Source organism: Petromyzon marinus, chromosome 52 (assembly GCF_048934315.1).
Source record: "Petromyzon marinus isolate PM22_M1 ecotype Great Lakes invasive population chromosome 52, UKy_Petmar_22M1.pri1.0, whole genome shotgun sequence".
In the NCBI taxonomy this organism is placed as follows: Eukaryota; Metazoa; Chordata; class Hyperoartia; order Petromyzontiformes; family Petromyzontidae; genus Petromyzon; species Petromyzon marinus.
The window spans coordinates 104,554-247,071 of record NC_133718.1 but is presented as its reverse complement, the minus strand read 5'-3'; the positions used below and the strand labels follow the sequence as shown (position 1 = coordinate 247,071).

At 54.6% G+C, this 142,518-nt stretch overlaps 2 protein-coding genes across 7 annotated transcripts in view; both read left to right on the top strand.

The window, feature by feature from the left end:
* LOC142931296 (uncharacterized) overlaps window positions 1–21,552 on the top strand; it is a 37,949-nt gene extending 16,397 nt beyond the window's left edge. For all 4 annotated transcript variants that reach the window (XM_076075037.1, XM_076075038.1, XM_076075036.1 and 1 more), the window contains 11 exons: window positions 6–106; window positions 1,817–1,963; window positions 3,089–3,223; window positions 4,703–4,896; window positions 8,284–8,424; window positions 9,865–9,924; window positions 10,252–10,379; window positions 15,149–15,191; window positions 16,609–16,657; window positions 16,856–16,893; window positions 17,018–21,552. In XM_076075037.1, coding sequence (XP_075931152.1) covers window positions 6–106; window positions 1,817–1,963; window positions 3,089–3,223; window positions 4,703–4,896; window positions 8,284–8,424; window positions 9,865–9,924; window positions 10,252–10,379; window positions 15,149–15,191; window positions 16,609–16,657; window positions 16,856–16,893; window positions 17,018–18,953 — 2,972 coding nt within the window. In that variant the 3' untranslated portion in view covers window positions 18,954–21,552. The remainder of the gene's footprint in view (window positions 1–5; window positions 107–1,816; window positions 1,964–3,088; window positions 3,224–4,702; window positions 4,897–8,283; window positions 8,425–9,864; window positions 9,925–10,251; window positions 10,380–15,148; window positions 15,192–16,608; window positions 16,658–16,855; window positions 16,894–17,017) is intronic.
* Window positions 21,553–32,881: 11,329 nt separating this feature from the next.
* ME2 (malic enzyme 2) lies at window positions 32,882–91,700 on the top strand. Of its 3 annotated transcripts, none has more exons than XM_032974006.2 (16): window positions 32,885–32,995; window positions 41,197–41,333; window positions 44,190–44,323; window positions 45,734–45,883; window positions 47,418–47,493; window positions 50,368–50,529; window positions 60,107–60,210; window positions 61,748–61,857; window positions 62,060–62,157; window positions 62,540–62,653; window positions 71,332–71,446; window positions 71,749–71,891; window positions 82,744–82,846; window positions 86,207–86,277; window positions 86,397–86,495; window positions 90,259–91,700. In XM_032974006.2, the coding sequence occupies exons 1-16, from the start codon at window positions 32,914–32,916 to the stop codon at window positions 90,418–90,420; spliced, it is 1,860 nt and encodes a 619-aa protein (XP_032829897.1). In that variant the 5' UTR covers window positions 32,885–32,913; the 3' UTR covers window positions 90,421–91,700. The 3 variants fall into 3 exon arrangements, with proteins under 3 accessions (XP_075931155.1, XP_032829897.1, XP_032829898.1); XM_032974007.2 differs by lacking the exon at window positions 32,885–32,995 and adding an exon at window positions 34,844–35,010; XM_076075040.1 differs by lacking the exon at window positions 45,734–45,883 and having other exon boundaries at window positions 32,882–32,995.
* Window positions 91,701–142,518: the final 50,818 nt, after the last annotated feature.

The following is a 142,518-nucleotide window of genomic DNA, read 5'->3' as shown; positions in this document are numbered from 1 at the left end:
CGCAGCAAAGTGCAAGATCTGCGAGCTGAACTTTGACCACGAGCAGATGCTGCTGCAGCACATGAAGGAGAACCACAAGCCCGGCGAGATGCCCTACGTGTGCCAGGTGAGGCCGTGCCATCGTCCCACGGAGGGGGCATCGGCGCCAGTAGTGGCAGTGGCGGGGGTAACGTTGACTGTTTTATTGTGGCACAGGTGAAGACACCGATTGGGAACTGAATGCATGTGTTCAATGGGGACCTGGTTACACGATACGAACCTGGTTACAGCTGAAGTCATTGTATAGGCACACCTTGCTAAGCGCGACTACGTAGGACGCCGGTTCATTACAGCGCTTCTTGTCCTGGATATTTTTTTTTACTCTAAATGAGAACACGCAGCAGCAGCGCTGGTCTGAGGAATGTACCCACCCCCAACATTGGCTCCGCCAATCAGAGCGACGCATGCTCTCGGCCAATCAGGCCCTATTTCTTTTGATTTGTAGTCACGATTACATTGTGTGAAAAAAAAAGATGTATTTTTGTGTAGCCAGATGAAAAGTCACGAGACCAGGGTAGAGTCTCAGGCTCCATCTAAAAGAAAGGTCACCATACAAATTAAAACTCATGGCATCGCTAAAACCACGGAGGTCTTGGAGCTCTTCTCTGAGAACGAACCCGGACTGGGAGCACAGAAGCAGTTCCCCCACCGCTGCCTTGTAGTACAGTGGAATTCACTCATCAGTAGAGTACATAATACTGATGTTTTAAATTATTTTTAATGAAGAAATAAACTTTTCCCACGGTATTATTATTAGTGCTTTCACCTATACCCTAATGAAGGCCTCGTATATTTCTCACGCGAAAAAAATAACGCTGTCGGGAACGCATCACCACATATACAATGGTATTACGACCCCTTTTGGCACCGATTAGATAAGCGCTCACTTCTCCAGGAACGTATTTTAAGCGCTAAGGGAGGTCTGCCTTGAAAACAATGAATAAGCAACTCTGCAATTTGTAGGTCGTGCATCAACACCGTACAACCAGCACAAACAATACAAGTAGCATCAGGATCATCGGAATCTTTATCCTGAAGAATCCCATGCATCTCATACACAAAGGATTTGGTGTGAAACAGCACCAAGGTTGGTAAGATTAAAAAAAATACATTTATTGCAAGTGAATGTGAATGGAAATTTGAGGTTTGAACTTGATGTAAAGTTAGGACAAGGATGGTGAGGTTTTGATGCCAAACATTCTCGCTCGGTTTTCCCAGAGAACGGGTTTCCACACGGAGGGGGTTCTCATATGGGGGAGGGAGGGGGGCCTTGAGCAGGAACAGGGAGGAGCTTCATTAAATGATTCATAAAGATATTTATCAAAACTATTTTTGTAACCACTTTGAGGATGAAGATAGCCCAATGGTGTTCCCTGCATAGATCAAGGAGAGGAGCTGATTAATTAAAGTTTACAGTGATTAAGCGTTCTGTAGGGGGCATGGAGGGCAAAGCGGAGTGGGACAATGGAACCCGTTTAGCGCTGAGGCAACACCAGGTCTATAAATGACATAACGGTAGTCGAAGATGGAGAGCATGGTAGCTCTAGGGATTTCCAGTCGTAGGCAGGGTGGAATGCAAAGTTTATATCTGTGGTGGTGGCGGCGGTCGCAATGGTGGCGATGGTGGTGGCGACGGTGGTAAAGGTGGTGGTGACTGGCGGTGATGGTGGTTGTGACGGTGGAGGCGATGAACATGGTGGTGACGGTGCGTGCGGTGACGGTGGTGACGATGGTGGTGATGGTGCGGTGATGATGCATGTGTTGACGATGTGTCTAGGTGTGCAACTTCCGCTCATCGGTGTACGCCGAGGTTGACTCTCATTTTCGTGCTGAGCACGAGAACACCAAGAGCCTGCTGTGCCCCTTCTGCCTCAAGGTCATCAAGAGCGCCAATGGCTACCTGCAGCACTTCATGCGCCACCAGGTCAGTGTGCGCCACAGAGATCCCTGCCGTGTGCTCTGTCTCTGTGAAGGGGGTGAGGGGGTACTGGACTACCGACAGAATCATCGATCAGCGATTAGCCCAGAGTCGAGATGTCTGGTGTATGTATTCTGCTTATAGTCGAACCGACAGCCATGGCAGATTATTGATTCATGGAGGGTTAATCACTCAGTCGATTCATTGGCAAGCGATCCACGAATCGAGTATTCCCATTGGTTAGTATAGCGTCATGTAAAGCGCCCCCCCACCTTTTTAATTAATTAATTTCTGCATGGCCGGTGATTCGCTCGCAGTCCGTTTTTATCGTATTTCAGCGCCACGGTTAGGGATGGATACGAGCGCCAGAGGAGGTGATCGTGTACACCGACACGACGCGTAACTGTCGTACCATTTGATCACTCGCTGGGTAGGCTTCTGGGAGTTTATGTAGGCCCCCGATGGCTTACATGCTTAAAATGTAACAACAATGTCAACTTGTAACGCGGCGCCACCACCGCGCAGCATTTGCTCGATCTCGTGAGAGAGGATGACTTCAGAGGCCATGAGAAGGAGACATAGACGAGTGGCAAGGCAATAGCAGCCACATGGTGAGGAGCTGGGTGCCAACAATTACCCAAGCTCTGGTTCTCTGTATATTAAGGTGTTACAATTAACGAGTGTTTATATATGGGAGGAAACCGGAGCACCTGGAGAAAACCCACGCTTGCGAGGTGGCAACCCTCTATTCAGGTGGAGGCCAACTAAGCAGGGTACTGCTCCTCGTCAACACCTGTCCTAGGGAAGGGAGTTTGACAACATGTATGTGAGATCCACCAACCCTCGCTGCTGCCTCCACAGGGCAGGGTTACAGGAGGCCACGTGCAGTGTAGCCCCATCACCGGCTGTCTATAAGGTTCCTGTGGAGCGTTTTATTCCGGAATTTGAGTTTCTGCTTCCCGCTAGTCTGTGGCATTCATTTCCTGAGTGATTTTATCTATTATTATTGGACTCAAGGATCCTTTGATTGCGTAAAATATAGTGGGGAGAAATTTTGCACAAAGCCAGCCGGTCCGGCTGGCTTGCTGAGCTAACGCTGCGTGGCCGCCATCGCCGCCGCTGCTGTCACAGAACAAGGGCGTGTTCCGCTGCAGCAAGTGCCGCCTGCAGTTCCTGAGCAAGAAGGACAAAATGGACCACAAGACGAACCACCACAAGACGCACCGCAAGCCCCGCCAGCTCTACGGACTCACGCCAGGGACCAAGGTGAGCCGTGCGGGACGCCACCCCGCGGCGCTGCCCATGCGGCACTACTCATCCAGCATTGCCCGCCCAGCCATGTTGTTTGCGCTCGTAGTCGGGAAACGCCAACGAGGACGGCGAAAATTCCGCTGGTCTCGTTAAATCACGGGAAGAGAGGGGTCAACGTGAAGGTGCCGACCTGCTGTTGCTCACTTGCGCTGCTGCCTGCAGACGGGCCTCCACCACGGCCAACTACTGCAGGGCACGGCGAGATGTTAACTCCCTCGCCTGGTATACAGGAGGTCGTGGGTTCGATCCTGACCTTGATGCCTGTCTATATGGAGTTTGCATGGTCGTGTGGATTTTCTCCAGGTTCTCCGGTTTTTCTCTTTACATTTAGAATCAACTTGTGTTGAATATTCAGCTGCCTTAAATTTCCACGTGATCAGTCACTTCGTTGTGATATAATTTGTGACCAGGTCGCTTCTGAAAAAGAGCTATATAGCTCAGTGGGCCTTACTTGGTAAAATAAAAAATAGTTTAGTTTAGATTTGCTCTGCTCTTCCCCATTTTTTTTGTTTGATCATTATAATGCGCAGCGGCCGCCGCACAGGAGTCGCTCGCTCTCGAAGAGAGAGGATGACTGCGGCGTGAGGAAGAACCCCGAAAATGGGTGGGAAGGCAGCTACAAGATATCCCGGCACTGACAACTTCCCAAGCTCTGCGGTGCTCTATATATTAAGGTGTTATCAGCTAATTGAATAATTGTTGACATGTAGGAGGAAACCGGAGCACCCGGAGAAAACTCACACGTGCGAGGGGAAAAGCTATTGATGCCTACGGGAAGAGAGCTTCACAACATCTCTGCGTGATCCACCAACTCTCGCTGCTGCCTCCTGAGCGCTGGGTTGCAGGCCACGAGCAGAGCCACCACCACAGATGCTGTTGTTTGCCACAAAAAAATTGGAAATGCTGAAGCCACGTTAGGTGCACTGGTCTTTTGTACCCAACGACTCTACCTCGCTTCATGTTAGATGCCCATGCCAATGACCCGATTGCAGATCCTAATCATCTCCTAATTAAAAGCATAGTCACGCAGACACTACGCCTCCTACCCATAGCTGTCCCTCCACATAACAAATACAAGTGTTGTTTTACTAATGCTATCAGCCTTACGACCTCCCTCCTGGGGGGTGAATGCATCATCATTTCAGCAGCGCTGATGGTGAGCGCCAGCTAACACTGGAGCTGGCTCGACTCAGTGCCTCACCAGCAGGCAGGCTTGCTTACAAACAACTGATGCTGGTGAAACTACCACCACCACCCGTCTCTACCAACCTTGTGTGCGGCACACACTGACCTGGTGCACAACCTGTGGTGGGAGAGACCGACAAGCCAGCACTACCGCCCCGATTGCAGCCCGTAGGCCCCAAGCTGCGGCCCCTTCATGACCTCTCGACCACCCTCCCCATTTGCTGCCCCCTTGCCCGTACGTCCATGCAGGTGACGATTCGTGCGTCGCTCACCACCGAGCTGCTGGCCTCAGCCAATGAGAGCATGGGCCCGGGCAGCTCCTCGGGCCTGCTGCTGTCTCCCCGCGCCACAGACGGGGCCTACGGGGGGGGGCAGCAGCAGCAGCAGCAGGCGCTCGTACGCAGCGTGCCCGCCGCGAGGCCTTCCAGCAGCTTCAGTGGCAGGTGGGGGGGAGAGCATGAACACGGGTCTGGGACTTCCCGTGTGTGTGCGTGATATGCGCATGGGTGTACGAGTGCGTGTGTGTGCCAGTTCGTGCTTGTGTGAGTGTGTGCGTGTGCAAGTAAGCCTCCTCGTTCTTGTAAATGGGATGGTGTAAACAATGGGAGTGGGCCTGCTACCCGGAACACCTCCTCCGTTAGCCAGGGTTTCTGGGGAGGTCTGGACTTTGTACCCAATGCAGCCATAGCAGTTGCACGAGTCGCTGTCTTGCAACTCACCCATTTTTCCTCGGCGTCAGGAGGAGGGGGGGGGGGCGATGCTAGCCACCAGTTGCAAGTGATGATGAAATTCCCCCTTGTAACTTCCATCAGCTCAATGAGACCAGGCCATTGAGGGTTTGATTGGGGTCCTTGATGGATGATTGCCACCACAGTGAAAGTATGATAGGCATATCTTACAGATGACAAACCGATGGTCATTCGGGAGATCAGCTCTACCGTAAAGTCCTGGTGTCAAGGACGTGGACCCGTGTTCGCTTTTCCGTAACTATGTAGTCCAGCAGATGTTCTTGCTTGACCTCCGTGTGCACCCATGATTGGTGTTGTGTGAATGTGCCTATACCGGAACAGCGTGTTGGTGATTACAAGTCCATGGGCTGCACAGATGTTTAGCAGCCTCCTACCAAATGTTATTGAGCTGATCTGGCCCATGGCTTCCAATCACTCCAGACCAGGTTCTCCGCACCATGAACCACTCAGACATTAAAGTCACCCAAGGACAGGAGGTCATAGAAGGAATCCGTCCAATGATGTTCATCTTATGTGAGGGCGGAAGTCACCGCCACTACCATCCCTCTCTTCCCGTTGATAGGGAGGCGAGCCCACAATAATCTGGGACTCGTAGCTTCCCACACCTTGCCTCCATGCTCCCACACCCCCTTCATTATTTTGTTCAAAAGGAGTGCCACTCTTTGTTGTTTGGTAGTTTCTTGCCCCGATTGGACAACTGTCCACCCCTCATGGTGACTGGAGCCAGAACTAGTTAACTGGACCTCCTGTATACCACAGAGGTCCAAGCGGCATCGGTTCAACTCCCGAAAGAGGAGTCGAAGCCTCTCCTCCGCAGTGATCATTCGGACACTGTACCTGGCCAACCTCTGTTTTCCTGGTGTTTTTTGAAAAACCCCGAGGGGAGGAGTAGAGTCTGGGTCCCCCAGATGGGGTTTTGCCTGGAGACGTAATAGACGCCCCTCCTCACTGGGGTCACCAACACAAGCTTAAATAGGTGCTTCCACTATGACTACTGGTATAAGTTAGTGCTAAGTGAAGTGGTTACCAGCCCTTTGCACACACTCATCTGGACAGCCTTCGATTGGAGATTCGGCGAGCCGTGCGAAGCTGAAAGCATAAATGGTGGCTGCGATTTGCTGAGGAAATGGAAGCTGCCTCAATAGTAACAAAGCGCTCTTTAAGACCATCAAAAAGTAGCTTGCAGCGCCACACTTATCTTTGACCCCTAAGAATAGGTTTGCAGGTTTTCGGAGCATTTCTATGATGTCTTGGGGGAGGGGAAACCCGTAAACTCAAACATTATCAAAGGGCAAGGTGGGATTAACCCTATTGGTGCTGCTGTGCTTCAAATATTGGAGGAAGTAGCCACTCCATCTAAGTGGTTGGCTCATGTGGCATCTTTTGAGGAAGTATGAAGGGCGATCTGGAGCTTGAAACCAGGTAAAGCGCCGGAGAGAGATTACCTCCCAAGCGAACTGCTTAGGGTGGGTGGCATTTGTGTGCACACTTCCTGACATGACATCATCACTACCGTCTGGTCCACAGGATGTATTCTGCAAGATTGGAAGGATATTCTGGTGGTACCTCTCTTTAAGAAGGGGGACCACACAGTTTTCAACAACTACAGGGACATCTCCCTCTTCAGTGTGTCGAGAAAGGTCCTGGCAAGGATTATTCAGTATCGCCTTCCCAGGCAAGCTGAGGAGAGGCTTGCGGAGCCCCGATTTGGTCTCAGACCAGGGCGGTCCTGCACAGACGCCATATTCTCTCTTCGTCTGCTGCAGCAGAGGTGTAGGCAATTCCAATAGGACCTATGGTACCATCAATAGGTCAGGGCACTTGATTGTTATTCATGCTTTTGGAGTCCCAGATCATCTGCTCACAATCATTAAAGACTTTCATGATGGTGGGCTGGCCCAGGTAAATTTGCGTGGCCAGGAGTCCGAGCCATTGGGGTGCGAAAGGGATGTCCTCTGGCTCCTACATCTCTTTCGACCACATCATTTGAGAAGCTTTCCATGACTGTACCAGAGGAATTTCCATCTAGTACAGATACAATGAGAGGCTGATCGATGCCCGGGTGTGGTTGAGGGATGGCTTCTTGTTGGTGATCTGGTGATTGCTGCTCACTCTGAAAAGGAGTTGGAGGCACTGCTGCTGAACCTGGTGTGTGTTACTAAGAGGTGGGTCATTACCATCAGTCCCACCAAAACTAAGCACCTGCCTGGGTATTTTGTGTCATCAAATACTCCACACCCTCAACTCCCTGTTGGTAACAGGGCAGTTGTGGAGAGTGGAGAGGTTTCTATACCTGAGTTAATGTGCTTATGGGCAGCTCCAGATTGACAGCAGTGGTCTCACTCCGAATCAGTCGGGTGGCATTGTCTTTTCATTGGCTGCGTAATGCTATATTTAAGCTACCTGGTGTGTCGCGCCACACAAAGCTTCAGGTCTTCTCGGCTATACAGTTATACTCTCTCTTCCCTACGCTTGTCAAACGTGGACCCCCCTAATGGAGCATCTGCGGCGATTAGATGGCTTGCATACAATCCATTCTGGATTTAATCAGGCTGGATTATGGGAGAAGCTCACAAATCCCTAAAAGTTCTGGACACAGTCCCATCAGTGAGCTCCTCCAGCAAACAAGGCCGCGTTGGCTGGCTCATGTAGCTCGCATGCCCAGCCACCGCATGCCCAAGCAGCATTTGTTTGGCCAGATAAAGGGGAGTTAAACGGGCATGGCATGGGGTGGAGAAGAGATGGACTGATGTCGTACAGGAGGATGTAGAGCTGAGTATACTTGCCAATGACCGGTACCAGTGTTGTCAAGATCGGCCGTTATGGAGGAGTGATGCTCAGAGCAACGAGTGGAGCGCTTGGCAGCTAAAATGCAGATAGTTGGCACAGTAGGGGGCACAGCTGGTCCATCTGCCAGTCATCTCGGTCAACCCATGGCATCTGGGTCTGTCCCGTGACCTCCTGTCAGCAAACCTTCAACACTTCACGTGGCCTCGGAGTGCCCTTGGCCTGGCACAGGTGATACTGCTTTGTGGCAAATTGCAGCTGTTGTTGTTGTGTGTGCGTGTGTGTGTGCGTCAGGCCAAAGGGCAGCTTCCAGCACTGCGTGGAGTGCCGGCTGGAGGTGAAGGACTTTGTGAGCCACTTCCCCACCTACGTGCACTGCTCCTTCTGCCGCTACAGCACCAGCTGCAGCCGTGCCTTCGCCGAGCACATGATCAGGTGTGGGCACCAGCTTCTGCTCGCCGCACCGCAGGGCCTGACCCGCAGCCATAACCGTAGCACTGCACTGCAGGGTGCCCCCAAACCCACTGTCAAGACACCACAAACATAACCCTGATCATAGCCCAACTTTTACTCTTGCCCAGCTGTCTTAAGACCCTTCACTCCAATGTTAGCCCTAACCCAGATGCAAAAGACCCTGACTCCTAACCCCAACCTTACCTTTTTCTTCTTCGTAGACATTAAACCAGTTCGGTAGAAAATGCAAGACAAAACTGAATATTCTAGATTTAAAGCTTTCGTGACTGCAAGGATCCATACTCTTTGGTTCTATTCGGTAAAGTCACGCCAATGAAATGCTAACTTTTATGCTAATTCCTTTGTCAGGGCGCTCGGCTTCTTCTCACACAGCTTAGAGGTCGCTGTCTGAGCTTGACTGTGTGCACTCCAGCGCTGTCCTCTGGACAGTCTTGTCCCCTTCACTCACTCCACTCACTCACTCCACTCACTCCACTCACTCCACTCACTGCACTCACTCACTCCACTCACTCACTCCACCCACTCACTCCACTTACTCACTCCACTCACCCACTCCACTCACTCACTCCACTCACTCACTCCACTCACTCACTCTACTCCCCCCTCCCTGCTGCTGGTCCGTTATGGTCCCCACCCACTCCTGGTCCATCATGGCCCATACACCTCCTACGTATATCGTGCTCATTTCTATACTAATTCCTTTGTCAAGCACTTTGCTTCCTCCCACACAGCTTAAAGGACGCGACCTGGGCTTGGCTGTTTTCAGTCCAACGCTGTCCTCATGACAGCACGGTCCCTTCACCTGATGAAGGCCACTTGTGTTGTGGCCGAAACGTCGTGAATTTTTTATTTTTTGTTGTTTGTTACGTGACTTTACCGAATAGAACCAAAGAGTATAAAACTGAATATTGCGTGATAACCTAGGTTACAGGAGTTGTGTGTTCATAAATATACTTACCTTGCTCTACATGAGCCTAATCCAAACCTTAACCCCAACTCATGTTTGCAAGCACCCCAATACCAAAGTTAACCCTCACCCCTAACTGCTTCCACCCCTTCCAAAAGGACCCAAACTCCAACAATAGCCCCAAACTGGCACTAGGGGAATCCTACCCCATTGCCCCAGTCTTATCCCCAACCAAGCTGCAGGAACCCTCTTACTCACCTCTAACCCTCACCCTATCCTGGATAAAGCCTCTCACCCCTGACCCCGACCCTCCTCACCCTGGCCCCACTTGTCTATGAGGGGGTAGCGACCCAGCCCTGAGGGGGGTAGCGACCCCAGCCATGAGGGGGGTAGCGACCCAGCCATGAGGGGGGTAGTGACCTCAGCCTTGAGGGGGGTAGTGACTCCAGCCGTGCTTGTGTTTAACTCGGCGACTCGCTCCCCGTGGCGTGCAGCGTCCATACAACACGCAAGCCGCGCTTCAACATGTACAAGACGTTCCTTTGGCAGATGAGGTATGGCCGCACTGAGCACCCCACCGTTCTACGCAACCCACGGAACTGTGTATCACACCGTGCAACCCACCGCGCTGCAGTCCCCACCACGCTGTGCTTCCCACCACACTGCACACTGCGCTGTGTCGTGTTCTCCACCGTGTCATGTTCACTGTGACACAAACGTGTTGTGCTCACCACCAGTGTTGTGTTCACCGCAGTGTCATGTTCACTGTGACACGAACGTGTCGTGCTCACCACCATTGTCTGTTCACCACTGGGTTATGTTCACCGCTGGGTATTGTTCACCGTGACACGAAGACGTCATGTTTCCCCACGTGGCCGCAGGGGCCAGGTGCTGGCGTGCACGTGCGGCGTCAGCCACAACTGGCAGTCGTTTGACACGATGGCCAAGCACCTGCTCAGCTTCCCTGATCACGACTGTCACCTGGAGATCTCTGCCGAGGAGGTCAAAGGTGCTGTCCTCACCCCTTGTCCCCACACGCCCAACCTCACCAGTGGCAGAGCTGACTTGTACCTTTGGAGGCGAACGGTGTTCGTGCACGCTTGAGGCGTTGTGCGCTTGTAGCCGTGTTCCGCCGTGCTGCCTAACGATGGCACCCCCCTGTATGTGTGCTTGCCTGCGTGTGTGGTCAACCACATGTGTGCTGACGATCTGGTGATTGCTGCTCTGTCGAGAAGTTGGGGGCTCTGCTGTTGAACCTGGAGCATGCCACTAATTGGTGGGGACTTATAATCAGCCTCACAAAAACTAACAACCTGCCTAGGTATTTTGTATCATCAAACACTGCACCCCTTCTAGTGCCTAGGTATGAAGAGGGTTCCATACCTGGGCAGTGTGCTTATGACCAGCTCCGGTTGGACAGCAGAGGTCTCACTTCATCATCTGCGTAACACTGTGGAAGCTTCTTCTTGGTTCTTTCGGCAAAGTCACGTAGAATGACACCATCGCAATCATTGAAGACTTGGTTAATCAAGGACTGCATACTGATGTACCCCCCCTGGTGAGACACTGCTTAACCAACACATACTTCACCTGGAATGGAACTTTCTACAAACAAACTGAGGGCACTCCAATGGGCTCCCCCCTATCTCCGGTTGTAGCCAACGTTTTAATGGAGAAATTTGAAACTGACGCCATCCAGACTGCCACTCTACCCTTTTTGGATGTCCTAATTAAAAGGAGACCTGATGGTTCAATGAGCCACTCTGTCTACAGAAAAGCTACCCATACGGATGCTTACTTAAAACCGGATTCCCACCACCATCCATCCCAGAAGAACTCCCTCATCAAGACTCTATACCATAGAGCCCAATGCATTTCCGACCAGGAACACATTGCCAGTGAACTCAAGCACGTACAACAAGCTCTCAAGGCTAATGGTTACTCCGACTACACAATCCGCAAAGCCATCACTCTAGCCATGAAGAAGGATCCTCTTGAGCCATTCAAAACTATCACCTTACCCTACGTTGCGGGGGTCACAAAAAGATCTCCAAAATCCTGAATAAACACAAGATCCAGGTCCGATTCAACACTGTACATAAAATCCGTGACCTAGTTCCGTCTGTAAAAGATGTGGTTCCAGACATACAGCACCCGGGCATCTACAAACTAAGTTGCCTCTGTGGTAGCAGCTACATTGGAGAAACCAAACGACATATCTCGGACCGCATCCGTGAACATAAAGCAGACTTGAAACACGGTAGGACGAACACCTCAGCCGTGGCAGATCACTGTTATAATTCAGTGGGCTCACATGACATTGACTTCTCCAAGACGGAGGTTCTTTGCAAGTCATCCGGCTACCATGAGAGATTTGTTCATGAGGCCATCCACATATACAAACACAGAGACAATTTCAACCGAGAAGATGGATTCTGGCTTAGTAACCATTGGAAAGACGTTATAAACCATTTCGGTTCTTAATTTATTTATTTTACGGTGACTTTCAGACTGCAGTCCATTCGCTGGCACTGCCTCTTAATACCTTTCACACGACGGTCAATGGTATGGTTTATAGCATGTTGTATAATAAATAGTATAACATTGTAATGTTTAACAAAATTCATAAGGCAATATATTGTATCAGTTTAACACGTAGGCTTTTGCGACCAATATTATTCATAATAAAGGTTTTTGGGTCAGATCGCGTTATTTATAAATGTGTCGTAACCCTCCACCACCCGACATGGCCAATCAGCAAAAAAAGTGTCACGTTGACAAAAGACAATTAGTTCACTACTTTAGCCCACCGGTGTGTTGAGTGAATCCACAACATTTACAGTTTGAATACGACGTTTCGCTGGTAATTGCATCCAGCATCATCAGGCAATTCGCCAGAATGGTAAAGCCCTCACTTGCTCTCGGTCTTAAATGGAGCAGCAGGGTGACGTCATCATTTAACCCATTTCAGGTGCAGTGATTTGAGGCGGAGGGGGGGTATTGTAATTATATAATCGATTGGTAATCAGTCAATGGTTATGATTAGTAATGAGTTGTAGATTAGTAATTAGTTGTAATGTGTGTTATTGTGATGATATGCTACATTAGTAATCCGTTAATTAATGTGTTTCCCCTATAAGGAATTGTAATATGTATTTAATAATACTCTTCCAAGCCGCACTAAGCCTATCGCTATCAGAACGATTAAAGTTATTTCTGTTTATCTCAATTTCAATGGATTCTCTAATTAGTCTTTGCCAGTAATAATTAGTTTTACACAACACTTCAACGTTATCAAAATCAATTGAGTGTCCTTGTTGACAAGCATGTTCTGCCACTGCCAACAGTTGTGTTTGAGATAATTTAGTGTTCTTTTAGTCTTATGCTGATGTTACGTCCCATCTGTCCAATATAGCATCTGCCACATAAACAATTAATCTACAACTCATTACTAATCATAACCATTGACTGATTACCAATCGATTGTATAATTACAATACTCCGCCTCAAATCACTGCACCTGAAATGAGTTAAATGATGACGTCACCCTGCTGCTCCATTTAAGACCGAGAGCAAGTGAGGGCTTTACCATTCTGGCGAATTGCCTGATGATGCTGGATGTAATTACCAGCGAAACGTATTAAAACTGTAAATGTTGTGGATTCACTCTTCAACACACCGGTGGGCTAAAGTAGTGAACTAATTGTCTTTTGTCAACGTGACACTTTTTTTGCTGATTGGCCGTGTCGGGTGGTGGAGGGTTACGACACATTTATAAATAACGCGATCTGACCCAAAAACCTTCATTATAAATATATTGTATCGTAATTGTATAGTGAATATACAGCAGTGTGGTATACAGTAGGATGGGTAGAAGAATACATAGTGTAATATTACAAGTCTAATATTTTACAGTCTAAATTATAGGGTAGTGTATAGTATAATTCAAGGGTGGGTTTGTCTATGGCAGTGTATATTACGGTGTATAGTCGTGTAATGTAGAAAAAAGTTTAGTTGGAGACATATCAATATAATGCATAATGTTAGAGTTTATATTGGGCTGTGTATACGATATTATACAATGTTGTTTAGATTGGAAGGTATAACATTGCAATGTATAGTAGTCTAGTTTATAACATAGTTGTAACGCAACACAGGACAGAGCAGCGCATCGTGGCTGTTTCTCTCTATCTCCTCCGTTCTGAGCATAGATGGACTCGTCCGTCTGAACAAAGCTCGTCGCTTTCCGTGGTGCTAACGTTGAAAAGAAAAAAACGCCACCCTTTTTTTTCGACATAGAATTGTAATGTATAACGACTTATTGTTAGTAGCTCAGCTGATTGGCGAGTATATTGAGTTTATTGATAACATTGATGTAGTTTATATTTTAGTTTTTTATCAGTTTACTATATGGTATTCATTATATCGTATAGTGTATACCCAGTTACTTTATGTTAATAGCTCAACTTATTGAAGAATATATTGAGTACATCTATTATATTGATGTAGTTTATACTTAGTTTTTTCACATCGGTTTATTGTATGATAGTTGGGTAGTTGCAGTCCTTTAGCGTCAATATACTAAATGCCTCTGTTGATATGAAAACTCTCACTTTAACATAGCTATTTCCGTGACCAGTTACATGCTAATCCCTCACATTAACATCTTGTTAATCTCCCAGTTACATGCTAGTTTCTGACTTTAACACCCTGCTGATCCAACACTTTAACACAGCTATTTCAATGCTAAATTCTCCTGTTGATATGTAAACTCCTTTGTCAAAGCGCTCTGCTCCTCCCACCCAGCTTAAAAGACGCTGCCAAGCTTAGCAGCGTTCATTGAAGCGCTGTTGTCCCGACAGTTCTGTTCCTTCACCTGAAGAAGGCTACTTGTGTTGTGGCCGAAACGTCGTGAGAGTTTTATTTTTTATTTTTATTATTTTATTTCCATTCTACATGACTTTACCGAAAGAACCAAGAAGATGAATCCCTGCAGTCACGAAAGCTTTAAATCGAAACTGTGGAAGCTACCTGGCCTGTCAATCCACACGAAGTTTTGAGTCTTCTCGGCCACGGTTATTTCCTCCCTTTATGCTTGCAAAACGTGGACCGCCTCTAATGGAATATCTGTTACAGCTTGAAACATTCAGGCTGGCCTGCCCTACGATCCATCCTGGGTTTAACCAGGCTGAATTGTGTGAGGAGCTCACAAATCCTTAAAAGATCTGGACGCAGTCCTATCGGTGAGCTCTTCCGGCAAACAAGGCCACGTTGTTCTCAGTAATGTAGCCTGCATGCCAACGTAGCTTTTGTTTGGCTGGATATAGGAGGCTAAACGAGCTCGGCACGGGCTGGGAAGAGATGCACTGATGTGGTACAGGAGGATATGGAGCTGGGTGGACTTGCCAAAGACCGGTACCAGCGGTATCAAGATTGGTCTCTATGGAGGAGGTTTATGAGAGGGAGTTGGAGGCAGTCGCCCTCCAACAACAACGGAGGGCAAAGGAGCAATGCTCACAACAACGAGTGGAGTGCTGGGTGGCTAAAATACAGCAAGTTGGCACAGTAGAGGGCACAGGTGGTGCGTCTGCCAGTCATCTCAGTTAACCCATGGCACCTGAGTCTGTCCCGTAACCTGTCAACGAGCCTTCGACACCACACGTGGGCCTCAAAGTGCACCTGGCCTGGCACAGGTGCTGTGGTGATGTCACCGTCACTTGGTAGAGAATGGCGGGTATTGGTATGAATTGGTATTGGTGTGTGTGTGCGTGTGTGCAGACGTTGTGTTCGTGCGCAGGAAGAGGACGAACTTCTCCTTGTAGTGAGTGATGATGTCATATGAAGCCTCACGTTCCCCACAACATATACAAAGATCTCCTGTGCAGCCTTAACACAGACTGTTGGCGCAAGTGCTGTTAGCGATCACATATGAAGGCCGGTACGGCACACAAGGGGATGATTGCCGAGCACCATGCCCGGCTGCCTTAGTCTCTGAAATTGTGGTAATGTTAACACACTGTATCAGCTACTCATTTGAGGCTGAGTAGACCTAGGGGAGGCCCAGGACCGGTTCAGATAATCGACACTGGTGGTGGCCATGAGCGGGAATCGAACTCGGGTAGTCATGTTCGTAGCGCAGTTAGCTAACCGCTGCACTATCACTCCCCAGACCCCACATACGCATACAAGTGCAAAACCTTACCCATTCTTGAAAATGGCCGCAATTGGCAAATGTGCAAACTCAAAAGCAAATATGACACCCCACCCCTCCTTTTGTTTTCTGTTACCGTACATTAACCCGAACATGACACATGAAGTATTTTGCATGTTAAATATGAGCAATAGTGTTAAACATAACTTGTACAGTAAATGTATAGAATGAAAACAAATTATTGTAGTGTACAGTACAGGTATCCCTCGATTTACGAAATTTCGCGTTAACACAATTAACAAATTAGGGACACTTTTCGATTAAATCAATCGAATTTCCACGTGAATAAAATTTCACTACGGCACGCGCTACGACATCGTCAAACAAGAAACACCCGGGAGGCTGCGTCATCCATCCGCGACAGCGTCATGTCCCCATAGTAACGCCTCCACATCATCGCCTTTCCAGGCATTGCAACATGCAGACCTTTTGATGAGTTCCCTGATATAGGTTCATTAATTAATCACTATTAATTAATTAATATTCAATCGTTTTAATATTTACGTTCTTAATATTTTTGTATTGTGAAAAGTGATATAGGTGTATATTTTTAGGCTAGGAGTTGGAATGACCGTCCGCAACACATCCCTAGTTTTTCATATGAATGAGAAACGCTTTTCCAATTTACGACATTTCGTTTTACGCGTCTTTTTAAGAACAAACTAAAAAATACTTTAACTTACTATGAATGATGATAGATTCATGATCACTTCAAGATTTTTTGGGGCCATTGCAAAATAATAAACAAATGCACTAATTAAGAAAAATTGCACCGCTGAATCCCACTGCCTCATCGGCCGCTGGAAGAACAGAGCAAACTGGGACCCGCGATGGGCAGAACAGGAGACTAGGTGGAGACAAGACGACATTTGTTATTTTCCCATGGCAGCATCGATTTGCTGTACAAACGCACACGTGCATACACACTCGCGCACACGTGCACACAAGTATACGTGTGCACATGTACACGCGTACACCCTCTGTGGGCCGCACTTCCCTGACCCTGTCCGCCTGTTTGTGCTGACAGTGATGACACGATGAAGGCCGGCTTCATCAGGAGTCTCTCTCTGTCTCGGGTGAGTCGCAGACTGCTCCCCACGCTCTCCGTGATCCCTGTGCTCTCCGTGCTTCATATGGCTCCCTTGCTCCCCGTGCTCCCCATGCTTCCCGTGCTCCCCTGCGCCCCTGCTCCCCTTGCTCTCCCTGAGCCCCGTGCTCCCCGTGCTCCCCTGCTCCCCACACTCACTCTGCTCACTGTCTTTGTCTCCCAACAGTCACGGCCTGGAGCGGGGAAAGTGGCGGCAAAATCAAGGTATGGCATCACGGCCACTATTAAGGGTTAGAGGTGAATGAGGCTTGGGGGCGAAGGGCGGTGTGGAGTGAATGCGTGCAGGGTGTGATAATTTTAGCATTCGGGCTCCTTGTCTTTGCCGTAGTGACGAGGTGATTGTGCTGGACTCGGACTCGGACACGGAGCTCACCGAGGTGAGCGTGACCCCGGCACTCAAGGCGACGCCCGTGGAGGAGGAGGTGGTGGAGGCGAACGCCGTGCCCAAGCTGCGCATCTCGCTCGGCTTCCTCAAGCCCCGGGGCGGCGGCACGGCGGCGTTGGCCACCAGGGCAAGTGGCCACACAGCGCTGGAGTCCCAGGATGAGCGGCGGGAGCCTCGGCCAGGTGGAGATGACGCTCGGCGGCGGAGCAGATCTCCTGTTGCTCTGGCCCAGGGGAACAGCGGCAGCGAAAATGGCGCCAGCGAGGGGCCCTCGTCCGCTGCTAATAGCACAACGGAGGCTGCCGGCGTGGGGACTGAGCGGGACGGCGATGCCGGCAAGCAGCGGCAATGGCGGCGGCAGCAGCAGGTGGGGGAGGAGGTGGAGGAGGAGCAGGGTGGCATCACGGGCACCATTGAGGAGGCGGAGGAGGAGGCGCGGGGCTCCCCCCTCGCCAGCGAGGACGAGGAGGCCGGGCTGGAGGGCTGCTGCGAGTCAGACGACGAAGTGATGCAGCGAGGAGACGGCGGCGTGAAGGGATTGGGGGCAGACTTGGCGGCGGTGGAAGAGGACCAGGAGCAGCAGGAAGTGGAGGGGAAGCCTCGGTACTCGCCCATCAGCGACGCCTCCCAAGTGGAGACGGAGCGTTCGGGGGAGGAGGAGGAGGACAGCCGCTCGGGCTGCGCATCGGAGAGGAGCGACCGTGACGACGACGGCGGCGAGGTTGAGGAGGGACGACGGCCGCACCGCCGCAATGATGGGGAGCAGCATGGGGCCAGCGATGAGAGAGGTGATGCTGATGAAGGGCAAGGTGACGGTGAAGAAGTGGGTGGCGATGAGGTGGGTGGCGATGTTAATGAAGATGAAGAAGAGAGTGGGCATGGTGACATGGAGGGTGATGAAGGTGATGAGGTGGGTGGAAATGAGGAGGGTGGGGATCGTAGCGAGGTGGGTGGAGATGTTGATGATGAAGAAGAGAGTGGGCATGGTGACATAGAGGGTGATGAAGGTGATGAGGTGGGTGGAAATGAGCGTGGGGATCGTAGCGAGGTAGGTGGAGATGTTAATGAAGATGAAGAGAGTGGGCATGGTGACGAAGAGGGTGGTGATGGTGATGAGGTGGGTGGAAATGAGGAGGGACGTGAAGATCTGGATTGTGATGTTGATGAAGGGGAAGGTGGTCATGGTGATGAGGGTGATGATGATGAGAAGGGCGGTGATGGTGATGAGGAGGTTGGTGATGGTGAAGATTTAGGTGATGTTGATGAGGTTGGTGTTGATGAAAGAGAAGAGGACAGTGATGTTGATGGTGAAGGGGTGGGTGACTTTGAAGATGGTGATGAGAATGGAGATGTCGAGGAAGAGGAGAGAGAGGTTAATGGTGAAGATGTTGGAACTGAAAATATTGCTGATGAAGTTGTAGGTGAAGAAGGTGGTGATGCTGATGAAGAGGGTGGAGATGCTGAAGACGAAGATGGAAAATATGAGGGTGGAGATGATGGGGGAGATGATCGGGGAGATGGTGAGGGCGAGGATGGTGACGGTGGTGCGGGCGGCAAGGATGGGGGAGGAGCCGACGAAGAGAGTGACCACACCGAGGATGACAGTGGAGGAGGGGACCGTGGCGAGGGGAGGGTTGGCCATGAAGAGGAGGGGGACGAGCAGGTGAGCAACGAGGGTGCCCCGGGGGGGCAGGTCCGGGGCGAGCTGGAGCCGCTCACTCCCTCCGAGGTGCTGGAGCAGGAGGCGAGCCGCATCCTCCATGCCGACCGCAAGGCGGCGGCGGTGCACGCTGGCACCACTGGCCCGGCCAAGCTCGTCAAGCGCCAGCCACTGGACCCCGGCGCCACCGCTGCCTTCAAGGGCAACACCATCAACTGAGGACGTTTTGTGGCTCATTCCTCTAGTTCACGTTCCGATCAACCTGAGCGACTGTCTGTGGCTCACTCCTCTTGGTTGTAGTTCTTAGTCCCTGACTTCTGGAGGAGATGCCGTTGCTGCTCGCAGGCACCAACAGCTCTGTACAATACTCGCACGGATTAACGGTGGCGGTGGCGAGACAGTGCGGATGGGCAGTGATGCTATATGAGCGTCGTTCTTTACGGAAACGAAAACTGCAGACATTGACAGTGTTTCGGAACGGGGGGCGGTGACCAGCGCTAACGCCCGTACTGCCGCTCTGCTTTTGGTGCTCAGGGCGGCACCCTCATGCTGTCCTGCTCCCCAGACCCCCCACCCTTATATGTGTGGGGGGCCTTTGAGTTCTGTCATCTGAGCGATCTCGTGTGATGTAGCTATGTTAAGGTGGGAACCTGGAGTGTGGCTGAGTTGTTTCGGGTTGTGCTAAACTGTTCGGTTCATATATGGAAGCCGCATGTTATGCGAGGCTCGTGTGTGTACATAGGGTGTGCATGTTGGGTTTGTGAATTTGGGGGCCCCGTATTGTGTGTAGTGCGTCGTGCGCGAGTAGGCTGTGAATACCGAGTTTTGTGGTTTTGGGGTTGTGGGATGCTTGCCATGCGTGAAGGCATGCGTGGGACCTGCATGTGTGTGGGCGTCTGTAAGGAAAAAACTTCCACACATAAATCAGTCTCTTATCATTTGTACTCTACAGGTATATATAAAAACGCATAGACGCACACACAACGGACTGCGGAGAGTACGTAGATATGACACTAAAGTTCTCAGCACTTGTCTGAGCGGTTTGTTATACCCCCCCAACCCGGGTTGTGTTACATAGCCGTAGGAGATCGTACCACGTCACTGCGAGTGAATGTTGAGGGGTAACCGAGAGTTGGGAGATTCGCCGACCAGACCGGCGCCACCGTGTGGCCCAACCCATTACTCCCACGGAACGTGCGGCCACGACCTCCCCCCACTGTGCGGAGGTTGGTTCCCGTGGAGGGCGGGTGGATCGTGTAGAAAGAGAGCCGACTGGGGCCACCGCCCCACTCCACTCCCCCCCCCCCCCTTCTGTTTGAATGCACGCGGTCCTGAAGTTTTTCTTCTGGGATGTGGAGAGTCGCTTGCAGCTGCCCTCCACCCCCTCGCGTGGAAGAGGTAGAGAAGATGCCCGAGGTAGATGGGGGCTGTTTCCTCCTGGTGGTCGGGGCAGCTGGCGTTGGGTTAAGCAGAGTTGCATGCGGATGACCCTTTGGCCGCCCTGGTCAAGGTTCACGCAAATTCACAAACCTGGCAGAGTTGGTCGTCTTCGCTGAAGGGAGCCTTGACGAATGGTGAACAGGCCACGCTTGATAAGGGGGAGGGGGTGGCTGAAAGAGGGTGAAGCTTAGGGGGTGAGCACTGCTGCACAACTAAACATCCCTGCCTGTAACTACTCGAGCAGCCAGACCCTACCACCACCAACTACACTATAACTCCATAATAGAGGTTTTTTTTTGGGTTAGATCGTGTAAATATATAAATGTCGTTCAAACCCGCCACCACCCGACACAGCCAACAAGCAACATTTACAATGTTGTGGCTTGGCTCTCCAAAACACCGGTGTGCTGTACTAGTGACGAATTGGCATGTTCTGTTTACGTGACAACCCTTACTAGTTGGCTGTGTCGGTTGGTGGCGGGTTTTAGCGACACATTTAGGTGATCTAACCTAAAAAACCTCTTATGGATGATATTGGTCGCAAACGCCTACGTGTTAAACTACACTATAACTCCTGACTTAAAGCTTTCGTGACTGCAGGAATTCATACGCTTTGGGTCTTTCGGTAAAGTCATGTAGATAGAAAAATAAAATTAAAAATCACGACGTTTTGATCGCAACACAAGCAATCGTTTTCAGGTGAAGAAATACAGCAGGCGGACTGCTCAGGCAGGACGACAGACTGCCTCAGCCGTCCGCCTGCTGTATTTTTTCACCTCAAGACGATTGCTTGTGTTGCGATCAAAGCGTCGTGATTTTTAATTTTATTTTTCTATCTACATGACTTTACCGAAAGACCCAAAGAGTATACTATAACTACACGACCATCCAGACCCGACCACCACTAACCCTGCTACTAAACTTGTCAGCCAGCCCTTTGTAATAAAACTCTCGCTGGTCCAACGACCTCTAGCCCTGCCCTTACTGAGACAACCAGTCCTCATCACTCGCCTCGTTACCTCTCCCTTGCAGGATCCTAAACCATCCTAGTGTGTCGACTACCCACGGCATCGCCGTGATGCGCCATGGAAAGTCGTGTTGGCGGGCGGCCTCGGTGATCATAAACCAAAAAGGCTAAGGTTTCGGCATTGTGTATTGTTTCGACAAAGAGTACATTTTGTAAATCGCCCGTGTTTATGCTCTGCTTGACGGTGTGGCGGCAGCGGTATGGCGTGTCTCGTGTGGCTGATTCCATTAACAATCGCAGGAAAATAAAATTACTTTTTTTTACTGTTGGTTACTTTTAGTTTCCCAACGACTTCTTTGATTGGATAAAGTGCCGTTTAACATTCAAATAAAAGTTGTGTGGAAATCAAAAGGGACCGACAGCGAATGCGTACATTCAACAGCTGTTACCTTGCAACCCGGTGTGAGACGTGCGCCTGCTTGGTGAGATTTCTGAACGGCTGGTGTTCTCAAGGTGGCAGAGAGAGTTTAAGGTGGCAATGCTCGACTGTCGCCGTCGAGGCTCGGCCGTGGGATAAACATGGCACAAATCGGGGCACACGACGGCTGCTATGGAAGCGATTTGTGTTGGGGAATTGTCACTTGGTCAAATTTAAATGGCGCAAGCCAAGTTATATGCCTCATACTTGGTGGAGACCTGGTGAGGAAGACGTTGCTCTTAGTATTGAAACCGCCCGTTATCTCAACTTGTCCATTAAACGGAACTCTAATTCCACGTGTAAATGTGCTCCGGTAAAAATGAGGGTTGGGGTTACCTCGCTCCCCCTAGGCACAGCCCACACCACCTCGACAGGTAAACGTGAACGGCGGTGGTTGTTTCACAACGGTTTCATCTTTCGTTCTGCTCGTACGTGGGTGTTTAGCTCAGCTCGCCCTGACACTGCAGCACGAGTGTTGGCCGCTGCCACTTGGGTATTATTTTTACAAGGGAGATCCGTGGTGCGTGAACACAGCACAAACAACAAAACAAAGACGAGAACGACTATTTCAGAGAACGAGTACAGGGTCCTTAAGGAATATTGCACAACTAGCGAATTGCACTACGAACAAATGCTGTAGTTAATGGTCGTAAACACACAAATTAAAAAAAAACCGTGCAAATGTAATATGAGAGCAAGAGGTGTCAGAAAAAGTGCGATGTACAAATGAACTATATTTAGTCGAATACATACAAAACCGAAAAATACAGTGCAAACATGTTGGGAGCATGAGGTGCTAGAAAAGAGTTCGGAACGGATGCAAGCTCAGTGTTTTGATCTCATAGGGATGGTCGGCTGAGTGAAGGAGGAGAGCCAAGGTAATGTGGATTAAGAACACGGAAAGACTTTACCAAATAGTTTTAAGAAATTTAATATTTAGTAGAAATAAGTAGACACTTCTCAGGCTCCGGGAGGGAGCTAGGTGAACTTTTGTGGTCCTTTAGGTAGTTGGCAGATTTGTTTAAAAGGACCTTTAGGAGGAAAACAGCCCGGTTATATCTCCGGATATACGGGGGAGACATTTTAGTTTATGTACAGGTTGGCTACGTACGGTGCAAAAGAGGTTCAACATGAATTCTGTAGGGGGTATTAAAGGCAAAACAGCAGAGTGGTGTTATGCAATGAGACGTAGATTCTAATGTATATTCACAAGCAGTCAATGCTATCACAATCAAACATGGGCAGGATGGCGGCAGTATATACATATGGAGTCGTGGTGGAATATATAATTTTTCTGCATAGAATTCCAATTTAATGTGGGTCTTGAAAGACAGTTTCGAGTCCAGGATAATGCCTCGATATTTAAAGTTGTTGACCTGCTCATTAAGATGTGTGCCCAGTGCCTCCAATATGCATATGTGGTGGGAGAGGTTTGGGGCAGCCGGAGTATAATATAACTTTGGTCTTCATAGCGTTGAGGACCAGTTTTAAGGAATTAAGTTGTAGATGCTGTTGCGACTCCTATGGGATTTATATAAGCCATCAGGGCTGTGCCAGCAATTTTTTAAAATGTCAATACAGACTGGAGATGGCTAAATTGTTTACCTACAGAGGTAACATGATAGGGCCTAGCATTGTGCTGAGGTAATCGCTTAGCCATAGGAGTCCTGTCGTGATGCTGATATTGGCAGAGACGATTTGAAATCGGTCAGAGAAGTAGTTGCAAATCATGTTTATTGCACAATCTGATAAATTAAGGCATTTAGCCTTTGCAACCGTACAGCGTGATCCACGGTCAAACAATTAAGATAACTCGAGGAATAAGATGGCACAATGATGATGAGATTCAGGACTCTTGAATATATAGTTCAGAGTATCAAGTACCGTAGAGGCTCGTACTATATATATTTTTTATCCAAAGCCAGATTGCTTTGAATGAAATAGGGCATGTTCTGAGATGCAGTTTGTGATTTTAAGATCTCAAGGATCTTGAGAGGGGAGAGGATTGAGATGGGGTCGTCCGTAGCATCACCTTCACGCACTACACCTCAAATCTTGACAAAGCTTTCGTGACTGCAGGAATTCATATTCATTGGGTTTTTCGGTAAAGCCACGTAGATAGAAAAAAATAATATTACGATGTTTTGATGGCAACACAAGCATTCGTCATCACCTGATGACGATTACTTGTGTTGCGATTGAAACGTTGTGGTATTATTTTTTTTATTTTATTTACGTGGCTTTACCGAAATACCCAAAGAATGTAACTACACCTCCATTAAGCAGTTTTCCTATTCAGGAGAGACGGATTCCTCTGGAATGGAATGGTTGAATTCATGGGCTATCGGTTTTGCAATGAAATTTGTCATAAGGTGCAGGTCAAAGGCGGCAGGAAATGTTATTCTGATGAGAGGGGAGTGAGGAGGGCGGGCTGGATGTTCGCGTGAAAGACCTGGCCTGGCCTGCAGATGCATAGTGTGAGTTAAACTCACTTATAGCTGCAGTTTGATTAGGCAACTGCCATGGAGCAAAAGCCTTGGCAGTACTCCACCATATTCACGTTTTACTATCACGTGCCTTTATGGCTTTCCAGAAACGTTTGGGATAATCTTTTAAATCCGACTAAAAGGAATGGTATTTGTTATGTCGGACTAATTTGGTGCAGCGTTTCCAATGACTCTTGTAGTTAATACGTTTTCAAGCTGCCTTTTGGAGCAGATGAGCTGCGCAGTTTCTGGTTTGAACCCAGGAGGCTTGATTCCCCCTGACTCAACTTTTTTTAAAGGGACATGTTTGTCAACACTAGAAACGTCTATCGAAAAAAGACCGAGCGATGTCTAAAAGGGAATATTGCAGGCATAAGGTCAGTCAGAATTAGTGATGTCGTGGATGAAAACCTGTTTGTAAAATTATTAAAAAGAGCGTTGAATCGTAATCTTATGTAGAGCTTTTAAGTAGTATCGTGTGTCTAATGCCAAGTATAATTTAGTGGTCACGACGGTGATTTCCCAAGACACCAACTTTACGAACTGAAGAGGATTGGAAACCAGAGGAAAGACGTGGCAGGTGAGTGCTGGCATAAACATGCGTAGTTTACACGTACGTTATATTGGGTAAAGTCACGTAGGTAAAAAATAAAATAACAAAAATCACGACGTTTCGACCACAACACAAGTGGCCTTCATCAGGTGAAGGGACCAACCTGATAATATTTTCATGGAGAAATTTGAATCAGACGCCATCCAGACTTCCACCCTCAGACCTTCCCTGTGAAAGAGATATGTGGATCACACTTTCGTCATTTGGCCACATGGCCTCCCAGCTCTGAACCTTTTCCTACACCACATCAATTCCAGACATCCCGCCATCAAATTCACCATGGAAGTGGAGAAAGATGGCAAGCTACCATTCTTAGATGTTCTGTTTGAGAGGAGACCTGATGGCTCATTGGGGCATTCTGTCTACAGGAAACCCACCCACACATTCCTACTTGAAACCTGATTCCCACCACCACCCAGCCCAAAATAATTCTCTCATCAAAACTTTATACCATAGGGCTCATTGCATTTCGGACTAACACCACCTGACCAGTGAATTAAAACATGTACACCTGGCCCTCAAAAGGAATGGATACTCTGACCGTACCATCCGCCAAGCTGTTTCTCCCTCCATACAGAAACAACCACTTGATACTCCGGTCAAAACCATCACACTCCCATATATAGCAGGCGTCACTAAAAAGATTTCCAAAATTCTAAACAAACACAAGATCCAGGTCCGGTTCAATACAGTACACAAAATTCGTGATCTGATCCCATCCGTGAAGGATGTCATTCCTGACTTACAGTGCCCCGGGGTTTACAAATTGAGTTGTACCTGCGGTGATTGCTATATCGGGGAGACAAAGCGACATGTCTCTGACCGAATTCGCGAGCACAAATCAGATTTGAAACACGGCAAAACGAATTCTGCCGTAGCTGATCATTGTTACAACGCTGTGGGTGATCACGATATAATTTTCTCCGATACCAAGGTTCTTTGCAAACCCACGGGTTTTTATCAGAGATTTGTTCACGAGGCAATCCAGATCTACAAACAGACACAATTTCAACCGAGAAGATGGCTTCAAATTAAGCAACCATTGGAAAGATGTTCTAAATCGAACCAAACGTTAAAGGAATTTTTAATGGCACAGCATATTCATTCAATTAGTGGCATCCCAAACTCTCACGGTGGTGCTATTGCATTTTTGATGCTATTTGCGAGCTTGCACAGCTTTACATTTTTATGCTAATTCCTTTGTCAAGGCGTTTTTTCTGTTTACCCATTCACAGCTTAAAGGAGGCGGCCTGCGCTGGATTTGTTTAATGGTACAGTATGTTCATTCAATTAGTGGCATCCCAAACTCTCACGGTGGTGCTAATGTATCTTTGATTCTATTTGCGAGCTTGCACAGCTTTACAACTCTCACGGTGGTGCTAATGTATCTTTGATTCTATTTGCGAGCTTGCACAGCTTTACATTTTATGCTAATTCCTTTGTCAAGGCGTCTTTTATCTTTGATTCTATTTGCCAGCTTGCACAGCTTTACAACTCTCACGGTGGTGCTAATGTATCTTTGATTCTATTTGCGAGCTTGCACAGCTTTACATTTTATGCTAATTCCTTTGTCAAGGCGTCTTTTCTGTTTACCCACTCACAGCTTAAAGGAGGCGACCTGCGCTTGACTTTTTTCACTCCAACGCTGTCCTCCGGACAGGTTGGTCCCTTCACCTGATGAAGGCCACTTGTGTTGTGGTCGAAACGTCGTGATTTTTGTTATTTTATTTTTTACCTACGTGACTTTACCCAATAGAACCAAAGAGATCCTTGCAGTCACGAAAGCTTTAAATCTAGAATTACACGTACGTTGCCCGGTTTTTCCTTCGATAACTCTACATAGACCAATTTAAACGCTGGTCATCGGATAACATTTTCAAAAGATGTCCTTATCAGGCCCCACCATATAAACAAGTGCAGAAGTCTGCACTATGAAGAAGGGACATTGTCTGAAACGTCACCTATTACATAATCATTTTAGAACCACACTGCCTAGGCAGCAGCAGATGGCGTGTTTTCGAGCAAATTGCAGAGTCCGGTCTGACCCTGGCGCTCAGGACGGGCGTCGGCTGGCTTGGCTGAGAACCCTTTGCCTGTGTAGGGGTGTTACTGGAGGGTGACACGCGGTTATATAACGGTGGCCACAAACACGTCCGTTAAGGCCACCACCCTGGGGGGCTGTGGGGGATGCTGTGATCCCTCCCAGCCCCGCCGCTCAGTGAGAGTATAAAAGGTGGGACCTGGAGAGCTGAGAGAGAGATTCGACCCAGCCAGGATGAAGAGCCAGTGAAGAAAAAAGACCGACTAGCCAGACCCTGGAACTCCTTTGACTCACTGCCCTTTTCAGGGCCGGGCAGAGCCTGCCAGGGTGCGACACCAGAGCCGCGAGGGCCGATGTCCTTCTGAGGGCCGGACTCGTGTGGCTGGTGATCGAGACCTGTGCCGAAGCTGGGCCAGGTCAGATAGCCTCCCAAGAGAGGACTGGGATAGAGAGAAGTAGGGAGCTAGCGTGGGCTTAAGCTCGGAGAACACTTCCCTCTATAGAGTACGGGTGAAGAGGCCGTTACCCCTTCGAGTGTCAGGGTCGCTACTGTAATTTAAGTATCTGTAATAAATACGTGTTGCCTCAAGTCAACAGTCTCCGACATTAATAAGGCCACTACAACTGGGGTCAGGAGTGGTTTTACCTGCACGAGATGGACACGAGGAGCACAGTTCGTGCGCACGACCCAGGCCAACTTGACGACTCTGCAGTCGGGTCCGCTGGAATCAGAGATGTAATCTGGGGCGATACCGGTGCTTCAAAAGCCACCGCAGCCGCCAGACACGCTGCCACAGTCGGGGGGGTGGGCTCCAGGATGCTCACTCCCGCCTCGCTGAATTTCTGCTCCCTGCCGCCTCCATACTAGAAGAAATTACTCGGCCGGGAGGAGCGGTGGCGGGAGAGAGGGGGGAGAATCAGCGCCAAACGACTGTTCCCGCCATCGACACAGCACGGCAAATTAAAATTGCCGCCATTTCCGCGGTAAACTCGCCACGTCTTCCCCAAGCGACGGGCACAGCCGAAGCCAACCAGCAATCTCCGCGCCAGAAGTGCTGCGACCTACGGAGGGGGCCGCCATTGCACTGTACGACGGTGCTGTACGAGAACATCATCAGCCGGCAACGGAGCAAACGTTCCAGCAGCGACTGCCTGTTTTAACAGCTTTCACAGCTGAGGGAGGTGACTGGGGAGCTTTTCACCGACGCTTCCTCCCTCACCAAGAGATGTCAGGCTGGTCCGACGATGAGGCGCTGCGTGCCCTCCCGGCAACTCTGGACGGCGACGCTCTGGCCACCCACCCTCATGTCAACCCCGAAAGCAAATCGCTCTACACTAATGGCAGCGCTTCGGTTGATGGCCACTGTATATGGGCCACCGTCTGCCAGTCGCCACCACTTCCACGACTGGCAGAAGGGCGGGAAGGAGACGCCTCTTGCCTACCGCACAGCACTTCTGGCCCTTGCTAAGGCAGCTTTTCCGCGGATGGACTGCGAAGGCATCGATGCCATGGTGACGGAGAAGCTCCTAGTGTTGGCCCAGGAGTTGGGCATCCTCGTCCTGGCAGCAGATGAGGCGGATATATGCTCCTTGCAAGTTGCTACTAACATTCATGCCCACGAGGTCCTTAAACGGAACTGGCCTCTCATCGTCATCGCCTCCACCTCAGAGTGCAGTGAACCCCAGGACGCTCAGCCATCGGAGGAGGCCTTCGCTGCGACTTGATCGAGGGATTGGAGGTCGGGTGGCCGACCACCCCAGCATCCGGCGCGCAAGCTGAAGCAACCAAGAACATCGTCAGCCCTCATCACCTGTTACAACTGTGGCCTCCGAGGCCACGTTGCGTGGGGTGCCGGGCTCCACGGCAGCGCGCATCGGGACCCCGGCCGGACGACGTCCAAGTTCCCAAGTCATCACAGCAGTCTCCGGCAAGTCGCGGCACCACACATGCTCGGCCCCCACACACACTACACACGACTCACCGTGCCGCGCTTAACACATCACGCGACGCGGTGTGCTCTCGCAGGTTGTTGGAGGAGTCGAACGCGTCGTCGCCTATGGTAGCAGGTTTTATCGCCGGCAGAACAGCGATATTGCGTCACCCGTTGCGAACTATTGGCTATCGTTTTTTTATCCAATAGTATCGGCCGTTTCTCTATGGGCGGCACTTTACTCTCCGTACGGACCACGCGGCGGTACAATATGTACTTCGTGTTGACCGGCCATCGGGACAACTGTCTCGATGGTTGGAAGTCCTGCAGGACTACCAATTCACGACCACTTACCGAAAGGGTGTTCACCATACAAACGCTGATGCCCTGTTGCGACTGCCCGTCGATGGGGAATGTGCATGTTTCTTGGATCAGGACGTTGCAAACCGCAATGTGTTCTCCTGTCCACGGTTTTGGCCGCCGCCGCTGACACACCAGCTCCGGGTATCTCTCTCTCTCAAACGGGTGGGGATTCGTTACTTACTCTTTGGTTTTTTCGGTAAAGTCATGTAGAAATAATAAAAAATAATAAAAAAATAAATTTTTTATAGCATACGACGTTTCGATCGCAACACAAGCAATCATCTTCAGGTATAGGAAACATATAACCGCAGACAGACCTTAAGTAGGGAGAATTAACACAGATATACCAAGGGATACAGAGAGACGGAACATCACACTAAATCAAACAGGGTTTAGCAAAATTTGTAAACTATATAAAGCAACACAAACGGTCGGTTAAAACACAATTAACGCATGGTTTGGTTGAATACACTGTTTCAAAGATTGTTAAATTGTAAGTTAAGTGTGAAATTTAAGATAGTGATAGAATACTTACCGTAGAAAGACCTTTGGGGGGGGAGACACGCGCACAGTTAAGGGGTAAAGTAAATCTGTCCCGAGGCTTTAAGAAGGCCAGCGATGTAGGAGGGCTAAGGCTCATAGACAATGGGACACAAATTTGCATGATATAAGTTGTCAGGCACACAGTTGTTAGGCACCGGGCGCAGCAGCGCATACTTAGAGGTCCCCAGGCAGGCACTGGGCGCAGCAGCGCACACTTAGAGGTCCCCAGGCACACAACCATAGGTAGAGACAACACAGCGACACAGAAACACAAAGAATAGCATACGACGTAGACACACCAGCAGAGAAACACAAAGACAACAGAATTCATACCTTCCCGTAAAGGTGGTTCGAACTTGATTAGGCGCTTTCATGACTGCAGGAATTACTCTTTGTTTTTTTCGGTAAAGTCACGTATCCAATCCTTAACACATTCTGATACGCGAAATTATTATGCTTGAAATCGTCAGCACAGTACCACTGCGATGTTCGTTCATTGATTCATAAACGATTATGCAATTAAAGCGTTCGACTGAAATACTTCTAATTGCCTTAATCAGCGCAACTCAATGGGCCGATGTTTTTGTTATCAGCTAATAGTTGACGCATTTATCATGAGTCTTGTATGTTTTAATGGGAGTGTTGTTGATTTCTTGCGTTGAGCAAACGCCTAAGTTGATAGTCCTTGTCAAAAAAACAATGTTTGTTCATTGTGTAGCGATGGGGGAGTGAGGAGGGGGGGAGAGTGTGGGGGGAGGCCATACGAACGGCTGCCAGTTTCTGTCCACCGCTGGCTGGAATTGTCAGCACGATGCTCGCCGTCGTGCGCCGATGGGTGTTGAGTGCGGGGCCGCTGCCCTCTCAGAGCTGGTGACGCGAAGTTGCGCACTGTAGCACGCTGGTGGCACGCTGTTGGCACGCGCTGGTGCTGATGCTGGTGCTGATGGCACGCTGGTGGCGCGTGCTCCCTCTCCTTGAAGATGCGCGAACGCGCCCGTGCTGGTTCGCTGACAGCAGTTTCTCTCCACTGCTGGCTGAGCTGCTGCACGCTCTTGCTTGGTGTTGCTGGCCACGCTCTTTCTCCTTGAAGATGCGCGAACGCGCCCGTGCTGGTTCGCTGACAGCAGTTTCCTCCACTGCTGGATGAGCTGCGCACGCTCTTGCTTGGCGTTGCTGGCCGCGCTCTTTCTCCTTGAAGATGCGCGAACGCGCCCATGCTGGTTCGCTGACAGCAGTTTCCTCCAATGCTGGATGAGCTACGCCGGCGCGCGCTCTTCCCGCTGCTGTAGTATCTGACGCTGCACTCGCGGGCGACAGGTCAAGTTTTTCTTCTGCTGAGTGAGCCGAGTCGCACGCGCTCCCTTTGTTGAGGTTGTTTGTGGCTCTCTGACAGCAGGTTTCCTCCACTGCTGTATGACTCAAGTCGCACGCGCTTGGTCACTGGTTTGCTGAAGTTGTTGGCGGCTGCTCGTGCTGGCAGATACAGGCTCTTTTCCGCTGCTGGATGGCTGGCACTTGATGTAGGAATAAAGTTTTGATTGATACTTTGCCTTTCGCTCTGAACTACACTCGTTGATACATCGTGACTCAGCGATCCTCGCTACTCAGCGAGGCTCGCTCCTTGGAGCCAGTCGCTCGCTGCGACTACTCGTCTTGTGGACGTCTTGAATCGCTGATCTGTCTTGACTGACTTGACTGGAAGACTGGAAGACATTATATTCAAAAATAATTCTCTCTGCGCAGTGAAAAGGGGGGGGGGGGCGCGTGGTCTGTGTGTGTGTGTGCGTTCGTGTGTGTGCGTTCGTGTGTGTTTGTGTGCCATCTGCCACACCCCTGGGGGGGGAGGGGGCGACCCTCTTCGTAACATCAAGCTTTCCTCACTAGGGTGTGAAATTCCTTTCTCGCGCTCTGCAGGAAATACAAAGGCGGCCGGGAGTACCTCTCTCTCTGGCTGCTTTCGGTTTAATGTTTCTCAAATACCATTTGGTCTTATGTTTACCAAGGCTCGTGTTTTGTAACTACGTCCTTCCGACGCACCTCTCGGGTTATTCCGAGGTTCGCGTTGTTACGATGGAGTTATTATTTATTTTATAATAAAGATGTTTATCCTGAGTTTAAGAGGTCCGTTTCTTGATTGTTGGAATCCATATCCCTTGGTTCTGTAAGGTTCTATAATGGAATATATTTTAAGGTTAACACGTTATTATTAATGTTACGTGTGATTTGTATTGCAATTCCTTTAACTTAAAACTTGTTCGCTGGCTGTTGTGTGTGGGTGGGGTGTGTTTTCTCATTAACCCGTCTGGCTCGCTCCAGATGGCCCCTTGTGATAAGGTGTGGTTCCTGCTTCTCCGCGCTGCGAGAGAGACAAAGGTGGTCGGAGTTGCTTGGGATATTGTTTAAACTCTTTCGTAAGTTTGCCCGTTCGCCTCATTCCTTCTCGATATCCTTTGATGTGACTCGGTATTTCTGTCTCCAAGCTTTGTTTTAACAGTAAAAGTATTAAAGGTGAAAATCATTTGATATCGAATTAATAATTGGATAAGGATTCACTGATGCATCTGGTGGCCTGGTCTTAATTGGAGTGATCGTGAGGATCGCTAATTTTAGCTTATTCTTGTTATTGCATTTTAAATTTTAACCGTTGTTTTAATGACAAAGGGAGAAAAAAAATATGGTTTAACCCGTGGGCGTCCTCGTGTCTGGCTTGCGGAGGGCTTCCCTCTGCGTGACCTCCCTTAGGGCACATCAAACACTTGTTCATCTAGAGATCTTCGCCAATAGCTGTTACATCCTCGCCTTGAGAGTTTTATTATTTCTTTATTTATTTATGGCCTGTTTATGATCTCATCTGTGTTTGCGTGTTTTTGGGTTTGTGTGTTTTATGCATTATTTCTCTTTATTGTTAAAATATATATCGGCAGATATTATTGTTAATATCAATTTTGGAAAAAGGCTTATATATCCAACAGTACCCAGCGGCAGAGTAAACAGTGGGGTGGGAGGAAAAAGCCCCAAGGAAGATAAGAGTTGACTTACGTTAAAGGGGATTATCGATGAGTCAACGGCGAGGGACGCAGGTACAGAGACAATGGGAAGGGGGGGGGGATGACGCGACCCCCTCCCCCCCCCCAACGGCCAGAGCGCTCAAAACGGCAGAAAAGAGGATTCGATTGGATGAGCAGGATGACGTCATATGACCGGGGGGGGGGGGGCGGAGGGGTTTTGGGGACATAAGGGGAGCAGGAGGGAAAATTAGATCAGAGTTCTTCTGGAGTGGGAGAGAACACCAGCCGCCCTCAGCGTCCATTCGACGCATGCAGGGTGGAGCTGAAAACGATCGTTCAGAAAATTCCCCAAGGCGAGCATCTTCCCCAGCCCCATCGGGCAGTTTAAGAGGTGAGTGGATACGGAAAAGGAAGGGCAATTCAGTCAGCTCGAGCTTAGGGGATAGACACACTTTACGTCGGGTAGGTGATAGAAGGAATGGTGCTGGCTGGAGGGGGTCATACATGGGGGTCCCTATTCGCTCCGGGAAATAAATCTTAGCACAGACTGACGTTGTGACGCGTGGTACCTGCGTGTGTGTGAAGAACGGTGGGGGCAGCGATCGGCGTACGACGGTGTGTGGGTGACTTTAATCAGTATATGCACGACGCCCGCGCACATGCAAATAAATAATTAAATAGGGGGACGCTTGACCGCGCCGCGATCGAGCGCCGTTGGCTTGTTGACACAACGGCTTAGTGGAAATCATGATTTAAACCACACACAGCGGCGAGTCAAACCATTACGTAACCCACGCGGTTAGGACACGCGAGTGGGGGTAGGCACGCGCGTAATCCACCCCTGGGCCGGCTCAGCTAGCCGCTGAGTCGGTCCGAGAGGACCCTGGTACGGGGGGGGGGGGCGGTCACCCGCTCGGGGGCGCGGGGGACCCCGAAAGATAAAAACACGGAGGGGACGGGGGAGGCAAACGTCGCACCCCCCCCCCCCCCGCGTGGAGGGGGGCATCAGCCCCCACCAATTAGACGTGGCGCCCCCCCCCCCGCTCATGGAGAGTGAGAGGGGGCTCAGCCCCCACGTAATGGGGAGTGGGGAGGAGGCATTTGCCCCCACAGAGGCCCGTCGCTACGCGATTAATCGTTAACAGGGTCGGTAAGAGGGGTTCTACACTAAAAAAATGTACACCACTATACACTACTATACGACTATACATTACACTACTATACACTACACATTGGGCTCTATGGAGGCTCGTGGTAAAGCGTTTAGTCGTTAACAAGGGTGGTCGTGAAGGGAGGTTCTACTGTGTAAGTTTACAGTACAATGAGCAGTATCTTTAGGACTGCAGCGCTGAGCGCAGGGTCACGGCAGCGGCATTAGCAGGGTACAGCAGCAGCAGGGTACAGCAGCAGCAGTAGGGTACAGCAGCGTACAGCAACAGCAGGGTACAGCAGCAGCAGGGTACAGCAACAGCAGGGTACAGCAGCAGCAGTAGGGTACAGCAGCAGTAAGGTACAGCAGCAGCAGCAGGGTACAGCAGCAGCAGTAGGGTACAGCAGCGTACAGCAGCAGCAGGGTACAGCAGCAGCAGGGTACAGCAGTAGGGTACAGCAGCAGGGTACAGCAGCAGTAAGGTACAGCAGCAGTAGGGTACAGCAGCAGTAGGGTACAGCAGCAGGGTACAGCAGCAGCAGGGTACAGCAGCGTACAGCAGCAGGGTACAGCAGCAGTAGGGTACAGTAGCAGCAGCAGGGTACAGCAGCAGGGTACAGCAGCAGGGTACAGCAGCAGTAGGGTACAGCAGCAGTAGGGTACAGCAGCAGTAGGGTACAGCAGCAGCAGGGTACACCAGCAGTAGGGTACAGCAGCAGCAGTAGGGTACAGCAGCAGCAGTAGGGTACAGCAGCAGCAGTAGGGTACAGCAGCAGCAGTAGGGTACAGCAGCAGTAGGGTACAGCAGCAGTAGGGGACAGCAGCAGCAGGGACAGCAGCAGCAGGGACAGCAGCAGCAGGTTACAGCAGCGTCGCAGCCCACCCCGACTCGTCTTTGTCGCGGACCCTCGAGTTGCCGCGGGCAATTTTCGGAGGCGCTGCTGCTGATGTTGCTATGGCAACCGGGTGGGGTGGGGTGGGGGCGCGTGCGGCGCATGGGCCGACCTCAGATAACCTCGCGCGTTCGATTCGGGGGCTTGACGTCACGGACGAATCGGGGCTAACGACGTCACGACCGATTCGGGGCTAAAACGTCACGTCCGGGGCAAGTGTGAGAGCGAGGAGGGGGTGGGGGCAGCGCGTGACCCCGTGAGGAAGACTTCGCCGACTGCGCATCCCACCGCTCCTCACACACTCCTCACGCTGCTGCTTGCTCCGGCTGCTGCTGCTGCCGCCGCCGCCACCTTAACGAGGAGGTGGGTCGTAGAGGAGGAAGTGCTGCGCTGGCAACGGTGTTAGAGCCGGGATCGCCGAGTGTCGGGGTGTTCGCGGACGCGGGGTATCCAGGGGATGATTTGTCTTCGGGGGACCGAGGTATCGGCGTGGGGAATTAGATGTGGGGGGGATCAGGAGGCGAAGTTATCAGGGGGTGGCGGTCTCCAAGGGGATGTGGAGGGGTCTCTGTAGCGTAGCTCGTCAGTGGTCGTGGTGTTTAGGTGGATGTTCCTGTGTTGAACCCATGGAGGAGCCGTGAGAGGCTGCGCTCCAGAATCTCTTGTCCCCCCCCCGACCGATCACGCGGGGAACCCTGTTTCGGTTCTGTTTGTGTGGAAGCTTCGCGTAGCGGTTGTGCGGTGTCCATCAACAACCGCAAGTCGAGTGACGCGCGGAGACACCGCGACAGTTATGGCTGCGTAACAATCGCATGAAAAAAGATCCCCCGTTATAGCCTCAACAAACTGTTGAGGCAAGTGCTGTGAGCGAGCACCTGTGAAGGCCGACACTGCACGAGGGGGCGGTGTGGCCAGACCCAAGATCCGGCCGCCTTCGTCTCCCTGGTACTGATATTTAGACAAAGCATTGGGTACTTATTTAAGGTTAAGTCGACCTAGGGGAGGCCCAGGACCGGTTCGGAATCGAACTCTGGGCTCTAGTACAGCACAAACTACTCGGCCACCGCTCCCCAGCACAACCACAAACAACAACAACCGCGCGCCTGGTGCCCTCCTCGGCTCAAGGCAGCACGGGGCGGCCCTCACCCGCTCGTTATATACTCGGCTCAGTGTTGGGACATCCTACGTTCCTTTGGCAGGGATCGAGTCGCTCTCAAATGGAACAGCGGCGCCGGGGTGGTGCTACCCCCCTCTTCGGTTCCCGCTGCTTTCCCGGGGGAACATTGCGGACGTTTATAGCCCCGCGTCCGTCTCGTGTCCAACTCGGCGGTGAGCGGCGCCAGAGAGGGCAGCTGAGGCCGCGAGAGTAGCCGGGTCCCCCCACCCTCCCCTGCGCGACTCCACGGCCGACGCCGGGGACACCGGCGCAGGCAGTGACCTTGATACACAGAGGCGGGAGAGGTCGGGACGTTACCGCGGTGGTGGCGAGGAGATGTCATTTCCCTCGCCTCGCCTGGCGTGCAGGCCTCGTGGGTTCGACCCCGACCGCGGATCGATGCCTGTTGTATATTTGGAGTTTGCATGATCTCTCTCCCCGTGTTGGTCGCGTGGGTTCTCACCGTTTTTTCCCCCTCCGCATTTACAAACGTACGTCTTAGATTATTTGGCTGCTCCTCAAAATTCCCACCTGATATACGATACTTCGATGAGCTATCATACGCAGCCTCTGGAAAGAGCTAGCAGCTCAGAGGGCTTTACCTGGTAAAAATGAAATACTGTAGTTTAATAGACTCCACTCCCTGTTGCCACGGACTCTCTGACTGCCCTGCTCTCCCACATCGGTTGGGCTCCTCACCCACGTGTCACGTTCGGCACCCAGAATATGGGCCCCCTGAACAGTGTGGCTCGCATGGCTACGCAGCCCCGCAAGATATTTCTCAACGCCTTCTCTTCTTTCTCACGCTCCTCCACTTTTGTCCCTGGGCGGTGGCGTGAACTCAGCGGTGATGCGTTCGCTCCTTGAATTTAACTTGATTTGACTTGTTCCACGGACAATCCCATCTCGCCAGTTTCCCGGCTGTTTACATGGGAAATCTGCGCAGCGTAAGCACTGGAGATAAAAACGCGTCAAGGTTGCAGTGAATGAGTACTGGGTCCTTTAGAAATATAGTACAATGAACATTACTCTTTGGTTCTTTCGGTAATGTCACTTAGATAGAAAAATACTACATCATTAGACCTCCTTTGCCAGTACCAAAATATAATAATAGGGTTTTTCCCCTTTTTTCTGGCAACAAAACTGAAACCTTTTTTTACAAGGATTCATATCTGCATTAACCACAATACCTGCAGTCAAAATGCAAACAAAAAACACACTATAATAATATATGCATTGTCCTTGAAACTGATTGGTCCACACTAAGGGACGGCTTTCTTTTGAGCCTCGACCCAATTGGTGCTCGATACATTTATGCTTCTCCATTCTCCAATGGAGAAGCAAAATGCTCCTTCATGGAATATATAAAAGGTGACCTTTTGGCGTCATCTGGACGAGCACCAATTGGGTCGAGGCTCAAAAGAATGCCGTCCCTTGGTGTGGACCAATCAGTTTCAAGGACAATGCATATATTATCATAGTTGTTTTTTGTTTGCATTTTGACTGCAGGTATTGTGGTTAATGCAGACATGAATCCTTGTTTAAAAGGTTTCAGTTTTGTTGCCAGAAAAAAGGGGAAAAACCCTATTATTAGAAAAATACCAATTAAATAATCACGACGTTTCGATCGCAACACAAGCAATCGTCATCAGGTGGGACAATCGCAGCAAGAAAAAAGCTGCTGAAGTATGCGTGAGATCTGCCGTGGCACGAGGTTATATAGCCATCGGCAGTAGGGGGGGAGAGAGAAGGGGGGGAGAAATACTTTTTACCAAACAAAGTTTTAACAATTGGAATTGTTTATAGGGATAAGGAGGCACTTGTGAGGCTACGGGGGGGGGGGGGAATTAGAGGAGCTGAGTGGCCCTTTAGGTAATAGGTCGATTTGTTGAAGAAGACCTTTCGGATGAAAATAGCACAGTGCTGGTCTCTGGATATCCATGGGAGACAGGTGACAGTGTACAAGTTGCGATTGTGAGTTCCATAGGTGGGCGGTCAAGGGCAACACGGAGAGCACAGTGGTGGTGTCGTGCAATTAGACGTTTTAAGGTAGATTCAGAAGCTAGGTGGTAGATGGTGTCACAGTAATCAGACATGGGCAGGATGGTGGCAGTACAGGGACTCCTCTACTTACGAACGAGTTAGGTTCCAGAGGTCAGTTTGTCCAACTTTACTCCTGTCCATTCCAAACATGTTGTACGGCATGTACACTAAACATGGGGAATGGTTTTAAAAATTGCATAATCTCCTATAGATGTAGATGCCACTGGTTCATTATGTTCTACAGATGTAGATGCCACCACTGTCATATATTGCGCGACAGTTGAACTTACGACTCTCGGTCCAAACAGGCAACTGCTCATACGGACAGCTTTGTTCGTATCTTTGAAAGTTCGTAGGTCGACTGTAAGTAGAGGAGTCCTTGTTTCTATTTTCGAGGTGGAATGCAGCATTTGGTTCTGTATAGTAACCCATTTAATTTGTTTTTATCTTGTTGGCCACGTGGTCAATATGGGTCTCGAAAGACAGGATCGAGTCCAGAATAACGCCTAGATACTTATAGTTGACCTGCTCAATAAGATGCGATTCCAGAGCCGCAATATGCATAGGTGGTGGGACAGGTTTAAGGCAGCCGGAGAGTATTAAGTTGAATTTGAAGATGATCAAAGTCCTGTTTTAGATACTCTTGTAAATTCCTCCATGGAGTTTATAGAGCCCATCAGGACTGTCAGCAGGACTGTCAAAGTGCAAATTGGAGATGCCTCGGTTGTTGATGTACGCTTTTTGTCAAGGTTCACAGTTTTAATCCAGCGACCACCCTGATTATTACTGAGGGTATAATTTCCAAAGAAATACTACCCGCCGCCTGCCTCACAGTGACCCATGACGTCATTTGAAGACGTCACGGGCTTAATTTGTTAATTACACGACAAAGAACGCAATTGGAATTATACACAGTGATAATCACCTCCTACTGGCAGACTACTGCCCCAGGTCAATCCTGGTCTCCTGAGTTCTCACCTCCCCTATCTCCCCCCGTCCTCTAACCCTGCCTCTCTTATTGTGTCTCCAATTCCCTGTGACTATGGGCCAGACCAACCACCGCCCGGGGTTGCCATTGCCAAGTGGCACCTGATAGCGCGGCACTGCACGGGGGGGTGGGGGGCGTCCGATTTACAGCTCGAGCTGGCAGCCGTGATAGCACGGGCTGTGGGTAAGGGCAGGGCGCAGCATGGGGACTGTGGACCTTGTGGACCCTCGGCTAGCGTGGGCCCCTCCCCCTCTCAGGTAGGCAGGCAAGCAGGCCAAAGAGCCATGTCTGCGATGTGTGTTCAGGTGTGAGTGGCACGGGGCGGACAAGGACATTGCCGGGATGACGCCGCTCGTTAGGATTCACTTCGAACTCACGGTGATGCTGCAGCGGTCAGCGCTTTCCTGTTGAACCGCATGACTGATGAGTCGGTTAAACACCAGGTTCGGCGGTGCCTTTGACACGGTCTCGTTGCTGCTGCTGCACGTTCGCAGTGGTCGGCCGCTTGACAAAGTGGAGACGCGGGGAGCAGCTTCTATTCCCCACTCTCTGTCTTTGGCTTGTCCAAACATGCACTCTTGTTCATTCTCTGGTTTTCTCTCCATAGCTGCTGCGTCGCTAAAAAAAAACCTAACATTCATGTTTCACACGTGGGAACTGACTGCTGATTTGCGATTGATAACTCATCGGGCTGCTTCTATATCCCGAGTGATTGGCAGAACGACCGATATGCGTCTCAAAATACATCCATAATTATGTTTTGAGTATTGCTGAGAGAAGAGAGCTCAATGTTCTGTTTCACTAGCCTTTTTCGGTTAGCAGATAGTACTGCACAGATAGCAGCCCTCATGAACCGCGGTGGCTGTTGCAGCTCCACGGAGAGCGTCTGTCGATCACAACATGGAGAGCTCCCTCCCTCTATCCCCGCCAGTGACCATGAACCCCTTGCTGTTGTGGGTGCTGCTGTTCGTTGTGAAATCGCCATCGTCTGTCGTGAAGCTGCTTGTCCATTGCCGTAGTGTTCACTGCTGTGGCATTTCTCTTGCTGTGAGCGCGGCGATGTGCCATTGAGACACGGGTCTCTTGCGAGGGAGGCCTGGGTCGCAGTCAATGAGGTGGAAATGCGTCCCCCCCCTCGCATAAAATGAAATAATTGCTTCGCTTGATGTTGGCGCTATCCTTCTAATAGTGTGGGGGCAATCACCGCATAGGAAGTTGCTGCTGCTGTGTTTCACAGACACGGTCTACAGTAATGAACCTTATGGCGGGATCCCGGGGTCCCGAATGAACGGAAGTCAAAATCGTAATTAATTAATATATTTTTGGCGACTCCGTCCCACCACGCACTTCAACGCCGCGACCCATGTGGCGCGGATCATTCACCAAGCACCTGTCGTTGCCAAAATTGCCGTAGTCATAAACAAAACTTTGATTAGCGCATCGTGTAGAGCTCGTCAAAGAGGAATAAATTGCCATATCGTTCGCCTTCAAAAGACATAAAATGACCTCGCAACGCAGTTTATGCGAGAGCCGGGGGCTTATGGGACCCCGGGGTCCCGCAATAAGGTTCATATGTCACAGGATTACAAACGCACAAGGGAAGGATTTCACGAGTCCCGTTGAGTCAACGTAGTAACGACCCTGCCAAGAGATTCGGCATAACCACTCTTCTTCCTGGGGGGGCGTTCTCATGTCCCCTCCACTGTCCTGAGCCGTTAGTGGAAATTGATAATTGCAATGGTGGGCCCGAATCTCTCTATAGGTCAACTACTGTCATTTTACATCGAAATTGAAAGCTAATTTTAAAACTGCTTTTTGTGTTTAGTTTGCTGTCCTTCCCCCGCACCTCTGATTACACGGTTGGCTACGTACGGTGCGAAATCATTTCAACATACATACATGCAGAGTGGTAGTTATTTTACTAGCCCCAGAGGATGGCAGGTTGGGGTGGATCATGGTCTGAACTCAACACCTGTGGCATAAGAGAGCCTTGTAGCGATTCATGATACTTGGACTGAATCGTGCGTATGGGAACAGCTGTTCCGTCGGGTCTGGTGTTACATGGTAATGTGATGTGCAAGTCGCTGTTAGTATTACATTGCGGCGAAAGGATCTAATGAAACCGTACAATTGAAACGGAATAAACCAATCAACCAAGACCTCAGCCGTGACGAGCTGTGAGTGACACCGGTGGTGTGGGGGCCCTGGGCTGGTAATGCATACACTCCACCGCACTGCCACACAGCACTGCCATGTGCCGCAAAGCCACACCACCACGCAACACCATTACACCGCAAAGTCACACAATTTTGCGATTGGAGAGCAAGATGCAATCATAAGTAGCCTGTGGTCTTGCATGCAGAAGGAGGCACGATGCTGTCGAGGGGCTGCCTGGCGGGCCGGGCGTGTGTGGCGGGCCGCGTGTGTGTTGCCGGCGTGCGGGGCCTGAACACCAAGGAGACGGGGCGACCCCTAATGCTCAACCCCCGTACCAACAAGGTGAACCCCCACATCATCTCTGGGTGTGACCCTTGACCTACTAACACCAACAGACATCTCACCCGCTGCTTACTCATCCTCACCACCTACTACCCCCCACCCACACCCGACCAACTCCACCGCTCCCACACCACACGACATCACAAATCCACACACTGTACCATACACCACACACTACAATACACACACACCACCCCACTTACAATGTACCACACAGCACTGTTCACCACACTCCAACTACAGAACCACCGCACAAACCACTTCACGCTACCGTACTGCGCACCACTGCAGTGTACAGTACACCAAAAACAAATGTCTCCCGTATAGCCTGTAAGAGACTACTGGGGAAAGTGCTGTTAGTGAGCACCTATAAAGGCCGGGACAGAACACGAAGGGGTCAACGTCATGTCCGGCTGCCTTTGTCTCCCCAGTGGTGATGTGTATACACCACACCAGGTACTCATCTGAGAATGAGCTGACCTAGGTGCTGTCCACCCACCCCCTCGTGTGCCTTGCCGGCCTTCATAGGTGCTCGCTAATAGCACTTGCTCCTACAGTCTGTTTTGGCTATATGAGGGATGTTTGTCTTTTGTGTGTATGTACATGAGGGAGTGTGCATGAAGGAGCGGTTGTGTGTACGAGGGAATGTTCGTGTATGTGGCACGAGGGAGAATCTGTGTGAAGGAGGCTCGTGAAGAATGCTGCTGGGTAGTTGAAGGCAGTTGCCTTCCAACAACAGAGGAGCAACGCTCTTAACAACGAGCGGAGCGCCGGGCACTCAACTTAACAAGTTGGGAAAGTGGGGAAAATAGGTGATGCATTTGCCGGTTATCTCAGTAAACCTGTCCGCAAGCCTTCGACACTTCACGTGACCTCAAAGTGCACCTAGCCTGGCACAAAGCGCCGTGGTGATGTCATTGCCACTTAATGGCAAATGGTCGCTGTTGTTGTGCGAGCGTGTGTGTGTGTGTGCGCGAGTGTGTGTGAAAGTGAGTGTGGCTGTCAGTGAAAATGAGTGTGTGGTGTAGCCCTGTAACTGTGTGTGTAGTAGTGTGTGTGTGTAGCCGTTTAACAGTTTTTGTAGCTGTGTGTATAGTTTTTTTTGTAGCGTTAATCGTTTAACGTTTTCCTTGGCAGTTTGTTTGATACACGTGTTTCCGTTCGTGTGCCTTTGAGCTAACACTTGCATCTGTATATTTGTATTATTTGTGTCCCTGTTTCTGTAGGTGTATCTGTGTGCTTGTGTTCGTGCCTGTTTATGATTATTTGTGCGTTGTTACTTTATGTATTGTACTGTGTACTGTAGTGTTTAGTACATTCTATTGTAGATTATTGTACAGTGTTCATTAGTGTGTGGTGTACTGTCGCGTGTGGTGTACTGTAGCTTGTATAGCGTAGTGTGGTATACTTTGCTTTCCCACCTGATGATGGACGCTTGTGTTGCGCCAGAAACGTCGTGATTTATTTTATTTTATACCTATGTCACTTTACCGAAAAAACCAAAGACTATTTGACCATGTAGTTTGATAATCTTTCCATTTGGTACAGAAATTTCCATTTTGTACAGATACAATGGTAGGCTGATTGATGCCCGGTTCCGTCGGGGATAGCTCCCTATTGGTCAACCATGTTATGTATTCTGGTAATCTGGTGATTGCTGCTCACTCAGAGGAGGAGTTGGAGGTGCTGCTGCTGAATCTGGAGCGTGCTATGAATTGGTGAGGTCTTTACCATCAGCCCTATGAAAACTAAGCACCTGCCTGGGTTTTTTGTACCATCAAACACTCAACTCTCTCATCTCAACATTGGTGATCGAGGAGTTGTGGAGTGAGTGGTGAGTTTTCATACCTGGGCAGTGTGCTTATGACCAGCTCCAGTTGGACAGCAGAAGTCTCACTCCAAATTAGTCGGGCAGCATTATCGGCCACATTCATGCCCCCCCCTTCTCTATGCTTGTGAAACGTGGACCCCTCTAATGGAACATTTACGCCGGTTATAAACATTCAGGCTGGTCTGCCTACGATCCATCCTAGGTTTAACCAAGCTGGATTGTGTTGAGCTCTCAAATTCTTGAAAGATCTGGACACATTTCCCTCATAGAGCTCCTCCTGCAGGTAAGGCTGCGTTGACTGGGTCATGTAGCTTGCATGCCCAACCACCACATGCCCAAGCAGCTTCTGTTTGGCCAGATACAGGGTGCCAAACAGGCATGACATGGGCTGGAAAATAGATTAACTTATGCGGTACATGAGGATGTGGAGCTGAGTGGACTTGCTGAAGACTGGTACTAGCGATGTCAAGATCGACCTCTATGGAGGATGCTCGTGAAGGATGCTACCTGGCATTTGGAGGCAGTCGCCCTCCAAAAACAACAGAGGGCAAAAGAGTGATGCTCACAACAATGAGTGGCACGCCCGGCGGCTGCCATGCAGCCGCTTCACTTTCCGCGGTGGAAAACAATTTCCCGCCGGAAATGACGTTCGAGCGATACCATGCGACCTTAAATGTATACATGGGTCGTGATTCATCGTCAAAACAACGATAAATGGGCCAACGTTAAGCGAGGAGCGACTGTATCTGCCAATCATCTCAGTCAACCCATGGCATCTGGATCTGTCCCGTGACCTCTTGTCAGCAAGCTTTCGACACTTCACGTGGCCTCAGAGTGCACTTGGTCTGACACAGGTGCAGTGGTGACGTCATCGCCACTTAGTGGCGAATCGCGGGTGTTACTATGTTTGCATGTATGAGCATTTGTGTTTGCAAGCTAATGTGTGTGTGTGTGTAAGAGGGATCATGTATGTGCATGAGTGCCTGTGCCTGCATAACGCTGTCCTCATCTGGCGCCGATACCAGGGCATGGCGTTCACAATCGCAGAGCGGCAGATCCTCGGCCTGCAGGGTCTCATCCCCCCGAAAGTCGAGAGCCAGGATATCCAGGCTGATCGCTTTAAGGAGAACTTGGCTGGACTCTCTGAGCCACTGCAGAAGTAAGTCCAAAGCCTGCTCCTTGTCTGCCCGTCTGCCCAACCCCCCGCCCGCCCACCCACCCGCCCGCTTGCTCCATCGCTTGCTGGCCTGCTCGGCCACACGCTGCTGCTGCTGCTGCCGGCCCCAGCACACACTTCATGTGCAGAAGGCTCCTGATGACAAGTAGGAGGAAACAGGAGCACCCGGAGATAACCCACAATGACGAGGAGGAAACACTCTGTCCTTGTACAAATGGAAACAGATGGTAATTAGTCTACTTGCAGAACTGCCTTCTCCTGGCAAGCCAGGGTATGGCACCTATTTGGTCCCCCTTGGGAAGGGAATTTTAAAAACATCTGTGTGCGATCCACCAATGCTCGCTGCCTCCACCGTGCTAGATCACAGGCCACGTCCAGCGTCGCCACCATCACCACCACTCGGTTTAGCTGTGTATGATTCCTCACCGTTCACACACCGGTCGTTTATGGTTCATGCAAATTGAATGCAGTCGTTCGATTTAGGCCAACGGGCGGAATGAGGCCGAACGGGCATCACGGTAGACCGAAGAGACACAGTGGAATTTCCGTCGCAGCTGAACTGGGGCCCCGCGTGGCGGCGGTTCACGGAATGGCACCGGATTGCCACCAGCCTGCACTGTGCACCATGCGCAGATGAACGCTGGCCTTGCTGCTCCACTCTCATCAGCAGCACCACTGCCTCATCACTCAACTAATCGTGGTGTTGGCTGCGGTGTGTATGACGTCACTTTGTGTTTTCACTCCACCGTGTGTGATGTAGTGTGTGTGTTAATACTCGTGGTTTAGTGGTAATTAGATCTGGGCACGGTCCCATCGGTGAGCTCCTCCGGCAGGCAAGGCTGCGTTGGCTGGGCCATGTAGCCCGCATGCCCAGGCACCGCATGCCGAAACAGCTTTTGTTTGGCCAGATCGAGGAGGCTAAACGGGCGCGGCACAGGCTAGAGAAGAGATGGAGTGACGTGGTACAGGAGGACGTGGAGCTGAGTGGACTTGCCGATGACTGGTACCAGCGGTGTCAAGATCGGCCTCTGTGGAGGAGGCTCGTGAAGGACGCTACTGGGCAGTTGGAGGCAGTCGCCCTCCAACAACAACGGAGGGTGGAGAAGCAATGCTCACAACAACGAGCGGAGTGCCGGGTGGCTAAAGCACAGCAGGTTGGCACAGTAGGGGGCACAAGTGGTGCATCAACCAATCATCTCAGTAAGTCGACCCGTGGCACCTGGGTCTGCCCCGTGACCTCCTGCCAGCGGGCGTTCGACACTTCACGTGGCCTCAAGGGACACATGGCCTGGCACAAGCGTCGTGGTGACGTCACCGCCACTTAGTGGCGAATGGCGGTTGTTGTGTTAATACTACGGTGTGTATTGACTGCACTGTGTGGGACGTGTGTAGGTACATCTACGTGATGGGCATACAGGAGCGGAACGAGAAGCTCTTCTATCGCATCCTGCAGGATGACATTGAGCACCTGATGCCAATTGTGTACACGCCCACTGTGGGGCTCGCCTGCTCGCAGTACGGCCACATCTTCCGCCGGCCAAAGTAAGACACCCCGCCTGCTCACCTCTGAGATCTGACCCCTGAAACAGATCTGCATGCAGGGGTCTGGTGGCTTGGTGGCAATGTGGCTGGGTGGTGACATGGCAGGCTGGAGTCGTAGCGGCATGGCAGGGTGGCAACGTGGCAGTGTAGGGTTGTGGCAGGGTGGCGACGTGTCAGGGTGGAGTCGTTGTGGCGTGGCAGGGTGGCGACGTGGTATGGTGGTGATGTGGATAGGTGGCGATGTGGCCAGGGTGGCGACGTGGTAGGGTAGAATCTTGGCAGGGTGGCGGTGGAAGTGTGGCGTCGTGACAGGGTGGCATCGTAACAGGGTGATATGGTGGCAGGGTAGGATCATAGCAGGGTTGCAACGTGGCAGGGTAGGGTCATGGCAGGCTTGGGGGTGACACCCTGGACAGCCTTGCCAGTGAGATTCTTCATCGTGAGGGTTTGCCAGGGGAACTCAAAGATCAAAACAAATCAATACTTAAGCTCCTGTTGTGTCCACCAAATCGCGTATGTTTCAAAATTAGTTATGTACACTTCATGAAAATGATGCAACTTGAGACTCATAGGGGTTTCCCTTCTGAACAGATGAGACTTGCGGTACCGATGAGTGGTATGGTGATTGTAAAACTTGTGTGTTTTGCAACTAGTTGGCCTTTGGCCGCTTCCGCACCATTACATTTGTATTGTCTGCTGCACTTTTTTGACTCTTTGCTTTCATTTCCATAAATTAACAGGGAAGTTCAACTTCTGTAACCCCACCCCTTCCTCTAGAGATGGGCTTGGGCTGGTGTGGGCCTGGTATGGTGCTGGCTTGTTTAAAGGCAGCGCTACCACATTTCCCCGTGAGATTTGGCAACACTGATCTAAAGCTATGGCAGTTTGAGAGGCAACATGAGTGGGGTAGTGGTGGGGTTTGTGGCAGCGCAGCACTACGGGGTACGGGGGGCAAGGACAATGGGGGTTAAGGTTGGGGTGCTGTGACAGCCACGACACAACTCCTTCTATTGGGCACATAACCTAAGGTACGGGAATGCAGAGCAGCAAACCCTGTGTGCCAGAGGTCGGCTTTGCAAGACATTCTTAACAGACTTGTGAAACACCCTCCAAGTGGCATTGGTTTAGTCACCTACACATGAGGGGACCACGCACCCCTGCATGCTGCACTGTGAGATCGGTGTTTTGCACGTGGAAGTCCGGCTGAGGTTTTTAATGACCAAAGCTCAAGTTGAACCACATTCAGTGGTCACCCACGTTCCCGTCATCATCCCTGGTTGACTGGGAAACGGTTTCATTGAGCAGGGCCAAAGCCCAGATTCATGCCAGGATCTAATTGTCAGTGGCGCTATCTTGGCCCTCTGACGTCTCAGCCACTTGGCCATCTGGGCAATGAACTTATTGTGAGTGGATATGCGGGATTAGCAGGTGAGCGTTACCGTGGTGGTGGTGGTGGTGGTGGTGGAGGAGCGACAGTTGAATCGCCGCACCCTGGGTAACCTGAGTAATGGCCCACGTGTTCACTTTCCCACAGGGGTCTATTCATCAGTATCAACGACAAGGGCCATGTCCGTTCTGTCCTCGACAACTGGCACCGGCCCGAAGTTAAGGTAACACAAGCGATGGTGGTGGTCATGGTGGTGATGGTGATTATGGTGGTGGGGGTGATGGTTATGGTTGTGATGATGGTGGTTATGGTCATATTGGGGGTCATTATGGTGGTGAGGGAGGTTATGGTGGGTTGCGGTGGTGGTGGTTATAGGGGGAACGGTGGCACAGTGGTTCGCACGCTGTGCTCGAACCCGACAACCCGAGTTTGATTCCCGCTCACGGTCAACACCAGTTGCGATTATCTGAACTGTTCTTTGGCCTCCCCTATGTCGACTCAGCTTCATAAGTGCTCACTAACAGCACTTTCCCCGAACATTCTATTTAGGCTATATGGGGGTCTTTCTTTGTCTCTAGCCTGGCATAGGTGATGTGGTTGTTATGTGTGTGTCTGTGTTCGTTTTTGTATCTGTGTAGTGTATTGTACACTGGTGCGGGGTGCAGTGCGGTAGTGTGAAGTTATTCGTACGGTGGTTTTATGCTTGCAGTGTGTGTGGTATGTTGTGAATGTGGTGGTGTGTGTATTGTGGTGTATGGTGCAGTGTTTGGGTGTGTGACGTGGAGTGGGGGTGGGATCGGTGGGGTAGATCTGGTGGAGGTGACGGTGAGTGTGGGTGAGCAGGGGGTGTGTAAGTCTTTCAATATGTGAATGTAGTTATTGAGCTGTGGGGAGCGGGCGTGCAGTGGGTTAGCGCGCTGCGCCACGAACCCAAATTACCCGAGTTCGATTCCCGCTAACGGCAAACATCGGTGATGAATATTTGAACCGATCCTGGGCCTCCCCTTGGTCGACTCGGCCTCAAATGAGTACCTGGTGTGGTTGTGTAAACATCGCCACTATGGAGACAAAGGCGTGGTGCTGGCCACCCACCTCCTCGTGTGCCATTCCTGCCTTCATAGATTTTTGCTAACAGCACTTGCCCCAAGTCTCTTTTAAGGCTATACAGAGGAATTTTGTATGTAGTTAGATCAGTGTGTGCGAGGGGCTGGTAACCCCCTCCACCTGGAACTATTTTTGACCTAATACCACGGTGGAAACATCAAACTAAGCTTGCGGTGGAGATTCCCAGAGGGATAGGTATTCACAACACCTTCTGGCAAAACCTCTCTTGCCGGAGCCAGACTTTACCCCTCCTAGGGATTTTTCAATAAATACCAGAACACTGAGGTTGGCCACGTGGAATGTTCGAACTCTCGCTGCAGAGGAGAGGCTGCCATTCTTCTTTCAGGAGATGGACTGGTACTACTTGGAACTCTGGAATACAGGAGGTCTGGTGGAATGGTTCTGGCTCCAGTCACCACGAGGGGTGGACAGTCCTCCGCCCGGGGCAGGAAACTGTGAAACAACAGGGAGTGGCATTGCTTTAAAAAAAAAGGAATGAACGGGGTGTGGGAGCGTGGAGGCAAGTTGTGGAAAGCTGTGAGTCCCAGGCTGCTGTGTGCTCGTCTCCCATCAAGAACCGGAGAGGAATGGTGGTGGTGGTTGCTTAAGCCCCCACCGAATATGAACATCACAGGAGGGATGCAAGCAAGACTAATGAGTGCGATGCCTTCTATATCCTCCTGTCCTAGGTACTAGCTAAAGTGAATAGAGTCATGCTCTTGGGTGATTTTAATGCCCAAGTGGATCATGATACAGACACCTGGGCTGGAGTGATTGGAAGGCATAGGCTCGATCAGTTCAATAATAACAGTAGCGGGCTGCTAGACTTTTGTGCAGCCCATGGGCTTGTAATTTCCAACATGCTGTTCCTGCATCCATCGGCACAACCACACAACATCATGGATGCATGTCGGGTCCAAGCAATAAAATCTGCTAGACCAGTTGTCCCCAACCTTTTTGGCACCAGGGACCGGTTTCGTGGAAGACAATTTTTTCACGGACCGGGCGGGGGGGTTTCATCATTGGGTCTCTCCCCCTTTTAAAAGAAGCTCTCCAGCGACATTTGTTTTTTACTCATTTTGGCTCGGGGGTTAGCTTGTGGACTTACCAACACTGACTGAGACAAGTGCGCAGTGCGGGAAAGAGGCGCGGACGGAAGTGGTAAATAAAATAATGGGTGGGCCACGCGCGGACTCACCGCTCACTTCCTGCTGTGCGGCCCGGTTCCTAACAGGCCACGGACTGGTACCGGCCCGGGGGTTGGGGACCCCTGTGCTAGACAATAAAGTGACCGAATGCGAGCTCATGTCATTGACACCAGGACCTATCGTGGAGCTGATCTGCCCACTTACCATCGGAATGTCATGTGTAAGATGCACCTGCCATTCTTCCACTGCGGTAGTCGGTGTCCACCTAGGACCCCATTCAAGCCCACAGTAGCAACTGGAAATTTCAACATCGCTTGCAGGTGGGGTTGGTATCATCCCCCCCCTCCTGATGCTGAGGGAAATGGGTGAGGTTTAGCACTGGCTCATGTCGGCATTGGTTATACAGCAAGTTGGCACAGTAGGGGTCACAGCCGGTGCAGCTTCCAATCATCTCAGTCAGTCAACCCATGTCACCTGGGTCTGTCCTGTGACTTCCTGTAAGCGAGCATTTGCACTGCATGGGGCCTCAAGGTACATCTGTTCCTGGCACAGGCGCCGTAGTAATGTCATCGCCACTTAGTGGCGAATGGCGGCTGCTGTTATTGTTAATGGTGGTGGGGGTGTATCTCGAGGGTGGTGGGGTGGATATCATGGTGGTGGTAGTGGTTATGGTGGTGGTTATAGTGCTTGTTATGGTGGTGGTGTTGGGATATGGTGGTGATGATGCAAGTGGTTATGGTGGTCATGGTTTTGGTGGTTACGGTGGTGGTCGTATTGCTGAATGCTATTTAATCACCTTTTTCCCATCATCATCGTGGTTGTTCTCGGCCGTATGGTGGCGGCAGGCAATCGTGGTTACGGACGGCGAGCGCATTCTGGGCCTGGGAGACCTGGGTGTGTACGGAATGGGAATCCCCGTGGGGAAGCTCTGCCTCTACACAGCCTGCGCCGGCATCCGCCCCGAGTGCTGCCTGCCGGTGTGCATCGACGTGGGCACTGACAACGAGGTGTGTGGGGGGTGGCACTGGGGGGGGGGTGGGACTGGGGGAATGTGGGGGGGTTGCGCAGGGCGGGCGTGCAGATGGAGACGTGTGAGAGACACAGGAGCTGGAACTTGGGGCAATGTGGGGGGGCAAGGGACTTAGGGGGTTTGGGTTAGGGCTGTAGTTGGGGTTATAGTTGAAGATAGAGTTGAGGATAATGTTAGTGTGAGAGTTGGGGAGTGTTGATAGAGTCTAGATTTGAAGCTTTCGCGACTGCAAGGATTCATACTCTTTGGTTTTTTCGGTAAAGTCACGTAGATGAAACAAAATCAAAATAAAAGAAAACAACTAAATCAAATCACAAATCTGATTTGTGCTCGCGAATTCGGTCAGAAATATGTCGTTTCGTCTCCCCGATATAGCAGTCACCGCAGATACAACTCAATTTGTAAACACCGGGGTACTGTTAAGTCAGGAATGACATCCTTTACAGATGGGATCAGATCACAGATTTTGTGTATTGTATTGAACCGAACCTGGATCTCGTGTTTGTTTAGAATTTTGGAAATCCTTTTGGTGACGCCTGCTATGTATGGCAGTGTGATGATTTTGATCGGAGTGTCAAGTGGTTGCTTCTGTATGGTAGGAGAAAGAGCTTGGCGGATGATACGGTCAGAGTAACCGTTCATCTTGAGGGCTAGATGTACATGTTTCAATTCACTGGTCAGGTGGTGTTGGTCAGAAATGCAATGAGCTCTATGGTATAATGTTTTGATGAGATAATTCTTTTGAGCCGGGTGGTGGTGGGAATCAGGCTTGAAGTAGAAATCTGTGTGGGTGGACTTCCTGTAAACAGAATGTCCCAAAGAGCCATCAGTCCTCTCAAACAGAACATCCAAGAATGGCAGCTTGCCATCTTTCTCCACTTCCATGGTGAATTTGATGGATGGGTGTCTGGAATTGATGTGGTCTAGGAAATGGTTCAAAGCTGGGAGGCCATGTGGCCAAATGACGAAAGTGTCATCCACATATCTCTTCCACAGGGAAGGATGAAGGGTGGATGTCTGGATGGCGTCTGATTCAAATTTCTCCATGAAAACATTGGCTATCACTGGTGACAAGGGGGAACCCATAGGGGTACCCTCATTTTGTTTGTAGAAGGTGCCATTTCAGGTAAAGTAAGTGTTGGTGAGGCAGTGCCTAACTAGCGCAGGTACATCAGGGTTCAGTCCATGTTGGACCAAATCCTCAATTATTGTTATGGTTCTAGATTTGAAGCTTTCGTGACTGCAAGGATTCATGCTCTTTGGTTTTTTCGGTAAAGTCACGTAGGTAAAATAAAAATAAAATAAATGAAAACGACTGAATTAAATCATGACGTTTCGGAGGCAACACAAGCTTCCGTCTTCAGGTGGAACAGTCACAGCAAAATCAACTTTGCTGTAACTGTTCCACCTGAAGACGGAAGCTTGTGTTGCCTCCGAAACGTCGTGATTTAATCTAGTTGTTTTCATTCATTTTATTTTTATTTTACCTATTATGGTATCAGGTACCTTGGTAAACAGAGAAACAACATCAAAGCTGATGAGGATATCGTCAGGAGATAGTACAATGTCTTTGACCATACATACCAATTGGGTTGAGTTAAGTACTGCTAAGGTAGTCTTGCCATTGAAGGGGAGCAGAGTATCCAACAGAAAACGGGCTAGCTTGTAGGTAGGGGAGTTGTTCGTGGACACGATGGGTCGTAGTGGGCTACCTTCTTTATGGATCTTGGGAAGACCATAGAATCTGGGAAGTCTTGCAGCGGAGGGTTTTAGGGAGGGACGTTTGGTTGGTTCGATTAGGGAAGTCGAACTAGTGATGATCTTGTTGGTTTTTATCGTTAGGCTGTTAGTAGGGTCATTTTTAATTTTTGAGTAACTCCCATCATTGAGTAGGTCCTGGATTTTGTTGTTGTACGAGTTTTTATCCATAATGACAGTGGCATTGCCCTTGTCGGCCGAGAGGATGACTATATCATCCCTCTTTTTTAAATTCGCGAGTTCGGAGCGTTCGTTTTTGCTAATATTGCTGATGGGTTTCTTAGCATTCTTGAGAATAGTGGCTATTTCAGCTCTTGTAACGTCAGCTTGGATGTGTCCTATGCCTTTGAGGGCTACATCGACCTGAGAGATGATATCCTCTGCTGGTATGTGTTTAGGGGTGACAGCGAAATTTAGCCCTTTAGCCAGTACCATTTTCAGATTGTCCGAAATCGGGATGTTACTCTGATTAATAACGAGTTTGTTAACATCCAGTTTTGTGATGTGTGATTCTGGCCTGTTCTTTGATAGGAGGTTGAATTTAGCGATCAGGTTAGCTTTTCATTTGACTGACAGTGAATCAGCAGAGGCAGCAGTCATGTTGTCAACATGGTTCCAATCAGAAGGGGACATTTTTTGTGTTAACATTAAATGTGATTGTAGGAGAGTCCTGTCTAAACTATCGAGTTCAAATCGGAGTACTCTTATTCTCTCTGAGATTAGTAATAGGCTAGCATTAAACAGAATCCGTTTAGAGTTCGGTGAAGATACAGCAGCAGATGTGAGTGTGAAAGCGATGGGTATTACCTTGTTATCGCGGCATCTTTTGAGGAACGTTAGCGTCTCGATGAGCTGTGACTTCTTATCTCGTTGTCTGTTGAAAGCTCTAACAGATAGGTGAAAACCCTCTCCGTAGAGGTAATTAATTCTAGATTTGAAGCTTTCGTGACTGCAAGGATTCATACTCTTTGGTTTTTTCGGTAAGTCACGTAGATAAAACAAAATCAAAATAAAAACAACTAAATCAAATCACAAATCTGATTTGTGCTCGCGAATTCGGTCAGAAATATGTCGTTTCGTCTCCCCGATATAGCAGTCACCGCAGATACAACTAAATTTGTAAACACCGGGGTACTGTAAGTCAGGAATGACATCCTTTACAGATGGGATCAGATCACGGATTTTGTGTACTGTATTGAACCGAACCTGGATCTTGTGTTTGTTTAGAATTTTGGAAATCCTTTTGGTGACGCCTGCTATGTATGGCAGTGTGATGATTTTGATCGGAGTGTCAAGTGGTTGCTTCTGTATGGTAGGAGAAACAGCTTGGCGGATGATAGGGTCAGAGTAACCGTTCATCTTGAGGGCTAGATGTACATGTTTCAATTCACTGGTCAGGTGGTGTTGGTCAGAAATGCAATGAGTTCTATGGTATAATGTTTTGATGAGAGAATTCTTTTGAGCCGGGTGGTGGTGGGAATCAGGCTTCAAGTAGGAATCTGTGTGGGTGGACTGCCTGTAAACAGAATGTCCCAAAGAGCCATCAGTCCTCCTCTCAAACAAAAGACATTGTACTATCTCCTGACGATATCCTCATCAGCTTTGATGTTGTTTCTCTGTTTACCAAGGTACCTGATACCATACAGAAGCAATCATCTTAACTCAACTTTGCTGTGACTGTTCCACCTGAAGACGAAAGCTTCTATTGCCTCAGAAACGTCGTGATTTAATTTAGTTGTTTTCATTCATTTTATTTTTATTTTGCCTACGTGACTTTACCGAAAAAACCAAAGAGCATGAATCCTTGCAGTCACGAAAGCTTCAAATCTAGAACCATAACAATAATTGAGGATTTGGTCCAACATGGACTGAACCCTGATGTACCTGCGCTAGTTAGCCACTGCCTCACCAACACTTACTTTACCTGAAATGGCATCTTCTACAAACAAAATGAGGGTACCCCTATGGGTTCCCCCTTGTCACCAGTGATAGCCAATGTTTTCATGGAGAAATTTGAATCAGACGCCATCCAGACATCCACCCTTCGTCCTTCCCTGTGGAAGAGATATGTGGATGAAACTTTCGTCATTTGGCCACATGGCCTCCCAGCTTTGAACCATTTCCTAGACCACATCAATTCCAGACACCCATCCATCAAATTCACCATGGAAGTGGAGAAAGATGGTAAGCTGCCATTTTTGGATGTTCTGTTTGAGAGGAGGACTGATGCCTCTTTGGGACATTCTGTTTACAGGAAGTCCACCCACACAGATTCCTACTTGAAGCCTGATTCCCACCACCACCTGGCTCAAAAGAATTATCTCATCAAAACATTATACCATAGAGCTCATTGCATTTCTGACCAACATCACCTGACCAGTGAATTGAAACATGTACATCTAGCCCTCAAGATGAACGGTTACTCTGACCGTATCATCCGCCAAGCTGTTTCTCCTACCATACAGAAGCAACCACTTGACACTCCGATCAAAATCATCACACTGCCATACATAGCAGGCGTTAGCAAAAGGATTTCCAAAATTCTAAACAAACACAAGATCCAGGTTCGGTTCAATACAGTACACACAATCCGTGATCTGATCCCATCCGTAAAGGATGTCATTCCTGACTTAACAGTACCCCGGTGTTTACAAAATGAGTTGTATCTGTGGTGACTGCTATATCGGGGAGACAAAACGACATATTTCCGACCGAATTCGCGAGCACAAATCAGATTTGTGATTTGATTTAGTTGTTTTCTTTTATTTTGATTTTGTTTCATCTACGTGATTTTACCGAAAAAAACAGAGTAGTGTTGATAGAGTTGGGGTTGGTTATGGTTATAATTGGGGATAGAGTTAGGATTAGGTTTAGAGTTGTAGTTAGGGTTTGAGATGGAGTTGGCTTTAAGGTTGTTGTTAGTTTTTGGGTTAGGGATTACAGGAGCGTTAGAGCGCCATGAGAGAATAAATTGCAGACCCCTATGTGTAGTAAGGGCCCCTGTGTGTGTGGTGACGGACATGGTTTGATCTTGCAGTCCCCGTCACGACACGTGCGAAATTATTTTGTACACACTGCAGCTTGCTAATGTATTTGCCAGACGTCCCGCACAGTAGTAATTTGCAATAATCAAGCCTTGTCGATACTATGCTACATGCCACTGTGTTGGCTATGTCACAACTCAATAGTTGCCGAATGTGTCGTAGAGCCTTGATATGAAAATGGCAGGATCTGACGATATTTTGCACGTGGTGATCAAATTACATTCTGGTTGAGTATGGTGCCGAGGCTCTTTAGATGAGTATAAAACTGAATCCTGGAGTCTGCAACTGCTACTCCTGCTGCTCCCACATTTTTTCTCACCTGAGCCCAAGTGTCAACCAACAAAACCTCCGATTTTCCTGGATTAAGCAGCATTTTTTATCATGCTAACCACACGGGCACCGCTCGCGTGCAATCTTCAAGCTTACCGCGGCTTTCCATATCTAACTTTGACTTCACTGCGGTGTACAATTGTCTATCATCAGTATATCGATGGAACCTGATGTCTTGCAATGAGATGACATCGGCCATCAGGGAGATATGTTGAAAATAGAAAGAGCCCGAGGACGGACCCCTGTGGTACACCATCTAGGCACGGCATAGGCGATGTCTCTTCATCACCCATCTTAATAAGTTGTGATCGACCATGGAGGTATGACTCAATCCACCCCAGTAACATACCTGATACACCGAACCTTGACCTTAGCCACCCGATGTGTATCTCATGGTCGATGATGTCGAAGACTGCTGAGAGATCGAGGCCAACCAATGCTGTGGCGTACCGGTTATTCGTAATCTTGTAGAGGTCATCATTGATCTTTATCAGAGCTGTCTCATTGCTGTAGAACTTCCGTGTAGGCCGACTCTAATGGGTTGAATCTGCTCGTCGCACATAATCAGGTTTGAGATCGGGCAATAGTTTGCGGGGTCACTGGCTCAAGCCAACTTTTTTCAGGAGCGGTGTTATCTGTGTAGTGAGTCCAACTGAGTCGCAGACGTTGTCTTGGGAGCAACACTATTTATTACATCAACTCAACACAACATAACGTAACCTACACTCGGGTGTTGAACGCCCATCTAACCACGCTACGGCAGAACTAGACACGGTCCCGCTATCCCGGTCCGAACCACGAGCTGGGTCCCGACCGTGTGGCTTGAGGCTTCTTCAACCTGACGTGGATCTTCACTCACCAACAGTCAAGAACCCCGAGCCCCACACGGGGGCCCCCGTTATATCGGCCCGGGCTGGGGCTGGGTCCGCCTCTCGCCCCGCCCACCTTCTCGATCTCTCTGGCCTTTTCCCGAAGGCTTCCAAGAGCTCTTCTATACCACGTGACCATCCAGCGGCCCCCGTCCACCAGTGGCCCCCCTCCAATATCATCCGGTCACGTGTCGGCAGGTCAACCAGCGTATCATGCCCCAACGTAACCCTGGCTGGCTGACACTCTCTCTTTCCCTGACCGGGAGTCCGCACCGCACACTGTATGTGGTGCCTCTGCGCTGACCAGCGCTCACCCAAGCCCCGCTCAGGCTGGTACTATGCCCAGTAACCGGGCTGCACATAATGACAACATATCCGCCGTAGCCTCGCAAGCCCGGCACCACACAGTTACATTCACAGTCACTACACCTGTGCCAATTTTAACCTGTCTGGGAAACAGCCCTGGCTGAGTGAAAGATTTGCCAGGTGGACAATCAGCGGCGCAAGCATGATTTGAGAATCGATGTGTGGATGTAGTTGAACGGCGAAGTCTTATTTGGCAACCGTGCAATGAACATTGACACCTTTGTCACTGACATTGGTGCCAGGGTATCGAGTTTTGCATTGGTTCAAGTTTGATCAAAGTCATATTGCAGACCAGGAGAATGTATTGCCTTCAAGTTAGAAACTACCGTCTTGATCGTGGCTTTTTTTATTGGCGAAAAACGTTGCAAGTACTGTGCACAGACCGGTTTGACAAGTTGATGGGTGATTGGAGTGCAGCAGAACCTTCACTACGTACAGCAGAACACAGCGGTCTCGAACCGACTCATTGATGTGCAGAGCATAGAACGATCTGCGAGACTCAATAATGAGTCGGTTGGAAGATCTGCAGGCGGCTCTGTAAGCGAGTTATACAGTCTCGAAACCAGCCTCCTCCGGGTATGTTTCACTGCGATTTTCTCCGGTGACAGCTAGTTACTGCGCACTTTTTTCCCCGTTCTCTTTGTGCTTGTTCTGATGGGCACCAGTTCATCAAGAACAGCAGTGATGTCACTTTATAATTGAGCTGCAAATTAATCGACAGTCGATGCAGAATTTATAAACACCGATGATGACCGGATCTTTTGATGGAAAGCATCGTGGTCCAGTCGTTTGCAGCCTCTGTATAATATCGTTGTGACGTGTGGGCGAATAATCGGTAATGCCACTTTAGGTTGTCACGAGACTGTGATCTGAAATACGTCTTCGATAACTACGTTGGTCACAGCTATGGCATTGGTGGATGTGGAGATGTGATCCAGTATATTTCCCGAGCGACATGTTGCGTCAATGACATGTTGGGTTCAACTTTGACTGTCGATAATCTCGGCGAGATCACTGTACCGGTCGGTCCAGGACAGTTCAGATCACTACAGTTGATGTAGTGAGAACCAAATGACCCACAGTCTAGCAGACCAGAAATCTCGACAAAGAATTCCGACAGCGGTGAAGACGGCGGTCAATAGATGACAGCAATTGTAAGCCCCCGATGCAAGGAATGGTCCTTGCAAGCTTTGACATCAAGTCATTATTTCAGACTATGTCGTAGGTTGATGACAAGTCCACAAAAGCTGTGCCGGTCTTCCTCAAGAGTGATGGGGCAGTTTTGGAGAAAGTGGATAATTTTCTGTACTTAGGCAATGTGCTTATGGCCAGCTCCGGTTTAGCAACTGATGTCTCACTCCGAATCAATCGAGCGGCATTATATTTTCCTCAGCAGCATAACGTTTTGTGGAAGCTACCTGGCCTGTCATTCCATACAAAGCTCTGGGTTTTTTTGACCACAGTCATGCCCTCCCTTTATGCTTGCGAAATGTGGAGCCCTTTAAAGGAACATCTGTGCCGGTTTGAAACACTCAGGCTCGCCTACCTACGATCCATCCTGGGTTTAACCAAACTGGATTGTGTAAGAAGTTCACAGATCCTTGAAAAATCTGGATAAAGTCCCATCAGTGAGCGCCTCCGGTAAGCGAGGCTGCCTTGGCTGGGTCATGTAGCCCGCATGCCCAGCCACTGCATGCCCAAGCAGTTTCTGTTTGGCCGGATAGATAGGGCTAAATGGATGCGACACGGGCTAGAGAAGAGATGGACTGATGTGGTACAAAAGGATGTGGAGCTGATTGGATTTGCCGATGATTGGTACCAGTGGTGTCAAGATCGGTCTCTGTGGAGGAGAATTGTGAAGGACGCTACTGGGTAGTTGGAGGCAGTCGTCCAACAGCAACAATGGAGCGCAAAGGAGTGATGCCAGATAAAATGAAAAAGTTGGCCCAGTAGAGGGCACAGTAGTGGGGAGCACTGGTGGTGTATCTGCCAATCATTTCAGCCTGAACATGGCACCTGGGTCTGTTCTGTGACCTTACAGTAGGCCTTCTACACTTCACATGACCTCAAAATGCACCAAGCATGGCACAAGCGCCGTGGTGACATCACCACCACTTAGTGGTGAATGGTGGTTGTGTGTGGTGAAGACTCCTGTGTGTGCGGTGAGCACCGTGTGAGTATGTGTCTGGTGAGGACCCTGTGTCTGTGTGTGGTGAGAACCCGCCCCCCGTGTGTGTGGTGAGGACCCCCCCCCCCGTGTGTGGTGAAGAACCCTTGTGTGTGTGGTGAGGAACCCTTGTGTGTGTGGTGAGGACCCTGTGTTTTTGTAGTGAGGACCCCGTGTGTGTGTGGTGAGAACCCCCCCCGTGTGTGTGGTGAGGACCCTTGTGTGTGTGGTGAGGACCCTTGTGTGTGTGGTGAGGACCCAGTGTCTGTGTGTTGAGGACCCCATGTTTGTCTGGGGAGGACTCAGGGGGTTTGGATTCGGGTTAGGGCTATATCTGGGGTTAGGATTAGAGTTTAAGATAGAGTTGAGGATAATGCTGGGGATAAAGTTGGAGATGGCGTTAATAGAGTTGGGGATAAACTTAGGGTTAGAGTTGGTTAGGGTTGGGGTTACGGTTATAGTTGGGGATAGAGTTTGGATTAGGTTTCGAGTTGGGGTTAGGGTTTGGGATTGAGTTGGGTTTAGGGTTGTTGCTAGTTTTGGGGTTAGGGGTTACAGGAGCGTTAGAGTGATGTAAGTGAGAAGAAATTGCAGACCCCTGTGTGTTGTGAGGACCCCTGTGTATGTGTTGAGGATCCCGTGTGTGTGGTGAGGACCCCTTTGTGTGTGGTGAGGACCCCGTGTGTATGTGGTGTGGTTCCCCGTTTGTGTGTGGTGAGAATCCGGTGTTTATGTGGTGAACACTTCATTTGTGTGTGGTAAGCACCCCTCTGCATGGTGTGGACCCCGTGTGTGTGTGTGGTAAGCACCCCCGTGTGTATGGTCACGCCCTGTGTGTATGCGGCGAGGACCCTGTGTGTATGTGGTGAGAACCTCGTGTGTGTGTGGTCAGGACCTCGCGCGTGTGTGGTCAGGACCTCGCGCGTGTGTGGTCAGGACCTCGCGCGCGTGTGGTGAGGACCTCACGTGTGTATGGCCAGGACCTCGTCTGATTGTAAGGACCCCTTTGTGTGACCCCAGTCCCTGCTGGAGGACCCCTTCTACATGGGGCTCTACCAGAAGCGCGACCGCTCGGAGTGCTACGATGAGCTCATCGACGAGTTCATGGAGGCCGTTGTCGAGAAGTGAGTCACGTGACAGCGACTTGCCTGGGGGAGCCGTGTTGGACAGCGAGAGTCATGTTGTACAGGGGGAGCCGTATTAGACAGGGCAATCTGTGTTGGATAGGGTCGAGCCATATTTGACAGGGACCTCTGTGTTGGGACAGGGGGATCTTTGTCGGACAGGGTGGAGCCGTATTTGGTGGGGGAATCTGTGTTGAACAGGAGGAACCGTCTTTGACAGGGTGAGCCGTATTTGACAGGGGGATCTGTGTTGGACAGGGGGAGCTATGTTAGACAAGGGGATCTCTTTTGGACAGGGGAGCCGTGTTAGATTGGGGAATCTTTGTTGGACAGGAGGAGCCATGTTGGACAGAGTGACCTGTGTTGGAGAGGGGGAGCCGCGTTGGAGAGGGGGAGCCGCGTTGGAGAGGGGGAGCCGCGTTAGAGGGCGGGAGCCGCGTTGGAGGGCGGGAGCCGCGTTGGAGGACGGGAGCCGCGTTGGAGGGCGGGAGCCGCGTTGGAGGGCGGGAGCCGCGTTGGAGGGCGGGAGCCGCGTTGGAGGGCGGGAGCCGCGTTGGAGGGCGGGAGCCGCGTTGGAGGGCGGGAGCCGCGTTGGAGGGCGGGAGCCGCGTTGGAGGGCGGGAGCCGCGTTGGAGGGCGGGAGCCGCGTTGGAGGGCGGGAGCCGCGTTGGAGGGCGGGAGCCGCGTTGGAGGGCGGGAGCCGCGTTGGAGGGCGGGAGCCGCGTTGGAGGGCGGGAGCCGCGTTGGAGGGCGGGAGCCGCGTTGGAGGGCGGGAGCCGCGTTGGAGGGCGGGAGCCGCGTTGGAGGGCGGGAGCCGCGTTGGAGGGCGGGAGCCGCGTTGGAGGGCGGGAGCCGCGTTGGAGGGCGGGAGCCGCGTTGGAGGGCGGGAGCCGCGTTGGAGGGCGGGAGCCGCGTTGGAGGGCGGGAGCCGCGTTGGAGGGCGGGAGCCGCGTTGGAGGGCGGGAGCCGCGTTGGAGGGCGGGAGCCGCGTTGGAGGGCGGGAGCCGCGTTGGAGGGCGGGAGCCGCGTTGGAGGGCGGGAGCCGCGTTGGAGGGCGGGAGCCGCGTTGGAGGGCGGGAGCCGCGTTGGAGGGCGGGAGCCGCGTTGGAGGGCGGGAGCCGCGTTGGAGGGCGGGAGCCGCGTTGGAGGGCGGGAGCCGCGTTGGAGGGCGGGAGCCGCGTTGGAGGGCGGGAGCCGCGTTGGAGGGCGGGAGCCGCGTTGGAGGGCGGGAGCCGCGTTGGAGGGCGGGAGCCGCGTTGGAGGGCGGGAGCCGCGTTGGAGGGCGGGAGCCGCGTTGGAGGGCGGGAGCCGCGTTGGAGGGCGGGAGCCGCGTTGGAGGGCGGGAGCCGCGTTGGAGGGCGGGAGCCGCGTTGGAGGGCGGGAGCCGCGTTAGACGGGGATCTGCATTCGAAAGCTAACAAATTTGACCGAGATGTGAGTGGCAAAATGAGCGACTCGTTAATGAAACACGGCTTGCGGGACCCCTCCCTCCTACTCTCCTCTTCCTTCTCTCCCTTTTTTTCCTTGTCCCACGCAGGTACGGCTACAACACCCTGATCCAGTTTGAAGACTTCGGGAACCACAACGCATTCCGCCTCATGCGCAAATACCGCGAGAAATACTGCACCTTCAACGATGACATCCAGGGCACGAGTACCCACACCCCCACCGTCCCCCCCCCACCACCACTCCCCACCTCTGAGACCTGGCCTTGTGCCACCATTCCTGTCATCGGCGTTGAGGGACATCGACCGGCGGTGGTGATGGCTGTGCCTAGCGTGCCGCTGTATGTGGCGTGCGCTGATCCTGACTCGGTCTTCTCCTCACTCCCTCTCCTCCCGCGGTGCAGGAACGGCAGCGGTGGCACTGGCTGGGATGCTGGCAGCGCAGAAGGTGACGGGGACAACGCTGTCGCAGAGCCGCTTCCTCTTCCTTGGCGCCGGGGAGGTGGGGAGCTGGCCAGCGCACCAACACCCACACAAACGGGAGCACGCACAAACCAGTACATAACTACTACAGCCGCTAAGTTGTGCCAGGCTAGGTGCACTTTGAGGCCACGTGAAGTGTCGAAGGCCCGCTGGAGGTCAAGAGACAGACACAGGTGCTATGGGTTGACTGAGATGACTGACAGATGCACCACCTGTGCTCCCCACTTTGCCAACTTGCTGCGTTTTAGTCACCCAGCACTATGCTCGTTGTTATGAGTTTTGCTCCTCTGTCCTCTGTTGGTGTTAGAGGGCGGCTGCCTCGCAACTGCCCAGTAGCGTCCTTCACGAGCCTACGCTCTCTCACACGGTTGCTCGTTCCCTACTCCCCTCATCTCGCACAGGCGGCCACCGGCATCGCAAATCTAATCGTGATGGCGCTCACGGAGCAGGGCGTGCCACCCGTGGACGCATATGGGCAGGTGTGGATGTACGACAAGCACGGCCTCATGGTCAAGGTGAGGGCTGCACGCTCTTCTGCGCTCAGCAGAGCTCCCGTGGCGTGAGGGTCAATTACCATGAATGTCCATTGAGTGGTCTCGTGATCTTTGCAAGCTTCGTCATGGGTGGCGACATGGCCCGGTTTGAATCTTGACGGGCCTGCTTTAAACTTAGGATGCTAAGCAGAGTCTGCTTGCAGCAGCCGTCAAAGATCCTGTGATGTAATTCGAAGGGGAGTTTGGTCATTGTGTTCCGGCGTAATAGTCCAAACTTTTATACATTTTCTCAGAGCTGAAATATAGCCAAAAAAAGTGTTAAACAAAAAGCCAGACTCCACTGTTCTGAAGGAATGAACATTCCATATCCGCGCCAGTGCAAGATATCTCCATATATAACAGGCAAAGTTGTGAATGTGTCTGTTCAAAATGTTTAGCGTACTTCCCGACATGCAACAAACTGGAAATTTGCGATGTGGGTACTTTCCAGACTTACACCATGCAAAAATGATAAAAATAAACTTTTTTTAGGGGAGGGGGGGCTCAATAATGCATATATTTTTTGCACGGCAAGTGAGCTGTGACGTCAAATCTGTCACGTGACCCTCGCATGTGGAAGCGAAACGCATTGTAGTGTCGCGGTTAGCGCGCCGCGCTACGAACCCGGCGACCCGAGTTCGATTTCCGCTCACGGCCACCACCGGTGACGATTATTTTAACTGGTCCTGGGCCTCCTCTAGGTCGACTCAGCCTCAAACGAGTAACTGTTGTGGTGTGAACATCGCCACTGGGGAGACAAAGGCGGCCGGGTGTGGTAAATCCAAGTCCCGGGCTCAAAATGTCCCCCCCAATATTGCTATAAAAAAATTGCTATGCTATGTAAATAAAAACAACAATTTGCTAAACCTTGGCCACAATATCTGGACTTGTCTATTATGTAAAAACTTCATGCGGAAGCCCCGTTCTGTACACTAGCCCCGCATTGGGAAAACCTGCAGTTCTGCGGTGATTGTGGCCGCGGCACACTGCAGGTTGCAGTGCTCATTTAACCGCGATAGTCTGTGTTCGCCATAATTTATCGGTTACAGTACCTGCAGTATTGTGGTCTTTGACCGCGATACTCTACCCTACTGAACTGACTGTACCGTGATCTCTCAACCAAAGTAGTCTCAAAAGCCAGGCCCAGGATAATTGGCCCTTAAAGAGCCCCTCCAAGATGCGCCTGAGCAATTCCCGACCCAGCATTACTCCTGCGCAAGGTTGGAGAAAGAGGTTCCCCTAGGGCGACTCAGAAGACCCTGATCTGAGCAGCCAACTAATCTTGACTGGGATGGATTTCTTTTCGAGCTTGTACTTGTGGAGGCCAGGATTAGGGCAGCCCTGTCCGGGTTGCCCCCCCAGGACTAAGTCAAAGCACCACAGGCACCCTTCCGGGTAATAATCATTATAATTTCCTTTTATACTGCATCATTCATGCAGTCGCATCCCACAACACTGCACATAAATTATCCATTTCCGTACAAGAAATACAAAACTAAAACCCCACTAATTAGCAAAAATAAATGAATACATAAATAATGAGAAAAAAATGCACGTAAGAAAAAAGAATCGCAGAGAAGCCTCGGGTGCAGTAGGGCTCGGAAGATGAAGGCTAAGGCTAAAGTTTCATCTTCATGGCAAGGGGTTTTTTATTCTTCAGATAGGTATCATAAATGATATTTAAAATATATTGCATCATTCATGCAAAATCCCACCGAATAGTGATTCTGAGGCTCCTTGTAATAATTATAATTACAAAAAATATATTTTTTGAACCATAAAAAATAACAATTGCCGGGGAACTCAGATTCGCAGGAATGTTCAGCCTCATCTTCCTCAGCCTTTGAGACTGGGGAGGATTTTTTTATCCACCACTTTATCCCTAGGGCTTGTGGCTCCTGACTTCAGTGGTCACGGAGGGCAAGTCCAAGAAAGACAAGGAGAGGAAGAAACAAACTTCCCCCCTTTAAGTGCCTCTGCTGAACTTCCGATTAGATGCTTCACGGTCGCCGAAATCAGTGGACTGGAGCTATGCTGTGTCCGAGGACCAGCGAGAGCAGCTATTAGTGGTTCTGTCACATTTTGCCTCATAAGCACGCTGCCTGGGAATACCCCTCTTTGGTTCTTCCTGACTCGGTGGACAACCCTGCTTAACAAGGAGGCCCAGAAGGCAGCCTCTCTGTCTGTCCAGGCCACGGTGTATGTAACATACAAGTAAAAACATTGGTCAGGTTTAAGTCTAAGGCCAATTATTAAGCTGGCCTTGACCTGGTTAATTGGAATGAATATGGTCGTCGTGATGACTGCAATTTATTCTCTTTTGCACATGCTGCAGACTATGAAGATCTCACTGGCTTGAGGGTCGGGTCCTTTTTGGGAAAAACCACCGAGGAGGCCTGTGCCCTCAAGGAGAGTGAGCAGCTGGAGAAGGCCATGGCCTACCTAGTTTTTTCATAGTACCCAGTCCTACATTCAGCCCTATGCCCACCAGTCTGATCAAAGAGGGGGTCAGCCCTTCTGGAGGGGTCGGGCCTTTGACAGAGAAACCCAGGGGTCTAGGTCGCTCCTCGCGTCGCGATGACAAGTCCTCTTGTCCCCCTGTCCTCTAACATTGAGGGGGGCCCTGAGGCGCTGGTAGCTCCAGTGCCTTCCCAGCTAGTGGGTCGTTTCTCTCATTCTACACTCAGGACAAGTAGGTCCTTGGCTTCTTGGAATGAGGCTGTGTTGGGAGTTCCATGGTCATCTCCGCGGGCCTCTCTGGGTCAACTCCAGTACACCACAGGCCCCTGCATTGACGCTGGCCTTGGAAACAGAGGTATCAAGGTTGCCCGACATGCGGGCGATTGTGAAGGTTTGGGCTGCCAATGATGCTTAGGCCATTCTTGCCGGCCACCACTGCTTTATGCGCTTTTGCGTGATGGGTCGTCACTGGCGTTTCCGCATCGTTCTCTTCGGCCTTATGTTCAATGGGGCTAATTGTCATTTGTCCCCCTTGCAATGACTCAAGCAACTGAGCGCTATTCTCGACATTGTCCAGGCTCGGGCTTTCATGACACCCGAGAAGGTAGCCACTATGCCAGGTCTGGTCTTTTTTCAGTTTTCCACTCATGGCGGCCCAGCCCGGTCTTTTCTGGTGCTCGTCGGCCAGCGTCACAGTCGACGTCCTCCCTTGGTCCGTCTACGCGTGCGAGCCCTCAATGGTCTTTTTGCTCAATAATAATAACAATTTCAATTTATAAGGTGCAATTCATCCAGGGATCTCAGTGTACCAAAGGGACCCTGTCTTGGGCACTATGGGCAATTTTGTGGCCCTCCAGACAAAGTCAGGGACCTCCACTGTTGGGCCCTTGCAGCCGATCTCAACCAGGGGGAGCCTCTGGGCTTCTTCAATGAGCAGCTTGTGGTCGAAACGAACGCCTGCCTGCTCAGCTGGGGTGCATTCTCTGAGGCTTAGGCAGTGCAGGGGCTGTGGTCTCCTGCAGACAAATGCCTCTCCATCATCAATGTCCTCGAGCTCCGCACAATTTGTTCAGCGCTGATCCAGCTGCGCTTAGTCATCTCGAGCAAGCGGCTAAGCAGGTAGTCCATAGATCCTAGTGAATGGTCTCTACACTCGGTGTTTTTTTGTCCACGCGTTAGCCGCTTCTGCTTGCCTGCCACCGACTGGGTTGCTGTGAACAATGCAAAGCTGCCCCATTATGCGTTGCACTACTTTGGCCCTGCGCTTTCGCCATGGATGCAGTGACATGCCATGGGGGCAGGGCCTGATCTATTGTTTGTCTTTTTTCCCCTGGTACCTAGGGTGCTCCAGAAGGTACAGGAGGGGGCTTACGCCGGTTCAGCAGGGTACACGGGCATGATTTTATTGCTCCTCCTGTGTATTTTGTTTACCTTTATTCTATTTTATTTGTGATGTATAATTGGTTTTATACTTTATACGACAATTGTTTTATACTCTTCTTATTTTATTTATTTGTAGCTAAAATCATCTGCTTGCAGGTGTGGCCTTCCCATGTTGCTGCAACACACAGTCTGGACTCTCTTTGAGGGGCACCACGGTGATGAGATGTTAACTACCTCGCCTGGTATACAGGAGGTCGTGGGTTTGATCCCGACCCTGATGCCTGTATATTTGGAATTTCCATGTTCTCCCTGTGGTCACATGGATTTTTCTCCAGGTCCTCCGGTTTTCCCCTCCATACTTAAACATGTGTTTATAGTATTTAATTGATATAAATTTCTACATGATAAGCAACTTTAATGAGCTATCATTTGTGACCAGGTCACTTCTGCAAAAGAGCTATGTAGCTCAGTGTGCCTTACCTTGTGAAATAAAATACAGTGGTACCCCGGAGATCGAACTTAATTAGTTCCAGAAGGCCATTCGAACACTGATTTGTTCGAACACCGAATTAATGTTCCCAATAACAATTAATGTAAATGACATTTATTGGTTCCAGACACAAATCTCTCATTATAAAGCATTTTTACACGAAGTTTACAGTAATTACATGCATAAAATCATACGTAAAAACAAGAAAAACAATAAATGGAATAAATGAATAAATATATGGAATAAATTAAATAAATGGACATTGAACTTCACTTTACCTGTAGTAAGGAGAGTTGATGGCTTGAGTGGAAGGTGGTGAGGAGGAGGAGGTGGTGGTGTTATGCACGCTGGCCATACGCGTCTCAGCTGTACAGGTTCTTTCAAGTCGCGATTGCCCGTTCGACCTCCGAATTTCGTTCGGTTTCCAGGGCAATAAATGTTCGGAAATATTGTTCGAACACCGATTTGTTCGAGTTCTGGTGCGTTCGATCTCCGAGGTTCTATTGTAGTTTATTTGTACCAGCCCTAGTGAGACATTGCCTCACCAACACTGCACCTGGAATGGTACATTCTACAAGCAAGTTTAAGGTACCCCAATGGGTTCTCCCTTATCTCCAGTGGTAGCTAATGTTTTCGTGGAAAAATTTGAGACAGATGCCATCCAGACATCCATCCTACGTCCTTGTGGAAGAGATATGTCGATGACACGTTCGTCATCTGGCCACATGGCCTGACAGCTCTGAACCAATTCTTCAACCACATCAATTCCATACACCCAGCTATCAAATTCACCATGGAAGTGAAAAAGGATGGCACGTTAACATTCTTGGATGTTTTAATCGAAAAGAGACCAGATTGCTCATTGGGACACTGTCTACAGGAAAGCCACCCACACGGATGCCTATCTAAAGCCTGACTCCCACCACCATCCAGCCCAGAAGAATTCCCTCATCAAACTCTACACCATAGGGCTCGTTGCATTTCCGACCATCACCACCTAGCCAGTGAACTGGAGTACGTACACCAAGCCCTCAAGAAGAATGGATATTCGGATTGCACAATCCGTGAAGTTGTCAACCGTTGGGAGAGAACCACCTGAGGACCCAAGCAAAACCATCACCTTGACATACATAGCAGAGGTCACCAAAAAGATTTCCAAAATCATGAGCAAACACAAGATCCAGGTCCGATTCAACACAGTACATACAATTTGTGACCTGATCCCATCTGTGAAGGATGTGAATGTGATCCCTGACATGCAATACCCCGGTGTCTACAAACTAATCTGTGCCTGTGGCAGTAGTTACATTGGGGAAACTAAGTGATATGTTTCAGACCATGTTCGCGGACACAAGGCGGATCTGAAACACAGTAGGACCAACACCTCTGATGTGGCTGATCATTGTTTTAACGCTGTGGGCACACATGAAATTGATTTCTCCAAGACGAAGGTACTATGCAAACCCACTGGCTATGAACAAAGATTTGTTCATGAAGCCATCCAGATATATAAACACAGACACAATTTCAACCGAGAAGATGGGTACAAACTGAGAAATCATTGGAAGGACGTTATTAACTAGATCAAGTCATAACTGGCTATGTTAGCAGTTATTTCCGACTCTGAGTTACATTACCTTGTTAAATGCCTTTACATTAACAGGCTTAATGTCTCACTAACATAGCTGCTGCTCCCTTTTCCTCGATGCGGCAATGGCGCTCGTTGTTTAATAGGTTGAATGTCTCTCATTAACACAGCCGCTGCTGCGAGAGCCGTCTCACATTAACATGCTAATCTCTAATATCGAGCAATACATGCAAATCTCTAGCAACACAATAGCTGAGGTATACCTAGCTCTGCGATCTAACATTTACTTGCAAATCCCATCTCTAGCCCCGCCCACTTACCCTTGGGTTTTACCCAACTCAAACCTATATAAACTTTGGCTGCAGTAGCTCTCTCGCTATATTTCTTCCTGCCTCAGCAGCCCACGTGCTGTATTTTTTCACCTGAAGACGATTGCTTGTGTTGCAATCGAAACGTGATTTATTATTTATTACTTTTTCTATCTACGTGACATCAAAAGACCCAAAGAGTATAAAAATAGTTTGTTGTTCAACAGCTATGTACAAGCTCACGCATATATAACAGTATGGTACATTAACATTACAACACTATACACTTGTATTTTAATACACAGCAACACACACTTTCATTCATAATAAAGGTTTTTGGGTTAGATCGCGTTATTTATAAATGTGTCGTAACTCTCCACCACCCGATAGGGCCAATCAGCAAAAGAGTGTCACGTTGACAAAAGACAATTAGTTCACTACTTTAGCCCACTGGTGTGTTGAAGAGTGAATCCACAACATTTACAGTATGAATACGACGTTTCGCTGGTAAGTACATCCAGCATCATCGGGCAATTCGCCAGAATGGTAAAGCCCTCACTTGCTCTCGGTCTTAAATAGAGCAGCAGGGTGACGTCATCATTTAACTCATTTCAGGTGCAGTGATTTGAGGCGGAGGGGGGGTATTGTAATTATATAATCGATTGGTAATCAGTCAATGGTTATGATTAGTAATGAGTTGTAGATTAGTAATTAGTTGTAATGTGTGTTATTGTGATTATATGCTACATTAGTAATCCGTTAATTAATATGTGTTTCCCCTATAAGGAATTGTAATATGTATTATTTAATAATATGCTTCCAAGCCGCACTAAGCCTATAGCTATCAGAACGATTAATATTATTATGAATAATATTGGTCGCGAAAGCCTACGTGTTAAACTGACACACTTTCATATTACAACAAAGGTATTACATTCAAATACAGAAATCCCTTCCCAACCTCAGGGGGTTAGGTTCCTGGAAAAGGCCGCAGTTGACAAACCTGCGGTTCGTAAAGTATAGGGGCCTAAGGAAAATAGCGGGCTTGAGGAACTGCGGACGCGGTCAGACTCATCATAGCTTAACTAAGTTGCCTGTTTATTAACTAAATACCGAATAACATACGGTACAGGTAGTCCCCGATTAACACGATAAATGCGTTCTTGAAAATCTTTATGGAAGGTAAAAGTGTTAATTGAGCACTCATATCCCACAAAAAAATAATGTAAAAAGGGGGGGTTGCGTTCAAAGCCCCCAAACGCGATCGACAAATGTATCATTTTTATTAATTTATTATTACTATATTTTGGTTAGTGCTTTTATTATTTCCTTTTTTATGTATATTTTATCCACGAATAACATTTAAAAAGAAAAGAAAAAATGATGAAGGTAACCTAAAGTAAAGAATACTGTAGTCTGGGCTTGTGAGCTGTGATGGGTGGAGTGGAGAGAGAGAGACAAAGTGTAAGAATGAAAAACGCATCAGTGCCGTTTACACTTTTAACAAATTCGAACGCTTTTGTACATAAATAACACATTTATATTGTTCAGGTTTTAAACCTGCAATTATAAATTCCGTCGGATGGTTCGCAGTGTACCATCATGCAAGCCAGTAGCACGGACAATATTACAATGTGCGCTCATTGTTCTCGTAACACTTAAGCACATCAAGTTTTTGCTCTAATGTTACCACTTTTCTACTTTTTTTACTTGTACTACCACTAGAAGCATCACCACCACGTTTCTCACCTTTACCACCCATTATCAATACACTTTCGAATATGAAAGTAAATTGAAATGTATAGAATTGCGATATTAACCACGCGCACGTCTGAGCTAGCACGAGGTGGAACAAAGACTGAGTGGGGTCGCTCGCTGCTGCTGTTCGCTGCCTGCGACTCTTGTATTGCCTCATGCTTGGGTACTGTACTGTACACGGGAACATGGTTACAAATTACGCTTCTGGAAAATTCCACTAAAATTGTGTGAAATCGTGTTAAGTTGACTTCGTTATAAAGGAGCTTCGTTGCCAGAGGCTCCGTTAACCAAGGTATTCCTGTACTTGACAGCTCAGTTCAATCACAGGCAGTAGCAGCAACTGCCTGGATTCGAACCCAGGATATGGTGCTGGCTCAGTGCTCTGGCCTCTGAGCCACCCAGACACCTGTCCACCCTATGATCTCAGAGTATCTGTGACACATCCATTGCCCTCTACACAGGTCCTTCGTGCATGTTTATCCATTGTGTCCATTGACACACGTGTGATTGCCACGTTTAATCCCACGACCATCATGTGACTGCTGAGCCTTTGCAGTGTGACCCATGACGTGACCACCATGTGTTTATTGTGTGACCAACGACATGCCTGCTTCTTAACCTATGCGTGTCTTGTCGTGTGACCGTACTGTGTCCGTCCTCTGCACGCCCTCAGGGCCGACCAGCCGGCATCGACCATAACCAGGAGCTGTTTGCCCACGCGCCACCCTCTCAGCCGGTCACCTCCTTCCTGGATGCGGTACAGCAGCTGAAGCCGACGGCTATCATCGGTAATGGTCGTACACACGGCCCCGCGCTCACTGCAACAAAACAGGCCCATTCACTCTCCCACTTACCTGCCCACAAACCCTCCTGCTCGAATGCTCACCTGCTCGCTCATCATCCTGCTGACCCGACCACCCCCACCCACTCGTCCTCCCAATCACCCGCTCACCCGCCCGCTCATCCTCCTGCTCACCTGCTCATCCTCCCGCTTGCTCGCTCACCTGCCCACCTGACTGGCCACCCTCACCTCACCTGCTGTCTTTTCCCACATCCCATCGTGCCCTTGTCCTCATCCTCATGTTGGCAGGAGTGGCCGGTGCCGGGCGGCTCTTCACGCCGGATGTCATCTGCGCAATGGCGGCGCTGAACGAGCGGCCAATCATCTTCGCGCTCAGCAACCCCACGACACAGGCGGAGTGTACAGCCGAGGAGGCCTACACTCTTACAGACGTATGCACACGCACATGCTCACACACATACATATGCACACGCAGGCTCACAGACTTATGCTCACATAAACACACTTGCTCACGAATGTAGTCCATATACAAACAAAAGACAACTACAATCACCCATTGCCAATAAGTGGCAGTGACGTCACCATGGTGCTTGTGCTATTCTAGGTGCTATTCTATGTGGACCTGGTGGCAGCAGGTCATGGAACAGGCCCAGGTGCCATGGGTTGACTGACTGAGGTGACTGGCAGATGCAGTCGGTTCTCGCTTAACGTAGGCCTGTTTAACGGTGTTTTTCTACAAAGTCGCCGATGAATTACGACCCACGTATGCATTTAATGTTGCTTGGTATCGCTCGAACATCATTGCCGATGGGCAACCTTTTTCCACTGCGGAAAGTGAACCGGCAGCGTGGCACATATGTTGCTAGGCAACGTCCCCTGCCAGCCCAGTGTGGCCATACTGTACGGTAAATCCTTACTTTCTTGAGCTGCGTGATTGAGCGGTACGATACGGTACGCAGAATTTTATGACACGCCGCCGCATACCCTCATCTCAGTTCATTGTGGACTGTTTTGGTTTTGATTTAGGGAGGTTATTTATTGCTGCATCATTCACCAAGTGATCCTTCTGCTTCAAGTACCACGGATGTGATCACTTTGCAAACAAATTTATCATCGTTCATGCCGCTTTGCAGCAGGAGATATGGAGCGCCTATTTATCAGTGTGGATTGATCAACATCAGTGCCACATTACTCTCCGTTTACTGGTGATTTAGACAAAGGCAGGCAGTTTGTTTGAGGACTTTAAAGGCCGAGGATGGTGAATCGGGGTGTCATTGCAGCTTTCAAAGCTGCCCCTCACCTTCAACAAGGCGTAGGACATTTTTAGTGAGGATGATGCAATAAGGTAGCACAGTGCTCAAGTGTGCAGGAAAACAAGCAATACTTTGCAATAAATATAAGCAACTCGACCTAAAAAACAAGAAAACCGTGCAACAGTCTTTGTACGTGTCCTTGTGACTCCAACACCTCACTCTACCTCTAGCAAGCTGCACAACCATCACTGGTGAGTGTTAACCTAACCTTTTCTCTAACCTAACCTTTTCTCCAGGAACATAACTTCTGCTATTTACATTGGTTATTCCGGGAAAATATGTTTCACTTTACGTTTTTTTTGGGTCTTTCGGTAAAGCCACGTAGATAGAAAAAATAATACTATCACGATGTTTCGATCGCAACACAAACAATTATCTTTAGGTGAAAAAAAGAGGGGGAAATCTGCCGAGGCAAGCTGTTTATAAAGGTTTAGAGATGGGTGGGCAACTAATGTTAATGTAGGAGACGTCTCCATAACCTGCAGTAGGTTTACACCAATCAAAGAGCCGCTTACAAATGGTTTAGAGATGGGCGGGGCAGCTAATGCCAATGTGGGAGAGGTACTACGGAGCTGTGGGGGTGGCCATTGTATTGTGAGAAATTAGCATGTCAATGTAAGAAATTTGCTTGTAAATGTAAGTTTGGCGAGAGCTCGGACAGTGCAGTGGCCACATGGAGGTGGAAAAGAATGGCAAGCCGCTATTTACTAACACAGCTAATGGTGGCTGTGTTAGTCGAAAATAACCGTTAACATAGGTAGGTAAGATAGGAACATCACAACTAGTTATGACCTAAACTGGTTAATAACGTCCTTCCAACGATTGCTCAGTTTTTACCCATCTTCTTGGTTGAAATTGTCTGTGTTTATATATCTGGATGGCTTCATTAACGAATCTTTGTTAATAGCCAGTGGGTTTGCAGAGTACCTTCGTCTTGCCAAAATCAATTTCGCGTGTGCCCACAGCATTAAAATAATGATCAGCCACGTCTGAGGTATTGGTCCTACCGTGTTTCAGATCTGCCTTATGTTCACGGACCTGGTCTGAGACTTGTCGCTTAGTTTCCCCAATGTAACTGCTGCCACATACGCAGCTTAGTTTGTTAGACACCGGGGTATTGCATGCCGGGGATCGCATCCTTCACAGAAGGGATCAAATCACGAATTTTATGTACTGTGTCTGTGTTGAATCGTACAGTGAGGGGAAAAAAGTATTTGATCCCCTGCTGATTTTGTACGTTTGCCCACTGACAAATAAATGATCAGTCTATAATATTAATGGTAGGTTTATTTGAACAGTGAGAGACAGAATGACAACACAAAAATGCAGAAAAACGCATGTCAAAAATGGTATAAATTGATTTGCATTTTAATGAGGGAAATAAGTATTTGACCCCTCTGCAAAACATGACTTAGTACTTGGTGACAATACCCTTGTTGGCAATCACAGAAGTCAGACGTTTCATGTAGTTGGCCACCAGGTTTGCACACATCTCAGGAGGGATTTTGTCCCACTCCTCTTTGCAGATCTTCTCCAAGTCATTAAGGTTTCGAGGCTGACGTTTCGCAACTCGAACTTTCAGCTCCCTCCACAGATTTTCTATGGGATTAAGGTCTGGAGACTGGCTAGGCCACTCCATGACCTTAATGTGCTTCTTCTTGAGCCACTCCTTTGTTGCCTTGGCCGTGTGTTTTGGGTCATTGTCATGCTGGAATACCCATCCACGACCCATTTTCAATGCCCTGGCTGAGGGAAGGAGGTTCTCACCTAAGATTTGACGGTACATCGCCCCGTCCATCGTCCCTTTGATGCGGTGATGTTGTCCTGTCCCCTTAACAGAAAAACACCCCCAACGCATAATGTTTCAACCTCCATGTTTGACGGTGGGGATGGTGTTCTTGGGGTCATAGGCAGCATTCCTCCTCCTCCAAACACGGCGAGTTGAGTTGATGCCAAAGAGCTCCATTTTGGTCTCATCTGACCACAACACTTTCACCCAGTTGTCCTCTGAATCATTCAGATGTTCATTGGCAAACTTAAGACGGGCATGTATATGTGCTTTCTTGAGCAGGGGGACCTTGCGGGCGCTGCAGGATTTCAGTCCTTCACGGCGTAGTGTGTTACCAATTGTTTTCTTGGTCACCAAGATCATTGACAAGATCCTCCCATGTAGTTCTGGGCTGATTCCTCACTGTTCTCATGATCATTGTAACTCCACGTGGTGAGATCTTGCATGGAGCCCCAGGCCGAGGGAGATTGACAGTTCTTTTGTGTTTCTTCCAATTGCGAATAATCCCACCAACTGTTGTCACTTTCTCACCAAGCTGCTTGGTAATGGTCTTGTAGCCCATTCCAGCCTTGTGTAGGTCTACAATCTTGGCCATGGTGGAGAGTTTGGAATCTGATTGATTAATTGCTTCTGTGGACAGGTGTCTTTTATACAGGTAACAAGCTGAGATTAGGAGCACCCCCTTTAAGAGTGTGCTCCTAATCTCAGCTCGTTACCTGCATAAAAGACACCTGGGAGCCAGAAATGTTTCTGATTGAGAGGGGGTCAAATGCTTATTTCCCTCATTAAAATGCAAATCAATTTATAACATTTTTAACATGCGTTTTTCCGGATTTTTTTGTTGTTATTCTGTCTCTCACTGTTCAAATAAACCTACCATTAAAAGTATATACTGATCACTTCTTCGTCAGTGGGCAAACATACAAAATCAGCAGGGGATCATATACTTTTTTCCCTCACTGTACCTGGATCTTGTGTTTGCTCATGATTTTGTAAATATTTTTGGTAACCCCTGCTATGTATGGCAAGGTGATGTTTTTTATTGGGTCCTCAGATGGTTCTCTCCCACGGTTGGGTTGATAGCTTCACGGATTGTGTAGTCCGAATATCCATTCCTCTTGAGGGTTTGGTGTACGTGCTCCAGTTCACTGGCTTGGTGGTGATGGTTGGAAATACGAGCTTTGTGGTGTAGAGTTTTGCTGAGGGAATTCTTCTGGGATGGATGGTGGTGTGAGTCAGGTTTTAGGTAAGCATCCGTATGGGTGGCTTTCTTGTCGACAGTGTCCCATTGAGCCATCAAGTCTCTTTTCGATTAAAACAATCAAGAATGGTAACTTGCCATTCTTTTCCACCTCCATGGTGAATTTGATAGCTGGGTGTATGGAATTGATGCGGTTGAAGAATTGGTCCAGAGCTGGTAGGCCATGGGGCCAGATGACAAATGTATCGTCAATGTGTCTCTTCCACAAGGAAGGACGTATGGTGGATGCCTGGATAGCATCTGTCTCCAATTTCTCCATTAAAACATTGGCTACAACTGGAGATGAGGGAGAACCCATAGGGGTACCTTCAACTTGTTTGTCGAATGTTCCTTTCCAGGTGAAGTAAGTGTTGGTGAGGCAGTGTCTAACCAGGGCTGGTACATCAGCATTCAATCCTTGTTGGACCAAATCTTCAATGATTGCAATGGTGTCAGGCACAGGAACTTTGGTAAACAAAGATACCACGTTGAAACTGACAAGCAAATCACCTGGAGATAGTGAGATGTCCTTATTTAAAGATTTCAAGTGGGCTGAGTTAAGTACAGCTGAAGTGGTTTACCAGTGAATGGTTGCAAGGCCTCAGACAGAAATCGGGCCAGTTTGTAGGTGGGTGAGCCAATGGTGGAGACGATAGGGTGGAGTGGTGTGCTTTCTTTACGGATTTTTGGTAAGCCATAAAATCTGGGTGGTCTAGCAGCAGAGGGTTTTAAGGCAAGCCGCTTAGTTGGTTCGATTAAAGATGTCGAATCAGTGATCATATTGTTGGTTTCGTAACCAGGCGGTTGGTAGAATTTCTTGATTTTGGTATAGCTGCCATCATTAAGTAGGTCCTGAATTTTGTTATTGTATGTGGTTTTGTCCAAGATGACAGTGGGATTGCCCTTGTCGGCTGAGAGGATGACGGTGTCATCTCTCTTTTTTAGTTGAGAGAGTTCAAGGTGCTCATCCTTGCTGATGTTGCTAATAGTGTTTTTGAGGATTGCAGAGATTTCCGATCTTGCTACCTCTGCAGGAATGTGTCCCAAACCCTTAATGGCTACGTCGACCTGGAAAATGATATCATCAACTTGTTTGTCGAATGTTCCTTTCCAGGTGAAGTAAGTGTTGGTGAGGCAGTGTCTAACCAGGGCTGGTACATCAGCATTCAATCCTTGTTGGACCAAATCTTCAATGATTGCAATGGTGTCAGGCACAGGAACTTTGGTAAACAAAGATACCACGTTGAAACTGACAAGCAAATCACCTGGAGATAGTGAGATGTCCTTATTTAAAGATTTCAAGTGGGCTGAGTTAAGTACAGCTGAAGTGGTTTACCAGTGAATGGTTGCAAGGCCTCAGACAGAAATCGGGCCAGTTTGTAGGTGGGTGAGCCAATGGTGGAGACGATAGGGTGGAGTGGTGTGCTTTCTTTACGGATTTTTGGTAAGCCATAAAATCTGGGTGGTCTAGCAGCAGAGGGTTTTAAGGCAAGCCGCTTAGTTGGTTCGATTAAAGATGTCGAATCAGTGATCATATTGTTGGTTTCGTAACCAGGCGGTTGGTAGAATTTCTTGATTTTGGTATAGCTGCCATCATTAAGTAGGTCCTGAATTTTGTTATTGTATGTGGTTTTGTCCAAGATGACAGTGGGATTGCCCTTGTCGGCTGAGAGGATGACGGTGTCATCTCTCTTTTTTAGTTGAGAGAGTTCAAGGTGCTCATCCTTGCTGATGTTGCTAATAGTGTTTTTGAGGATTGCAGAGATTTCCGATCTTGCTACCTCTGCAGGAATGTGTCCCAAACCCTTAATGGCTACGTCGACCTGGAAAATGATATCATCAACTGAGATGTGTTTAGGGGTGACTGCGAAATTTAACCCTTTAGCTAAAACCAATTTTAGGCTGTGGGAAATGGGCTGTTGCTCTGATTGATAACAATATTGTCACCATCTACCTTTTTAGTGTCTGGATCTGGCTTCTTCTTGGAGAGGAGGTTGAACTTGGAAATCAAGTTATCTTTGCATTTAACTGACATTGAGGCGGGTGAAGAGGCTGTCATGTTATCTACATGGTCCCAATCAGAAGTGGACATTTTATCTGTTAATATTAGGTGTGATTGTAAGAGAGTCTTGTCTAAATTATCAAGTTCAAATCGGAGCAATATTATTCTCTCTGAGATCAGGGCTAGGCTGGCCCTGAACAAGATCCGATTAGCATTAGAAGTGACAGCAATAGATGTGAGTGTAAAGGCAATCGGTATTACCTTAGTGTCGTGGCATCTCTTCAGAAAAGTTAGCGACTCGATCAGATGAGCCTTCTTGTCTCGAAGTTTGTTGAAAGATCTAATAGTTGTGTGGAAATCCTCCCCATAGAGGCGGTTAAATCTTGGCTTAAAGCTTTCGTGACTGAAGGAATTCATATTATTTGGGTCTTTCGGTAAAGCCACGTAGATAGAAAAAATAATACAATATCACGACGTTTCAATTGCAACACAAGCAATCGTCTTCAGGTGAAAAAAGATGGGGAAATCTGCCGAGGCAGGCTGTTTATTAAGGTTTAGAGTTTGGCGGGGCAGCTAATGTTAATGTAGGAGAGGTTTCCTTAACCTGCAGTAGGTCTACACCAATTAAAGAGCTGTTTACAAATGGTTGAGATGGGTGGGGCATCTAATGCCAATGCGGGAGAGGTACTACGGAGCTGTGGGGGGTGGCCATTGTATTGTGAGAGATTAGCATGTCAATGTGAGAAATTTGAAGCTCGACAAGAGCTCGGACAGCGCAGTGGCCACATGGAGGTGGAAAAGAATGGCAACTAACACAGCCACCGTTAGCTGTGTTAGTAAATGGCGGCTTGCTATTCTTTTCCCTCTCCATATGGCCACTGCACTGTCCGAGTTCCTGCCGAGCTTTAAATTTCTCACATTGACATGCTAATCTCTCACAATACAATGGCCACCCCCCACAGCTCCGTAGTACCTCTCCCACATCATAGACGCCTGTCCCCTCGGGGCCTCCGGCACAAGCTTATTAATAAAAAGTTTCCGTCGTGGTTTAGCGGTAATTAATTGAAGGTGGAGGGGTTACCAGCTCCTCGCCATGAGGAGGGGAAAGGCCAATCGGAATTGGCATTCCCGCCATAGCACTGCCTACGACAGCGTTGCCCGTCCAGCACCACGAGGAGGTAGGGTGTTGTTTTTCCGGACACACACATACAGACACACATGCTTACAGATATACGCATACATACACACTTCTCATAGACGTAGGCAAATAACAACAACAACCTCCATTCGCCACTAAGTGGCGGTGACATCACCACGACGCTTGTGCCAGGCTATGTGCACCCTGAGGCCACGTGAAGTGTCTAACGCCCACTGGCAGGAGGTCACGGGGCAGACCCAGGTGCCACGGGTCGACTGACTGAGATGACTGGCTGATGCACCACCTGTGCCCCCTACTGTGCCAACCTGCTGTGCTTTAGCCACCCGGCGCTCTGCTCGTTGTTCTGAGCGTCGCTCCTCCACCCTCCGTTGTTGTTGGAGGGCGACTACCTCCAACTGCCCAGTAGCATCCTTCACGAGCCTCCTCCACAGAGGCCAATCTTGACACCGCTGGTACCAGTCATTGGCAAGTCCACTCAGCTCCACGTCCTCCTGTACCACATCACTCCCATCTCTTCTCTAGCCCGTGCCGCGCCTGCTTAGCCCCCTCAATCCGGCCGAACAAAAGCTGTTTCGGCATGCGGTGGCTGGGCATGCGGGCTACATGACCCAGCCATCGCAGCCTTCCCCGCCGGAGGAGCTCACCGATGGGACCTTGCCCAGATCTTTCAAGGATTTTTGAGCTCCTCACACAATCCAGCCTGGTTAAATCCAGGATGGATCGTAGGCAGGCCAGCCGAAATGTTTCTAACTGGCGAAGATGTTCCATTAGGGGGGTCCACGTTTCGCAAAGACCTGAAGCTTAGTGCGGAGCGGCAGACCAGGTAGCTTCCACACAGCGTTACGCAACCGATGAAAAGATATTGCCGCTCGACTGATTCGGAGTGAGACCTCTGTTGTTAAACTGGAGCCAGTCATAAGCACACTGCCCAGGTATGGGAAACTCTCCACTCTCTCCACAACTGCCCCATCACCGATTGGGAGTTGTGGGGGTGGAGTGTCCGATGGTACAAAATACCCAGGCAGGTACTTAGTTTTGGTGGGGCTGATGGTAAGGCCCCACCTCTTAGTGGCACGCTCCAATCTCAGCAGCAGCGTCTCTAACTCCTCCTCCGAATGTGCAGCTATTACCAAATCATCAGCATACATAACGTGGTTGAACAATAGGGAGCCATCCCTTGACCGCACCCGGGCATCGATCAGCCTTCCATTAAATCTGTACCATATGGAGATTCCCTCGGTACAGCTATTGAAGGCTTCACGAACTACGTGGTCAAAATAGATGTTAAATAATGTGGGAGCCAGAGGACATCCCTGTCGCACCCCAAGGTTAACAGGGAATGGCTCTGACTCCCGGCCACGTAGTTTTACCCGGGCCCGCTCACCATCATGAAGGTCCTTAATGATCATGAGCAGAGGGTCAGGTACTCCAAAAGCACGAAGAACAACCCAGAGCCCAGGCCTACTGATGGTATCATAGGCCTTGACCAGGTCAATAAAGCAGAGATGTAGGTCTTGTTGGAATTCCCTACACCTCTGCTGTAGCAGACGGACAGAAAATATGCCATCTGTGCAGGACCGCCCTTTCCTGAAACTGCATTGGGGCTCCGCAAGCCTCTCCTCAGCGTGCCTGGCAAGGCGATGTTGAATAATCCTTGCCAGGACCTTTCCCGGCACACTGAGGAGTGAGATGCCCCTGTATTTGTTACAGTCTGTGTGGTCCCCCTTCTTAAAAAGGGGGACCACCAGGGCATCCTTCCAATCCTGCGGAACCCGTACAGTGGTCCAGACTGTTGTTATGATGTCATATAGGGCAGTCTGCACAAACGCCGCCCTCCCTCAGCATTTCGCTTGGGAGATCATCTCTGCCCGCTAGGCAAACACACACATGCTCACAGACATACGCACACATGCTCAAATACTCACAGATGTATGCACACATGTTCACGGACGTCCACACACGCAAACACACTCACACACCATGCGCACACTTACCGTGCTCTCACACACCATTGGCACACACTCGCAGATGTACGCACACACGCTCATAGACGAATGCTCACACACAACGTCCTCACACCACACGCACATGCACACACACTCACAGGCTTGTGTACATACAGTGAGGGAAAAAAGTATTTGATCCCTTGCTGATTTTGTACGTTTGCCCACTGACAAAGAAATGATCAGTCTATAATTTTAATGGTTTATTTGAACAGTGAGAGACAGAATAACAACAAAAACATCCAGAAAAACGCATGCCAAAAATGTTATAAATTGATTTGCATTTTAATGAGGGAAATAAGTATTTGATCCCTCTGCAAAACATGACTTAGTACTTGGTGGCAAAATCCTTGCTGGCAATCACAGAGGTCAGACGTTTCTTGTAGAAGGCCACCAGGTTTTCGAGGCTGACGTTTGGCAACTCGAACCTTCAGCTCCCTCAACAGATTTTCTATGGGATTAAGGTCTGGAGACTGGCTAGGCCACTCCAGGACCTTAATGTGCTTCTTCTTGAGCCACTCCTTTGTTGCCTTGGCCGTGTGTTTTGGGTCATTGTCATGCTGGAATACCCATCCACGACCCATTTTCAATGCCCTGGCTGAGGGAAGGAGGTTCTCACCCAAGATTTGACGGTACATGGCCCCGTCCATCGTTCCTTTGATGCGGTGAAGTTGTCTTGTCCCCTTAGCAGAAAAACACCCCCAAAGCATAATGTTTCCACCTCCATGTTTGACGGTGGGGGATGGTGTTCTTGGGGTCATAGGCAGCATCCCTCCTCCTCCAAACATGGCGAGTTGAGTTGATGCCAAAGAGCTCCATTTTGGTCTCATCTGACCACAACACTTTCACCCAGTTGTCCTCTGAATCATTCAGATATTCATTGGCAAACTTCAGACGGGCATTTATATTTGCTTTCTTAAGCAGGAGGACCTTGCGGGCGCTGCAGGATTTCAGTCCTTCACGGCGTAGTGTGTTACCAATTGTTTTCTTGGTGACTATGGTCCCAGCTGCCTTGAGATCATTGACAAGATCCTCCCGTGTAGTTCTGGGCTGATTCCTCACCGTTCTCATGATCATTGCAACTCCACGAGGTGAGATCTTGCATGGAGCCCCAGGCCGAGGGAGATTGACAGTTCTTTTGTGTTTCTTCCATTTGCGAATAATCGCACCAACTGTTGTCATCTGCTCACCAAGCTGTTTGGTCTTGTAGCCCATTCCAGCCTTGTGTAGGTCTACAATCTTGTCCCTGACATCCTTGGAGAGCTCTTTGGTCTTGGCCATGGTGGAGAGTTTGGAATCTGATTGATTGATTGCTTCTGGACAGGTACCTTTTATACAGGTAACAAGCTGAGATTAGGAGCACTCCCTTTAAGAGTGTGCTCCTAATCTCAGCTCGTTACCTGTATAAAAGACACCTGGGAGCTAGAAAACTTTCTGATTGAGAGGGGGTCAAATACTTATTCCCTCATTAAAATGCAAATCAATTTATAACATTTTTGGCATGCGTTTTTCTGGATGTTTTTGTTGTTATTCTGTCTCTCACTGTTCAAATAAACCTACCATTAAAATTATAGACTGATCATTTCTTTGTCAGTGGGCAAACGTACAAAATCAGCAGGGGATCAAATACTTTTTTCCCTCACTGTAGGCACTCATCAATATACGGTCACGCACACAATTAGACTGTCATATACATGCAATCACCACTGAACGTCCGTACTCCCAAGAGGAGTGGCTGTGCAGTGCTGTTGAGTCTGATGATCCCATGTCATTGTAGGGGCGGTGCCTGTTTGCTAGTGGAAGCCCCTTCGACCCAGTCACTCTGCCGGACGGTCGCATCTTCAGGCCTGGCCAGGGCAACAACGCGTACATCTTTCCTGGTGATGCGCTTCACACACACTGCGCTCGCACACGAAGACAAAGATCCCCCAGTATAGCCTTAACACTCTGTAGGAGCAAGTGCTGTTAGCAAGCACCTAATAAAGGCTAGCATGGTACATGAGGGGGTGGGTGGCCAACACCACGCCCGACCGCTTTTGTCTCCCCAGTAGCGATGCTTATACACCACATCAGGTACTTATTTGAGGCTGAGTCGACCTAGAGAAGGCCCAGGACCGGTTAAGACAATCGTCATTGCTATTGGCTGTGAGCAGGAATCGAACTTTGGTGGAAGAGTTCATAGTGCAGTATACACTGCTGCGCCACCACTTCCCACACACACCAACAATTACTGCCATTCACCACTAAGTGGTGGTGACATCTCCACAGTACTTGTGCCAGGCTATGTGCACTTTAAGGCCACTTGCAGTGTTGAATGCCTGCTGGCAAGAGGTCACCAGACAGACCCAGGTGCCATGGGTTGACTGACTCAGATGACTGGCCGATGCACCACCTGTGCCCCCTCCTGTGCCAACTTGCTGTGTTTTAGCCACCCGGCGCTCCGATTGTTGTGAGTACTGCTCCTCTGCCCTCCGTTGTTGCTGGAGGGCGACTGCCTCCAACTGCCCAGTAGCATCCTTCACGAGCCTCCTCCACAGAGGCGATCTTGACACTGCTGGTACCAGTCATCGGCAAGTCCATTAGCTCCACATCCTCTTGTACCACATCAGTCTGTCTCCTCTCTAGACCATTCCTTGCCCATTTATCCCTCCCTATTCGGCCAAAACAAAAGCTGTTTAGGCATGCCGTGACTGCGCATGCGGGCTACATGACCCAGCCGAGCAGCCTTGCCTGCCGGAGGAGCTCACTAATGGGACTTTGTCCAGATGTCTCAAGGATTTGTGAACTCCTCACACAATCCAACTTGGTTAAACTCAGGATGGATCATAGGCAAGCCAGTCCAAATGTTTCTAACCGGCAAAGATGTTCCATTAGGGGGTCCATGTTTCGCAAGCATAGAGAATGGAGGGCATGACCGTGGCCGAAGCTTCGTGTGGAACGACAGACCAGGTAGCTTCCATACAGCATTATGCAACCGATGAAAAGATAATGCCACTTGACTAAATTTGGAGTGAGACTTCTGCTGTAAAACTGGAGCCGGTCATGAGCACACTGCCCAGGTATAGATAACTCTCCACTCTCTCCACAACTGTGGCTGATAGTAAGGCCCCACCTCTTAGTAGCACACTCCAGGTTCAGCAGCAGCACCTCCAACTCCTCCTCTGAGTGAGCAGCAATCACTCGATCATTAGCATACGTAACATGGTTGATCAATAGGGAGCCATCCCTTGATGGCACCTGAACATCGATCAGCCTCCCATTGTATCTGTACCAGATGGGAATTCCTCCGGTACAGCGATCGAAGGCTTTACGAACTACGTGATCGACATTTTTTCAAAATAATGTGGGAGCCAGAGGACATCGCTGTCTCACCCCAAGGTGAACGGAGAATGGCTCCGACTTCCAGCCATGTAGCTTTACCTGGGCCTGCTCTCTATCATGAAGGTCCTTAATGATTGTGAGCAGACAGTCAGGGACTCCGAAAGCACAAAGAACAACCCAGAGTCTAGGCCTATTGATGGTATCAGAGGCCTTGACCAGGTCCATAAAGCAGAGATGTAGGTCTTATTGGAATTCCCTACACCTCTGCTGTAGCAGACGGACAGAATATATGGCGTCTGTGCATGACTGCCCTCTCTTCAGCGTGCCTGGCAAGGCGATGCTGAATTATCCTTGCCAGGACCTTTTCCGGCTCACTGAGGAGGGAGATGCTCCTGTAGTTGTTACAGTCTGAGCGGGTTTCCCTTCTTAAAGAGGGAGACCACTATGGCATCCTTCCAATCCTACAGAACCCGTTCAGTGGTCCAGACTGTTATTACGATGTCATATAGGGCAGTCTGCACATAAACGTCACCCTCCCTCAGCAGTTCGCTTGGAAGATTATCTGCCCAGTGCTTTTCCTCGTCTCAGACTCTGGATCGCCTTTCGTACTTCCTCAACAGATGGCACTTCAGCCAGCCACTCACAGCGGGTGACAACTTCTTTCAATATTTGAGGCACCATAGCCTCCGCAGGATCATCCCCACTTTTCCCCATGATGTTTTATGGGCTGAGGGATTTCCCCTCCCCCAAAAACTCACAGAAATGCTCCGCAAACCTGCAAAGCTGTTCAGAGGGGTCAGAAATCGCATCACCTTTCTTTCCCATAAGGATGGTGATAGGTGTGGCGCTGCAGGTGACTTTTTTATGGAATTAAAGAGTGCTTTGGGATCGCGGGCTACTGAGGCAGATTACATCTTCTCAGCAACCCCCGACCACCACTCATCCTTGCAGCGCTGCTTGGCTCTCCGAACTTCCGAGTGAAGGCTGCAGTAAGCCTAATTTTCTGATGTAGAATGCTGTAGACTGGGAGTGGGCCTGTCGCTTTTTCTCAGCCAGCCAGAATACCTCCTCAATCAGCTAGGGTCTCTGGGGAAATTTGGACCGTGTACCCAAAACAGCCATTGCAGATGCATGAACCACAGTCCTAAACCTCGCTCATTTCCCCTCAGTATTCAGGAGGAGGGGATGACGATGCCAACTCCAGCTGCACGCAATGATGAAATTTTTGCTTGCAACTTTCATCAGCTAGCTGAGACCAGGCCACTGTGGGTTTGAATAGGGTCCTAGAAGGACACTCACCACCGGAGTGGAAGAATGGCAGGCGCATCTTACACATGACTAGCCGATGGTCAGTGGCAGATCAGCTCCATTGTAGGTCTTGGTGTCTTGGCATCTGCTGTTCCATCACTACATAGTCTAGCAGATGTTTTTGCTTGGACCCAGTGTGCATTCATGATGTTGTGTGGATGGACCGATGCTGGAACAGTGTGTAATTACAAGCCCATGGTTCTGCACAGAAGTCTACCATTAAAGTCACCCAAAATTATCACTTTCCCGTGGGGCCACTTGAGTTAGCATCTGTGACAGAAGGTCATAGAAGGCATCTAACTCATCGGCCTTGCGTGCATCCATTGTCTACCCTTCATGGTGACTGGAACCAGAGCCAGTCCACCGGACCTCCTGAATACATACTGCAAAGATCCAGGCAGTATCGGTCCCGCTCCTGACAGAGGAGTGACATCCTCTCGCACACACACTGCAGCAAACACATACACCCCATGCTCACACTTTCTATGCTAAAACACATTGTGTGTGTAACGTCGTGTGTGCACGTGCCTGTGTGTGTATGTGTGCATGCATTGCTGTACGTGTGTGTGTATGTGTCCGTTTATGTGTGTGTACGTGTGTGTCCTTGGCAGGCGTGGCCCTGGCTGTGATTCTTTGCGGCGTGCGCCACATTAAGGACAAGGTGTTCCTCGAGGCGGCCAAGGTATTTTCACCTTCACCTGCACATAGCCCCCGCCCGCGCGCTGCCCTCACTTACACCCGTGTGTCACCCACATTATCTGGTGTTCAAGAGAGACTCCCTCCCGGCCCTCCCCCCTGCAGACTCTGGCTGAGCAGGTGACCGAGGAGTCGCTGAGCCAAGGTCTCCTGTATCCGCCCCTCTCCGACATCCAGGAGGTGTCCATCAACATCGCCGTCAAGGTGCTGCATCCACTCCCTGCCCCGCTTGCCCTTATGTGCATGGTATGTGCATGGTATGTGCATGGTATGTGCATGTGTGTACGCTGCATGCATATGTGTCTGTGTAAATGTATACATGACCAGAAAAAACAACCCCCACCTCCTCGGTGATTGCGGCTCAGGAGCACAGTGGTGACTTTTGAGCAATGCCATTGGGGGGGAAGGCCGATTCTATCCTCCAGTTCCCCTCATGTTGTTCGGAGCCGATATAGCGGACTTGTGCAAGGGGCTGGCAACTTCTCTACTTTCAATTCAAGTACCATTAAACCACGAATAAAAGATAAAAACAAGCTTGTATCGGAGGTCCTGGTGGAACAGGCATCTATGACGTCTCCTGGCCAAACTCCATTATTGGAGCCGGATCACTGGACTACAACCCTTGGAGTTCCTTTAAATACTGCAGGAAACTACTGAGGTCTGCCAAATGAAATTTTTGAATTCTTACTGCGGAGGAGAGGTTTCCATTCCCCTGTCGGAAGCTGGACCGGTACTGCCTGGACATCTGTGGAATACAGGAGGTCCAGTGAGGGGTGGAGAGTCCTCCACTCAGGGCAGGAAACCGCCAAACAACAGGGAGTGGCTCTTCTTCTGAACCAAATAATGAAGGGGGCGTGGGTGCGTGGCGGTGAGGTGTTTGAATCTGAGTTCAAGGCTACTGTGGACTCCCCTTCCCATCACCGGGAGGCGAGAAATGGTGATGGTGGCTTACGCTGCCACTGAAAATGAACATCAGTAGAGAGATACAGGCAAAGCTGATGCATCTGATTCCTTCTATGACCTCTTGTCAAAGGTGGTACAATGAGGGAAAAAAGTATTTGATCCCCTGCTGATTTTGTACGTTTGCCCACTGACAAAGAAATGATCAGTCTATAATTTTAATGGTAGGTTTATTTGAACAGTGAGAGACAGAATAACAACAAAAACATCCAGAAAAACGCATGTAAAAAATGTTATAAATTGATTTGCATTTTAATGAGGGAAATAAGTATTTGACCCCCTCTCAATCAGAAAGATTTCTGGCTCCCAGGTGTCTTTTATACAGGTAACGAGCTGAGTTTAGGAGCACACTCTTAAAGGGAGTGTGCGTAATCTCAGCTTGTTACCTGTATAAAAGGCACCTGTCCACAGAAGCAATCAATCAATCAGATTCAAAACTCTCCACCATGGCCAATACCAAAGAGGTCTCCAAGGATGTCAGGGACATGATTGTAGACCTACACAAGGCTGGAATGGGCTACAAGACCATTGCCAAGCAACTTGGTGAGAAGGTGACAACAGTTGGTGCGATTATTCGCAAATGGAAGAAACAAAAAGAACTGTCAATCTCCCTCTCACCTCGTGGAGTTGCAATGATCATGAGAACGGTGAAGAATCAGCCCAGAACTACACGGGAGGATCTTGTCAATGATCTCAAGGCAGCTGGGACCATAGTCACCAAGAAAACAATTGGTAACACACTACGCCGTGAAGGACTGAAATCCTGCAGCGCCCGCAAGGTCCCCCTGCTCAAGAAACCACATATACATGCCCGTCTTAAGTTTGCCAATGAACATCTGAATGATTCAGAGGACAACTGGGTGAAAGTGTTGTGGTCAGATGAGACCAAAATGGAGCTCTTTGGCATCAACTCAACTCGCCGTGTTTGGAGGAGGAGGAATGCTGCCTATGACCCCAAGAACACCATCCCCACCGTCAAACATGGAGGTGGAAACATCATGCTTTTTTTCTGCTAAAGGGACAAGACAACTTCACCGCATCAAAGGGACGATGGACGGGGCCATGTACCGTCAAATCTTGGGTGAGAACCTCCTTCCCTCAGCCAGGACATTGAAAATGGGTCGTGGATAGGTATTCCAGCATGACAATGACCCAAAACACACGGCCAAGGCAACAAAGGAGTGGCTCAAGAAGAAGCACATTAAGGTCCTGGAGTGGCCTAGCCAGTCTCCAGACCTTAATCCCATAGAAAATCTGTGGAGGGAGCTGAAGGTTCGAGTTGCCAAACGTCAGCCTCAAAACCTTAATGACTTGGAGAAGATCTGCAAAGCGGAGTGGGACAAAATCCCCCCTGAGATGTGTGCAAACCTGGTGGCCAACTACAAGAAACGTCTGATCTCTGTGATTGCCAACAAGGGTTTTGCCACCAAGTACTAAGTCATGTTTTGCAGAGGGGTCAAATACTTATTTCCCTCATTAAAATGCAAATCAATTCATAACATTTTTGACATGCGTTTTTCTGGATTTTTTTGTTGTTATTCTGTCCCTCACTGTTCAAATAAACCTACCGTTAAAATTATAGACTGATCATTTCTTTGTCAGTGGGCAAACGTACAAAATCAGCAGGGGATCGAATACTTTTTTCCCTCACTGTAGCTAATGTGGCCCTTGAGATAGTCGTCCAGTTGGGTGACTTAATGCACGAGTGGGTCAATAACGCAGGAACCTGGGCTGCAGTGATTGGAAGGCATTGACCAAATCAGCTCAATAACAGCAGTAAGAGGCTGCTAGACTTCGGTGCAGCCTATGGGCTTTTAATCACCACGCTGTTCTGACATCCATACAACATCATGAATGCCCACTGGGTTCAAGCAAGAACACCTGCTGGACTATTTAGTGACGGAACAGTGAATGCGCGCCCATATCCTTGACACCAGCACCTCCCGTTGAGCTGATATGCCTAGGCCATCAGCTTGTCACCTGTAAAATGTGGCTGCCATTCTTCCAATGTGGTGGTGGGCATCCACCTCAGACCCATTCAAAACCACAATAGCCTGATCTTGCCTAGCTCATGAAGGTTGGAAGCGATAATATCATCATCGCTTGCAGGTGGAGTTGGCATCTTCCCCTCCTCCTGATGCCGAGGGGAAATGGATGAGGTTCAGTACTGGCTCATACAGCTGCAACAGCTGCATTGGATATGCAGTTCAGACCTCCCTAGAGACCCTGGCTGTCAGAAGAGCTGTTTCGGCAAATTTAGAAAAAGTGACAGGCCCACTTACACCATCTACAGTATCTTACGTCGGAAAATTAGACTTACCGCAGCCTTTACTCGGAGGTTCAGAGAGCTGTACAGTGCTGCGGAGAGAAAGAACGGTCGATCCAATCTCCAACCCACAAGGTCATATATGCAGGTTTACTAAGCATTTCCGCTGCTGGGAAGTTGGAGGCAGTTGCCCTCCAGCAACAGTGGAGGGTAGAGGGGGGATGTTCATAACAACGAGTGGAGCGTTGTGGGGGGCTAAGAAAAGTTGGCAGTGGGGAAAATAGTTGGTGCATCTGCCAGTTATCTCAGTCGGTCAACCAATGAAACCTGGGTCTGTTCTGTGACCTCTTGCCAGCAAGTCTTTGACACTTCACGTGACCTCAAAGTGGACATAGCATGGCACAGGCGCCGTGGTGACGTCACCACCACTTATTGGTGAATGGCGGTTGTGTTTTGTTTGAGCTATGAATGTTTGGGCGTGTGTTGTGTGTATGCTGTGTGCATGTTGTGTGTGCATTGTGTCTGCGTGTTTTGTATGTTTGCACTACGTATGTGCGTGTGTGTCTTGTGTGTACGCAATGTGTGCGTGTATTACGTACTGTGTTGGATGTGCGCTATGTGTCCTGTTTGTGTATGTGTTGTGTGTGCACGTGTTCCGTCGTGCATTCTTCTGACCGCGCGGGCCCCCCTACTTTGCGCTGACCCTGCCGCCCTCTCCTACTGCCCCCCCCTGCCCACCAGGTATCCCAGTTCGTCTACGCCAACAACATGGCGTTCCACTACCCGGAGCCGCACGACAAGGACGCATACGTGCGCTCCAAGCTCTACACCACGGAGTACGATTCCTTCCTGCCCGACATCTACGACTGGCCCACGTCCCCACGCACGCCCAAACTCAACTAGATGCCACGCTCCAGTGGCACGCATGCACGTATATGCGGGCCCAGCGGCCCCTGCGTGTGGCACGGTTGCAGCAACGATGCTGCATCTGGGACGGGTGCCCCAGTGAGACGACTGTGACGCTCAGGGCGGTCTTTGAATCAACGGGGCCTGAGCCCAGTACAGGCAATGGCCACACACACACCCCTACACACCCCTACACAACCATATACACACCCGTATACACCCATCCACAGCTGTATACACCCATACACCCCCGTATACACCCGTACACACCTGTATACGCCCACACACGGGTGCGAACGGCTATGTACGGATGTGTACAGGTTGTACATATCCGTACATAGCCGTTCACACCCGCACACTCCCGTTAACACCGTGACACACCCCGCCACACCTGTACACACAATGACACACTCCTGCTCCGACACACCCTGATACACTCCTGCTCCCACACACCCTGACACACTCCTGCTCTCAGACATACACACTGGTACACTCCTGCTCCCTCAATTACCTATACCCATCCTGATACACGCCTACTTCCGCACACCGCGGTGGTGAGATGTCAACTACCTCGCCTGGTACACATGAGGTTGTGAGTTCAATCCTGTCCCTGACGCCTGTATATTTGGAGTTTGCGTGTCTCTCTCGCGTGTATTTTTCTCCGGGTCCTCCGGTTTTCCCTCCACATTTAGAAACATGCGTTTAGAGTATTTGGCTGCTATAAATATCCACATGATAACCCACTTCGTTGCGCTATCATTTGTGGCCAGGTCGCTTCTGAAAAGAGATACGTAGCTCAGTGGGCCTTATCGGGTAAAATAAAAAGTTTTAGTTTAGTTTACACTCTGCCGCACTAATAAGCATGTGTGAGAACATTCAGGAACGGATACACATAAACTATACACACCCATGCATCCTTAACCACACACTTAGACGTCCCTACGTACTCAGAGATCCTTACGTACGCACACACTCTTTGACGCACCTTCACACACATTTGCACCAGGGACCTGCAACCAACCTCTGAGGAGGGGGTCGCTGGGCACACCCCCCCCCCCTCATGCCTTCACCTCGGTGTTCGTAGCGTTTCTTGTCTGGCAGAAGTTCTCGCGGTGTCGATGAATGTAGAACTCCCCATGCCCCCCACCCCCCGGGTATTTATGAAGCCGCGTGCCGTACACCCATTCAGCCTTCATGTCGACGTCCATGTCCATTTCTGGGGTTTTTTTGTTGCTGCGTTCGTGAGACTAATAAAGCGCAGGAGCACTGGGTGCTTATGTCCATGCTGGCGGTGAAAGTGCTGGTGGTGGAAATTATAGGCGGTGATGGTGGCAATGGAGGTGATAGCAGTAATTATGGAGGTGATGGTGATTATGGAGGTAAAGGCAGTTATGGTGATGATGGAGGTGGTGGCATTAAGGGACTACCTCCACGAAATTGATTTTTCCAAGATGGAGGTACTCTGCAAACCTACCGGCTACCTTCAGAGATTTGTTCATGAAGCCATCCAGATATATAAATAGACAACTTCAACCGTAAGGATGGGTACAAACTGAGCAATCATTGGAAGGACGTTATTAACCAGGTAAAGTCTTAACTGACTGATGTTTCTATCCTACCTGCCTATGTCAGCTGTTATTTCCGACTCTGTCTCTTTGCCTCTCTCTTCGATCTCATGCTCACATGTCCTTTGCATTGCACTCTCATGCCTTTGGATTGCACTCTCATACTCGCATGCCCTTTGGATTGCACCCGTTGGGTTGCACTCATGCCTTTGGATTGCACCACTCTTCGATTTTACATTAACATGCTAATCTCTCACATTAACATAGCCACTTCCGTGCCCTCGTCAAGGATGCCGTTCTATCTTACAGTTACATGCTAATTTCTCACATTAACATAACTAGTCCCCTTCTTTGGTTCTTTCGGTAAAGTCACGTAGAATGAGAATAAAATAATAAATTGATTAAATAAAATAACTATTCTCACGACGTTTCGGCCACAACACAAGCGGCCTTCAGGTGAAGGGACGAGACTGTCTGGAGGACAGCGCTGGAGTGAAAAAGCCACGCTCAGATCGCAACCTTTAAGCTGTGAGAAGAAACAAAGCGCCTTGACAAAGGAATTAGCATAGAATTTAGCATTGAAATGGCTGAGTGATTAGCTTGTGACTGGTCACAGAAATGGCTATGTTAAAGCATACATATCCGCAGAGGCACCCCTTGACAAAGGAATTAGCATAGAATTTAGCATTGAAATAGCTAAGTTAAAGCATACACATCCGCAGAGGCACCCCTTGACAAAGGAATTAGCATAGAATTTAGCATTGAAATAGCTGAGTGATTAGCTTGTAACTGGTCACAGAAATAGCTATGTTAAAATCAGAGCATACACATTCACAGAGGCACCTAGTACAAATCAAACAGGATAATTTAGCATAGAAATAACTAGGCGAATTTAGCATTGAAATAACTGAGTGATTAGCTTGTGGCTGGTCACAGAAATGGCTATATTGAAGTCAAGGCCTACACATCTGAGCTATTCACAGTAACTGGGTATACACTACAATATATAATGAATACTATATAGTGAACCAATAAAAAACTAAAATATAAATTACCTCAATGTTATCAATAAACTCTATATATTCTCCAATCAGCTAAGCTACCAACAATACGTCGTTATATATCACAATGCTATATGGCGAAAAAATGGGTGGATTCTTACCCTCAACTTTAGCAACACGGATAGCTACGGGTCCCGTTCAGACGGACGAGTTCATCCATGGTCGGAACAGAGGAGGGGGAGAGAGACAGCTGCGAGGCGCTGTTATACTCCATGTTGTAAACCATACTATTAACCGTGGTGTGAGAGGTATTAAGAGTCAATGCCAGCGAAAGAGCTGCGGTCTGAAGGTCATCGTAAAATACAATTAACGGAAATGGTTTAAAACATCTTTCCAATGGTTACTAAGCCAGAATCCATCTCGGTTGAAATTGTCTCTGTGCTTGTATATGTGAATGGCCTCATGAACGAATCTCTCATGGTAGCCGGTTGGTTTGCAAAGAATCTCCGTCTTGGAGAAGTCAATGTCATGTGAGCCCACTGAATTATAACAGTGATCTGCCACGGCAGAGGAGTTCGTTCTACCGTGTTTCAAGTCTGCTTTATGTTCGCGGATGCGGTCCGAGATATGTAGTTTGGTTTCTCCAATGTAGCTAATTCTACAGAGGCACTTTAGTTTGTAAACGCCTGGGTACTGTATGTCTGGAACAGCATCTTTTACAGATGGAACTAGATCACGGATTTTATGTACTGTGTTGAATCGGACCTCGATCTTGTGTTTATTCAGGATTTTTGAGATCTTTTTAGTGACCCCTGCAATGTAGGGTAAGGTGATGGATTTGAGTGGCTCCACAAGAGGATCCTTCTTCATGACTGGAGTGATGGCTTTGCGGATTGTGTAGTCGGAGTAACCATTAGCCCTGAGAGCCTGGTGTACGTGCTTGAGTTCACTGGTAATGTGTTCCTGGTCGGAAATGCATTGGGCTCTATGGTATAGAGTCTTGATGAGGGAGTTCTTCTGGGATGGATGGTGGTGGGAATCCGGTTTCAAGTAAGCATCTGTATGGGTGGCTTTCCTGTAGACAGAGTGGCTCATTGAACCATCATGTCTCCTTTTAATTAAGACATCTAAAAAGGGTAGTTTGCCATCTTTTTCGACCTCCATGGTAAATCTGATGGCTGGGTGTATGGAATTGATGTGGTCGCGGAATTGGTCTAAAGCAGGCTGGCGATGTGGCCAGATGACAAAGGTGTCATCCACGTACCTCTTCCATAAGCTCGAGCGTAGAGTGGCAGTCTGGATGGCGTCAGTTTCACTTCTTTATGACCCTTGGGCTACATCCATTTCAAACCTTTTAAAACAGTCTGCCTCAGCAGCAGACCATGCTTTCCCACCTGATGACGGATGCTTGTGTTGTGCCCAAAACGTGATTTATTTTATTTTCTACCTACGTGACTTTACCGAAAAACCAAAGAGTATAGTGAGTTGGAATAATCAACTTTATCAAAACTATGCTACACACTACCGTGTTGCGACGTTACGACTCAATAGTGGTAAAATGTGTCGTAGAGCCCTGATATGAATATTTCAGGGCCTGAATATATTTTACACATGGTGATCAAACGACATTCTGGTCGAGGATGGTACCGAGATTATTTAGAGGAGTAGAAAACTGAATCCTGGAGTCTCTGCCACATCTGATCCACAATTGTTTTCCCCTGAGCCTGAGTGCCAACCAGCAGAACCTCTAATTTAGTCTGTATTAAGCAGCATTTTGTTTCGTACAAACCACATGTGCCGCTCCGGCGTGGAATATTCGAGGTTACCAAGGCTCTCCATATCTAACTTTGACTTCACTGCAGTGTACAATCGCAGAGCAACAATTACAATTTCACATTCAGGTGGTCAGCCAGATAACCGTGTCAGGAGCAGCGGAGTGTATCGCTGTGATGTCTCCTTCGTATTGGTGGATCAGGCATCGTGTCATATATTCCATGGTCTTTTCTGGATGACCACAGTCGCACATTGGAGTTTTTCATTTTCCTCTTTTGCATCAGGTATCCGCATCTGCCATGGCTTGTGCGGATGCCATTTAGGGTGGACCATGAACTTTGTGGTGATCCACAAAGTTCATGGTCCACCCTAAATCGGGTTTATACCCAGGGATCTACTGCCGTGGGTCTTTCACAAGGTGTTTGCGAGTTATTTTGGACTCCATTCGCCTCTCCAGGCTTCATTGTTGTTGAATTTGAATTGTTTAAGGTTAAGCATCCAAAAGGGCCTGCATGACTTCAAGTGGTGACGAGGGATGTTGGTTAGCTCCTGATTAATTGCAGCGTTTCGGTGGATGAGTTTGGTAGCGATGTGTGACAGCATGGGCAACCAGGGTGTTGGGGTCGACTGGAGGGTTCCACTGATACACTGCATTGCAGTGTTCAGTTGGACATCAACAAGTGGAGTGTGAATACTTAGTATTTGGCTACATAGTACACAGGCCATCTTTGATGTCTGTAGCACTGGTGCTGATGATCCCCAGGATCATATTGGTCTTGGATGCTCCCCAGCTTGTGCTTGCCAGTTTCTGGACCAGGTTAATAATAATATACATTTATTTGTAAGGCGCCTTCCTCTCATGTTAGCATATGATCCAGCTTCACTCGAGATAGGTTGCAGTGAGATCATGTCGCACAGTGTTGCCACACAAGGTTACTTTCAGTGTGCTTGGCATTCCTATTCTCAAAATGAAATGCAGTGACTGCTGTTTTGTGTGGATTTGTCTTGAGCCTCCATCTCTGGAAATATTCCCCCAAGGTGATTAGGTCTTTGTTGAGAGTGTATTCGGTGTAATTGAAAGTGGATGCTTATGTTGCCAGGGCAAGGTCATCCGCATATACAAATTTAGGTGATCCAGTTGGTGACATGTCACTGGTGTAGACATTGAAGAGCTTTGGCACGAGTATTGAACCTTGTGGCAATCCTTTGTTGAGGAACCGCGGTGAGCTAGCTTTGTCGCCCATATAGACACGCAGTCGCCTATTGCTCAGCATCGTCCATATCAGGTGCATTGTTTTGAGACGAGGAGTAGTTCATGAAATTCAACATCAAGCCCTTAATCCACTCAAGATAATTGTTCAGAAAAGCCCTGCGTCGCTGATTGGCTAATTCCATGTGTGGCTTTGTGGCAAGAAACTGAAGGACCTGGAAAACCAAGTACAGTATACAGGAGAGATAGCACACAATGCTCTGTCCTGTCTAATGCTTGCAGCCCATGCCTACAACACTTAGCAAGCCCCGGTGGTCTCTCATCGTGCATTCACATACATACACAGTATAATTGTAGAATATTTATTCAATGAATGTACGTAATATAAGGGAACGATGGAGTAAGTGTGATGCAATGAATGCAGGGCATGAACCGGTCGGAACCGGAGCAGCGACATCGATGGAGGAAGTTGGGGAGAGAGACCAGGCGTTGGGGCAAAAGGAGAGAAGAGAGCATCATTAGCGACACATACCACACGCAATTGTTAGGGTCGCCGGCCCCCGGGATCTCTCCTGCCTGCGACCCTGTCCGCGAAGTACCGACGCTCCCAGACTCTCCACTAGTGTGGGAGCTGGCGCCGCCGCACTCCTCCCCTGGCGGGGAAAGGTCATCGCGCTCCTGTTCCCCCCCCTGTGCCGTCCCCCCTGAGTCCGGGTCTCCTGCCGGTGGGGCATCACCCTCGACCTCCCTGGGACCCGCTAGCGCTTCGCCGGCACCCAAACGCGACGCTCCCCGCCCGCGCCGTCCCACGCACCAATCACACGCGGGTAACAGGGGGTCAAAGGTCGGAGGGTAAGCGACGTCGTTCGTGCTCTCTCCGGCGATTGGGGGGATTGGATTAAACGGGTTTAAAGGGCTATGCGATGGGCATGCGTGCGAGATGGGTATCCGCTCACAACGTGGGAGTCCGCAGCCGACGGTTGGTAGCGCACACACTCCACGCGGCGCCGCTCCACACACGCGGCGACCGCCGAAAACAGCAAGCGCACCCACGCTTCCACTCTCTTTCCACACCCGCGCAAAAACCACACCAGTCCGTTATGTAACCGCCGACGATTTATTCCACCGCGTCGGCGAGCCCTTATTTAACCGAGTCAGTCAGGATCAGCGGGGCAGGACCAATCTATCTCTCGATAGTCGGCACTACACTCTACCTGTCCTCCCCTTTTACCCTCTCCGGTTTTCCTCTTAAGCTAAGTCCCAACTCCCTCTCTCTCTCTCTTACTCACGGTTCGTCGTCACTGCCGGCTGGTCCTCGCGGCGCGTCTATACGTCCCACGGACGTTCGCGCGGCTGGGCTCGGGAGTTGACGGGCCTGGGGTTGACTCGAGTAGCCAGAGCACCTTTTCCCTTCGCCCTGACCCGCTTTATTCTTTCTACATCAAAGGGGCTACCTAGTGCCGACTCGCGGGCCAATCAGCTCGCTGGGATCACCCGCCAATCGGTAGGCCCATCTGTATCCCAGCATCCCCCGGGCCGTTGCTTTCAGCGACGTCCGCATCTAAATTTACCTGCTCAGCGGCCCTCCAGCCAGAGGGCGACCCTGCTTTCCCGCCGCTCATGGCTCTGCCCTCCTACCTGCCTGCTGACCCGTGTGTGTTGTGTGTGCTTTCTACCCGCGGTGGCTCAGCAGCCCCGTCGTGACCATGTAATTACAACCAAAGTCACGGCGCCGCGGTGGGTGTTAGCGTCGGAGGAGACCGTCCAATTCCCTTGCCGCAGGAAACCGTGAAGATTATCCCTTTACGAGGGCTTCTGGGTGAAAACCTGTCGGCCAGGGTGTCTCCCCACGCGCTCTAATGGTGGGGGGGAGTGCGTGCGTGTGTGTTCCGGTGGGGGGGGGGTGGGGAGGTGGTGGGGTGGAGCAATGTCGGCCTCGCCGCTCGGGGCAGCGAGATCGCAGGTGGGCCACCCGCCGATCGGCTCCGTGGCGGCGGCATCACATAGCCCCCCGAGGTGCCAGTCCCCGTCCCGGGTTGACTGGAGCACCTCGCCTGGGCCGCGCCCACGAGGTAGCGCTGCGGGGTCCGGGGGATCCGCCCGGATCTCGTGGCTGGCCTCGGGGGAGGTGGCTCCGTCCTCGGGGTTTCCTGCAGCGGTCTCCTCCACTCCAGTGGCTCCTCCTGTCCCTCGGCACCTGGGGGCTGGGGGACAAACTCCGCGGCAGCGGGGTTTAAGGGGCGGCGTCCCCGCCGTCCTCTGGCGGGGCCGGGACGCCTCGGGGCTGGGGGCCCGGCGGGGCCCATGTAGTGCGCGAGGCCCCCGAGCACGGGTGGCGCAGGGGCACCGGGATTTCGCGGTACTCGGGCAGCGAGGTTCTCCCCCGCCGGGGCTGCCCTCCATGGTTTTAAGCGGCGGACGTTAACCACCGTTTCTCGGCCCCTCTCTCCACCCTGGATTAATACCGTCCAGGGAGAGATCTGCCATACCACGGTCCAGGGTCCCCGCCAGTAGGTGGTCAGCTTCCCCACCTGTCCGGCCCCGACGCGAGGGGTGTGTAGCCACACCTTGGTGCCTGTCAAGAAAAGGGGGGGCTCCACGCGGGGTCGGGTGCTCTGTTCCTGTCGCCAATGCGCGGCCTCCCCTTGCGGGTAGGCCCGGTCCCGGACCCCTCGTAGGGTCTCCATCAGATGTTCCACGGGGCGACTCCCTTTCTCCGTTTGGGGTGGAGGAATGCCGAACAGCAAGTCTGCGGGTAGACGGGACTCACGACCAAACATCATTAGGAACGGGGTTTGTCCCGTCGATGTGTGCACCATGGTGGCGTAGGCGAACAGGGCGTAGGGGAGGTGTTCGTCCCAATCCCGTTGGTTTGCGGCCGCCATACGCTTGAGCTTTCCGGCCAGAGTCTGATTCATACGTTCAACCATACCGTTCACCTGGGGGTGGTACGCCGTGGTTCGGTCTTTCTGGATTCCGAACTCCCGGCACAGCGCCTGAAACAACTCGGCCTCGAACTCGCTACCCTGGTCGGTAAGGACTCGCTCCGGGATCCCGTGCTTAAGTACATAGTGCTCCACGAACGCCCGGGCTACTACCAGGGCCGTTTTATCGGGGATGGCCACCGCCACGGGGTAGCGGGTGAAGTATTCCACCGCTACGAGGATATAGCGGTTGCCCCGGTGGGATCGTGGGAACGGCCCCTGGAGATCGATGCCGACCAGCTGGTTAGTCCGACTGACGCGGAACGGCCTTAGGGGTACTTGGTATCGTGCCGGTTTCGGCCCGCACTGCTGACAAGCGCGGCAGCCCTGTACCCAGGCGGCCACATCTTGCGTCAATTTGGGCCAGAGATACTGGCGACGCAGAGTCTCCCGAGTGCGCCGTTCCCCGTCATGGCCCCCGAGCGGGTGGTCGTGTACCAGCCGTAGCAGCTGGGGTCGCACCTGGGCGGGAACACAGATGCACCCCGGCTGGCCGGCCTCGGTTAACTCCCGTACCACCCCGTTCTGCACACACAACCGGGCATACAAACCGCTCCAGGGCCCTGGTAGGGTGCTTTTCCCCTCCCGCAGGGCCGCTTCCACCGCCGCCAGATCCAGATCCCGCTGCTGGGTCTGCCTCAGCTGCTCGTCGCTCAGGCCCGGGAAGGCGCAGCCGACGTCCTCCTGGATCCGTCCGATCGGGGCGGGGTGGTCCGCTGGGTCCCGAGTCGTGGGCCCTGCGCTCGCCGGGCGGCCGACTGGGTCCGCGCCTCCACCTGTGGGGGTCTCTGTGGCGCATACCGCACTCTCTCTCGCCGGTGGGGGGTTAGGTTCAGCGGGTTCCCGGGGGTCCGTTGCCTGTCGGCAACGTCCCCCCGTGAAGCACGGGCAGGCCTCCTCCGCCCTCGTCTCGGCACACACCGCGGGTCACCGTGATAATGCGTCCGCGTTTGCATGCGTCCGCCCCGCCCGGTATTCGATCTGCAGGTTGTACTTCTGCAGCTGCGCCAGCCATTGGGCCATCTGCCCCCGCGGTTCTTTGAAGGTGAGGAGGAACTGCAGAGCATAATGGTCCGTGCGCACTCGACATTTCCTGCCGTATAAATACGGCCGAAACTGTTTACACGCGAAGATCACAGCGTACAATTCCTGACGGGTCACACAGTAGTTCAGCTCGGCCCCGCTCAGGGTCCGGCTGGCGTACGCAATCACCCGTTCCACCCCTTCCTGCACCTGCGACAACACCGCACCCAGCCCGCTGCTGCAGGCGTCGGTGTCCAAAATAAAGTCGGTGGTAAAATCGGGGAAAGCCAGTGCGGGGGTGTGTGTGAGGTGGTCTTTGAGGGTGGTGAAGGCCGTCTGGCAGGCCTCCGTCCACTGATAGGGGTTCTTGGGGGAAGTGAGTTGGGTGAGGGGGCGTGCAATCTCGCTGAATCCCTTTACAAATCGACGGTAATAGGTGGCGAGCCCCAAGAATGACCTTATCTCCGACAGGTTTCTTGGCTGTGGCCAATCCACTACGGCGCGTACCTATCCGGATCGGTGCGCACCCCCGCCTCGCTGACGCGATGTCCGAGGTACCCCACCTCGCGCTGTGCGATGTAACACTTACGCGGCTTGAGCTTGAGATGAGCCGCTCGCAGTCGCTGGAACACCTCCCGTAACCTGGACCAGTGCTCAGACAGAGATCTACTGAACACGATCACATCATCCAGGTAAATCAGGCATTGCTCCCACTGCAAGCCCCGCATCACCAACTCCATCAGCCGCTGGAATGTCACGGGCGCGTTGGTGAGCCCGAACGGGAGTACTCGAAACTCGAATAGTCCCATCGGGGTGGTGAATGCGGTTTTTGGCCGATCCTCCTCCGTCATCTCCACCTGCCAGTATCCGGACACGAGATCGAGGGTGGAAAAATACCACGCTCCGGCGAGGCTGTCAAAGGTGTCGTCGATGCGCGGTATGGGAAAGGCGTCGCCGAGGGTGACTGCGTTTAGTTTGCGGTAATCGACGCAAAACCGGGTTGACCCGTCCTTTTTTGTTACTAGCACCACCGGGGCAGACCAGGGGCTCGCCGAGGGCTGAATTATGTTATCGCGGAGCATGTCCCTGACCGCCTCTTTGATCTGGGCGCGTTCGGGTGCGCCCACGCGGTACGCGGGGAGTTTTATGGGTCGGGCGGCCCCGGTGTCGATTTGGTGCTTAACGAGATCTGTGCGACCCACGTCTGAATCGTGTTCGCTGAACACGTCGGCGTACTCCCGCAGTAACCCGCGTAGCTGATCGGCCTCTCCCTTGGGTAAATCTGCCCAAGGTACGTGTACCGCGTCAAGAAGGGGGACGACCTCGGCGTGGGGAGTCGGGCCGACTCGCCAGGCCAGGTCTTGTTGGTCCTCGGGGCGACCGGGGTCCTCCGCCCAGAGTGCGAATACCGAGTCGCTGGAGTGGCGCGCGTGTAGGGGGTGCACGGTGGCTACTGTGGTGCGCCGTCGTAGTATTGCTGGGGTGCCGTGGGGGTTAAACACACGCATGAACAATCGGCCCCCATCGGCGTTTACCAACGTGGCTGACCCCACAACCCCGTATCGTTTTGCCAACTCCGGGTGAGGAGTTAGCATTACCTCCCCCGATGGTTGGTGCGCGGGGTCGGTGGAGGGTGTCGCCACAGGCACCAGCATCTCGGCGAGCGGCCCGATGGTGACGGCCGTCGTCAGGGTAGCGGCCACAGGTGTGAAGCGGGGGCGATTCGGCTCCCGTCCCAGGAATGGAATCCGTTCCCCGCTGCCTTCCACGGTGGCGCACCGCTGTCGGGGCTGCACGTTGAGCCCCAGCTTTTCCAGGAGGTCGGTACCTGCGATACACTCGTGGCACAGCACACTCGAGACGTAGAACTCCTGAGTGCACACCTGGTTTCCGAGACGGACCTCGAGGGAGATCCTTCCCAGCAACCCCATCCCGGCTCCGCTCGCTGTGTGCAGCGCGCAATCCGGGGCCGGCAGGCGGCTCACGTCAACCCCGAGCACGCTGCAGTGCGCGGCGCTCACGAGTGAGGCTACGGCCCCCGTGTCCAGTAGGATCCGGGTGCGCTGCCCGTTCACCTGTCCTTCCACCAGTGACGTGGCCCCCGTGATTCCTGCCACCAGCTCCCGTAGCCAGTCGCCCGTCCTCACCGCGTCCTTGGGTGTTGTGGCCGTGACCTGTGTGGGTGTCACTTGCTTACCATTATTATTATCGTCGTTTTGTTTCGGGACCTCGGTGATTGCACCCCTAGGTGGTCCACTCTCTAGGGGGCGTTGGCGTTTAACCCTTCGGTATATCTAGCGCGGGCGATCTGTGGGCAGTCTCTCATGAGATGCCCCTGACGGCCGCACATATAACACGCCCGGGGGGGGGGGTGGCGGCTCCATAGTGGGCACCCTGCCCGCTCCCTCTCCCCCCAGTGCGCCGCTGCCCAGGCTCTGCTTCTAGTCGGGCTACCCTCCCAGCTAGCCCTCCCAACTCGGTCTGAATCGTCTCTACCGTAGTCTGCAGCGTAGTCATATGTGCCCGTACTTGGGTTACCGTGTTGTCCACTTGGGTTACTTTGTTGTCGATCCCCCCGATGCCCACCTGTATCCCCGCTACCCATCCCGGGGTGGTCTCGCGGGATACCGGAGGCCCCCTTTCCCGACCCCCTACTATCCTGGCGAGCTCCTGTTCCTCCTCTTCCTCCTCGGTGGACAGACTTGCGATGGTGCGCTCCCGTCCCAGTCCTCGGAGCTGTGCGCGTTCGCTAGAAATTCTTTCACATTTGCGCGCGCGCTCGACAAGGGCATCAAAGGGGAGGCGCGTACAGTTCACGTCTGGCTGCCACCACACCGTGCGCGTTAAGTATCGCTGGATTTTCTCTGCGGCCAGCTCCTCAATCGCTTCCGTGGTGTACCTCGGGCGTGCGATCTTTGTTAGCTCACGCACATCCTCGGCATAATCGCGCAGGTCCTCGCCGAGTTGGCGACGGCGTGCCTCTAAGGCTGCTTTTGCCTCCTCCTCATCGCGCGTACCGAAGCGCAGATCAAGTCGGCACATCAGCTCCTCTAGCTGTGTCTGCGCGCTTGCGGGTAGGGCTTCCACAAAATCGGCTGCCCGCCCATCCAGATTCATATTAAGTTGACGTAGCGTCTGCGCGTCCGTCCACCCATTAATTTCCTTAGCCCCTAGGACGTTGCGGGCAAATGCTTTCCACGAAGGTGTACCCCGGCCAGTGAATATATGCCTTATTTTCGCGTGGGGTAACGCGGGGGTTCGTACCGCTTCTGACGCCAAATTGTTAGGGTCGCCGGCCCCCGGGATCTCTCCTGCCTGCGACCCTATCCGCGAAGTACCGACGCTCCCAGACTCTCCACTAGTGTGGGAGCTGGCGCCGCCGCACTCCTCCCCTGGCGGGGAAAGGTCGTCGCGCTCCTGTTCCCCCCCTGTGCCGTCCCCCCCCGAGTCCGGGTCTCCTGCCGGTGGGGCATCACCCTCGACCTCCCTGGGACCCGCTAGCGCTTCGCCGGCACCCAAACGCGACGCTCCCCGCCCGCGCCGTCCCACGCACCAATCACACGCGGGTAACAGGGGGTCAAAGGTCGGAGGGTAAGCGACGTCGTTCGTGCTCACTCCGGCGATTGGGGGGATTGGATTAAACGGGTTTAAAGGGCTATGCGATGGGCCATGCGTGCGAGATGGGTATCCGCTCGCAACGTAGGAGTCCGCAGCCGACGGTTGGTAGCGCACACACTCCACGCGGCGCCGCTCCACACACGCGGCGACCGCCGAAAACAGCAAGCGCACCCACGCTTCCACTCTCTTACCACACCCGCGCAAAAACCACACCAGTCCGTTATGTAACCGCCGACGATTTATTCCACCGCGTCGGCGAGCCCTTATTTAACCGAGTCAGTCGGGATCAGCGGGGCAGGACCAATCTATCTCTCGATAGTTGGCACTACACTCTACCTGTCCTCCCCTTTTACCCTCTCCGGTTTTCCTCTTAAGCTAAGTCCCAACTCCCTCTCTCTCTCTCTCTCTTACTCACGGTTCGTCGTCACTGCCGGCTGGTCCTCGCGGCGCGTCTATACGTCCCACGGACGTTCGCGCGCCTGGGCTCGGGAGTTGACGGGCCTGGGGTTGACTCGAGTAGCCAGAGCACCTTTTCCTTTCGCCCTGACCCGCTTTATTCTTTCTACATCAAAGGGGCTACCTAGTGCCGACTCGCGGGCCAATCAGCTCGCTGGGATCACCCGCCAATCGGTAGGCCCATCTGTATCCCAGCATCTCCCGGGCCGTTGCTTTCAGCGACGTCCGCATCTAAATTTACCTGCTCAGCGGCCCTCCAGCCAGAGGGCGACCCTGCTTTCCCGCCGCTCGTGGCTCTGCCCTCCTACCTGCCTGCTGACCCGTGTGTGTTGTGTGTGCTTTCTACCCGCGGTGGCTCAGCAGCCCCGTCGTGACCATGTAATTACAACCAAAGTCACGGCGCCGCGGTGGGTGTTAGCGTCGGAGGAGACCGTCCAATTTCCTGGCCGCAGGAAACCGTGAAGATTATCCCTTTACGAGGGCTTCTGGGTGAAAACCTGTCGGCCAGGGTGTCTCCCCACGCGCTCTAATGGTGGGGGGGAGTGCGTGCGTGTGTGTTCCGGTGGAGGGGGGGGGTGGGGAGGTGGTGGGGTGGAGCAATGTCGGCCTCGCCGCTCGGGGCAGCGAGATAGCAGGTGGGCCACCCGCCGATCGGCTCCGTGGCGGCGGCATCACATAATCAAATCTGCCTGTTAGCAATCTCGCATGCTGATCAGCAAAGGGGTTGAGACGGCACTCACGTGGCGATTGATGAAGTTCTACGCCGCTTGTGCATAGTCCCAATTGTTGTCCTGCAGGCATCTGTGGGTGGACGTACGAACACAGGAAAAACCCCAGCATCTCAAGTTTGAAACTATGAACTTTGGCTTAAGCCTGTATTTTCAGGGAAGCCCGAATGGATTCAACCTGCTCTAAGTTGGCCGTGCAGTTCCGTGAACTGTTATGCTTGGCTAAATTTGCTAAGGAAGTCGCACGCTTTTACATGGGCCGACCGCGTAAATGGTTGTGATCTCAAGGGGTCAATGCAGAAGAGATGCTCCTTCAAGTCGCCCTTGCTAAGGTTAACATCAGGGCTATGTGTTTGTTTAAAGATATATCAGAAATGTACAAAAGTAAGTAATATTTTTAAAAACTTGTAAAAACACGCTTTAATGAAATGTGTACCCTACTAGTAATGGAATAACTCCAGGAAGTGTCCCCGAAGCTTGCCATAACGTAAGGGACCGTGATGGTTTACAGCCCACGTCAGTTGACCGTGGACAATTAGACTCAAGCCGAAACGCAACATATAAGAAAGATTGTTTAAAACATGTTTTTATTTTTTATGATAGAATATAGTATTGTCATCAGTATGACATAAGTATGCCAAGCTTGCACGGGTGGCATAGGGGGTTGTCTTTAATGACCAGCTCCTCCAGCTTGAATTTCTTCAGCTGCTCCAGGATCCCCACGTGTTTGAGCTGTGCAATACATGGGCGCCGTTTGCAAACAATTAGGGTCACGGACGGCAGCGGAGCACCACTTATCAAGGCAGGAATAATTATTTAAAGGCATGGTTTATGTCAAGCTTCGCAGAACATGTTTTTCGTCTTTAGACATAATCAGTGGGATGAGTATAGAGGCAAAATGCGCTTGTGTACTCGTGTTCTTGCCAATCCTATAAATGTCTCTGGTTCTTTCGGTAAAGTCACGTAGAAAGAAAATAAATTAAATAATAGAGTACGACGTTTCGATTGCAACACAAGCAATCGTCATCAGGTAGAACTAAATTTGAGAGAGAGACAAAACACAGACACGGAGACACACAGACAGACACAAGCAGAGAGAGACACAACATAGACACACAGAGACCCAATGCCTCTGTGTCGTGGTCTTAAATAGAGAGAGAGGGGTGGATCTGCTGGGGCAGCTGCTGGGGCAGAGAAATTAGCATGTCAAAGAATCCACCCCGAAGCGAACGAGGGAAAGAAGATCGAATGGCCCTATGAGAGCCTGGTAAATATTAGAGAGAAATAGTTTGAGAAAACAAAATTTAGCAAATCTTTTGGAAATGTAATGTAATGCAACACAGAGAGCCGCATAAGCCACTTAGTTGATCGTGCATGGGGGAAACATGGAAGTTAGGCGGGGAACGATTAATTAGTGCATTAAAATCCACAGTGATACCCCGGTTTACGTCGAGGATGCGTTCCTGAAAAGTGAGGACGAATATCAATCGAAGCATTTTCACGAGAGCTAATCGAAGGCTGCATTCTCATTATATGTACAGAGAGCCATGTGTATCCTGATTCGTCATTTAAGTTGTATCCAAAGGTCATGCAAATAATATCCACTTTCTGCCCTGCCTCCTTACACCCCCCCCCCTTCTCCCCCCCTGCAGCCGATCTCTTTAGTGCTGTTGCGGTGGTCCACTTTACTCCAGTGACCCGGGTGCTGCTGCACGGTCCACTTTCTGCCCCGCCTCCTTCGCCCCCCCCCTACTGCCGAGTCCTCTATAACCTCGTGCCACGGCAGATCTCTCGCCTACTTCAGCAGTTTTTTGTTGCTGTGGTTGTCCCACCTGACGACGATTGCTTGTGTTGCGATCGAAACGTCGTGATCTATTATTTTTCTACCTACGTGACTTTACCGAAAGAACCAAGGAGTATGGATTCCTGCAGTCATGAAAGCTTCCAATCAAGATATACTAATTATATGCTAATGCGGATGATGTGACAGCATTTTGGCTAACTGATCACTCAAGTCATGCACTGAAATCTCATCGCCCCTAGGATTATCAGGGCAATGATTTGATGCAAGTTATTTTGTCTTTTATTTTAATGTGTAGTGACATCGCGGATGTCACTGTGGTGCCGGCCCTAGAGGGGCACGGCGTGCGATGTGCTCTCATCGCAGATATCATGTATGTAGCGACATTGTGAATGTCACTGTGTGATGCCGGCTCTAGCGAGGCACGGCGTGCGATGCATTGTCATCGCGGACACCCCGTAGGTGGGTGTAGTACCAGCCCTAGAGGGGGCTCGGTGAGCGCTGGGATAGTGCAGTGGCACCACGCGTGGTGTGCAGTGCTGACTCCTCCAGGAGAGAGTGTGGGACTTACTCTTTGGTTCTATTCGGTAAAGTCACGTAGGTAAAAAATATAAAACAACAAAAATCACGACGTTTCGGCCACAACACAAGCGGCCTTCATCAGGTGAAGGGATCAGGCTGTCTCGAGGACAGCACTGGAGTGAAACACAGCCACGCTCAGACCGCGGACCTTTAAGCTGTGTGCGAGGAAACAAGGTACCTTGACATAGGAATTAGCATAAAAAATAGCATTTGATTGGCCGACTTAGCATAGAGGTGGTGTACGTGCGGGTGCACTTGCCGTTTGGCGCGGGGGGGGGGGGGGGAGTTTACCTATTGATGTTGTGAAAAGGGAATTTTTAAGAGCTGCGAAAGTTTGGGGTACCACTACTTGAAAAATATACTGTACCATTGAAAATTAGTTTAATGTTTAGTTCGATTTAGAACATCTTTCCAATGGTTGCTTAATTTGAAACCATCTTCTCGGTTGAAATTGTCTGTGTTTGTAGATCTGAATTGCCTTGTGAACAAATCTCTGATAAAAACCCGTGGGTTTGCAAAGAACCTTGGTATCGGAGAAAATTATATCGTGATCACCCACAGTGTTGTAATCAGCTACGGCAGAAGAATTCGTTTTGCCATGTTTCAAATCTGATTTGTGCTCGCGAATTCGGTCAGAGACATGTCGCTTTGTCTCCCCGATATAGCAATCACCGCAGGTACAACTCAATTTGTAAACCCCGGGGTACTGTAAGTCAGGAATGACATCCTTCACGGATGGGATCAGATCACGAATTTTGTGTACTGTATTGAACCGGACCTGGATCTTGTGTTTGTTCAGAATTTTGGAAATCTTTTTAGTAACGCCTGCTATATATGTTAGTGTGATGGTTTTGACCGGAGTATCAAGTGGTTGTTTCTGTATGGAGGGAGAAACAGCTTGGCGGATGGTACGGTCAGAGTATCCATTCCTTTTGAGGGCCAGGTGTACATGTTTTAATTCACTGGTCAGGTGGTGTTGGTCCGAAATGCAATGAGCCCTATGGTATAAAGTTTTGATGAGAGAATTATTTTGGGCTGGGTGGTGGTGGGAATCAGGTTTCAAGTAGGAATCTGTGTGGGTGGGTTTCCTGTAGACAGAATGCCCCAATGAGCCATCAGGTCTCCTCTCAAACAGAACATCTAAGAATGGTAGCTTGCCATCTTTCTCCACTTCCATGGTGAATTTGATGGCGGGATGTCTGGAATTGATGTGGTGTAGGAAAAGGTTCAGAGCTGGGAGGCCATGTGGCCAAATGACGAAAGTGTCATCCACATATCTCTTCCACAGGGAAGGTCTGAAGGTGGAAGTCTGGATGGCATCTGATTCAAATTTCTCCATGAAAATATTGGCTATCACTGGTGATAAGGGGGATCCCATGGGGGTACCCTCATTTTGTTTGTAGAAGGAGCCATTCCAAGTAAAGTAGGTATTGTTGAGGCAGTGCCTAACCAGTGCAGGTGTGTCGGGGTCTAGTCCATGTTGGACCAAATTTTCAATGATTTCAATGGTATCAGGTACTGGGACCTTGGTGAACAAAGAGACCACATCGAAGCTGACAAGGATATCGTCAGGGGACAGTACAACGTCTTTGACCATAGAGACCAATTGGGCTGAGTTGAGTACTGCTGAGGCAGTCTTGCCAGTGAAAGGCAGCAAGGTATCTGACAGAAAACGGGCTAGTCTATAGGTAGGGGAGTTGATCGTGGATACGATGGGTCGAAGTGGGGTGCCTTCTTTATGAATCTTGGGAAGACCATAGAATCTAGGGGGTCTTGCAGCAGAAGGTTTTAGGGAGGGACGTTTAGTTGGGTCGATTAGGGAGGTCGAACTTGTGATGATCTTGTTGGTTTTCATCGCTAGGCTATTGGTAGGGTCATTTTAATTTTTTGATTAACTTCCATCGTTGAGCAGATTCTGGATTTTGTTGTATGAATCTTTATCCATAATTACAGTAGCGTTGCCTTTATCGGCTGAGAGGATGACTGTATCACTTCTGTTTTTTTAAATTCGCGAGTTCAGAGCGTTCATTTTTGCTGATGTTACTAATGGGTTTCTTAGCATTCTTAAGAATAGTGGCTATTTCAGCTCTCGCAACGTCTGCTTGGATGTGTCCTACGCCTTTGAGGGCTACATCGACCTGAGAGATGATATCATCTACTGGTATGTGTTTTGGGGTGACAGCAAAATTCAGTCCCCTAGCCAGTACTGTTTTCAGATTGTCCGAAATCGGGGTGCTACTCTGATTAATGACGATTTTGTTAACATCTAGTTTTGTTATATGTGGAACTGGGTTCTTCTTTGATAGGTGGTTGAATTTAGAAATCAGGTTAGCTTTACATTTGACTGACAGTGAATCAGCAGAAGAAGCAGTCATGTTGTCTACGTGATTCCAATCAGAAGGTGACATTTTTTGTGTTAACATTAAATGAGCTTGTAGGAGAGTCCTGTCTACAGTATCGAGTTCAAATCGGAGTAGCCTTATCCTCTCTGAGATTAAAGATAGGCTGGCCTTAAACAGAATCTGTTTAGAATTCGGAGAAGATACAGCAGCAGAAGTGAGTGTGAAAGCGATGGGTATTACGGGTTTTTATCAGAGATTTGTTCACGAGGCAATTCAGATCTACAAACACAGACACAATTTCAACCGAGAAGATGGTTTCAAATTAAGCAACCATTGGAAAGATGTTCTAAATCGAACTAAACATTAAACTAATTTTCAATGGTACAGTATATTTTTCAAGTAGTGGTACCCCAAACTTTCGCAGCTCTTAAAAATTCCCTTTTCACACCATCAATAGGTAAACTCCCCCCCCCCCCCCGCGCCAAACGGCAAGTGCACCTTCACGTACACCACCTCTATGCTAAGTCGGCCAATCAAATGCTAATTTTTATGCTAATTCCTATGTCAAGGCACCTTGTTTCCTCGCACACAGCTTAAAGGTCCGCGGTCTGAGCGTGGCTGTGTTTCACTCCAGCGCTGTCCTCGAGACAGCCTGATCCCTTCACCTGATGAAGGCTGCTTGTGTTGTGGCCGAAACGTCGTGATTTTTGTTTTATTTTTTACCTACGTGACTTTACCTAATAGAACCAAAGAGTATGGATCCTTGTAGTCACGAAAGCTTTCAATCTAGAATTGAGTGTGAGACTGTCAGCCATGGGATGAGGTTACCCTAGGCCACTGCACTCTGCTTGACCCTGGAAGGCACGTGACCAGTAAGATCTGCACAGGGGCCCCAGTTGGGGATTTGGGGGTGGTCACGTGTCAGGGTGAGATCCTATGGGAAGGGTCGAGAAACGACAAGAGGTGGTTGTGGCCAAGGGCGGGCCAGCCACAACCCAGGAGCATATAAACCGAGTCCCCACAGGGACCGGTGTTCAGCGTTGCTGTCGTCATCTGAATATCTACTATCTTTGTTCTACATCCAAGAAGAAGTTGCAAACACGTGGACGAGGACCCAAGCTCGGGTCCTGTCCGTTGCAGCGTAGTTACCCTGGTGGTCCACCACCATAGGTTATCTGGTAAAGGGATAGTAACCCATTTGTGTTATGTGTTGGTGTTAATACCAGCCCTAGAGCGGCTCGGTGAGTGCTGATAGCGCTGAGTGGCACCATGCTCGGCGTGCAGTGCTGTTCACTATAGGAGGGGGGTGTGAGAGTGCCGGCCATGAATGGAGTTAATGTAGGCAATGGCACTCTGGTTGACCCTAGAATGCACATAACGGGTAAAGTCTACACAGGGGCCCCAAGTGGGGGCTAGGGGTGGTCACGTGTTGGGGCGAGATCCTGCTTGAGGATTCGAGGTGGTCGTGGCCAAGGGCGGAGCCAGCCACGACAAGTGAGGATATAAACCGGGTCCCCAGAGGGACCGGGGTTCAGCGTTGCTGTTGTTATCCTGAAGATCTACGTTATACATTCTACGTCCGAGAAGAGTCACCAACACGTGGACCTGGACCCAGGCCTGGGTCCTGTCTGTTGTAGCTACTCCCAGTGTAATTAGTGTGGTTAGCCTGGTGGTCCACCACCATAGATTGTTATCTGGTAAAGGGGCAGTTTCCCCTTTTGCATTGGTATCAATAAATGTTTGGCTCCAAGGAGTACGTCTGCGACTCAGTTGAACTCACTACAACTGGTGGTGATCAGCTTGTTGGTGAAGTAAGTATTAAAAGAGGTGGCAAGTATCAGTGAGGCCAGGGGATCGCTAAGGTGAGGGACCTTGGTGCTACAGGGTTTTCCATAGAATGCGCGGTTTTCTGGTTGCTGTTTTGGTGCCTTCTTCAATGTAGGAGGAACATGAGACAAGGATAAGTTTGTTAGTTTTCCTGCAGGCAACTCTGTAGGCAAGTCGATCAGCAGGTAGACCACTGTGGGATGCGATACTTTCAAGGCTCCTCCTGGTTCGCTTAGCAATGATGGCGTCTCTTGAGAGCCAGTGAGTGTCGTGGGAAGACTGCCTAGCGGTTCGTGATTTTAATGGAGCCAGTTTGTCCAGCATCGCCCTCATGTCAACTTCTAGTTGGAGAGCGAATTTGTGTGGAGGTGGTGTAAAGCAGAAAACTTGATACCCTTGAAATTACGGGAGTGGCAGGTGAATTTGATGGTGATTGGCTTGGGAATTTGAAGGGAAAAAAGTATGAGGCGGTGGTCTGAGTAACCAGTTTGGAAAACTCCCAGTGCAGTGATGCGTCGATGCTGGTCAGGTTCCAGAACCAGGTCGAGCATGCTCTCAACATTTGTTGAGGAAGCTGTGGTGGGGCCTGAGTTTGTGATGACCAGGTTATGGCAGGCCAAGGTTGACTCAAGGTGACTATCATTGGATGCTGGTGTATTGCCAGGGATATTACAGTCTCCTGTAAGCACGAGCCTGTGAGATGGGTTAAGAATGAGGTAAAGGAATTCCGAAAGCTCGTTTACGAAGGTAGTGATGCTGCCATCTTGAGGTCGGTAGATGGAGATTATGGAAAAGCACTCGTTAGTAGTGAGGGATACGGACTCACTACTAACGAGTGCTTTTCCATCATTTCCATCTAGAGCTCTTTAATTTTCAAGTGTGCATTGTAAACGACCACTAAGCCACCACCTCCGCTGGTTAGTTGTGCGAGGTTTATGAAGAACCTTGTATCTCGGGGGCGTGACTTCCAGAGAGATGGATGGCGTAGAATCTTGCCTGTGTAGTGAGTTCGAATTAGGTGCACACACGACTCCTTGGGAGGCAACGCTGATTTATTAGAACGGTAAGTAATATAACACTGCACATAAGATGGTGACCACCGACCTACTCTAGCTAACACATACTTCTCAAATACTCTAGCGTGACCCAGCCAGGTGGCTACTGCCAGGTCCGCTGACTGGAGGCTTGACTCTTCTTGGCATCTTCACGATGCATCTTCGTTCTTGATACGGGCAGCCTCGAACCTCGTGAGGAGGCTGCTTATATGGGCCTCGGCGTGCCCGGGCCCCACCCCGGCCACGCCTCCCTTCGAGTATCCTCTCGAAGCCCCCCTGCTATCCACGTGCCCTCCGAGGTGCCCCCTAGGCCCCCAGCCCCCACTGAGGTCCAGTCACGTGTCCAGCCGGGGTCACAGAGAGTGCCACGGCCTCACACCACCCTCGTGGCCTCCCGGAGCCCAGAACCGGCCCTGACGTCATTCCCGCCTCCAGCCGGGATGACGTCATGCGTGTGTGTAGACCCGCGTGGTCATGACGCTCCCCCGCATAGTGACGTCACGCTTGTGCGTGTGTACACAGTAGTGATTCTACAATCACTACATCACCCTCCCCCATGTAAAAAAAACAGCCGTCTCGGCTGTGACAATACAGAAAAAAAACAGTGTGCCTCCAACAACAACGTCAACAAACAACCGGCGACCGACAATAATCACTCCGAGAAACATACGTACACACACCGAGAAGGGGGGAAGGGAAGAATGTATGGAATGAGGGGAACCAACAACAACATGTACACCAAAAGAACTGGTCAACCCACTTATCCCTCAGCACAGCCCATCCGTGTGAATTTGTACGCATGCACCGACATATGAATGTGGCTGCTTGACAACGGTGTAGGCAATCAACAAGGTGTGAGAGTCATGGACAGCGGCCAGTCTTCAAACGAATTCGCGTGGCCGAGCCTCCAGGGGAGGCGAGCACGCTCTCCCTGGAGGTCCTGGGGGAACTTGAAAAAGGCCCAAAAAGGGCACGGCCCCTCCCCAGGAGTTGGGCAACAGGATGAGCAGGAGTGACGTACGGACGCTCCACTCTCCCCTTCAAGTCCACATCCGGTCAGCACAACCGGCGACTCCAAGGGCGGCAGGTGCAGGAATCCTGTGACAAGAAGAAACCACCTCCTGAGGCACAGCACCACAAGCCCACGTCTCAGCTCGTCGGACACGACAGCCACCCGGCCCAGGGAAGTGGAGATGATCGTATTCCGCCCGGCGGAAAAAATAAAAACAAAAATACATAGATTCCGACGCGTTGGATGCACAACCAACACCGGTAAATCAAACCAAAACCACACAACCACCCCATAGATGGCAGGGTCTCACACCGCCCTGTTACCGTTCCACCCCACAGGTGGCAATAGGGCGAAGACCGAAAGTCTAACACCCACCTACAAACACCACTTAACATTCCGGACGTCTCCCTACATCCCAGGTCAAGAAGTCGCACTTCAGGGTCGACCCATGTACTGGCTCAAGGAAGTCACTCTTCAAGGTCGAGCCAGTATGCTGCAACCAAAGGTACAACCGTTGGATGTTGTACAACATCCCGGGTCAAGGAAGTCATGCTTCCAGGTTGACCCATGTACTGGGCAAAGAAATCGCACTTCAGCGTTGCCTCAGTATCTACATTTAAAAAAAAAATGTAGAATCGACGTGACAAAAAAAATGCCTGCTCTTGCCCAGAAATGGTTCACACAAATACCCATGCACGTACAAAATGGCGGCCGCATGCACGAGCCGCATCCCCTGCGGTTTCCCGCGCTCACACAAAATGGCGGCCCCACGTGCGTTTTCCGCGCTCGCACAACACAGAAGCCCTCCCTTGAAGGCCAACCCAGACATCTCATGCCACTCGGTAGCACCCCCCGCCTTTCCGACGCGCACGTGTCGGCCGTATCGGGGGAATTATAACCCAGTCTCTCTCCAAGACTCGCATCGCAGCATGTAGCTGTTCTGACCGAGCTGAGAAGACACAAGAACACCTCTCTCCAGGACTCGCATTGCAGCAATCAGCTGTCCCAACCGGGTTGAGAGGACACACCAACCCCTCTCTCCAAGCCTCGCATTGCAGCATTTAGCTGTACCAACCGAGCTGAGAGAGCAACTCACCACAAGCTCCCTGAGCCTCTGGCTCACTGTCTCAGACGCGCCTCAGAGTGTCTCGATCTCCGGGCCGCCAGGTCAAGCCATCAGCCACAGCATGACGGGACCACACTCTCCGAGCCATGTGAGCGAACTGCCCACTAGGATAGACACGCCACGGAGTGTCTCAATCTTCGGGCTGTCAGGTCAAGCCGTCAGCCACACCATGACGGGACCACACTCATGTCAACACGCAACAATGACAGGGGGGCATTCTGGTCAGGATCTTTGGCCCAGATTAGCCACAGCCAGCAGCACAATCCAAATCACTGGCACCATATGTCACCATCACAATTTAACGATCCGCAACAAGGATCACAACAATGTACGTCACAACCCGTATCAGTGCAGAGAGACAGTCTATGCAGTACACACAGTCCACACATCGCGATCTCGAGAAAAATCCCATACAATCAACACTTCGTTAACAAATGTGGCACAAGCTATATATTAACAATCACGAACAAAGCTCCATACAAAGCATACATTGTTAACACTCACAAGCAAAGTTTCGCACAGTCACACATTGGCGCTTCGCTCGTGAATGTTGTCATACTGTATACGCAAAAACAATCGCGACTCCGCAACGGCAATCAAACAAAGTGTCAACAAATCATTAACCCGGCAATTCACTGGATCTTAACGGAGGCCGAGACCCCCCACATAGCCGAATTAATCATTAACTGGCTCCTTAAGATAACAATCCCGACGCCGTACTTAACACTGTTACAAAGCAGACACACGCACGGGCGCCGCGTCAATCTCCCACGCACCCAACCCAACTAACACGCTTCGCAACCCAGCGAGTAAAAAAAAACACCTAATCGCAACCCGGCGCACGCGAGATGGGTGAAGTGTGTTTTTAGGGCCGGGTGCATTGTGTCACGACTCGCCTGAGAGGCTGTGAGGAACGGAGGCTGCACTGTGGAACTTGAAGACTCTTGGATGGTGAGCACAGGATGCTACCAAGACGGCCCAAGATCTCCCTCCACAGGCGTTGGGAATGGCGGGAACGGCGTTTTTGGCGGGAACGGCGTTTTTGGCGGGAACGCGTTTTTGGCGGGAACGGCGTTTTTGGCGGGAACGGCGTTTTTGGCGGGAACGGCGTTTTTGGCGGGAACGGCGTTTTTGGCGGGAACGGCGTTTTTGGCGGGAACGGCGTTTTTGGCGGGAACGGCGTTTTTTGGCGGGAACGGCGTTTTTGGCGGGAACGGCGTTTTTGGCGGGAACGGCGTTTTTGGCGGGAACGGCGTTTTTGGCGGGAACGGCGTTTTTGGCGGGAACGGCGTTTTTGGCGGGAACGGCGTTTTTGGCGGGAACGGCGTTTTTGGCGGGAACGGCGTTTTTGGCGGGAACGGCGTTTTTGGCGGGAACGGCGTTTTTGGCGGGAACGGCGTTTTTGGCGGGAACGGCGTTTCGGCGGGAACGGCGTTTTTGGCGGGAACGGCGTTTTTGGCGGGAACGGCGTTTTTGGCAGGAACGGCGTTTCGGCGGGAACGGCGTTTCGGCGGGAATGGCGTTTCGGCGGGAACGGCGTTTCGGCGGGAACGGCGTTTCGGCGGGAACGGCGTTTCGGCGGGAACCGCGTTTCGGCGGGAACCGCTTTTCGGCGGGAACCGCGTTTCGGCGGGAACGGCGTTTCGGCGGGAACCGCGTTTCGGCGGGAACCGCGTTTCGGCGGGAACCGCGTTTCGGCGGGAACCGCGTTTCGGCGGGAATCGCGTTTCGGCGGGAACCGCGTTTCGGCGGGAACCGCGTTTCGGCGGGAACCGCGTTTCGGCGGCCGCGCGTGCACCATTCGCGCGCGAATTTCCCGCCCAGGCACCCGCAGCAGCAGCGGCGGCGGCGTCCTCTCTCCTCCAGCTCCGTCGCTCTCTCTCTCTCGATGGCGGCGAAGCAGCGACGTGACGTGCATGCTGCTGCCCCGCCTGCAGCGCCATCTCCCTCCTTCACCGAGGCTGCAGAACCCCGGGGCTGCCCCGAAGATGATCGTCTCGCCTCCTCGTCGTGTGAAAGCGAGCAGGTAAGTTGTAGTAATCGTGCACATATTATACTGACTAGGATAACACCTAACGTTATTTATTTTTCCGCAACTTCTGACACCAAATGTAGTGAGTTCGAATTAGGTGCACACACGACTCCTTGGGAGGCAACGCTGATTTATTAGAACGGTAAGTAATATAACACTGCACATAAGATGGTGACCACCGACCTACTCTAGCTAACACATACTTCTCAAATACTCTAGCGTGACCCAGCCAGGTGGCTGCTGCCAGGTCCGCTGACTGGAGGCTTGACTCTTCTTGGCGTCTTCACGATGCATCTTCGTTCTTGATACGGGCAGCCTCGAACCTCGTGAGGAGGCTGCTTATATGGGCCTCGGCGTGCCCGGGCCCCACCCCGGCCACGCCTCCCTTCGAGAACCCTCTCGAAGCCCCCCTGCTGTCCACGTGCCCTCCGAGGTGCCCCCTAGGCCCCCAGCCCCCACTGGGGTCCAGTCACGTGTCCAGCCGGGGTCACAGAGAGTGCCACGGCCTCACACCACCCTCGTGGCCTCCCGGAGCCCAGAACCGGCCCTGACATCATTCCCACCTCCAGCCGGGATGACGTCATGCGTGTGTGTAGACCCGCGTGGTCATGACGCTCCCCCGCATAGTGACGTCACGCTTGTGCGTGTGTACACAGTAGTGATTCTACAATCACTACATCTGCACCAGGTCTCAGTAATGAGCAAAAGGTCGATGTGGTGGTCCGAGATGGCATCATGAATCAGAGCTGATTTATTTATAATGGAGCGTGAGTTGAGTAGGCCCCCTTCTTGATCCTTTGCGGAGGCTCTGGATCCATATCACATGGCTCACTCACTCCTTTCTGGGGGTCCCCGTGCCCCCGCGTCCGGTCACGTGCTCTCGCGGGTTCACACAGACTCATGTCCTGACTCCACCTCTCTGAGATCCGGACCCTGCCCTCTAGTGAGCCCCTAGGTGTAGTACATCCACTTCGTCTGTGGACGGCTGTCAACAACAATTTAATACGCGTGTGCCTCCCATGAACATAATGGCAATAAATAACCGTTGAACGAGAATAAATACAGTATATACAATGCGCAGAGGAGAGCGAGAAGGAGAAGGGAGAGAACAACAACACAGTGCAGAGAGAAGAAAAATGGCAATGTAGACAAGCCCGGGTACCCCTCCCAATAAAAACCCCACGTCCCTCCACGTCCCTACACATCCATATGTAGCGCTGTAAATGGGCGGCGTGCACTTACCTGCAGTAGCAGACAGGGCCCATCAGGGGCAGTACCTTGCACCAGCAGGGGGAGTCGCTACATTCCCCAGCCCCAAAGCAGGAGGGGGCTGCGGGGTGTTCTAGGATGCCCTGGGACCCCCCCCGCCCCTGGAATTCTCTGGAAGCGAGGCAGGGCCAAAGGCTGACACACCTGGGAGGTGTATAAAAGCCGTACCTCTCAACGGGTCCGGGGCCAGTCCAAAACATAAGCCAGAAGACCAGCTAGCCAGGACCCTGGGACCCCTAGCCCCGCTGTCCTTGTAAGGGCCGGGTCCGAGTGGGCCAGTGGTCGGGACCCATACCTTGGCTGGGTCGGGTCAGCGTAGCCTCCCCTAGGTCACTCGTAGCTGGAGGACTCAGATCTGTAGCCTCATGTTAGTACACGCTAGTCCGGAGGCTGTACCTTCCTAGGTGATAGGTAAAAACTGCTGTTGCCTTAGTGAAGCCTGAGACTGTTACTGTTAGCGTTATTCAATAAATGCATTGCCTCTACGAGTCGTCTCCACTCTCCATGAACCCACTACATTTGGTGCCAGAAGTGGCCATGGAGACGAGGGGTAAATCACGTACCCGGAGCCCGGACGGCGGCAGCTGCAGAGCCGGCAACTCCAGCTGACGACGGCACTCCACTGCCGGCCGAACAGCCACCCGCTTCGCCACTCGCCGCTTCCCTGTCGCTGCGAGGGCCACTGCGGGAGGCGAATCTCCGCCTCATGGAGTTGCTCCACGCTGCAGCCTCCATCCTCGCCAACATACATCGCACGGAGGCTGCTGCGGGAGTGGGGGAGGCAGCGCAGCATTCAACGGACACCGCTACCACCGCTTTCGCCATTAATTTTGAATCTCCTGCCACGGTGGGGGGAACTTCACCGGGTGCGCGGTTGCCGCTGGGAGCCGTGTCACTTAAGGCTGCAGTGGGGACCAATCAAGCGATGCCGTGTCATCAGCGCCGCGATCTCTACTGCTGGGTGACATCTTGTCCAGCGCTGGTGACGCTGTACCAGCTGCATCTACGCTCGCATCGCTGCCCGAAGGATGCGCACCCTGCGTCCAGCAGCGACTGCCGGCGCTGAAAGGGTATTCCGTGGCTGGCGGCGACTGGGCAGCATTCCAGCGCCAGTTCACCTCCCACATGGAGATGACCGGCTGGTCGGAGACTGAGGGGCTACGCGCCCTCCCAGCCATGCTGGATGACGACGCCCTCGCCGCCTTCATCATGGTCCCACCAGTGAATCGGTCTACGCTGCAAGGCGCCCTCTGGCAGATGCAGTTTATTTACGGGCCGCCATCCGACGCCCGCCACCGCTTCGGCGTCTAGAGGAGAGCAGACTCGGAGTCGGTGCTGGCGTTCTACAGTGTGCTGCTGGCCCTGGCGAGGGCCGCATATTCTTGCATGGATTAGGAGGCCATGGACTCGTTAGTGCTGCAGAAGTTCCTGAGCTGGGCATGGGGGCTTCGCGTTGCCATGCCTACGGCCGGCGACGACTTCTCGTCTCTACGCACTGCCAAGTGCATTCAAGCACACCTGCAACTTCAGAGGGAGGCGATTGTCTGCGCTGCCCCGACTGAGGCCCATGGTCACGACGTGGAGTCGGACCAGGCCTTCGCAGCGTCGTCGGTGAGGAGTCAAGGGTCGACCGATCGTCGGCCCCAGCGGGACTACCACCAGTGGACCCGGCCGGCCCCGTGCCAGTATGGCGTGTCCATCATCTGCCACAACTGCAGCCTTCGAGGCCACGTGGCGTCTGGCTGCTGGGCCCCCTGACGCCGCACCTCCGGACCTCAGCCCCCGGCACCTCGCTCACCATCGGCTCCTCGGCGTACCCAGGCAAGTCGCGACATCTTACGCTCTCGGCCTCCACTCACACCGTGCATACACCTTCGCGCTGCACAGGGTGGCCATGCGTCGGACGGGGGGATCCGAGGGTATCGTTACCCGACCGGGCGCTCGAACTGGGTCAGTGGTCTGAGTTTGCCCATAGGGTTGTTGCCACGGCCGCGGGTTCCTCTGCCGTGGTGAGTTCCATTGAGGGGGTCGATATCCATATGTTGGTCGACACGGGTGCGTCGGCGACCATCATATCGGATCTCATTTTTAACATTCTACCCGATAGGTGCCGTCCCCTGCGGCCAGTTGATGTGCTGGATCACTGGATTTCTTAGGGAAAATGCCCATCAAAATTCTCATTAACCCGGGGTGTATCGAACTCCCCTACGGCCGACGCATGGCTTTCCTGCCCACATCCACTCGGTTGCGCACCGCGTTCGCTACGGTTCAGGCATGGGCGTCGTGTACGGTTCGCATTCCGCCTGGGTCTCAGATGCTGGTTCGCCTCCGGCTTCAGAAACTCTTGACTCCGACGCATTAGTGAGGGACGTTCTGATCGTGCCTTCGCGATCGGCAGCATGTGCGTTGGACCTCGTTGATGCACAAACGCTCATGCGGGGTGACCACGAGCCATTTATTCAGGTCCTTAATGCGGGTTTAAGAACGGCCGCCATCTCCCAAGGTATGGTGCTCGCCCATGCCACGCCGGGCCCTTTCAGGGGATTCGATGGTGGGTCACGTGGGGGACGTGTCCCGTTCTGCTCCTCAACCGGGTCCTGACGATGGATGGCTCGACGTGCTTTGCTCGGGTTGCGCGAATTTGTTGCCATCAGCGTGTTAAGTTGCAGACGTTGTTGAGTGACTTTGACGATGTTTTTAGTCAAGGAAAATTTGACATTGGCTGTACCAAATTACTCAGCCACCACATCGACACGGGGGATGCTGCTCCGATTCGTCAAAACCCATTCCGTTTGAGCCCGGTCGAGAAGGAGCACGTGCGGGTGGCCGTCAATGATATGTTGGCGGCTGATATTGCACTGTTCAACAGTCCATGGGGTGCGCCGATCGTTCTTGTGAAAAGACACAATTTCTGTGGCCGACGCGTACCCGCTTCCCAGAATGGACGAATCGCTCGATGCCCTGGCGGGTGCGTGCTGCTTCTCGACCTTGGATCTCCTCTCGGAGTTTTGGCAGCTGCCCCTTGATGATGCGTCCAAATCTAAAACGGCCTTCCGCACGCCACAAGGCCTTTTTAAATTTAACAGGCTCCCTATGGGTCTCCACTTGGCCCCAGCGACATTCCAGCGCCTGATGGAGCTGGTCCTTGCTGGGCTCCAGTGGGACTCTTGCCTAATCTACCTCGACGATGTCATCGTGTTCAGCAGAACTTTCAATGAACACCTCGAACATTTGAAGGCGGTTTTCCTCAAAATGCGTGCGGCTAACCTGAAATTTAAACCTCAGATGTGCCACCTGCTGCGGGATTCTGTTCGCTACTTGGGGCATATTGTTAGCTGCTCGGGCATTGCCACGGACCCGGAAAAGACCAAGTGCATACGCTCATGGTCAAATCCCACCTCTGTTGGGGAGGTGCGGAGTTTCGTGGGCTTTGGCTCGTATTACCAGTGGTTCGTCACGGGATTCACATCCATAGTAAAGCCCCTTCGCGCATTAACAGCGAAGGGCGTGAAATTCCATTGGGGGGATTTGGAACAGGCCGCATTTGATGCCATTCGACAGGCACTGGTTGATGCTCCTCCCTTGTCTTATCCGGACTTTACCATTCCGTTCATTCCGGATATGGATGCTAGCAACATCGTTGTCAGGGGTGTGCTATCGCAAATTGTCAATGGGGTAGAGCGCGTCGTTGCCTATGGCAGCAGGGTGCTGTTGCCCGCAGAGCAGCGTATCTGCGTGACCCGTCACGAGCTGCTCGCTATCTTTTTTTTCGCACAGCAATACAGGCCGTACTTGTATGGCAGACATTTCACGGTACGCACCGACCATGCGACGCTGCAGTATGCTTTACGGGTTGACCAACCGTCTGGACAGCTCTCGTGTTGGCTCGAGATCCTCCAGGACTTTGCGTTCACCGTTGTTTACAGGAAGGGAATTCGCCACAGGAACGCTGACGGGTTGTCGCGACTGCATAATGATGGGCGATGCGCTTGTTTCCTTGGTGCGGGGCATTGTAAGCAGCCTGACATGGTACTGCCCCCATCCCTCGCTGCCTTGGCCGGGGATGGGGTCGATGAGCACGGTGCTCCTTCCATGCCGGTCGCACAGGACACGTTGCTGGGCCTCGGGTTAGACGAATCGAGACGTCTCCATCCTCAAATTGCACCACCGGGCTAAGGGGTTGGATGTATATGGGGGGCAGAGGGGTCCTGTCTCATTTGTCAACTGGGATGGCGTTCTCCTGCATGGGGATGGGGGTTCTCAGTCCTATAAGTTGGTTGTGCCAACCTCCCTGCGGCACAAGGTTGTGTGGGAAACCCACGGTCGCCTCATACATTTGGGTGTTCAGAAAACGCTGGTGACACTCCAATTGGAATTATTTTGGCCGGGTATGGGGAGGGACGTGGCTGACCTTCAGGGTTGCACCGAATATGCACGGCGAAAACCTCCGGCTAGGACATCCTGCCCGCCCCTCCAATTTATTAAGGTTTCCCGGGTCCACAAGATTGTTGCTTTGGATATCTTGGGTCCGTTTCCCGCTACCCCTCAGGATAATAAGTACCTTTGGTTGGGGTAGAATACTTTACCCAGTGGGCCATGGCCTGGCCACTTCCCAACCAATCGGCAGCAGCCGTTGCGGAGGCCTTTTTCTAGGGCTATGTTCTGGATAAGGGTGCTCCCGAGCAGCTGCTGACCGATTAAGGGAAAAAAATTCTCTTCCACCTTGTTGCGGGACGTGTGCAACCTATTGGGTACACACAAAATTCGAACCTCGCCATATCACCCGCAGATGGACAGCATGGTGGAGCGGTTGCATAGGACACTCACCTCCATGTTGAGCCACCAGGTGTCTGAGTCACAGACTGATTGGGACCTCCACGTCCCTGGCGTCTTGGCCACCTATAGAATGGTGCCCCATGCGGCTACGGGGTACTCGCCATTTTACCTCATGTATGGCAGGGAAGTCTGTCTTCCAGTGGACGTCCAATTGTGCATTACGCAGCATGCACCCAGGGCTAAAATTGCTGACCACATCCGTGCCAATATCCGTAATCTGGTGGATGCCCGGAAGGCAGCTCAATGTAATTCTGAGGCGCGCAGGGCTGGCCAACGAGCAGTTGCGGAACCTCCACACGTCTCGCCATGTTTGGGCGGAGGGAGACCGCGCCTGACTCCACTGCCTGTCAGTGCCGCTGGCTACTTCGCCAAAGCTGGGGGCCGGTTGATATTGTCCACGTTGTCCGATCTCAGTGCGTGAAGATCCGGCATGGCAAGCGGTGATGGTTCGTGCACCCGTCACGCCTGAAACCTTACGTACACCCGAGCATACCACCCACACTTCTCGGGGGCCGAGGGCACGATGTATCCGACAAGCCGTGCCGATAAGGATTTTAACTCTCAGCCAAGTCGTGTTGTTCCACCCTCAGGTGCCTCGAGAGTGAAATTGCCCTGGCTGCCCGCGACAACCACTCCAAATGGCATCAGCTTGCCTGCCAAATCGGGAGGCCAGGAAATGGGCCAGACCCCGGATTGTCGGCCCCCACTGACCTCGGCCATGCCCGATGGGCCGGCCACGCAAACTTACTCGAAGTTCAGATGGTTTTCTTGATCCCTGCCATGACCCATCACCCCAACTCGCCCAGCGCTCGCCTTGCGTTTGGTTGGCCAAGTCGGTCCATCCTCTTCCCTCTTTTCTTCGCTCTCTCCAACGTGGTTTGGCGGCCGTGGACTGCTCTGTCTGCATGTGCGTTGTCGGTGCGGTTGGGGCTTGGGGTCGTCCTGTATAGATGTTGTGTGTATAGTGTCATTTTGTATAGGTGAGCTGGGGTAATTATGTGCGACCGCGGGGGGTTTCTTCTCATTCTCGTTCATTTATTGAGGCACGCGTACACTGTTTTTTTTGGTTGTTAAGAATTGTATTGTTGTTATTGTTCACAGCTGGGTCGGGGGGGGGGGGGGGGTAATGTAGCGCTGTAAATGTGCTGCGTGCACTTACCTGCAGTAGCAGACGGGGCCCATCAGGGGCAGTACCTTGCACCGGCAGGGGGGTCGCTATATTCTCCAGCCCCAGAGCAGGAGGGGGCTGCGGGGTGTCCTAGGATCCCCCGGGACCCCCCCCCCCCTGGAACTCTCTGGAAGGGAGGCGGGGCCAGAGGCTGACACACCTGGTAGGTGTATGAAAGCCGGACCTCTCAACGGGTCCATGGCCAGTCCAAGACAGAAGCCAGAAGACCAGCTATCCAGGACCCTGGGACCCCTAGCCCCGCTGCCCTTGTAAGGGCCGGGACTCTGTGGGTCGGGTCAGCGTAGCATCCCCTAGGTCACTCGTAGCCGGAGGACTGAGAGCCGTAGTCCCGTGTTAGGACACGCTAGTCCGGAGGCTGTACCTACCCAAGTGATGGTTAAAAAAGGGTTGTTGCCTTAGTGAAGGCTGGGACTCTTACTGTTAGCGTTATTCAATAAACGCGTTGCCTCTACGAGTCATCTCCGCTTTCCGTGAACCCACTCCACATACGGAGCGGGGCAACTGCAACACATCGTTGGCCGGCACATCCACCCCATGGCAAAGGAGACTCGTTCACCGCAGACCTGGCAGTTCGCGGCAGCAAAGCAACAGGCAAGCAACGACTGTCCCGGAGGAACACGCGCAACAAGTCACAGCAGCAGTCGAGACAGTGCATCGGCGTTACAATGCCGGGAACCCTTTCGATAAATGACATCGAACGAGATCTCCTGTAATATCTCGAACCAACAAGACAGCTGGCCGGCAGGCTGCTCAACCTTCAACGAGTATTGGAGAGCCGCATGATCAGTGCGGACGATTAACTTTCTGCCGTAAAGGTAAGGCCTATACAGCCACACAAAATAGAAAATGGCCAACAGTTCCCTCCTGGTGACACAATAGCGACTTTCCGCGGGGGAAAGGACATGGCTGCAATATGCGACCACCTCCACCCTGTTTTTCGACTGAGATAAAATGGCGCCTATGCCCGTATTGCTGGCATCGGTGTCGAGGATAAATGGCAACGAAAAATCAGGCTATTGGAGCGTCGGCGCATCGGAAAAGCGAGCATGAATTGCCACGAATGCCACTTCCTCCTCAGCACCCCATTTGAATCTCTGATTTTTGGCAGTCAGCGAGTGCAAGGGCTTAGCGACTGTAGTGAAATTTGGCACGAATCAACGGTAATACGACACGAAACCGACAAAACTGCAAACATCATCCACACGTGGGGGTAGGCCAGTCACGGACACAAGCAGTTTTCATTGGATCCGTGGCGACACCATCAGAACTCACCACGTGACCCAAATAGCGCACCGAATTCTGCAACAGATGACATTTTTTAGGTTTAAACTTGAGGTTGGCAGAGCGCATTCTCTCAAAAACGGAGTGCAGGCATAGGAGGTGTTTGTCCAATGTACGACTAAACACAATCAAATTGTCTAAATAAATAAGGCACGTATCCTACTGCAAGCCAGCCAACACGAGCTCCATCAAATGTTGGAAGGTAGCCGGATCCGAATTCAAGCCCATAGGAAGGCAGTTAAACTGAAAGAGTCCCTGAGGCGTGCGAAAAGCGGTTTTAAGCTTCTACGAGTCGTCTAGTCGAAATTGCCAAAACCCAGATGACAAATCGAGAGTGGAAAAGTACCGCGCCCCGGACAGTGCATCAAAGGAGTCATCCATATCTGGCAGTGGATATGCATCGGCCACTGAAACCTTATTTAACTTACGAAAATCTACACAAAACCTGAGGTTCCTGTCCTTCTTCTTTACCAACACAACTGGCGCGCCCCAAGGACTATTAGATGGTGAAATGATATTTGCGGCCAGCATGTCACTGACAGCGCTCTGTACGCGCTCCTTCTCCCTTGGGCTCAACCGGTGAGAGTTTTGCAGAATAGGGCTGGCCCCTCCCGTGTCAATGTGGTGAGCCGGCCATCGGGCACGCCCGTCCTCATGCTGACACGGACCACTGAACTTCCGGCATCGCGAAGGGTCGTCCCGACCCCGACCCCAACGAGGCACAGCAGTGCCCAGATCGCCCTCAGCAGTCGCGTGCTCCGGCGGGATGTCCACCACTTTGGTTGGCGACCACCCCTTAGGCTCACCGTTCTGAGCAGGGTCGCCCGTCCACGCAGCCATCTAGGACCATCGCTGCAGGCTCTCGTCCACATGAAGACACCTAGCAGCCCACTGGGACGTCTGCATATTGTGCTCGCAAGTGGGCAAGACCACCCCCATGTGTCTTGCCAAAGCAAACATGCTGTCCATGACCAACGAGTCAAGGACCTCCTGCTTAACATCGGGGAAGGGGGTGCTTGGGGTGCCCGGGGGTGCCCGGGGGTGCTCGGGGTGCCTGGGGGTGCCCGGGGGTGCTCGAGGTGCCCGGGGGTGCCCGGGGGTGCTCGGGGTGCCCGGGGGTGCCCGGGGGTGCCCGGGGGTGCCCGGGGTGCCCGGGGGTGCTCGGGGTGCCCGGGGGTGCCCGGGGTGCCCGGGGGTGCCCGGGGGTACTCGGGGTGCCCGGGGGTGCCCGGGGGTGCTTGGGGTGCCCGGGGGTGCCCGGGGGTGCCTGGGGGTGCCCGGGGGTGCTCGGGGTGCTCGGGGGTGCAAGGGGGTGCTAGGGGTGCCCGGGTGCCCGGGGGTGCCCGGGGGTGCTCGGGGTGCCCGGGGGTGCCCGGGGGTGCTCGGGGTGCCCAGGGGTGCCCGGGGGTGCTCGGGGTGACCGGGGGTGCCCGGGGGTACTCGGGGTGCCCGGGTGTGCCCGGGGTGTGCGGAGTGCCCGGGGGTGCCCGGTTGTGCTCGGGGTGCCGGGGGAGCCCGGGGGTGCTCGGGGTGCCCGGGGTGCCCGGGGGTACTCGGGGTGCCCGGGGGTGCCCGGGGGTGCTCGGGGTGCCCGGGGGTGCCCGGGGGTGCCCGGGGTGCCCGGGGGTGCCCGGGGGTACTCGGGTTACCCGGGGGTGCCCGGGGGTGCCCGGGGGTGCTCGGGGTGCCCGGGGGTGCCCGGGGGTGCCCGGGGGTGCCCGGGAGTGCTCGGGGGTGCTCGGGGTTCCCGGGGGTGCTCGGGGTGCCCGGGGGTGCCCGGGGGTGCCCGGGGGTGCTGGGGTGCACGGGGGTGCCAGGGGGTGCTAGGGGTGCCCGGGGGTGCTCGGGGTGCCCGGGGGTGCCCGGGGGTGCTCGCGGGTGCTCGGGGTTCCCGGGGGTGCTCGGGGTGCCCGGGGGTGCCCGGGGGTGCCCGGGGGTGCTCGGGGTGCCCGGGGGTGCTCGGGGTGCCCGGGGATGCCCGGGGGTGCCCGGGGGTGCTCGGGGTGCCCGGGGGTGCCCGGGGGTGCCCGGGGGTGCCCGGGGGTGCTTGGGGTGCCCGGGGGTGCCCGGGGGTGTTCGGGGTGCCCGGGGGTGCCCGGGGGTGCCCGGGGGTGCTCGGGGTGCCCGTGGGTGCCCGGGGGTGCTCGGGGTGCCCGGGGGTGCCCGGGGGTGCTCGGGGTGCACGGGGGTGCCCGGGGGTACTCGGGGTGCCCGGGGGTGCCCGGGGGTGCCCGGGGTGCCCGGGGGTGCCCGGAGGTACTCGGGGTGCCCGGGGGTGCCCGGGGGTGCCCGGGGGTGCTTGGGGTGCCCGGGGGTGCCCGGGGGTGCCCGGGGGTGCCCGGGGGTGCTCGGGGGTGCTCGGGGTTCCCGGGGGTGCTCTTCGTTCCCGGGGTTGCCCGGGGGTGCCCGGGGGTGCTGGGGTGCCCGGGGGTGCCAGGGGGTGCTAGGGGTGCCCGGGGGTGCTCGGGGTGCCCGGGGGTGCCCGGGGGTGCTCGCGGGTGCTCGGGGTTCCCGGGGGTGCTCGGGGTGTCCGGGGGTGCCCGGGGGTGCCCGGGGGTGCTCGGGGTGCCCGGGGGTGCTCGGGGTGCCCGGGGTTGCCCGGGGGTGCCCGGGGGTGCTCGGGGTGCCCGGGGGTGCCCGGGGGTGCCCGGGGGTGCACGGGGTGCCCGGGGGTGCCCGGGGGTGCTCGGGGTGCCCGGGGGTGCCCGGGGGTGCCCGGGGGTGCTCGGGGTGCACGGGGGTGCCCGGGGGTGCTCGGGGTGCCCGGGGGTGCCCGGGGGTGCTCGGGGTGCCCGGGGGTGCCCGGGGGTGCTCGGGGTGCCCGGGGGTGCCCGGGGGTGCTTGGGGTGCCTGGGTGTGCCGGGGGTGCTCGGGGTGCCCGGGGGTGCCTGGGGGTGCTCGGGGTGCCCGGGGGGCCAGGGGGTGCCCGGGGGTGCTCGGGGTGCCCGGCGGTGCCCGGGAGTGCTCGGGGTGCCCGGCGGTGCCCGGGGGTGCTCGGGGTGCCCGGGGGTGCCCGGGGGTGCTCGGGATGCCCGGGGGTGTCCGGGGTGCCCGGGGGTGCCTGGGGGTACTCGGGTTGCCCGGGGGTGCCCGGGGGTGCCCGGGGGTGCCCGGGGGTGCTCGGGGTGCCCGGGGGTGCCCGGGGGTGCCCGGGGGTGCTCGGGGTGCCCGGGGGTGCTCGGGGTGCCCGGGGGTGCCCGGGGTGCCCGGGGGTGCCCGGGGGTACTCGGGGTGCCCGGGGTGTGCGGAGTGCCCGGGGGTGCCCGGTTGTGCTCGGGGTGCCGGGGGAGCCCGGGGGTGCTCGGGGTGCCCGGGGTGCCCGGGGGTACTCGGGGTGCCCGGGGGTGCCCGGGGGTGCTCGGGGTGCCCGGGGGTGCCCGGGGGTGCCCGGGGTGCCCGGGGGTGCCCGGGGGTACTCGGGGTGCCCGGGGGTGCCCGGGGGTGCCCGGGGGTGCTCGGGGTGCCCGGGGGTGCCCGGGGGTGCCCGAGGGTGCCCGGGAGTGCTCGGGGGTGCTCGGGGTTCCCGGGGGTGCTCGGGGTGCCCGGGGGTGCCCGGGGGTGCCCGGGGGTGCTGGGGTGCACGGGGGTGCCAGGGGGTGCTAGGGGTGCCCGGGGGTGCTCGGGGTGCCCGGGGGTGCCCGGGGGTGCTCGCGGGTGCTCGGGGTTCCCGGGGGTGCTCGGGGTGCCCGGGGGTGCCCGGGGGTGCCCGGGGGTGCTCGGGGTGCCCGGGGGTGCTCGGGGTGCCCGGGGATGCCCGGGGGTGCCCGGGGGTGCTCGGGGTGCCCGGGGGTGCCCGGGGTTGCCCGGGGGTGCCCGGGGGTGCACGGGGTGCCCGTGGGTGCCCGGGGGTGCTCGGGGTGCCCGGGGGTGCCCGGGGGTGCCCGGGGGTGCTCGGGGTGCCCGTGGGTGCCCGGGGGTGCTCGGGGTGCCCGGGGGTGCCCGGGGGTGCTCGGGGTGCACGGGGGTGCCCGGGGGTACTCGGGGTGCCCGGGGGTGCCCGGGGGTGCCCGGGGTGCCCGGGGGTGCCCGGAGGTACTCGGGGTGCCCGGGGGTGCCCGGGGGTGCCCGGGGGTGCCCGGGGGTGCTTGGGGTGCCCGGGGGTGCCCGGGGGTGCCCGGGGGTGCCCGGGGGTGCTCGGGGGTGCTCGGAGTTCCCGGGGGTGCTCGGGGTTCCCGGGGTTGCCCGGGGGTGCCCGGGGGTGCTGGGGTGCCCGGGGGTGCCAGGGGGTGCTAGGGGTGCCCGGGGGTGCTCGGGGTGCCCGAGGGTGCCCGGGGGTGCTCACGGGTGCTCGGGGTTCCCGGGGGTGCTCGGGGTGCCCGGGGGTGCCCGGGGGTGCCCGGGGGTGCTCGGGGTGCCCGGGGGTGCTCGGGGTGCCCGGGGTTGCCCGGGGGTGCCCGGGGGTGCTCGGGGTGCCCGGGGGTGCCCGGGGGTGCCCGGGGGTGCTCGGGGTGCCCGGGGGTGCCCGGGGGTGCTCGGGGTGCCCGGGGGTGCCCGGGGGTGCCCGGGGGTGCTCGGGGTGCACGGGGGTGCCCGGGGGTGCTCGGGGTGCCCGGGGGTGCCCGGGGGTGCTCGGGGTGCCCGGGGGTGCCCGGGGGTGCTCGGGGTGCCCGGGGGTGCCCGGGGGTGCTTGGGGTGCCTGGGTGTGCCGGGGGTGCTCGGGGTGCCCGGGGGTGCCTGGGGGTGCTCGGGGTGCCCGGGGGGCCAGGGGGTGCCCGGGGGTGCTCGGGGTGCCCGGCGGTGCCCGGGGGTGCTCGGGGTGCCCGGGGGTGCCCGGGGGTGCTCGGGGTGCCCGGGGGTGCCCGGGGTGCCCGGGGGTGCCTGGGGGTACTCGGGTTGCCCGGGGGTGCCCGGGGGTGCCCGGGGGTGCCTGGGGGTGCTCGGGGTGCCCGGGGGTGCCCGGGGGTGCCCGGGGGTGCTCGGGGTGCCCGGGGGTGCCAGGGGGTGCTAGGGGTACCCGGGGGTGCTCGGGGTGCCCGGGGGTGCCCGGGGGTGCTCGGGGGTGCTCGGGGTTCCCGGGGGTGCTCGGGGTGCCCGGGGGTGCCCGGGGGTGCCCGGGGGTGCCCGGGGGTGCTCGGGGTGCCCGGGGGTGCCAGGAGCTGCTAGGGGTGCCCGGGGGTGCTCGGGGTGCCCGGGGGTGCCCGGGGGTGCTCGGGGGTGCTCGGGGTTCCCGGGGGTGCTCGGGGTGCCCGGGGGTGCCCGGGGGTGCTCGGGGGTGCTCGGGGTGCCCGGGGGTGCTCGGGGTGCCCGGGGGTGCCAGGGGGTGCCCGGGGGTGCCCGGGGGTGCTCGGGGTGGCCGGGGGTGCTCGGGATGCCCGGGGGTGCCCGGGGGTGCTCGGGGTGCCCGGGGCTGCTCGGGGGTGCCCGGGGGTGCTCTGGGTGCCCGGGGGTTCTCGGGGTGCCCGGGGGTGCCCGGGTGTGCTCGGGGTGCCCGGGGGTGCCCGGGGGTGCTCGGGGTGCCTGGGTGTGCCCGGGGGTGCTCGGGGTGCCCGGGGGTGCCTGGGGGTGCTCGGGGTGCCCGGGGGTGCCCGGGGGTGCTCGGGGTGCCCGGGGGTGACCCAGGGGTGCTCGGGGTGCCCGGGGGTGCCCGGGGGTGCCCGGGGGTGCCCGGGGGTGCTCGGGGTGCCCGGGGGTGCCCGGGGGTGCCCGGGGGTGCTCGGGTTGCCCGGGGGTGCCCCGGGGTGCTCGGGGGTGCTCGGGGTTCCCGGGGGTGCTCGGGGTGCCCGGGGGTGCCCCGGGGTGCCCGGGGGTGCTCGGGGTGCCCGGGGGTGCCAGGGGGTGCTAGGGGTGCCCGGGGGTGCTCGGGGTGCCCGGGGGTGCCCGGGGGTGCTCGGGGGTGCTCGGGGTTCCCGGGGGTGCTCGGGGTGCCCGGGGGTGCCCGGGGGTGCCCGGGGGTGCTCGGGGTGCCCGGGGGTGCTCGGGGTGCCCGGGGGTGCCAGGGGGTGCCCGGGGGTGCCCGGGGGTGCTCGGGGTGCCCGGGGGTGCTCGGGGTGCCCGGGGGTGCCCGGGGGTGCTCGGGGTGCCCGGGGCTGCCCGGGGTTGTCCGGGGGTGCTCGGGGTGCCCGGGGGTGCTCGGGGTGCCCGGGGGTGCGCGGGTGTGCTCGGGGTGCCCGGGGGTGCTCGGGGTGCCTGGGTGTGCCGGGGGTGCTCGGGGTGCCCGGGGGTGCCCGGGGGTGCTCGGGGTGCCCGGGGGTGCCCGGGTGTGCTCGGGGTGCCCGGGGGTGCCCGGGGGTGCTTGGGGTGCCTGGGTGTGCCGGGGGTGCTCGGGGTGCCCGGGGGTGCCTGGGGGTGCTCGGGGTGCCCGGGGGGCCAGGGGGTGCCCGGGGGTGCTCGGGGTGCCCGGCGGTGCCCGGGAGTGCTTGGGGTGCCCGGCGGTGCCCGGGGGTGCTCGGGGTGCCCGGGGGTGCCCGGGGGTGCTCGGGGTGCCCGGGGGTGCCCGGGGTGCCCGGGGGTGCCTGGGGGTACTCGGGTTGCCCGGGGGTGCCCGGGGGTGCCCGGGGGTGCCCGGGGGTGCTCGGGGTGCCCGGGGGTGCCCGGGGGTGCCCGGGGGTGCTCGGGGTGCCCGGGGGTGCCAGGGGGTGCCCGCGGGTGCTCGGGGGTGCTCGGGGTTCCCGGGGGTGCTCGGGGTGCCCGGGGGTGCCCGGGGTGCCCGGGGGTGCCCGGGGGTACTCGGGGTGCCCGGGGTGTGCGGAGTGCCCGGGGGTGCCCGGTTGTGCTCGGGGTGCCGGGGGAGCCCGGGGGTGCTCGGGGTGCCCGGGGTGCCCGGGGGTACTCGGGGTGCCCGGGGGTGCCCGGGGGTGCTCGGGGTGCCCGGGGGTGCCCGGGGGTGCCCGGGGTGCCCGGGGGTGCCCGGGGGTACTCGGGGTGCCCGGGGGTGCCCGGGGGTGCCCGGGGGTGCTCGGGGTGCCCGGGGGTGCCCGGGGGTGCCCGGGGGTGCCCGGGAGTGCTCGGGGGTGCTCGGGGTTCCCGGGGGTGCTCGGGGTGCCCGGGGGTGCCCGGGGGTGCCCGGGGGTGCTGGGGTGCACGGGGGTGCCAGGGGGTGCTAGGGGTGCCCGGGGGTGCTCGGGGTGCGCGGGGGTGCCCGGGGGTGCTCGCGGGTGCTCGGGGTTCCCGGGGGTGCTCGGGGTGCCCGGGGGTGCCCGGGGGTGCCCGGGGGTGCTGGGGTGCACGGGGGTGCCAGGGGGTGCTAGGGGTGCCCGGGGGTGCTCGGGGTGCCCGGGGGTGCCCGGGGGTGCTCGCGGGTGCTCGGGGTTCCCGGGGGTGCTCGGGGTGCCCGGGGGTGCCCGGGGGTGCCCGGGGGTGCTCGGGGTGCCCGGGGGTGCTCGGGGTGCCCGGGGATGCCCGGGGGTGCCCGGGGGTGCTCGGGGTGCCCGGGGGTGCCCGGGGGTGCCCGGGGGTGCCCGGGGGTGCTTGGGGTGCCCGGGGGTGCCCGGGGGTGTTCGGGGTGCCCGGGGGTGCCCGGGGGTGCCCGGGGGTGCTCGGGGTGCCCGTGGGTGCCCGGGGGTGCTCGGGGTGCCCGGGGGTGCCCGGGGGTGCTCGGGGTGCACGGGGGTGCCCGGGGGTACTCGGGGTGCCCGGGGGTGCCCGGGGGTGCCCGGGGTGCCCGGGGGTGCCCGGAGGTACTCGGGGTGCCCGGGGGTGCCCGGGGGTGCCCGGGGGTGCTTGGGGTGCCCGGGGGTGCCCGGGGGTGCCCGGGGGTGCCCGGGGGTGCTCGGGGGTGCTCGGGGTTCCCGGGGGTGCTCTTCGTTCCCGGGGTTGCCCGGGGGTGCCCGGGGGTGCTGGGGTGCCCGGGGGTGCCAGGGGGTGCTAGGGGTGCCCGGGGGTGCTCGGGGTGCCCGGGGGTGCCCGGGGGTGCTCGCGGGTGCTCGGGGTTCCCGGGGGTGCTCGGGGTGTCCGGGGGTGCCCGGGGGTGCCCGGGGGTGCTCGGGGTGCCCGGGGGTGCTCGGGGTGCCCGGGGTTGCCCGGGGGTGCCCGGGGGTGCTCGGGGTGCCCGGGGGTGCCCGGGGGTGCCCGGGGGTGCACGGGGTGCCCGGGGGTGCCCGGGGGTGCTCGGGGTGCCCGGGGGTGCCCGGGGGTGCCCGGGGGTGCTCGGGGTGCACGGGGGTGCCCGGGGGTGCTCGGGGTGCCCGGGGGTGCCCGGGGGTGCTCGGGGTGCCCGGGGGTGCCCGGGGGTGCTCGGGGTGCCCGGGGGTGCCCGGGGGTGCTTGGGGTGCCTGGGTGTGCCGGGGGTGCTCGGGGTGCCCGGGGGTGCCTGGGGGTGCTCGGGGTGCCCGGGGGGCCAGGGGGTGCCCGGGGGTGCTCGGGGTGCCCGGCGGTGCCCGGGAGTGCTCGGGGTGCCCGGCGGTGCCCGGGGGTGCTCGGGGTGCCCGGGGGTGCCCGGGGGTGCTCGGGATGCCCGGGGGTGTCCGGGGTGCCCGGGGGTGCCTGGGGGTACTCGGGTTGCCCGGGGGTGCCCGGGGGTGCCCGGGGGTGCCCGGGGGTGCTCGGGGTGCCCGGGGGTGCCCGGGGGTGCCCGGGGGTGCTCGGGGTGCCCGGGGGTGCTCGGGGTGCCCGGGGGTGCCCGGGGTGCCCGGGGGTGCCCGGGGGTACTCGGGGTGCCCGGGGTGTGCGGAGTGCCCGGGGGTGCCCGGTTGTGCTCGGGGTGCCGGGGGAGCCCGGGGGTGCTCGGGGTGCCCGGGGTGCCCGGGGGTACTCGGGGTGCCCGGGGGTGCCCGGGGGTGCTCGGGGTGCCCGGGGGTGCCCGGGGGTGCCCGGGGTGCCCGGGGGTGCCCGGGGGTACTCGGGGTGCCCGGGGGTGCCCGGGGGTGCCCGGGGGTGCTCGGGGTGCCCGGGGGTGCCCGGGGGTGCCCGAGGGTGCCCGGGAGTGCTCGGGGGTGCTCGGGGTTCCCGGGGGTGCTCGGGGTGCCCGGGGGTGCCCGGGGGTGCCCGGGGGTGCTGGGGTGCACGGGGGTGCCAGGGGGTGCTAGGGGTGCCCGGGGGTGCTCGGGGTGCCCGGGGGTGCCCGGGGGTGCTCGCGGGTGCTCGGGGTGCCCGGGGGTGCCCGGGGGTGCCCGGGGGTGCTCGGGGTGCCCGGGGGTGCTCGGGGTGCCCGGGGATGCCCGGGGGTGCCCGGGGGTGCTCGGGGTGCCCGGGGGTGCCCGGGGTTGCCCGGGGGTGCCCGGGGGTGCACGGGGTGCCCGTGGGTGCCCGGGGGTGCTCGGGGTGCCCGGGGGTGCCCGGGGGTGCCCGGGGGTGCTCGGGGTGCCCGTGGGTGCCCGGGGGTGCTCGGGGTGCCCGGGGGTGCCCGGGGGTGCTCGGGGTGCACGGGGGTGCCCGGGGGTACTCGGGGTGCCCGGGGGTGCCCGGGGGTGCCCGGGGTGCCCGGGGGTGCCCGGAGGTACTCGGGGTGCCCGGGGGTGCCCGGGGGTGCCCGGGGGTGCCCGGGGGTGCTTGGGGTGCCCGGGGGTGCCCGGGGGTGCCCGGAGGTGCCCGGGGGTGCTCGGGGGTGCTCGGAGTTCCCGGGGGTGCTCGGGGTTCCCGGGGTTGCCCGGGGGTGCCCGGGGGTGCTGGGGTGCCCGGGGGTGCCAGGGGGTGCTAGGGGTGCCCGGGGGTGCTCGGGGTGCCCGAGGGTGCCCGGGGGTGCTCACGGGTGCTCGGGGTTCCCGGGGGTGCTCGGGGTGCCCGGGGGTGCCCGGGGGTGCCCGGGGGTGCTCGGGGTGCCCGGGGGTGCTCGGGGTGCCCGGGGTTGCCCGGGGGTGCCCGGGGGTGCTCGGGGTGCCCGGGGGTGCCCGGGGGTGCCCGGGGGTGCTCGGGGTGCCCGGGGGTGCCCGGGGGTGCTCGGGGTGCCCGGGGGTGCCCGGGGGTGCCCGGGGGTGCTCGGGGTGCACGGGGGTGCCCGGGGGTGCTCGGGGTGCCCGGGGGTGCCCGGGGGTGCTCGGGGTGCCCGGGGGTGCCCGGGGGTGCTCGGGGTGCCCGGGGGTGCCCGGGGGTGCTTGGGGTGCCTGGGTGTGCCGGGGGTGCTCGGGGTGCCCGGGGGTGCCTGGGGGTGCTCGGGGTGCCCGGGGGGCCAGGGGGTGCCCGGGGGTGCTCGGGGTGCCCGGCGGTGCCCGGGGGTGCTCGGGGTGCCCGGGGGTGCCCGGGGGTGCTCGGGGTGCCCGGGGGTGCCCGGGGTGCCCGGGGGTGCCTGGGGGTACTCGGGTTGCCCGGGGGTGCCCGGGGGTGCCCGGGGGTGCCTGGGGGTGCTCGGGGTGCCCGGGGGTGCCCGGGGGTGCCCGGGGGTGCTCGGGGTGCCCGGGGGTGCCAGGGGGTGCTAGGGGTACCCGGGGGTGCTCGGGGTGCCCGGGGGTGCCCGGGGGTGCTCGGGGGTGCTCGGGGTTCCCGGGGGTGCTCGGGGTGCCCGGGGGTGCCCGGGGGTGCCCGGGGGTGCCCGGGGGTGCTCGGGGTGCCCGGGGGTGCCAGGAGCTGCTAGGGGTGCCCGGGGGTGCTCGGGGTGCCCGGGGGTGCCCGGGGGTGCTCGGGGGTGCTCGGGGTTCCCGGGGGTGCTCGGGGTGCCCGGGGGTGCCCGGGGGTGCTCGGGGGTGCTCGGGGTGCCCGGGGGTGCTCGGGGTGCCCGGGGGTGCCAGGGGGTGCCCGGGGGTGCCCGGGGGTGCTCGGGGTGGCCGGGGGTGCTCGGGATGCCCGGGGGTGCCCGGGGGTGCTCGGGGTGCCCGGGGCTGCTCGGGGGTGCCCGGGGGTGCTCTGGGTGCCCGGGGGTTCTCGGGGTGCCCGGGGGTGCCCGGGTGTGCTCGGGGTGCCCGGGGGTGCCCGGGGGTGCTCGGGGTGCCTGGGTGTGCCCGGGGGTGCTCGGGGTGCCCGGGGGTGCCTGGGGGTGCTCGGGGTGCCCGGGGGTGCCCGGGGGTGCTCGGGGTGCCCGGGGGTGACCCAGGGGTGCTCGGGGTGCCCGGGGGTGCCCGGGGGTGCCCGGGGGTGCCCGGGGGTGCTCGGGGTGCCCGGGGGTGCCCGGGGGTGCCCGGGGGTGCTCGGGTTGCCCGGGGGTGCCCCGGGGTGCTCGGGGGTGCTCGGGGTTCCCGGGGGTGCTCGGGGTGCCCGGGGGTGCCCCGGGGTGCCCGGGGGTGCTCGGGGTGCCCGGGGGTGCCAGGGGGTGCTAGGGGTGCCCGGGGGTGCTCGGGGTGCCCGGGGGTGCCCGGGGGTGCTCGGGGGTGCTCGGGGTTCCCGGGGGTGCTCGGGGTGCCCGGGGGTGCCCGGGGGTGCCCGGGGGTGCTCGGGGTGCCCGGGGGTGCTCGGGGTGCCCGGGGGTGCCAGGGGGTGCCCGGGGGTGCCCGGGGGTGCTCGGGGTGCCCGGGGGTGCTCGGGGTGCCCGGGGGTGCCCGGGGGTGCTCGGGGTGCCCGGGGCTGCCCGGGGTTGTCCGGGGGTGCTCGGGGTGCCCGGGGGTGCTCGGGGTGCCCGGGGGTGCGCGGGTGTGCTCGGGGTGCCCGGGGGTGCCCGGGGGTGCTCGGGGTGCCTGGGTGTGCCGGGGGTGCTCGGGGTGCCCGGGGGTGCCCGGGGGTGCTCGGGGTGCCCGGGGGTGCCCGGGTGTGCTCGGGGTGCCCGGGGGTGCCCGGGGGTGCTTGGGGTGCCTGGGTGTGCCGGGGGTGCTCGGGGTGCCCGGGGGTGCCTGGGGGTGCTCGGGGTGCCCGGGGGGCCAGGGGGTGCCCGGGGGTGCTCGGGGTGCCCGGCGGTGCCCGGGAGTGCTTGGGGTGCCCGGCGGTGCCCGGGGGTGCTCGGGGTGCCCGGGGGTGCCCGGGGGTGCTCGGGGTGCCCGGGGGTGCCCGGGGTGCCCGGGGGTGCCTGGGGGTACTCGGGTTGCCCGGGGGTGCCCGGGGGTGCCCGGGGGTGCCCGGGGGTGCCCGGGGGTGCTCGGGGTGCCCGGGGGTGCCCGGGGGTGCCCGGGGGTGCTCGGGGTGCCCGGGGGTGCCAGGGGGTGCCCGCGGGTGCTCGGGGGTGCTCGGGGTTCCCGGGGGTGCTCGGGGTGCCCGGGGGTGCCCGGGGTGCCCGGGGGTGCCCGGGGGTACTCGGGGTGCCCGGGGTGTGCGGAGTGCCCGGGGGTGCCCGGTTGTGCTCGGGGTGCCGGGGGAGCCCGGGGGTGCTCGGGGTGCCCGGGGTGCCCGGGGGTACTCGGGGTGCCCGGGGGTGCCCGGGGGTGCTCGGGGTGCCCGGGGGTGCCCGGGGGTGCCCGGGGTGCCCGGGGGTGCCCGGGGGTACTCGGGGTGCCCGGGGGTGCCCGGGGGTGCCCGGGGGTGCTCGGGGTGCCCGGGGGTGCCCGGGGGTGCCCGGGGGTGCCCGGGAGTGCTCGGGGGTGCTCGGGGTTCCCGGGGGTGCTCGGGGTGCCCGGGGGTGCCCGGGGGTGCCCGGGGGTGCTGGGGTGCACGGGGGTGCCAGGGGGTGCTAGGGGTGCCCGGGGGTGCTCGGGGTGCGCGGGGGTGCCCGGGGGTGCTCGCGGGTGCTCGGGGTTCCCGGGGGTGCTCGGGGTGCCCGGGGGTGCCCGGGGGTGCCCGGGGGTGCTCGGGGTGCCCGGGGCTGCTCGGGGTGCCCGGGGATGCCCGGGGGTGCCCGGGGGTGCTCGGGGTGCCCGGGGGTGCCCGGGGGTGCCCGGGGGTGCCCGGGGGTGCACGGGGTGCCCGGGGGTGCCCGGGGGTGCTCGGGGTGCCCGGGGGTGCCCGGGGGTGCTCGGGGTGCCCGTGGGTGCCCGGGGGTGCTCGGGGTGCCCGGGGGTGCCCGGGGGTGCTCGGGGTGCACGGGGGTGCCCGGGGGTACTCGGGGTGCCCGGGGGTGCCCGGGGGTGCCCGGGGTGCCCGGGGGTGCCCGGAGGTACTCGGGGTGCCCGGGGGTGCCCGGGGGTGCCCGGGGGTGCTTGGGGTGCCCGGGGGTGCCCGGGGGTGCCCGGGGGTGCCCGGGGGTGCTCGGGGGTGCTCGGAGTTCCCGGGGGTGCTCGGGGTTCCCGGGGTTGCCCGGGGGTGCCCGGGGGTGCTGGGGTGCCCGGGGGTGCTAGGGGTGCCCGGGGGTGCTCGGGGTGCCCGGGGGTGCCCGGGGGTGCTCGCGGGTGCTCGGGGTTCCCGGGGGTGCTCGGGGTGCCCGGGGGTGCCCGGGGGTGCCCGGGGGTGCTCGGGGTGCCCGGGGGTGCTCGGGGTGCCCGGGGTTGCCCGGGGGTGCCCGGGGGTGCTCGGGGTGCCCGGGGGTGCCCGGGGGTGCCCGGGGGTGCTCGGGGTGCCCGGGGGTGCCCGGGGGTGCTCGGGGTGCCCGGGGGTGCCCGGGGGTGCCCGGGGGTGCTCGGGGTGCACGGGGGTGCCCGGGGGTGCTCGGGGTGCCCGGGGGTGCCCGGGGGTGCTCGGGGTGCCCGGGGGTGCCCGGGGGTGCTCGGGGTGCCCGGGGGTGCCCGGGGGTGCTTGGGGTGCCTGGGTGTGCCGGGGGTGCTCGGGGTGCCCGGGGGTGCCTGGGGGTGCTCGGGGTGCCCGGGGGGCCAGGGGGTGCCCGGGGGTGCTCGGGGTGCCCGGTGGTGCCCGGGAGTGCTCGGGGTGCCCGGCGGTGCCCGGGGGTGCTCGGGGTGCCCGGGGGTGCCCGGGGGTGCTCGGGGTGCCCGGGGGTGCCCGGGGTGCCCGGGGGTGCCTGGGGGTACTCGGGTTGCCCGGGGGTGCCCGGGGGTGCCCGGGGGTGCCCGGGGGTGCTCGGGGTGCCCGGGGGTGCCCGGGGGTGCCCGGGGGTGCTCGGGGTGCCCGGGGGTGCTCGGGGTGCACGGGGGTGCCCGGGGGTACTCGGGGTGCCCGGGGGTGCCCGGGGGTGCCCGGGGTGCCCGGGGGTGCCCGGAGGTACTCGGGGTGCCCGGGGGTGCCCGGGGGTGCCCGGGGGTGCTTGGGGTGCCCGGGGGTGCCCGGGGGTGCCCGGGGGTGCCCGGGGGTGCTCGGGGGTGCTCGGAGTTCCCGGGGGTGCTCGGGGTTCCCGGGGTTGCCCGGGGGTGCCCGGGGGTGCTGGGGTGCCCGGGGGTGCTAGGGGTGCCCGGGGGTGCTCGGGGTGCCCGGGGGTGCCCGGGGGTGCTCGCGGGTGCTCGGGGTTCCCGGGGGTGCTCGGGGTGCCCGGGGGTGCCCGGGGGTGCCCGGGGGTGCTCGGGGTGCCCGGGGGTGCTCGGGGTGCCCGGGGTTGCCCGGGGGTGCCCGGGGGTGCTCGGGGTGCCCGGGGGTGCCCGGGGGTGCCCGGGGGTGCTCGGGGTGCCCGGGGGTGCCCGGGGGTGCTCGGGGTGCCCGGGGGTGCCCGGGGGTGCCCGGGGGTGCTCGGGGTGCACGGGGGTGCCCGGGGGTGCTCGGGGTGCCCGGGGGTGCCCGGGGGTGCTCGGGGTGCCCGGGGGTGCCCGGGGGTGCTCGGGGTGCCCGGGGGTGCCCGGGGGTGCTTGGGGTGCCTGGGTGTGCCGGGGGTGCTCGGGGTGCCCGGGGGTGCCTGGGGGTGCTCGGGGTGCCCGGGGGGCCAGGGGGTGCCCGGGGGTGCTCGGGGTGCCCGGTGGTGCCCGGGAGTGCTCGGGGTGCCCGGCGGTGCCCGGGGGTGCTCGGGGTGCCCGGGGGTGCCCGGGGGTGCTCGGGGTGCCCGGGGGTGCCCGGGGTGCCCGGGGGTGCCTGGGGGTACTCGGGTTGCCCGGGGGTGCCCGGGGGTGCCCGGGGGTGCCCGGGGGTGCTCGGGGTGCCCGGGGGTGCCCGGGGGTGCCCGGGGGTGCTCGGGGTGCCCGGGGGTGCCAGGGGGTGCTAGGGGTACCCGGGGGTGCTCGGGGTGCCCGGGGGTGCCCGGGGGTGCTCGGGGGTGCTCGGGGTTCCCGGGGGTGCTCGGGGTGCCCGGGGGTGCCCGGGGGTGCCCGGGGGTGCCCGGGGGTGCTCGGGGTGCCCGGGGGTGCCAGGAGCTGCTAGGGGTGCCCGGGGGTGCTCGGGGTGCCCGGGGGTGCCCGGGGGTGCTCGGGGGTGCTCGGGGTTCCCGGGGGTGCTCGGGGTGCCCGGGGGTGCCCGGGGGTGCTCGGGGGTGCTCGGGGTGTCCGGGGGTGCTCGGGGTGCCCGGGGGTGCCAGGGGGTGCCCGGGGGGTGCCCGGGGGTGCTCGGGGTGCCCGGGGGTGCTCGGGATGCCCGGGGGTGCCCGGGGGTGCTCGGGGTGCCCGGGGCTGCCCGGGGGTGACCGGGGGTGCTCGGGGTGCCCGGGGGTTCTCGGGGTGCCCGGGGGTGCCCGGGTGTGCTCGAGGTGCCCGGGGGTGCCCGGGGGTGCTCGGGGTGCCTGGGTGTGCCCGGGGGTGCTCGGGGTGCCCGGGGGTGCCCTGGGGGTGCTCGGGGTGCCCGGGGGTGCCCGGGGGTGCTCGGGGTGCCCGGGGGTGACCCAGGGGTGCTCGGGGTGCCCGGGGGTGCCCGGGGGTGCCCGGGGGTGCCCGGGGGTGCTCGGGGTGCCCGGGGGTGCCCGGGGGTGCCCGGGGGTGCTCGGGTTGCCCGGGGGTGCCCCGGGGTGCTCGGGGGTGCTCGGGGTTCCCGGGGGTGCTCGGGGTGCCTGTGGGTGCCCGGGGGTGCTCGGGGGTGCTCGGGGTTCCCGGGGGTGCTCGGGGTGCCCGGGGGTGCCCGGGGGTGCCCGGGGGTGCTCGGGGTGCCAGGGGGTGCTCGGGGTGCCCGGGGGTGCCAGGGGGTGCCCGGGGGTGCCCGGGGGTGCTCGGGGTGCCCGGGGGTGCTCGGGGTGCCCGGGGGTGCCCGGGGGTGCTCGGGGTGCCCGGGGCTGCCCGGGGGTGCCCGGGGGTGCTCGGGGTGCCCGGGGGTGCTCGGGGTGCCCGGGGTTGCCCGGGTGTGCTCGGGGTGCCCGGGGGTGCCCGGGGGTGCTCGGGGTGCCTGGGTGTGCCCGGGGGTGCTCGGGGTGCCCGGGGGTGCCTGGGGGTGCTCGGAGTGCCCGGGGGTGCCCGGGGGTGCCCGGGGGTGCTCGGGGTGCCCGGGGTGCCAGGGGTTGCTAGGGGTACCCGGGGGTGCTCGGGGTGCCCGGGGGTGCCCGGGGGTGCTCGGTGGTGCTCGGGGTTCCCGCGGTGCTCGGGGTGCCCGGGGGTGCCCGGGGGTGCCCGGGGGTGCTCGGTGTGCCCGGGGGTGCCAGGGGGTGCTAGGGGTGCCCGGGGGTGCTCGTGGTGCCCGGGGGTGCTCGGGGGTGCTCGGGGTTCCCGGGGGTGCTCGGGGTGCCCGGGGGTGCCCGGGGGTGCCCGGGTGTGCTCGGGGTGCCCGGGGGTGCTCGGGGTGCCCGGGGGTGCCCGGGGGTACCCGGGGGTGCCCGGGGGTGCTCGGGGTGCCCGGGGGTGCCTGGGGGTGCTCGGGGTGCCCGGGGGTGCCCAGGGGTGCTCGGGGTGCCCGGGGGTGCCCGGGGGTGCTCGGGGTGCCCGGGGGTGCCCGGGGGTGCTCGGATTGCCCGGGGGTGCCCGGGGGTGCTCGGGGTTCCCGGGGGTGCCCGGGGGTGCTCGGGGTGCTCGGGGCTGCCCGGGGGTGCTCGGGGTGGCTAGGTGTGCCCGGGGGTGCTCGGAATGCCCGGGGGTGCCTGGGGGTGCTCGGGGTGTCCGGGGGTGCCCGGGGGTGCCCGGGGGTGCTCGGGGTACCCGGCGGTGCCCGGGGGTGCTCGGGGTGCCCGGGGGTGCCCGGGGGTGCTCGGGGAGCCCGGGGGTGCCCGGGGGTGCTCTGGGTGCCCGGGGGTGCTCGGGGTGCCCGGGGGTGCCCGGGGGTGCTCGGGGTGCCCGGGGGTGCCCGGGGGTGCTTGGGGTGCCTGGGTGTGCCCGGGAGTGCTCGGGGTGCCCTGGGGTGCCTGGGGGTGCTCGGGGTGTTCGGGGGTGCCAGGGGGTGCCCGGGGGTGCCCGGGGGTGCTCGGGGTGCCCGGGGGTGCTCGGGGTGCCCGGGGGTGCCCGGGGGTGCTCGGGGTGCCTGGGTGTGCCCGGGGGTGCTCGGGGTGCCCGGGGGTGCTCGGGGTGCCCGGGGTTGCTCGGGGTGCCCGGGGGTGCCCGGGGGTGCTCGGGGTGCCCGGGGCTGCCCGGGGGTGCCCGGGAGTGCTCGGGGTTCCCGGGTGTGCTCGGGGTGTCCGGGAGTGCCCGGGGGTGCTCGGGGTGCCCGGGGGTGCCCGGGGGTGCTCGGGGTGCCTGGGTGTGCCCGCGGGTGCTCGGGGTGCCCGGGGGTGACTGGGGGTGCTCGGGGTGCCCGGGGGTGCCCGGGGGTGCCCGGGGGTGCTCGGGGTGCCCGGCGGTGCCCGGGGGTGCCCGGGGGTGCTCGGGGTGCCCGGGGGTGCCAGGGGGTGCTAGGGGTACCCGGGGGTTCCCGGGGGTGCCCGGGGGTGCTCGGGGGTGCTCGGGGTTCCCGCGGTGCTCGGGGTGCCCGGGGGTGCCCGGGGGTGCTCGGGGTGCCCGG

Coding starts and splice junctions, on each gene's coding strand:
- ME2 (XM_032974006.2), top strand. CDS start 32,914: ATGCAGGGTGGAGCTGAAAACGATCGTTCAGAAAATTCCCCAAGGCGA. Junction 60,211..61,747: donor ATGGAGGCCGTTGTCGAGAA/GTGAGTCACGTG, acceptor TGTCCCACGCAG/GTACGGCTACAACACCCTGA. Junction 71,447..71,748: donor GAAGCCGACGGCTATCATCG/GTAATGGTCGTA, acceptor TCATGTTGGCAG/GAGTGGCCGGTGCCGGGCGG.